We start from the raw sequence: 144179 nt of genomic DNA, 5'->3' as shown, positions 1-144179 counted from the left end.
GACACCACTACCCAGCCCCATCGATGGCCCGTGCACTCCAGGCTACCAGCTTGCTGGTGGCCTGTTTCTTACTCAACACCTAACCAGCCAGTGCCTCGTGGGGTTGGGGGTGCCCCTGCCCACTAACAAACCCTAACCCTAACCAGGGGGGTCCCCTAAGAAAGACAAGAAAGTCAGAAAGGAGAAAGAAAAAGACAAGATAAAGTCAGAAATAAAAGTATAAAAGCCAAGAGAGGCAGAAACAGAAAAAACGTAAGAAAAGTAAGTCACGTAAGATAAAAGCCAAGAGAGGCAGAAACAGAGAAAAAACGTAAGAAAAAAGAGAAATAAAAGTATAAAAGCCAAGAGAGGCAGAAACAGAAAAACAGAGAAAAAACGTAAGAAAAAAGAGAACTAAAAGTATAAAAGCCAAGAGAGGCAGAAACAGAGAAAAAGAAAAACCTAAAAGAGGGAGGAGTCAACTAAAAGTATAAAAGCCAAGAGAGGCAGAACACAAACAGACAGAAACACATTGGGCCAGCCTGAGGAAGGCGAATCTACGCCGAAACGTCGCGAAGGCCCAATGAAGTGCACTAAACCCTAGACATGGGTAATTTTTTGAAACAGGGCAGGGACACCACTACCCAGCCCCATCGATGGCCCGTGCACTCCAGGCTACCAGCTTGCTGGTGGCCTGTTTCTTACTCAACACCTAACCAGCCAGTGCCTCGTGGGGTTGGGGGTGCCCCTGCCCACTAACAAACCCTAACCCTAACCAGGGGGGTCCCCTAAGAAAGACAAGAAAGTCAGAAAGGAGAAAGAAAAAGACAAGATAAAGTCAGAAATAAAAGTATAAAAGCCAAGAGAGGCAGAAACAGAAAAAACGTAAGAAAAGTAAGTCACGTAAGATAAAAGCCAAGAGAGGCAGAAACAGAGAAAAAACGTAAGAAAAAAGAGAAATAAAAGTATAAAAGCCAAGAGAGGCAGAAACAGAAAAACAGAGAAAAAACGTAAGAAAAAAGAGAACTAAAAGTATAAAAGCCAAGAGAGGCAGAAACAGAGAAAAAGAAAAACCTAAAAGAGGGAGGAGTCAACTAAAAGTATAAAAGCCAAGAGAGGCAGAACACAAACAGACAGAAACACATTGGGCCAGCCTGAGGAAGGCGAATCTACGCCGAAACGTCGCGAAGGCCCAATGAAGTGCACTAAACCCTAGACATGGGTAATTTTTTGAAACAGGGCAGGGACACCACTACCCAGCCCCATCGATGGCCCGTGCACTCCAGGCTACCAGCTTGCTGGTGGCCTGTTTCTTACTCAACACCTAACCAGCCAGTGCCTCGTGGGGTTGGGGGTGCCCCTGCCCACTAACAAACCCTAACCCTAACCAGGGGGGTCCCCTAAGAAAGACAAGAAAGTCAGAAAGGAGAAAGAAAAAGACAAGATAAAGTCAGAAATAAAAGTATAAAAGCCAAGAGAGGCAGAAACAGAAAAAACGTAAGAAAAGTAAGTCACGTAAGATAAAAGCCAAGAGAGGCAGAAACAGAGAAAAAACGTAAGAAAAAAGAGAAATAAAAGTATAAAAGCCAAGAGAGGCAGAAACAGAAAAACAGAGAAAAAACGTAAGAAAAAAGAGAACTAAAAGTATAAAAGCCAAGAGAGGCAGAAACAGAGAAAAAGAAAAACCTAAAAGAGGGAGGAGTCAACTAAAAGTATAAAAGCCAAGAGAGGCAGAACACAAACAGACAGAAACACATTGGGCCAGCCTGAGGAAGGCGAATCTACGCCGAAACGTCGCGAAGGCCCAATGAAGTGCACTAAACCCTAGACATGGGTAATTTTTTGAAACAGGGCAGGGACACCACTACCCAGCCCCATCGATGGCCCGTGCACTCCAGGCTACCAGCTTGCTGGTGGCCTGTTTCTTACTCAACACCTAACCAGCCAGTGCCTCGTGGGGTTGGGGGTGCCCCTGCCCACTAACAAACCCTAACCCTAACCAGGGGGGTCCCCTAAGAAAGACAAGAAAGTCAGAAAGGAGAAAGAAAAAGACAAGATAAAGTCAGAAATAAAAGTATAAAAGCCAAGAGAGGCAGAAACAGAAAAAACGTAAGAAAAGTAAGTCACGTAAGATAAAAGCCAAGAGAGGCAGAAACAGAGAAAAAACGTAAGAAAAAAGAGAAATAAAAGTATAAAAGCCAAGAGAGGCAGAAACAGAAAAACAGAGAAAAAACGTAAGAAAAAAGAGAACTAAAAGTATAAAAGCCAAGAGAGGCAGAAACAGAGAAAAAGAAAAACCTAAAAGAGGGAGGAGTCAACTAAAAGTATAAAAGCCAAGAGAGGCAGAACACAAACAGACAGAAACACATTGGGCCAGCCTGAGGAAGGCGAATCTACGCCGAAACGTCGCGAAGGCCCAATGAAGTGCACTAAACCCTAGACATGGGTAATTTTTTGAAACAGGGCAGGGACACCACTACCCAGCCCCATCGATGGCCCGTGCACTCCAGGCTACCAGCTTGCTGGTGGCCTGTTTCTTACTCAACACCTAACCAGCCAGTGCCTCGTGGGGTTGGGGGTGCCCCTGCCCACTAACAAACCCTAACCCTAACCAGGGGGGTCCCCTAAGAAAGACAAGAAAGTCAGAAAGGAGAAAGAAAAAGACAAGATAAAGTCAGAAATAAAAGTATAAAAGCCAAGAGAGGCAGAAACAGAAAAAACGTAAGAAAAGTAAGTCACGTAAGATAAAAGCCAAGAGAGGCAGAAACAGAGAAAAAACGTAAGAAAAAAGAGAAATAAAAGTATAAAAGCCAAGAGAGGCAGAAACAGAAAAACAGAGAAAAAACGTAAGAAAAAAGAGAACTAAAAGTATAAAAGCCAAGAGAGGCAGAAACAGAGAAAAAGAAAAACCTAAAAGAGGGAGGAGTCAACTAAAAGTATAAAAGCCAAGAGAGGCAGAACACAAACAGACAGAAACACATTGGGCCAGCCTGAGGAAGGCGAATCTACGCCGAAACGTCGCGAAGGCCCAATGAAGTGCACTAAACCCTAGACATGGGTAATTTTTTGAAACAGGGCAGGGACACCACTACCCAGCCCCATCGATGGCCCGTGCACTCCAGGCTACCAGCTTGCTGGTGGCCTGTTTCTTACTCAACACCTAACCAGCCAGTGCCTCGTGGGGTTGGGGGTGCCCCTGCCCACTAACAAACCCTAACCCTAACCAGGGGGGTCCCCTAAGAAAGACAAGAAAGTCAGAAAGGAGAAAGAAAAAGACAAGATAAAGTCAGAAATAAAAGTATAAAAGCCAAGAGAGGCAGAAACAGAAAAAACGTAAGAAAAGTAAGTCACGTAAGATAAAAGCCAAGAGAGGCAGAAACAGAGAAAAAACGTAAGAAAAAAGAGAAATAAAAGTATAAAAGCCAAGAGAGGCAGAAACAGAAAAACAGAGAAAAAACGTAAGAAAAAAGAGAACTAAAAGTATAAAAGCCAAGAGAGGCAGAAACAGAGAAAAAGAAAAACCTAAAAGAGGGAGGAGTCAACTAAAAGTATAAAAGCCAAGAGAGGCAGAACACAAACAGACAGAAACACATTGGGCCAGCCTGAGGAAGGCGAATCTACGCCGAAACGTCGCGAAGGCCCAATGAAGTGCACTAAACCCTAGACATGGGTAATTTTTTGAAACAGGGCAGGGACACCACTACCCAGCCCCATCGATGGCCCGTGCACTCCAGGCTACCAGCTTGCTGGTGGCCTGTTTCTTACTCAACACCTAACCAGCCAGTGCCTCGTGGGGTTGGGGGTGCCCCTGCCCACTAACAAACCCTAACCCTAACCAGGGGGGTCCCCTAAGAAAGACAAGAAAGTCAGAAAGGAGAAAGAAAAAGACAAGATAAAGTCAGAAATAAAAGTATAAAAGCCAAGAGAGGCAGAAACAGAAAAAACGTAAGAAAAGTAAGTCACGTAAGATAAAAGCCAAGAGAGGCAGAAACAGAGAAAAAACGTAAGAAAAAAGAGAAATAAAAGTATAAAAGCCAAGAGAGGCAGAAACAGAAAAACAGAGAAAAAACGTAAGAAAAAAGAGAACTAAAAGTATAAAAGCCAAGAGAGGCAGAAACAGAGAAAAAGAAAAACCTAAAAGAGGGAGGAGTCAACTAAAAGTATAAAAGCCAAGAGAGGCAGAACACAAACAGACAGAAACACATTGGGCCAGCCTGAGGAAGGCGAATCTACGCCGAAACGTCGCGAAGGCCCAATGAAGTGCACTAAACCCTAGACATGGGTAATTTTTTGAAACAGGGCAGGGACACCACTACCCAGCCCCATCGATGGCCCGTGCACTCCAGGCTACCAGCTTGCTGGTGGCCTGTTTCTTACTCAACACCTAACCAGCCAGTGCCTCGTGGGGTTGGGGGTGCCCCTGCCCACTAACAAACCCTAACCCTAACCAGGGGGGTCCCCTAAGAAAGACAAGAAAGTCAGAAAGGAGAAAGAAAAAGACAAGATAAAGTCAGAAATAGAAGTATAAAAGCCAAGAGAGGCAGAAACAGAAAAAACGTAAGAAAAGTAAGTCACGTAAGATAAAAGCCAAGAGAGGCAGAAACAGAGAAAAAACGTAAGAAAAAAGAGAAATAAAAGTATAAAAGCCAAGAGAGGCAGAAACAGAAAAACAGAGAAAAAACGTAAGAAAAAAGAGAACTAAAAGTATAAAAGCCAAGAGAGGCAGAAACAGAGAAAAAGAAAAACCTAAAAGAGGGAGGAGTCAACTAAAAGTATAAAAGCCAAGAGAGGCAGAACACAAACAGACAGAAACACATTGGGCCAGCCTGAGGAAGGCGAATCTACGCCGAAACGTCGCGAAGGCCCAATGAAGTGCACTAAACCCTAGACATGGGTAATTTTTTGAAACAGGGCAGGGACACCACTACCCAGCCCCATCGATGGCCCGTGCACTCCAGGCTACCAGCTTGCTGGTGGCCTGTTTCTTACTCAACACCTAACCAGCCAGTGCCTCGTGGGGTTGGGGGTGCCCCTGCCCACTAACAAACCCTAACCCTAACCAGGGGGGTCCCCTAAGAAAGACAAGAAAGTCAGAAAGGAGAAAGAAAAAGACAAGATAAAGTCAGAAATAGAAGTATAAAAGCCAAGAGAGGCAGAAACAGAAAAAACGTAAGAAAAGTAAGTCACGTAAGATAAAAGCCAAGAGAGGCAGAAACAGAGAAAAAACGTAAGAAAAAAGAGAAATAAAAGTATAAAAGCCAAGAGAGGCAGAAACAGAAAAACAGAGAAAAAACGTAAGAAAAAAGAGAACTAAAAGTATAAAAGCCAAGAGAGGCAGAAACAGAGAAAAAGAAAAACCTAAAAGAGGGAGGAGTCAACTAAAAGTATAAAAGCCAAGAGAGGCAGAACACAAACAGACAGAAACACATTGGGCCAGCCTGAGGAAGGCGAATCTACGCCGAAACGTCGCGAAGGCCCAATGAAGTGCACTAAACCCTAGACATGGGTAATTTTTTGAAACAGGGCAGGGACACCACTACCCAGCCCCATCGATGGCCCGTGCACTCCAGGCTACCAGCTTGCTGGTGGCCTGTTTCTTACTCAACACCTAACCCCCTAACCCTAACCCTAACCCTAACAGAACCCAAGATATGGGTAATTTTTTGAACCAGGGCAGGGACACCACCACCCAGCCCCATCGATGGCCCGTGCATGCCAGGCTACCAGCTTGCTGGTGGCCTGTTCCTTACTTAACACCTAACCAGCCAGTGCCTCGTGGGGTTGGGGGTGCCCCTGCCCTATAACAAATCCTAACCCTAACCAGGGGGGTCCCTATAAAAAACAAAAAACAATTAAGACAAGAAAGACAGGAGAGTCAAAGAAAAGCAGAAAGAAAGACATGGAGTCACGTAAAAACAGAAAAAGTAAAAAGAGAAGCCACGTATAACAAACACAGAAAGAGAAAAACAAAGAGAATATGAACAACAAAGGACGGGATGTCAAACCAAGCAGGGGGTGCCATAAAAACAAAAAGAGAACTTAAAGACAAGAGACAGACAAAGAAAAAACAAGTACGTGAAATAGGACGGGATGTCAAACCAAGTAGGGGGTGCCATAGAAACAAAGAGAAAATGAAGAGAAATATAAAGATAGAAAAACAAATAAGAGAAGAGGAAAAACAAATAAGAGAAACAGAAAAACAAATAAGAGGGGAAGAAAAACAAATAAGAGAAACAGAAAAACAAATGAGAGAAGAGGAAAAACAAATAAGAGAAACAGAAAAACAAGTAAGAGAAACAGAAAAACAAGTAAGAGAAAGAGAGAAACAGAAAAACAAGTGAGAAACTAAGAAAGAAAGTTTGAAAGAAACACAAACAGAAAACCTAAAAGTGGGAGGAGACAAACACAAGTATAAAAGCCAAGAGAGGCACACAGAGAACAAACAGAACCCAAGATATGGGTAATTTTTTGAACCAGGGCAGGGACACCACCACCCAGCCCCATCGATGGCCCGTGCATGCCAGGCTACCAGCTTGCTGGTGGCCTGTTCCTTACTTAACACCTAACCAGCCAGTGCCTCGTGGGGTTGGGGGTGCCCCTGCCCTATAACAAATCCTAACCCTAACCAGGGGGGTCCCTATAAAAAACAAAAAACAATTAAGACAAGAAAGACAGGAGAGTCAAAGAAAAGCAGAAAGAAAGACATGAAGTCACGTAAAAACAGAAAAAGTAAAAAGAGAAGCCACGTATAACAAACACAGAAAGAGAAAAACAAAGAGAATATGAACAACAAAGGACGGGATGTCAAACCAAGCAGGGGGTGCCATAAAAACAAAAAGAGAACTTAAAGACAAGAGACAGACAAAGAAAAAACAAGTACGTGAAATAGGACGGGATGTCAAACCAAGTAGGGGGTGCCATAGAAACAAAGAGAAAATGAAGAGAAATATAAAGATAGAAAAACAAATAAGAGAAGAGGAAAAACAAATAAGAGAAACAGAAAAACAAATAAGAGGGGAAGAAAAACAAATAAGAGAAACAGAAAAACAAATGAGAGAAGAGGAAAAACAAATAAGAGAAACAGAAAAACAAGTAAGAGAAACAGAAAAACAAGTAAGAGAAAGAGAGAAACAGAAAAACAAGTGAGAAACTAAGAAAGAAAGTTTGAAAGAAACACAAACAGAAAACCTAAAAGTGGGAGGAGACAAACACAAGTATAAAAGCCAAGAGAGGCACACAGAGAACAAACAGAACCCAAGATATGGGTAATTTTTTGAACCAGGGCAGGGACACCACCACCCAGCCCCATCGATGGCCCGTGCATGCCAGGCTACCAGCTTGCTGGTGGCCTGTTCCTTACTTAACACCTAACCAGCCAGTGCCTCGTGGGGTTGGGGGTGCCCCTGCCCTATAACAAATCCTAACCCTAACCAGGGGGGTCCCTATAAAAAACAAAAAACAATTAAGACAAGAAAGACAGGAGAGTCAAAGAAAAGCAGAAAGAAAGACATGAAGTCACGTAAAAACAGAAAAAGTAAAAAGAGAAGCCACGTATAACAAACACAGAAAGAGAAAAACAAAGAGAATATGAACAACAAAGGACGGGATGTCAAACCAAGCAGGGGGTGCCATAAAAACAAAAAGAGAACTTAAAGACAAGAGACAGACAAAGAAAAAACAAGTACGTGAAATAGGACGGGATGTCAAACCAAGTAGGGGGTGCCATAGAAACAAAGAGAAAATGAAGAGAAATATAAAGATAGAAAAACAAATAAGAGAAGAGGAAAAACAAATAAGAGAAACAGAAAAACAAATAAGAGGGGAAGAAAAACAAATAAGAGAAACAGAAAAACAAATGAGAGAAGAGGAAAAACAAATAAGAGAAACAGAAAAACAAGTAAGAGAAACAGAAAAACAAGTAAGAGAAAGAGAGAAACAGAAAAACAAGTGAGAAACTAAGAAAGAAAGTTTGAAAGAAACACAAACAGAAAACCTAAAAGTGGGAGGAGACAAACACAAGTATAAAAGCCAAGAGAGGCACACAGAGAACAAACAGAACCCAAGATATGGGTAATTTTTTGAACCAGGGCAGGGACACCACCACCCAGCCCCATCGATGGCCCGTGCATGCCAGGCTACCAGCTTGCTGGTGGCCTGTTCCTTACTTAACACCTAACCAGCCAGTGCCTCGTGGGGTTGGGGGTGCCCCTGCCCTATAACAAATCCTAACCCTAACCAGGGGGGTCCCTATAAAAAACAAAAAACAATTAAGACAAGAAAGACAGGAGAGTCAAAGAAAAGCAGAAAGAAAGACATGGAGTCACGTAAAAACAGAAAAAGTAAAAAGAGAAGCCACGTATAACAAACACAGAAAGAGAAAAACAAAGAGAATATGAACAACAAAGGACGGGATGTCAAACCAAGCAGGGGGTGCCATAAAAACAAAAAGAGAACTTAAAGACAAGAGACAGACAAAGAAAAAACAAGTACGTGAAATAGGACGGGATGTCAAACCAAGTAGGGGGTGCCATAGAAACAAAGAGAAAATGAAGAGAAATATAAAGATAGAAAAACAAATAAGAGAAGAGGAAAAACAAATAAGAGAAACAGAAAAACAAATAAGAGGGGAAGAAAAACAAATAAGAGAAACAGAAAAACAAATGAGAGAAGAGGAAAAACAAATAAGAGAAACAGAAAAACAAGTAAGAGAAACAGAAAAACAAGTAAGAGAAAGAGAGAAACAGAAAAACAAGTGAGAAACTAAGAAAGAAAGTTTGAAAGAAACACAAACAGAAAACCTAAAAGTGGGAGGAGACAAACACAAGTATAAAAGCCAAGAGAGGCACACAGAGAACAAACAGAACCCAAGATATGGGTAATTTTTTGAACCAGGGCAGGGACACCACCACCCAGCCCCATCGATGGCCCGTGCATGCCAGGCTACCAGCTTGCTGGTGGCCTGTTCCTTACTTAACACCTAACCAGCCAGTGCCTCGTGGGGTTGGGGGTGCCCCTGCCCTATAACAAATCCTAACCCTAACCAGGGGGGTCCCTATAAAAAACAAAAAACAATTAAGACAAGAAAGACAGGAGAGTCAAAGAAAAGCAGAAAGAAAGACATGAAGTCACGTAAAAACAGAAAAAGTAAAAAGAGAAGCCACGTATAACAAACACAGAAAGAGAAAAACAAAGAGAATATGAACAACAAAGGACGGGATGTCAAACCAAGCAGGGGGTGCCATAAAAACAAAAAGAGAACTTAAAGACAAGAGACAGACAAAGAAAAAACAAGTACGTGAAATAGGACGGGATGTCAAACCAAGTAGGGGGTGCCATAGAAACAAAGAGAAAATGAAGAGAAATATAAAGATAGAAAAACAAATAAGAGAAGAGGAAAAACAAATAAGAGAAACAGAAAAACAAATAAGAGGGGAAGAAAAACAAATAAGAGAAACAGAAAAACAAATGAGAGAAGAGGAAAAACAAATAAGAGAAACAGAAAAACAAGTAAGAGAAACAGAAAAACAAGTAAGAGAAAGAGAGAAACAGAAAAACAAGTGAGAAACTAAGAAAGAAAGTTTGAAAGAAACACAAACAGAAAACCTAAAAGTGGGAGGAGACAAACACAAGTATAAAAGCCAAGAGAGGCACACAGAGAACAAACAGAACCCAAGATATGGGTAATTTTTTGAACCAGGGCAGGGACACCACCACCCAGCCCCATCGATGGCCCGTGCATGCCAGGCTACCAGCTTGCTGGTGGCCTGTTCCTTACTTAACACCTAACCAGCCAGTGCCTCGTGGGGTTGGGGGTGCCCCTGCCCTATAACAAATCCTAACCCTAACCAGGGGGGTCCCTATAAAAAACAAAAAACAATTAAGACAAGAAAGACAGGAGAGTCAAAGAAAAGCAGAAAGAAAGACATGAAGTCACGTAAAAACAGAAAAAGTAAAAAGAGAAGCCACGTATAACAAACACAGAAAGAGAAAAACAAAGAGAATATGAACAACAAAGGACGGGATGTCAAACCAAGCAGGGGGTGCCATAAAAACAAAAAGAGAACTTAAAGACAAGAGACAGACAAAGAAAAAACAAGTACGTGAAATAGGACGGGATGTCAAACCAAGTAGGGGGTGCCATAGAAACAAAGAGAAAATGAAGAGAAATATAAAGATAGAAAAACAAATAAGAGAAGAGGAAAAACAAATAAGAGAAACAGAAAAACAAATAAGAGGGGAAGAAAAACAAATCAGAGAAACAGAAAAACAAATGAGAGAAGAGGAAAAACAAATAAGAGAAACAGAAAAACAAGTAAGAGAAACAGAAAAACAAGTAAGAGAAAGAGAGAAACAGAAAAACAAGTGAGAAACTAAGAAAGAAAGTTTGAAAGAAACACAAACAGAAAACCTAAAAGTGGGAGGAGACAAACACAAGTATAAAAGCCAAGAGAGGCACACAGAGAACAAACAGAACCCAAGATATGGGTAATTTTTTGAACCAGGGCAGGGACACCACCACCCAGCCCCATCGATGGCCCGTGCATGCCAGGCTACCAGCTTGCTGGTGGCCTGTTCCTTACTTAACACCTAACCAGCCAGTGCCTCGTGGGGTTGGGGGTGCCCCTGCCCTATAACAAATCCTAACCCTAACCAGGGGGGTCCCTATAAAAAACAAAAAACAATTAAGACAAGAAAGACAGGAGAGTCAAAGAAAAGCAGAAAGAAAGACATGAAGTCACGTAAAAACAGAAAAAGTAAAAAGAGAAGCCACGTATAACAAACACAGAAAGAGAAAAACAAAGAGAATATGAACAACAAAGGACGGGATGTCAAACCAAGCAGGGGGTGCCATAAAAACAAAAAGAGAACTTAAAGACAAGAGACAGACAAAGAAAAAACAAGTACGTGAAATAGGACGGGATGTCAAACCAAGTAGGGGGTGCCATAGAAACAAAGAGAAAATGAAGAGAAATATAAAGATAGAAAAACAAATAAGAGAAGAGGAAAAACAAATAAGAGAAACAGAAAAACAAATAAGAGGGGAAGAAAAACAAATAAGAGAAACAGAAAAACAAATGAGAGAAGAGGAAAAACAAATAAGAGAAACAGAAAAACAAGTAAGAGAAACAGAAAAACAAGTAAGAGAAAGAGAGAAACAGAAAAACAAGTGAGAAACTAAGAAAGAAAGTTTGAAAGAAACACAAACAGAAAACCTAAAAGTGGGAGGAGACAAACACAAGTATAAAAGCCAAGAGAGGCACACAGAGAACAAACAGAACCCAAGATATGGGTAATTTTTTGAACCAGGGCAGGGACACCACCACCCAGCCCCATCGATGGCCCGTGCATGCCAGGCTACCAGCTTGCTGGTGGCCTGTTCCTTACTTAACACCTAACCAGCCAGTGCCTCGTGGGGTTGGGGGTGCCCCTGCCCTATAACAAATCCTAACCCTAACCAGGGGGGTCCCTATAAAAAACAAAAAACAATTAAGACAAGAAAGACAGGAGAGTCAAAGAAAAGCAGAAAGAAAGACATGAAGTCACGTAAAAACAGAAAAAGTAAAAAGAGAAGCCACGTATAACAAACACAGAAAGAGAAAAACAAAGAGAATATGAACAACAAAGGACGGGATGTCAAACCAAGCAGGGGGTGCCATAAAAACAAAAAGAGAACTTAAAGACAAGAGACAGACAAAGAAAAAACAAGTACGTGAAATAGGACGGGATGTCAAACCAAGTAGGGGGTGCCATAGAAACAAAGAGAAAATGAAGAGAAATATAAAGATAGAAAAACAAATAAGAGAAGAGGAAAAACAAATAAGAGAAACAGAAAAACAAATAAGAGGGGAAGAAAAACAAATAAGAGAAACAGAAAAACAAATGAGAGAAGAGGAAAAACAAATAAGAGAAACAGAAAAACAAGTAAGAGAAACAGAAAAACAAGTAAGAGAAAGAGAGAAACAGAAAAACAAGTGAGAAACTAAGAAAGAAAGTTTGAAAGAAACACAAACAGAAAACCTAAAAGTGGGAGGAGACAAACACAAGTATAAAAGCCAAGAGAGGCACACAGAGAACAAACAGAACCCAAGATATGGGTAATTTTTTGAACCAGGGCAGGGACACCACCACCCAGCCCCATCGATGGCCCGTGCATGCCAGGCTACCAGCTTGCTGGTGGCCTGTTCCTTACTTAACACCTAACCAGCCAGTGCCTCGTGGGGTTGGGGGTGCCCCTGCCCTATAACAAATCCTAACCCTAACCAGGGGGGTCCCTATAAAAAACAAAAAACAATTAAGACAAGAAAGACAGGAGAGTCAAAGAAAAGCAGAAAGAAAGACATGAAGTCACGTAAAAACAGAAAAAGTAAAAAGAGAAGCCACGTATAACAAACACAGAAAGAGAAAAACAAAGAGAATATGAACAACAAAGGACGGGATGTCAAACCAAGCAGGGGGTGCCATAAAAACAAAAAGAGAACTTAAAGACAAGAGACAGACAAAGAAAAAACAAGTACGTGAAATAGGACGGGATGTCAAACCAAGTAGGGGGTGCCATAGAAACAAAGAGAAAATGAAGAGAAATATAAAGATAGAAAAACAAATAAGAGAAGAGGAAAAACAAATAAGAGAAACAGAAAAACAAATAAGAGGGGAAGAAAAACAAATAAGAGAAACAGAAAAACAAATGAGAGAAGAGGAAAAACAAATAAGAGAAACAGAAAAACAAGTAAGAGAAACAGAAAAACAAGTAAGAGAAAGAGAGAAACAGAAAAACAAGTGAGAAACTAAGAAAGAAAGTTTGAAAGAAACACAAACAGAAAACCTAAAAGTGGGAGGAGACAAACACAAGTATAAAAGCCAAGAGAGGCACACAGAGAACAAACAGAACCCAAGATATGGGTAATTTTTTGAACCAGGGCAGGGACACCACCACCCAGCCCCATCGATGGCCCGTGCATGCCAGGCTACCAGCTTGCTGGTGGCCTGTTCCTTACTTAACACCTAACCAGCCAGTGCCTCGTGGGGTTGGGGGTGCCCCTGCCCTATAACAAATCCTAACCCTAACCAGGGGGGTCCCTATAAAAAACAAAAAACAATTAAGACAAGAAAGACAGGAGAGTCAAAGAAAAGCAGAAAGAAAGACATGAAGTCACGTAAAAACAGAAAAAGTAAAAAGAGAAGCCACGTATAACAAACACAGAAAGAGAAAAACAAAGAGAATATGAACAACAAAGGACGGGATGTCAAACCAAGCAGGGGGTGCCATAAAAACAAAAAGAGAACTTAAAGACAAGAGACAGACAAAGAAAAAACAAGTACGTGAAATAGGACGGGATGTCAAACCAAGTAGGGGGTGCCATAGAAACAAAGAGAAAATGAAGAGAAATATAAAGATAGAAAAACAAATAAGAGAAGAGGAAAAACAAATAAGAGAAACAGAAAAACAAATAAGAGGGGAAGAAAAACAAATAAGAGAAACAGAAAAACAAATGAGAGAAGAGGAAAAACAAATAAGAGAAACAGAAAAACAAGTAAGAGAAACAGAAAAACAAGTAAGAGAAAGAGAGAAACAGAAAAACAAGTGAGAAACTAAGAAAGAAAGTTTGAAAGAAACACAAACAGAAAACCTAAAAGTGGGAGGAGACAAACACAAGTATAAAAGCCAAGAGAGGCACACAGAGAACAAACAGAACCCAAGATATGGGTAATTTTTTGAACCAGGGCAGGGACACCACCACCCAGCCCCATCGATGGCCCGTGCATGCCAGGCTACCAGCTTGCTGGTGGCCTGTTCCTTACTTAACACCTAACCAGCCAGTGCCTCGTGGGGTTGGGGGTGCCCCTGCCCTATAACAAATCCTAACCCTAACCAGGGGGGTCCCTATAAAAAACAAAAAACAATTAAGACAAGAAAGACAGGAGAGTCAAAGAAAAGCAGAAAGAAAGACATGAAGTCACGTAAAAACAGAAAAAGTAAAAAGAGAAGCCACGTATAACAAACACAGAAAGAGAAAAACAAAGAGAATATGAACAACAAAGGACGGGATGTCAAACCAAGCAGGGGGTGCCATAAAAACAAAAAGAGAACTTAAAGACAAGAGACAGACAAAGAAAAAACAAGTACGTGAAATAGGACGGGATGTCAAACCAAGTAGGGGGTGCCATAGAAACAAAGTGAAAATGAAGAGAAATATAAAGATAGAAAAACAAATAAGAGAAGAGGAAAAACAAATAAGAGAAACAGAAAAACAAATAAGAGGGGAAGAAAAACAAATAAGAGAAACAGAAAAACAAATGAGAGAAGAGGAAAAACAAATAAGAGAAACAGAAAAACAAGTAAGAGAAACAGAAAAACAAGTAAGAGAAAGAGAGAAACAGAAAAACAAGTGAGAAACTAAGAAAGAAAGTTTGAAAGAAACACAAACAGAAAACCTAAAAGTGGGAGGAGACAAACACAAGTATAAAAGCCAAGAGAGGCACACAGAGAACAAACAGAACCCAAGATATGGGTAATTTTTTGAACCAGGGCAGGGACACCACCACCCAGCCCCATCGATGGCCCGTGCATGCCAGGCTACCAGCTTGCTGGTGGCCTGTTCCTTACTTAACACCTAACCAGCCAGTGCCTCGTGGGGTTGGGGGTGCCCCTGCCCTATAACAAATCCTAACCCTAACCAGGGGGGTCCCTATAAAAAACAAAAAACAATTAAGACAAGAAAGACAGGAGAGTCAAAGAAAAGCAGAAAGAAAGACATGAAGTCACGTAAAAACAGAAAAAGTAAAAAGAGAAGCCACGTATAACAAACACAGAAAGAGAAAAACAAAGAGAATATGAACAACAAAGGACGGGATGTCAAACCAAGCAGGGGGTGCCATAAAAACAAAAAGAGAACTTAAAGACAAGAGACAGACAAAGAAAAAACAAGTACGTGAAATAGGACGGGATGTCAAACCAAGTAGGGGGTGCCATAGAAACAAAGAGAAAATGAAGAGAAATATAAAGATAGAAAAACAAATAAGAGAAGAGGAAAAACAAATAAGAGAAACAGAAAAACAAATAAGAGGGGAAGAAAAACAAATAAGAGAAACAGAAAAACAAATGAGAGAAGAGGAAAAACAAATAAGAGAAACAGAAAAACAAGTAAGAGAAACAGAAAAACAAGTAAGAGAAAGAGAGAAACAGAAAAACAAGTGAGAAACTAAGAAAGAAAGTTTGAAAGAAACACAAACAGAAAACCTAAAAGTGGGAGGAGACAAACACAAGTATAAAAGCCAAGAGAGGCACACAGAGAACAAACAGAACCCAAGATATGGGTAATTTTTTGAACCAGGGCAGGGACACCACCACCCAGCCCCATCGATGGCCCGTGCATGCCAGGCTACCAGCTTGCTGGTGGCCTGTTCCTTACTTAACACCTAACCAGCCAGTGCCTCGTGGGGTTGGGGGTGCCCCTGCCCTATAACAAATCCTAACCCTAACCAGGGGGGTCCCTATAAAAAACAAAAAACAATTAAGACAAGAAAGACAGGAGAGTCAAAGAAAAGCAGAAAGAAAGACATGAAGTCACGTAAAAACAGAAAAAGTAAAAAGAGAAGCCACGTATAACAAACACAGAAAGAGAAAAACAAAGAGAATATGAACAACAAAGGACGGGATGTCAAACCAAGCAGGGGGTGCCATAAAAACAAAAAGAGAACTTAAAGACAAGAGACAGACAAAGAAAAAACAAGTACGTGAAATAGGACGGGATGTCAAACCAAGTAGGGGGTGCCATAGAAACAAAGAGAAAATGAAGAGAAATATAAAGATAGAAAAACAAATAAGAGAAGAGGAAAAACAAATAAGAGAAACAGAAAAACAAATAAGAGGGGAAGAAAAACAAATAAGAGAAACAGAAAAACAAATGAGAGAAGAGGAAAAACAAATAAGAGAAACAGAAAAACAAGTAAGAGAAACAGAAAAACAAGTAAGAGAAAGAGAGAAACAGAAAAACAAGTGAGAAACTAAGAAAGAAAGTTTGAAAGAAACACAAACAGAAAACCTAAAAGTGGGAGGAGACAAACACAAGTATAAAAGCCAAGAGAGGCACACAGAGAACAAACAGAACCCAAGATATGGGTAATTTTTTGAACCAGGGCAGGGACACCACCACCCAGCCCCATCGATGGCCCGTGCATGCCAGGCTACCAGCTTGCTGGTGGCCTGTTCCTTACTTAACACCTAACCAGTCAGTGCCTCGTGGGGTTGGGGGTGCCCCTGCCCTATAACAAATCCTAACCCTAACCAGGGGGGTCCCTATAAAAAACAAAAAACAATTAAGACAAGAAAGACAGGAGAGTCAAAGAAAAGCAGAAAGAAAGACATGAAGTCACGTAAAAACAGAAAAAGTAAAAAGAGAAGCCACGTATAACAAACACAGAAAGAGAAAAACAAAGAGAATATGAACAACAAAGGACGGGATGTCAAACCAAGCAGGGGGTGCCATAAAAACAAAAAGAGAACTTAAAGACAAGAGACAGACAAAGAAAAAACAAGTACGTGAAATAGGACGGGATGTCAAACCAAGTAGGGGGTGCCATAGAAACAAAGAGAAAATGAAGAGAAATATAAAGATAGAAAAACAAATAAGAGAAGAGGAAAAACAAATAAGAGAAACAGAAAAACAAATAAGAGGGGAAGAAAAACAAATAAGAGAAACAGAAAAACAAATGAGAGAAGAGGAAAAACAAATAAGAGAAACAGAAAAACAAGTAAGAGAAACAGAAAAACAAGTAAGAGAAAGAGAGAAACAGAAAAACAAGTGAGAAACTAAGAAAGAAAGTTTGAAAGAAACACAAACAGAAAACCTAAAAGTGGGAGGAGACAAACACAAGTATAAAAGCCAAGAGAGGCACACAGAGAACAAACAGAACCCAAGATATGGGTAATTTTTTGAACCAGGGCAGGGACACCACCACCCAGCCCCATCGATGGCCCGTGCATGCCAGGCTACCAGCTTGCTGGTGGCCTGTTCCTTACTTAACACCTAACCAGCCAGTGCCTCGTGGGGTTGGGGGTGCCCCTGCCCTATAACAAATCCTAACCCTAACCAGGGGGGTCCCTATAAAAAACAAAAAACAATTAAGACAAGAAAGACAGGAGAGTCAAAGAAAAGCAGAAAGAAAGACATGAAGTCACGTAAAAACAGAAAAAGTACAAAGAGAAGCCACGTATAACAAACACAGAAAGAGAAAAACAAAGAGAATATGAACAACAAAGGACGGGATGTCAAACCAAGCAGGGGGTGCCATAAAAACAAAAAGAGAACTTAAAGACAAGAGACAGACAAAGAAAAAACAAGTACGTGAAATAGGACGGGATGTCAAACCAAGTAGGGGGTGCCATAGAAACAAAGAGAAAATGAAGAGAAATATAAAGATAGAAAAACAAATAAGAGAAGAGGAAAAACAAATAAGAGAAACAGAAAAACAAATAAGAGGGGAAGAAAAACAAATAAGAGAAACAGAAAAACAAATGAGAGAAGAGGAAAAACAAATAAGAGAAACAGAAAAACAAGTAAGAGAAACAGAAAAACAAGTAAGAGAAAGAGAGAAACAGAAAAACAAGTGAGAAACTAAGAAAGAAAGTTTGAAAGAAACACAAACAGAAAACCTAAAAGTGGGAGGAGACAAACACAAGTATAAAAGCCAAGAGAGGCACACAGAGAACAAACAGAACCCAAGATATGGGTAATTTTTTGAACCAGGGCAGGGACACCACCACCCAGCCCCATCGATGGCCCGTGCATGCCAGGCTACCAGCTTGCTGGTGGCCTGTTCCTTACTTAACACCTAACCAGCCAGTGCCTCGTGGGGTTGGGGGTGCCCCTGCCCTATAACAAATCCTAACCCTAACCAGGGGGGTCCCTATAAAAAACAAAAAACAATTAAGACAAGAAAGACAGGAGAGTCAAAGAAAAGCAGAAAGAAAGACATGAAGTCACGTAAAAACAGAAAAAGTAAAAAGAGAAGCCACGTATAACAAACACAGAAAGAGAAAAACAAAGAGAATATGAACAACAAAGGACGGGATGTCAAACCAAGCAGGGGGTGCCATAAAAACAAAAAGAGAACTTAAAGACAAGAGACAGACAAAGAAAAAACAAGTACGTGAAATAGGACGGGATGTCAAACCAAGTAGGGGGTGCCATAGAAACAAAGAGAAAATGAAGAGAAATATAAAGATAGAAAAACAAATAAGAGAAGAGGAAAAACAAATAAGAGAAACAGAAAAACAAATAAGAGGGGAAGAAAAACAAATAAGAGAAACAGAAAAACAAATGAGAGAAGAGGAAAAACAAATAAGAGAAACAGAAAAACAAGTAAGAGAAACAGAAAAACAAGTAAGAGAAAGAGAGAAACAGAAAAACAAGTGAGAAACTAAGAAAGAAAGTTTGAAAGAAACACAAACAGAAAACCTAAAAGTGGGAGGAGACAAACACAAGTATAAAAGCCAAGAGAGGCACACAGAGAACAAACAGAACCCAAGATATGGGTAATTTTTTGAACCAGGGCAGGGACACCACCACCCAGCCCCATCGATGGCCCGTGCATGCCAGGCTACCAGCTTGCTGGTGGCCTGTTCCTTACTTAACACCTAACCAGCCAGTGCCTCGTGGGGTTGGGGGTGCCCCTGCCCTATAACAAATCCTAACCCTAACCAGGGGGGTCCCTATAAAAAACAAAAAACAATTAAGACAAGAAAGACAGGAGAGTCAAAGAAAAGCAGAAAGAAAGACATGAAGTCACGTAAAAACAGAAAAAGTAAAAAGAGAAGCCACGTATAACAAACACAGAAAGAGAAAAACAAAGAGAATATGAACAACAAAGGACGGGATGTCAAACCAAGCAGGGGGTGCCATAAAAACAAAAAGAGAACTTAAAGACAAGAGACAGACAAAGAAAAAACAAGTACGTGAAATAGGACGGGATGTCAAACCAAGTAGGGGGTGCCATAGAAACAAAGAGAAAATGAAGAGAAATATAAAGATAGAAAAACAAATAAGAGAAGAGGAAAAACAAATAAGAGAAACAGAAAAACAAATAAGAGGGGAAGAAAAACAAATAAGAGAAACAGAAAAACAAATGAGAGAAGAGGAAAAACAAATAAGAGAAACAGAAAAACAAGTAAGAGAAACAGAAAAACAAGTAAGAGAAAGAGAGAAACAGAAAAACAAGTGAGAAACTAAGAAAGAAAGTTTGAAAGAAACACAAACAGAAAACCTAAAAGTGGGAGGAGACAAACACAAGTATAAAAGCCAAGAGAGGCACACAGAGAACAAACAGAACCCAAGATATGGGTAATTTTTTGAACCAGGGCAGGGACACCACCACCCAGCCCCATCGATGGCCCGTGCATGCCAGGCTACCAGCTTGCTGGTGGCCTGTTCCTTACTTAACACCTAACCCCTAACCCTAACCCTAACCCTAACCCTAACCCTAACCCTAACCCCCTAACCCTAACCCCTAACCCTAACCCTAACCCCCTAACCCTAACCCCCCAACACCTAACCCTAACCCCTAACCCTAAACCTAACCATCCAATCAACTTATTGGCTATTCCCCTTACCCCTAAAACAGGCCCTAATCCTAACCTCAGTGGGCCCAACATAAGGGACAATTTCGGCCCTTAGCTTAACCTCAGTGGGGTCCATACCACCTTAAACCTTTTTCACACAAACTCACCTTAAACTCCATTTGGAGTGTACTTTGGGGGCTCCTGAACGTCTGAGAGGAGAACAGGTGTGGTCTGTGCATTGGAGCCCGGCCCCCTTCGGGGACCGGACTCCCAAATTTGGTTTCCCCCTCCCCCCTCCCCTTCTAGCCCTAACCCTAAGGGACACTTAAAAGCCTAAATAAAGAGAACAAAAGACAAGAAAGTCAGAAAAAACAGAGTACACAAGGAAAGGATTTACAGGAAGGGGGTGCCATAACAGAAAAATACAGAACATTGGACGGGATGTCTAAAAAGTAGGGGGTGCCATTTAAAGAAGTAAGAATAAATAAAAGAACACCAGAAAAATAAAGAGAAAGAATAAAGAGCAAGAAAAAGAATAAAGAACAAGAGAAAAACTAAAGAACAACAGAAATACAAAGAGAAAGATAAAGAAAAACAGGAAGAATAAAGAACAACAGAAAGAATAAAGAACAAACAGAAATACAAAGAGAAAGATAAAGAATAACAGAAAGAACAAAGAACAGAAAAAGTTTGAAAAAGGGAGAGCTAAAGCAGAAAAAACTGAGAATAAAGAAAAAACTAAGAAACAGAAAAAGTTAAGAAAAACAGAAAGGAAAAAGAACAGTATAAAAGGCCCAGAGTGGCAAAACAGAACACAAAAGCGGGTGGGCCAGCCTGAAGAAGGCTAAGAGAAGCCGAAACGTCGCGAATGGCCCAACCCCAGTGCACTACACCCGCTTAAGGGTAATTTTTTGAACAGGGGGCACCAACACCAGTCCCAGTGATGGCCCGTGCACTCAGGTTCCGGCATAGCCGGGCCTGCTCTTTCCCCACACCCATTTCTACTTCGTTTTTGGAAATTAAATCTTAAACCTCAACCCAGTACTGGATCTGAAGCCCAAGTAATCCTAATCCCAGCTGAAACCTAAAGCCTAACCCAAAGTCACATCTCCTTTCTAAATTTACTCCCCAAGTCGGGTTGAGTCCTCCCCAAGCAGGGTCGAGAGTTTTGTAGTTGAAGCCAAGTCGGCACTAGTAGTAACCTAAAATTGGAAGAGAAAGAGGTCAGATGTAGGCCAAAAGGAAGGGTAAAGGGCAGAGGTCAAGAGAAGGAAAGAAAAGGATGATGAAAAGGGAAAAGACAAAGGGGAAAGAGGAGAAGACTGGAAAAGAAGAAAGAAAGAAAAAGGGAAAAATGAGAGCCAAAAAGTTTGACAGAATTGGAGAAAAGCAATACGCTGAAAAAGAAATTATAAGAAAGTCACAGAAAGCCAAGGAGGCGGGATCAGAGGGGAGAGTATAAATAGGGGCCTCAAACCCAGTGCTCTTCAGTATGCCCTCGCCTGAGGAAGGAGAAACAACTTCGAAACGTCGCGACAAGGGCATACTCATTTAATTTTTCAACTTTACGTTAGTTTGTTATTTTAGTTTGTTATTTTGGGGGATTTTATTTCATGTTTTAATTCATCTTTTTTTGATTTTCCTTAAAAGCTCAAATTAGAGAGTACTCAAAACTAAATGAAAAAACCACACAGAAAACAAATTGGGATTGAAAACACTTTATTGGAAACAAACCAAAGTAACGGACACGGACAATGAGAACCTGTAAAAAACAAATACTTACCTTTTGAAATTTAATACAAAAACCATACTTACCTGAAAAGAAAAACCTGTAAAAGAAATACTTACCTTGAAAATCAAAAATACTTATGGAGGTAGAGGGATGTGAGGCTGTGGACCATCGGGGTTGATGGCCCGTGCACGCCCTGTTCCTCCTTCGGGAGGGACAGGTTCTTTTTCTTCAACCCTAACCAATTTGTTTATCTCAAATTACCCAACCTAAATTTGGATTTTGGCCCTATTGTATATACCCCCTGATCTAATCTGGCCCTAAACAACCTGAAATTTGGATACTTTAATTCTACTTCTTTCCTGGAAATTAAATCTTAAACCTTACCCCAGTACTGGATCTGAAGCCCGAGTAATCCTAACCCCAGCTGAAACCTAAAGCCTAACCCAACGTCACATCTCCTTTCTAAATTTACTCCCCAAGTCGGGTTGAGTCCTCCCCAAGCAGGGTTGAGAGTGTAGTATTAAAGCCAAGTCGGCATTGTAGTAGCCCAAAATTTGGAAGAGAAAGAGGTCAGATGTAGACCAAAAGGAAGGGTAATGGGCAGAGGACAGGAGAGGGAAAGAAAAGGATGAGGAAAAGGGAAAAGTCAAAGGGGAAAGAGGAAAAGACTGGAAAAGAAGAAAGAAAGAAAAAGGGAACAATGAGAGCCAAAAAGTCTGGCAGAATTGGAAAAGAGCAATAAGCTAAAAAAGATATAAGAAAGCCACAGAAAGCCAAGGAGGCGGGATCAGAGGGAGAGTATAAATAGGAGCCTCAAACACAGAGCTCTTCAGTATGCCCTCGCCTGAGGAAGAAGCAACACCTTCGAAACGTCGCGACAAGGGCATACTCATTTAATTTTTTCAATTTTACGTTAGTTTGTTGTTTTAGTTTGTTATTTTGGGGGATTTTATTTCATGTTTTGATTCATGTTTTATTGATTTTCCTTAAAAACTCAAATCAGAGATACATCAAAACTAAATGAAAAAACCACACAGAAAACAAATTGGGATGGAAAATACTTTATTGGAAACGAGCCAAAGTAACGGACACGGACAATGAGAACCTGTAAAAAACAAATACTTACCTTTTGAAATTTAAAACAAAAACCGTACTTACCTGAAAAGAAAAAACCTGTAAAAGAAATACTTACCTTGAAAATCAAAAATACTTATGGAGGTAGAGGGATGTGAGGCTGTGGACCATCGGGGTTGATGGCCCGTGCACGCCCTGTTCCTCCTTCGGGAGGGACAGGTTCTTTTTCTTCAACCCTAACCCTTCGGGGACCGTGCTCCCAACTTTGATTTCCCCTAACCTATCCCCCCTCCCTGCCTTAACCCTAACTCAAGGCCTAAGGCCCCCCCTCCCTCCCCCCCACCCCCCAGAAAAACAGAAAAAAAGCCTAAAAAATGGAAAAACATAAAAACAGTACAAAGAACAGAGTGGTTACTAAAGATGGGGGTGCCAGAAATATAAAGATGAAAGAAAGAGTGGACTAAGGAATAGGGGGTGCCATGGATAACATAAAAACAAGAGAACGAAGAGTATAACAAAAGGGAAAAATGGAAATAGATGACAAGAGAGTCACAAAGGGTACACAGAGAAGAAAAATAGAGAAAAACTAAGAAAAAAGTACAGAGAAAGCTAAGAAGAAAGCACATAAAAGAAAAGCTCCCCAAGTAGGGTTGAGACAAACAGAAAAAAGCACAGAAAAAGCTAAGAAAGTGCAGAAAAAAACCTAAGTAAGAAGAAACAGAGAAATAGAAGACAAGAAAGTCACAAAGAAAAACTAAGTTAAGGGAAACATATAAATAGAGGACAAGACAGTCCCTACATCATTGAGCCCAGCCTGATGAAGGCGAAACAACGCCGAAACGTCGCGACGGGCTCAATAACACAAGCAGCTAGCAACTATAACCCAAGATGGGTAATTTTTTGATCAGGGGGCATCAATGCCCACTCCAGTCGAGTGAGAGTGCACCAACAGGGGACCAGCAAATGCTGGGACCCTGTTTCCTTTTCCACACCCTAACCCTGCTTTGTAAAAAGCCCCAACAGTCCATTCGCACACACCTGAGCAGAGTGTGCCTGAAAGACTGCACACCACAGGAATGTGAGGAAGAAGCTTCCAGAGCCATTGCTTCACAGAAGCTGTTTTCTAATGAAGGTAGAGTCTGGAACTTCTCAGAGCTCCAGGAGTACTGCAAGGATGAAGAATCTTGCATTAAACTCTGCACTCGCCTTCAAACACGTGGATTTATCATCACGAACAGTCCCCAAGCGTGTTCGACAGTCGTGCCAACAGCGAGGTATGATGACCTTATTGCCACTTCCACATATTGGATGACACATACAAACTTTCAATAATGTCTTACCTCTGTCACATTTGCAATAGGTCTGATAAGAAGGAAATTCTTGCCGTGGCCAAGAAGGATATTGAATATTTCCACACAAGACTTTCAGGCGGTGATTGCATCCCCACATTTGCAATGACTACCTTCAGACAGTACTGCGAGGCCATCCTGATTTTACAACATGGACTGACAGCAAATGCTGTTCAAGAACTTTGTGTAAGTGCGCCACCAACAACAAAAGTGCACGATAAGTGAAATGATGTCTCTCATATTGAAAGGGCCCCCCTCCAGTAATGAGATATGACTCACGAAAGATTGTCACACTCATACTAGTCATTATTGTGTACTGTCCATCCCTAGCCAACTTTGTGTTTCCATATTATCCTACCAGACACACCGTGAATCCATCTTGTTGTTATACGTCTCCTTATACGCCTCTCATGCATGGTTATCGTTATGCTGAAATTCTTGAAGTCTCTCTCGAGCTCGCCTGCTAGCCACACCAGCATACGTGGGCCGGACCGGTTTCCATGTCGCTGCCCCGATTGACAGACGTCCCTCGGCGCTCTCTCTCTCCCGGCTGTTTATCCCTTTTTCCACGTTGTATCCTCTCGCTTGCAGGTCATTAGCAGCCTCCTCCGCGTTGCCATAAGTTTTCACTCCATTTGGCCAGTGGATTCGCATCTTGCTGAGAGGAGTCTGGAAGCAGATGCCTTCTTTCTTTAATATCTTTTTGATATTCACGTACGCTTTACGTTCTTGCACCATTCTCGCCGAGTAGTCGTGGTCAAAATAAACCCTGCTTCCGTCCAGAGTGACTATTTTCTTTTCCCATGCCTTTTTAAGTATCATCTCTTTAGTTGTGAATTGTTGGAAATTGACAACGACTGACCTTGGGGGGAGACCCGCTGCCGGTTTCGGGGTTAATGCTCGGTGTGCGCGTTGAATCTGGAGGTTGATGTTAATATTAAGCTCCTCTCTGAGCCAGGCTTCCAGAAACTGGGTCAGCGATTCTGCCTTAGATTCGGCTCCCTCTTGTATTCCGTAGATCCGCAGATTGTTACGTCTGGATCGCAGTTCCAAGTCATCCAATTTGGTCATCATCGCTTTTTGTTCTCTCATTAGTTCTGTCAGGGTTTGATTGGCCTCGTGGCTCCACGTCTCCATTTCTTCCGTGCGCGTCAGCGCAGCTTCTAATTTCCCTTCTTGTTCTTTAAGTTCTGTAGTCATGCTCTTAAACTTCTGGTCGATATTTTCTTTGAATTTAGACAGTTCGTGTCTCATTTGGCCAGTAATTTCTTCTTTGAACGTCGTGAAGTCTGATTTCAATTCATTTTGGAGTGATTGAATTTGTTTGCTAATACAATCCAGTCCGTTTTGAAGCGCGGCCATATTAGCTTCAGGTGCTAGCTTGTCCTCGTTGTTCGGATGTTTTATGTCTTTACCTTGGGTGTCCGTAGTTTTTTTATTCTTTGCTTTTGTTGTCCCTCCGCTCATCTTCCAAAGTTGTTCTGTCTCACGCTTCAATTCGTGTTTTAGCGGAGTTTATCTACTTGGCTTACGGGAGCTCTGTACTTATGCGACCATACTGCTCTACCGCCACACCGGAAGTCCAGGAGACAATACTTTTCATTGCCCTGAAGGACATCGCAGTTGGTGAGGAGGTGTTATGGGACTATGGAGTAACTCGGAAATCTTTTTTTTTTTTTTTTTTTTTTTTTTTTCTTCTTTTTTTTTTCTTTTCCATGCAAATACATTTTCATATCTTTTGCTTTTGGTGTTATTGCACCCTGTTCTTGATGAACAAACTGACATTACACCTAAAAGTGTGTCATTAAACACATGAAACACTGGCCAAATCCCATGGAGACTTTCCAGAAGGAAGAGTCCCGCTGATCTCTTGGCGATGGTGGCAGGTAACCTGACCGCCCGTCAGCTCTGTTGTACCACACTGGGCTAAATAATTCAACGCTGGTTTGTAAATTCATCTGTTGTTCAGCAGGACAGGGTTTCCAGAGAAATGAGAAACCTAGTGCTGGTATTGAATTACTGCAGGTCCTTTGAGCTCAAGCTGGGACGTCTAAAACCAGTTAGAGGTTTATTTATCCTGAAGTTTCTCAATATAGTCTTTTAATTTTCTTTTTTTCTTGTGTGTGTGTGTGTGTGTGTGTGTGTGTGCGCGCAAATAATTGAGCATTCCTGTTTGACACATTCAATGTTTGGCCACAGCAAATGTAATGAATGGTGCAGGTTCAGTTTTTTTTGTTTTTTTGTTTTTTTTTTTTTTCTAAATGACATCAGAAACAGCAGTATGCGACATTACGTGATGGCAGAGCTTCAGTTCATCCTTTGTCATTTTTTTTTTTTTTTTTTTTTTTAACTCGGAAATCTTATGGTGGTGAAGGGGAAGACTTGGAGTGGCTGGACAGCTGACTTAGATTTTATCTGTTCTTTTCCTCTTCTCTTTGCATGGGCTTTTTTATGCAGTGGTTTTATTCTTAGAAAACACAGCTGTTTTTACATTTGTTTTGTTTTAATTTACGTATTGAAATAAAGTGTCATGTTTCCAAATTTCACTCTGCTTCAAATTGTATTATTTACGTTCACCGTTTCGTGTTTTATTGATACAGTAGGAGAAAATATAATAAAATAAAATAATAAGAAAATAGTAAGGAGCAAAATATTAGAGAGACATGGTAAAAGAGAAAAGATGACTAAATATATATGTATCTATAAATATAAATATATGTACACTAGTGATTAAATAAGAAAATCTTGAAAAGAAATATGACGGGAGGGCAGATGGGATATTGCACAGGAATGAGCAGCAGAAAATTACAGTATTGCACTTTTAAATATAAATATCAATGACAATAAAGTGGAGTGACCAGTGCAGATTAAACATTACATGTATTATGACACAGATGGTTTGGCGACAGTGGTCCAGGTAAATGCTACATGGACACCTGATCAGAGGACAAGGGCTTAAAAGGTGTCTGTGTGTCTGTATGTTTATATAATTGTACATATGGAGGACAGATAGCTGCATCGATATGTTGCTCATCAATGACCAGCAATTAAGGGAGAGATACCAAATGACAGTTTGCACAAAGATGACATTACATCACAAGCCTCCACCGTCCCAGTAACAACAGATTACCATGGAGAATATGGTTTTCAGCTGAGATTTCAGAAGGGTGGTAAAGCAAAGATAAATACATAAATAAATAAATAAAAAATAAAAACAATAATGAAAATGTCATTCTGCCTAATTCAAAATTTCCTAAAACCATACTGGCTGATCAGTTACTGTACAGTGAGATACCGTTTTCTTACTCAAGCACATAAAGGTTGGCTAGATTATAAGAGCGAAAGGTGAGCAGTGAAGCTGTTAGCGTGTTACTTGAAATCATAGCAAATGCACTTTATAAAATAAATAACTAAAGGTTTTTCAGAAATTATTACATAGAATAACAAAGCCATACTTTTACATATACTGAAAACAAAAAACGCTTTATCTTAAATGTACATAGTATCAGGGTAGGGGAGCTTGAAAGGAGCATGAAGGGTTTATATTCTCTATTTATTGGTCCTTTCCCAGCGGAAGCAAAGTTAAATCCTGTTACCGTTCAGCTGGTTCTGCCTATTAAGGTGAAGATGCATAATATTTTTCATGTCTCCCAGGTGAGGTGAGTTTGTGCAGAAATAAGTTGACAACCGCTGTAGTGTGTGACAGAATTATTATATCTTTCAATTATTGTTTATTCTGTTCATTATATCAGCTACTGTTCTACCAGATCTGAGAAACATGTTTTGTCGTGTGTGACAGAGAGAGAGAGAGAGTGACACTTGCTGTGTATTTAAAAAACAAACGCTCAAACAAACGAAAGAGAATGACAGAGGCAGAAGGCGATTGTACTGTTTGTGGCAACAGACGACTCGTTGCTCTCCCCTTGTACAGTGCCTCCTGAAGGCATGTGTGGACCAGGAGATGACGCAGTGCTCCAAAGGCCTGGTTCTGCTGTCCCTCTACACCTCTTACTTTTTCAGTTAATCCACTTTTGTCCCATCCTCTCCTGGCTTTTTAACCCCTAACCCTGACCTTCGGGGTCCATGCTCCCAAATTTGATTTCCCCTAACACCTTGTTTTCCCTAACCCTTTTGGACTCTTTGGTTGTGTTCCCTAGGAACACATAAGCCCTCACGCCACGTCAAGGCAGAGTCCATGTGAGGGTAGTTTTTTTTTTTTGTTTTTTTTTTTGGGGGGGGGGGGATTTTGGAACATTTAACTTTTTTTTTCGTTTTAACTCACAAATGTTTACAAAAATAACATATTATTTTCATCTCAACAATGATTTTTTTAACAGAACATGATGTCAAAAACAGAATTATCAGATGTTTACAAAGCTAACATTTATTGTTTGATTACAAGAATTAAGTTTTCAAAGCAAACAAGGTAAAATGAACAATTTTGGAAACATGTTTACAACCGTAACATGGTATCACACTCGTGTAACATGGAAAAAATCAAAACTTAGTTAAAAAAAAAAAGACAATAAGTTTTTCATCACATCATAACTTGAAAAAGCACTGGATTGGTGAATTCTGTAACACCGATTCTTTATTTGTCCAACTTTGACACCAAGTGCAGTCTTTTCTTGACAAATGCCTGGTAAGACCGGGCTGACAAGCCTGCAGCCTTGCAATCCCGCACATACTGTGCATATGCATTCTTTACCCTGACTGAAGGGTCCGTGTTCACAAAGCCTATCTCTATTTCTGACCAACGCCTGCTGACATTGGCAGGGATGAACACTGCGCTTGTGCTCACAACCTGAGGCTCTTCATCCTCCAGCAGGACGGGAAGTTCCACGTGATCAAGCTCCAGTTGCAGTGTTGGAGGCTTCTTCTTTGGATGCACTGGATGGATCACCATACGATATGGGATGTCGTAGTACAGTTTGTACAGGGTGAATCCAAACGTATGCTGACATGGAGATGTAGACAGAATCTTACATTTCTGAAGGTCCGCTTGACTGACCTTTAGCTCGAGTAGCAGATCCTTGAATTTCTCAAAAGATATGAAATCCCGGTTCATCAGGAGGCCAACTGAACTCACCAGAATGAGAATTTTCTTCTGAGTTTCAGGATCGGTCTGTTTTGGAAGCCTTTTCAGTACATCGACCAACCATGGCATGCCATGTTCCTTGTATCTGTCAAGATTCCGGGCATAGCAAAGCGAACGTCGCTCCATCTCCATTGAAATATCTCCAACCATGGCTGATGACCGTGCCTCCACCGAAGGCTGTTGGTCATCGTTGTGGACTTCAACAAAGTCAACGAAGTTCCAAGTTGCCTTACGGGTTCCCCGGAGATCACGAAATTTCAAGTCGGGGAACCACCTGATCTTCATTTCAACGAAGCCAGCCTTCAGGCATTCTTGAACATCTTTGCCACAATCTTCAATGAGCACCCTGGCCCTGGAGAAGGTGAAAGGTGTTGGAAAAGAGTCCCTTATGGCGAGGTTCTCAACCAATGCGGAGAGGTTGACGTGTCCCTTCAAATTCTCAGGGCACTTGGCTCCCTGGAGCGCAGCGACGGGGATCTCTTCATTTCGCCGAAAAACGTCTTGCAGCAGAAGGAGGAGAAGTGAGGGACCAATTACAGCAGGCTCACACCCCATGTTACATGTGAGGGAAAACACCCTGTGAACTCGAAGAACCTGTAGGGGATCCTTGGTCCAGTGTAACAAAGGGGGAGGTGTGTCCTCAATTGCTGGCCCAGTTGCAGGACCAAGCGCCATGAAGCCCCGGACATGCGTGGCACTGAATTCATGCCGAGAACTTGTGCCCAGAGCAGAGGAATACACAATGTCAACGTTAGACAAGGGGTGTCCATGGAATGCCTCTTCTAGTGCTATTTCTAGCTGAAAGGCTCTCCACGTGGGCAGGAACCCACCTTTGCCCTCGTGCTGTTGGCCCAGCTGCCAGAGCTCCTCAACCATGTGGGTTAGACACTGCGAAAGGACAGACTGGAGGCTTAACTCTTCCTCCTTCCATTGGAAAGGTACGAGCATTGGGACGTTCTCCAATAACCTTTGGATGTTAGGAATCCGGAAGAAAGAGTGAGCAGGAATGGGTTCCTTCAGTACTCCTAAATCCTCTTCATCCAGCCCCTGGACCATCTCAATGCGCAAGGGGTAGTTGCATTTGGACTTGATGGCAAGGTCCCGCATGTGGATTAGATTAGATTAGATTAGATAGAACTTTATTAATCCCTCGGGTGGGTTCCTCTGGGAAATTCGATTTCCAAAAAAGCACAGCATCGACAGAAGTTACAGAGTTACAGAATATTTTATATATATATATATATATATATATATATATATATATATATACAGAGACAATATAAATAAAATATACCAAGGGGATAAATAGAATAAATAGGAATAAAAAATAAAAATACAAGTGAATTGCACATTTCAAGTATTGAGGTCTATTGCACTGTTGACTATTTACAAAAGTATTGCACAAAAGGTATTGTACAGTGAGGTGAAGAGGCACTACAGCTTAGTTGTTCCCCCCTCCTTTGTCCTCCTGTTTCCCTTCCCTCTCCCCTCCAGAGAGGAGTTAAACAGTCTGATGGCGTGTGGGACAAAGGAGTTTTTAAGTCTGTTAGTTCTTGTCTTGGGGAGAAGCAACCTGTCACTGAACAGACTCTTCTGGTTGTTAATGGCCGTGTGCAGAGGATGCCTGGCATTGTCCATAATGTCCATCAGTTTCTTTAATGTTCTTTTCTCTGCCACTGTCACCAGAGTGTCCAGCTTCATGCCGACCACAGAGCTATCCCTCCTGATTAGTTTCTCCAGCCTGGATGAGTCCTTCTTTGCTGTGCTGCTCCCCCAGCACACCACAGCATAGAAAAGTACTCCAGCAACCACCGACTGGTAAAACATCCTCAGGAGCTTCCTGCAGATGTTAAAAGACCTCAGCCTCCTGAGGAAGTACAGTCGGCTTTGGGCTTTTTTATACAGGTGCTCTGTGTTGCATGACCAGTCCAGTTTATTGTCCACCCACAGCCCGAGGTACTTGTACTTGTTGACCACCTCCACCTCCTCCCCCTCTATCTGAACCGGTAGTGGACCTGCTCTAGACCTCCCGAAGTCCACAACCAGTTCCTTAGTCTTTGAGGTTTGAGTTGCAGGTGGTTTGTGTGACTCCATGCGACAAAGTTCCTCACCAGACTTCTGTACTCCTCTTCCTGATCATTCCAGATACACCCCATGATGGCTGTGTCGTCTGCAAACTTCTGAATGTGGCATAATTCAGAGTTGTAGCAGAAGTCAGAGGTGTACAGGGTGAAGAGAAGAGGGGACAGCACAGTTCCCTGTGGTGCTCCTGTGCTGCTGACCACAGTGTCAGACGTGATGTCCTTCAGCCTGACGTACTGTGGTCTGTCGGTGAGGTAGTCGGAGATCCAAGCCAACAGGCAGGGGTCCACCTCCATCCTGTTCAGTTTTTCCTGAAGCATACAGGGCCGGATGGTATTAAAGGCACTGGAAAAGTCAAGAAACAGGATCCTGACCGTGCCTTTTCCCCCATCCAGGTGTGAGTGGGCTCTGTGTAGGAGGTACAGGATGGCATCCTCCACTCCGACACCCGCCTTGTATGCAAACTGTAGTGGGTCCTGGGCATGTTGTACCTGTGGTCGGAGGAGGTTGAGGAAGAGCCGCTCTAGGGTCTTCATAAGATGTGACGTAGTAATCCTCCGCACGCGTGTGAATAGCTTTCTGGTAGTTGGGGTGGCTCAGCCCACAATTCACTATCAACCCACTTACTGGGTGTCGGAAAGTTGATTGATAGTGGGTGTGTGGACTGGCCACGTAAAACTGCCAAAAGGTGACAAACGGCAGTCTGGCAATTTTAGCCAAAGCTGGAGCAACATCCAGCCCATGTTGATCCAGCACTGTCTGAAAGTTTGCACACTCGTGCATGGACATGGCGGTGAAAAGTTTTGCTCTTGGCCCAACCAACAACTGTAAACCAGCTCTAGACCAAAAAAATTGGGTGTTGGTGTCATCTGGAATCAAATTGCACGCCACATGCAGAGAACACCGAACGATGTTCTGGAAATCCGTGATTTTGGATAAAATGAGTGGTTCACGTGACTTTTGGCCAAACTTGTAAACAAAAAAATGGAGATCCAATGTCGGATGTTCATGCAACAAATCCTTGGACTGGTCAATAGTGCAAAGCACGAACTCTTGATCCTGAGGTAGGACATTCATGTACCCTTTGTTCTGCAGGACTGTCTTCTGTACAGAGGGTCGATCAAGATCTCCCACTGGGAGGGTTCTAAGACTCTCCACAAAGTTGACCATCATACCATTGATGAGTTCAATGGTTTCTGTGAGAAAATATCCCGGGGACTGAAAGGCTTTGTCCACCCTAACAAGGGATCTGGGAATTGCAACAACATGCAATTTAAATCCTTCGTCCAGCTCAATAAGGTCGATGCCTCGAACCTTGTGTAGCACTTCCAGGCCTTGCATGGAAAACTTGGTTAGATCAAAATGTTTCTTGATTAAATGCTAAGAATTGCGCAGTTGTTGGATTCGGTAGAGAGAAAGGTTGAACTTTGAAAACAACAGCTTCAACCTTTCCAGCCATTTCAGTTCGATTACGATGCCATCAAAATCGAACTCAGCATCTAGTTGCTCATCAGCATTGTCAACAGTACTAGCCTGCAGAGGAATGAGGATCTCTGGGTCAGTAAGGAAATCTGAAACACTGGAGGAACTCAAAAATGCTGTGGCCAAATCATCCATGTTCTCCCTAGCAACATCCTCCATGGCTGGTGGAATCTGGTAAGTAAAAAGAAAAAAATTGGGTAAGTACACACAATAAAATCAGGTAACACACACACAGCAGGTAAGTGTACACACACACACACAGCAGGTAAGTGCACTGTGTTGTGGTTTGCAGTGTTTTGTGTTGTTTTCACTTTAAATTTGTAAAAGGAAAAAGCTGAAAATTTAAATAGTTGAAAGTTTAAATGTGAATAGTTGATTTTTTTTTTATATGATTTATTTATTACATTTTATGTAGAGTGAATGAATAAAAGTATATTTACGGTGGCCCCTAGAGACAAAGCACATACAAACTTCAAATCACGTACGAACTCTGAAGCATGTACAAAGTCCAAAACACGTAAAAACACGTAAAAACTCCAAAACACATGAAAACACATAAAAATTCAGAAGCACGTAAAAACTCAAAACACGTACAAAAGACAACAGAAGTTGAATAAATAAAAGTATATTTACGGTGGCCCCTAAAGACAAAGCACATACAAACTTCAAATCACGTACGAACTCTGAAGCATGTACAAAGTCCAAAACACGTACAAACTCAAAAACACGTAAAAACTCCAAAACACATGTAAACACGTAAAAACAGAAGCACATAAAAACTCAAAACACGTACAAAAGACAACAGAAGTGCTCCAGGATAGCCGGAAATCCCATCACTAACACACACACACTGCAAGTAAGTGCACACACACACACACACACACACACACCAAAAATTACTGAACTTACCTTAAGGTCCAAAGAAGATAAATCCCCAATGAAGAGAGCTGTTGATGGTCTGAATGTTAGGTCCAAAATGAGTGAACTGAGAAGTGTTGCAGGTAAATCCCCAATGTAGAGAGATGTTGATGGTCTGAATGTTAGGTCCAAAATGAGTGAACTGAGAAGTGTTGCCCTTTTATAGGCAGTGTTTCTCAATGTAGAAATAAGTTTTGAAGTTTACTTGTTTTTTCAAAAGGTTATTCACAAGAAGAACTTCAATGTCTAAAATTACACAAACATGAAATTTGACTGTGGGACCATTTTTGGTCATTTGCATTTTTCAATTCCAAGTAGGGTTGCCAACTCCCTGAAAAATAAATAAGGGACACTTCGTGGCCAGGGCCGGGCGACCCAATTGTCTTCACCCTTCCCTGTGTGGTGAATTTTTTTTTAGCTCTTTTTTTGTGTGTGAAATTATTTTTTTAACCATTTGACTTGAAGTTCATTTAAGTAGATGCATATTCTTTGTGATATGAACACATGGCAAACAAATGATAATTTATCCATTTATTTTTAACGCAAAATGACAACATTAACACAATAAAATAGGTCTCTTTCCTAAACGAAAGACTGGTACGCTTCACTTTTTGTGCAAAATGACAAAATTAACACAAAGAACTCTGTCCTGCTTAACCTAAAATTATATAAATTAATAGAAAACAATAGAAAGAAAAACATTCTTGTAACAGTGCACATTTAGTGCAATTAGAAAAGTAAAAAAAAAACAGTCTGTGGAACACCTGTAAACACAACATCTGTGCCTCAAAGGCCTTGACTGTAGCTGAAAGTTGAAGTAAAAAAAATCCAACAAACTCATGAACTCAAGCTCAATGCTACATTATGTGGAAACAGACTACTTTTTCCATTTGTGTTTTTTTTTTTAGCTCTTGCTGCAGTTAGGAGTTGTTTGTCGTTCAGGATTGCAGAGTAAAACTCTGAGCAAGACATATCATAATTTAGACTGACAATGAGCTCACTTCTAATTAATTCAGTAGAACATTTTTTCCGCACATCAGTCCACTTATTCTTCATAAGAGAGAAAATCCTCTCCTCAAACCCAGTGGAAGATGGGATGCTGAGTACAAAGGATACAACAGCCTGCATATTGGGGAGGTCAGCTGCCTGAAGAATTTCCATCCACTTCTCTGCTGTTCCCTTGGACTGCCACTTTTCCTTCTCCTGATGTTCTTTGGTGAGGTGCTTCAGAAGGCTGGTTGCAGTGACACACTCTTCATAAAGCTCATCCATAGAGATGTTTAACCTGCCAATAGAGATGAGAAGTTGACATAAATCCTAAGTGGTACATAGAACATTTACAGTGGTAAATAAATGGAAAAAAATGTATTGTATATGTTTATAACGTTGTATAGCATTTAAACAATACAATAAGTATAGTTTATTTATTATGTATTTATCCATCCTTATATTAAGTATATGAACTCCTTGAATTTGTAAAATAGTGTATAAAAGATTGCATGCGTGTGTATATACACTACAAACAAAGTTAATGACTATGGTTTTATTTATATATGTTATCTATCAATTGTATTTGTTTATTTTTAACCATCAATACTATTAAAACATGGTTTATTATTTCACTGGCAAATGTTTTCTCTTGTTGAGAACTTCCACTAAACAATACCGGGATAGACACAACACTTAAAAAGTTAACGGCTACGACAACGGGGAAAAATTGTTTAAAAAGAAGCCTTGCGGTGGATCCGATTCCTCCCACCCAAATGTTATTTAGGTGAAAATAAAACTGCCACCAGACACGTTTGCTTGAGGAATCCATCAGACCAGACCACCTCCATTTTATGAACCCACAGAACCCTCCCCATCCAGCTCTCCCCTCCTCACCCCTCCTCCTCTCCCATCCTCTGTGTGGAAAAAACCATGTTTCAGAACTGTCAGATGTTTATGGACGGGGAATCCAAAGAGTTGCCTTGGTATGTGCAAATACCTTTTACGTAGCCCATCTCAAATTACGTTAAAAAAAATAAAGAAGGCAATTTCAGAATACCTGTCTCCAGCTATCCCTCCTAGGTCAACAAAGGCACCCATCTTCCACCATGAACAACAGGAAGGCCTAACCCAGAAGAAGCCTAACATGAAAAAACAACACGATCTGTTACCTTGTACAGACTGGTGGAGATCGGAGATTTTAACGAGGAGTGGCCAGAGACAAACGGTATGTAAAATCCACCCTGAATGAAAGAGCTGAACCTCGGAGGAATAGAGTACAATCGGATGATCCACACTTTTTTTTTTATTAAAGTTTGCAAAATTTACAGACTTATTAAAGCGGTTGATCATCAGAAAAATGTTTCAGAAGACCGTTATCATCAATCTCTGAATAAAAATAACCACAAATTTAGTAACTTTGATTAGACCAGCTATCTCAATAGAAGGACACAGACTCTAATTGAGGAGATGCTAAAAACTCGGCTCAGAGATCAATTTTTATCCTTCATGACTATTATAACCAAAGCATAGAGTATGAGTTTAAAATTTGTTTTCAGTTCTCTAGAGAGGCCCCTTTGAGATGGCAGCATCCTGGGAGAAATGGAACCTGGGCCGCCGTCTCCAGCCCGAGTCGTTGGACCAGAACCAGGCGGTGGTTATAGCCAAGCTAGCAGACTGGAATCCAGCTACCACATCAGCAGTGACACACCCTGTAAACCAGAACAACAGCCACAGGTGAGCAGGGAAACGACACAGCTGAATAACCGTGTCAACCCCTCACTGAAACAATACAGCTTTGAGTTACACTCACAAACCTACACAGATTGAAACCTTGTGTGCAGACCTGCCTCCAAACAAGAATAACAGAGGACTCCTCCTCTTATTGTCTTCCTTCCTCACCATCCTCACCAGAACAACAGGTCTGCACTCCAACGAGAGACCCCAACACACAGAGGAAACTGCAGGACTGGAATCTTCATGTGAAGAAAATATCTGTGATCATCGGTGACTCCTATGTGCACAGACTCCTCCGTCCTATAAAGCAGAGGGGTACAGATCGACAGATTTCCATGAGCGAAATGTTGCCACCCGGTGAGGCCCAGCTGGAGAAAGCACCCTGTGGAAAATCTGGTTTTATAACTTTGGACTGAATACCAGTGATGGAGCTGAAAATGGGATTAAAGGCAGAGCAGTCAGCAATCTTTCTAAGGCCCTTATTTGTAAAGAACAAGCCACAATGTTGCATCTTAACAACTTTATTACAGGTTTAGATGAACAGATTCCTGCACTTCCTACTGTGATATTCGGCACAGAAGGACAACATTCACTCGACTAGTAGAGCAGCAATGTGTATGTTAGAACAGTGGAACCAGTGTGTAAATGAGGCATCCCCATAAGCCTTGAAAAGTGGGAGGAGAGTAGTGGTGTGATTCACCTTTCTTAAGTTCCAATGCTCAGCGGGTCCTTTGGACAGAAATAAGTTCTTCTTCTTTCAATAATTGTTTATTCTGTTCATTATAGAATCAGCTAGGCTCCAGTGGTCAGGAGAAGCTTCTGCTATATGAAGCTGTTACAGTGCTTTTTGTTACACTGAACGAGAGTAGTTTTTCTTGTTGCTTGTTTGATCTACTTCCATTTAAAAGATTATAATTACTGAAGTGAATGTGTTTTCAGATAGTTTACAGTGCCACTGAAGCTCCACTCAACCAAGTGTGCCTCAACAGTCTGAAATGAAAAGATTTTTCTTGCTTTTTTTATAAAACAATATAATATAATATAAAATAATATAATATAAAACAATAATTTTGGATGTTTCTTTCGGCTCTTGAGGTGCCCTCATTGAGTGGGGTTTGCCCAGTATCCTCGAGGGTATGTGAGGAGCCTTCCATAGTTGGGTTGTTTGGTTTTTACCCCAGCAGCCATTCATCTCCATCTCAACAGTTCATGACCAACATGCCGTGGCTGCCCCCTGTACCTGTTGAGTACCTGTACCCTCATCCACTGGAGCCTGGACCTCCAGCTGATTGCAGCCACTTCAGTGCAAGGAGGAGATGCTTGCTTTTTGTGTGACTGTCTGGCAGTTCACCCTTCCCTTTCTACCCTAACCCATTTTCCACTCCAGCTTCTACCCGACCCGGTTCAGACCCCTCCTCAGGCAGGGAGGGGTCTGAACGGACTGTCGCAGGATTCTCCTTAATACAGGAAAGAAGGGATTTGAAGACGAGATGAGGACTTTTAGCAATTCCCTCCCCCAACCAAATCCTAACCTTAACCCACCATCCAGTCCTGTCCCCCTTCTCTCCTCATACCGGTACCCACAGTTCATGACCTGTGTTCATGGCCTTTTGTTGTGGGCAGTCTGAGGTACACCTGTGCACTACTCATGATGTCAGATCAGCATCCTGATGTGGCACACCTGTGAGGTGGGATGGATTATCTCAGTATAGCAGATGTGCCCACTACCACACATTTGGACTGATTTGTGACCACTGTTTGGGAGGGATGGTTATATTGTGTATCTGGAATGAATTTTAGATCTCTACGTCCATCCCATGGGGAATGGGAGCAGTAACAAAGGTGTTGCGTTTATATTTTTGTTGAGTGTATATATATTATGTTTTAGTATTTGTTCAGTAATGGATTAGGTTATAATTTTATCAGAAAACTGTACAGTAATTTTGGGCGTGGATCACAAGGTGAAGGGTGGGGGTCACCCAGAGTCAGAATCCAGTAAGATATCTGTGTCACCTTTTACAGTTTTCCTGTAATCTGATGTCAAAGATGAGAATATATAGAGTACAGTACTGTAAATCTGGTAAATTTTAGTATTAATTTTCTGGAAAACCATACAGTAATTTGGGGTAGATCACTGGGTAAAAAGTGGAGATGGCCTAGAGCCAGAATCTAGAGAAATATCAGTGTCACCTCTTACAGTTTTTGTGTAATCTGAGCTCAAAGATGAGGATAATAAAAGTACAGTACTGTATATTGGGTAAAGTTTACTGTTAATTTTCTCTGAATCGTACAGTAATTTGGGCTGTGGATCACAGGGTGAAAAGTGGAGATGAACCAAAACTGGGCCCATACGGTAAAAAAAAATATTTTGAAATATATTTCAAAATATACAAAAATTGGCCAAAAAATATATGCGCTAAAATACATTTCAAAATATATTTATATTTTATATATATATTAATATATATCTATAGAGTTTATAGAGATACAGATATATTTTCCACATAATTTTACCTTTTTTTTTCCCCTCGATGGAAAGTCTATCCAGTTCACATTACAGTAATACTAACACCCCTTTTGGTCATCTATCCTTACTCTCCAGCATTCAATCTGTTGACCTTCTTTGTCTGAGTCCAACCACTTCAATGCTTCATCACCTATCTGTGCAATTTTTATTGTTGCAAAGTGAGTTACTTGTGCAGTATGCAATTTTAGATACACAGTCTTCACTTACTATATATGGCTGTCATGGTTTCTTTATCAAGGGCAGTTCTTCGCTCTGCGCCGATGTCTGTTTTGCTGTGTCCTCCTATAAAAAGCATTAACATTTGAGTGTCTGGCTAGTTACATTTCCAAAAATCTGATCTTTGTTCATCTAAACATTTGAACTACAATATTATGCTTTTTGGTAAAGAAACTGGTGACAGAGAAGTAGGCTTTTTAAAATACTATTAGCTAACCATTGGAACTAAGTTTCAAAGCTGTTTACCTTTTAAATTGCTCTGGATCAAAACCTCCAGTGGGAAGACGGCCATCAGAAGAACACGCACCATTAAAGTGGGTGTTTGGGCCTGAAGAGCAGTAGCCCACTGATGTTTCAGAATTTTTATCCCTGTAGCATGTGCTAACTCCACCTGTGGTTGCAATCACATAAAAAGAGTGTTTCAATATAAATTGTTTTTAAAAAACACATTTGAGTTTGCACCTACCTAAATTCTCAGCAAAATTACTTACATATTCAGCATCACTGGAACCCTTTAAATAAATAAACACATACATATGAAGTCAACAATGTTGTTACAGACAGAGTATTACTGGTAAACTAAATGAAAGAAGGAAGAACTCAGAATAACTTAGATGATTGAGTCTTTACACTTTAATAAGAAAGATTGACATTTCGCGGTGGCACAAAGCAGAATCAAAAATACTTACTTTAGAATCCCCAGACGCTTTGCATGAAGAGTTGGGCACCTATAAAGGAGAATATTTAAAGATTAAAAAAAATACACATAGCATTGACTGCCATAAAACCACTGAATAAATATCAGAATGTGACAATGTTGCACAACAATCTAAACCTTGTAAGTCATGTGACATATTTTGATGACGTAAATATATCTATACAATTCAAGTAAATAGGTACAGCATACATGTTCTGGAGAAAAAACAAACAAACAAACAAGCAAAAAAAAACAACAATATATAAGAATCCAGTGGGGTAAAAAATCTCTTCTGAAGAATATAGTTCATTTTGGGTGAAAAACAAAACATTCCTCTAAAATATATATACTGACATCAGCAATCAACATCATGATTGTAATTATTTCCCTACTAGTCCATCTACTGCTCTGTGCATGTGTCAAGCACTACGACGGTATCTATGCATATAAATTCACCATATATATCCTGCAAAAATGTCTTGTTATGGTCAAAAAAAGGCAAACAAACAAAGGCATTCAATCAGAGATGAGAAATTAATCGGGAATATCAATTATATGGTAAATGGCCTGTATTTGTATAGCGCTAGTCCCTAAGGACCCCAAAGCGCTTTACACATTCAGTCATCAACCCATTCACACACTGGTGATGGCAGCTAAAAAAACACAATCCTTATTAAGCAATGTCTAACCAGTAGTACTGGTCTGAATGACAACAAACATAGCTAGTGTTTGGGAAAATCTGTTATAAAACAGTTATTATTTCAATAGTTATGCTTAGCATGTGACATAATATCACGTGACACAGACACTGCGTAAAAAACCACAACAACTAATACTTACTTTAGGAGGATGAGGGAGGGCAGCATCAGGTTGAGACTTTGACATCTGTAAGAGAAAAACTGATGTATTAGAAACAAGTCATTTAAAAATACATTAATGTGGCAGACTGTTCCCTGTTCCGATGCAGTGTACAAGTACAATCAGGGCTGTCACAACAATGGGGCGGTGCCAAGTCGTCGCAACCCTAGGTACAATGTACAAGTACATATAACTACATATGTGAATAAAGCAAGAATCTGTTTAGGTTAGGCACACTGCTGACTGATGCTTGTTAGGTTTATATGATTGCAAACTGCACAAAAACAACAAAGCAACAAAATTAATGGTAATGACAAAAAATTAATTAGATTTTACTTACGTCAGGAAGATCTGCATTCATTTTCATGGGCTAAAATAAATAGGCACAAACATTACTGCTAAACAACCCCAAAAAAACTCCAAAAGGCCTCAAAATGATTAAAAAGGCAAGGAAATGTGGAACATTGTAATTAGTGATTATTAATGAAGGATAACTGTGCTTTGTTTCTAACCTTGGTAATTAAATGCTGTGTAGCCTGAAGGAGAGGTGGGATTTCTGTGAAAGTGAAATTAAATGTGAATAGGTTTTGATAGTTATTGTATATGACAAGTGTAAACACACACATAAAACATGCAATAGTACAGTACTTACTTTCAAGTATTTCATTTTTCAGCCTATCGTTCTCTCTTTTTAGATTCGAGTTCTCTTCTCTCAACTGATTAATGACACGCTGTAGATGTTCAAGTTTCTTTTCATTCCATAACTTTAGATCGTTTTGTTGGTCTGTTGGGTATGCCTAAGAAATGGAACAAAAAACTCTCTCTTTAAAAGCCACCTTCTGTATGAAGGAATGATCTCAAAATGTTAGGGGGGGGGGGGTTACACATACATATATATATATACACACAAAACAGGTATATATATATATATTAGTATATATGTCTGTGTGTGTACGCGTGGCGAAACACTCACCTTTTTCTTAGCTGCCGGTTCGTCTGTGACCTCTGTGGCCTCAAGGAGTTTCATAGAAGGTTTACTTTTTCTCTTAAGCACCTCTGGCTTGGGTAGTTGTTCTTCGATTTCCTTAAGCTTTGTTTGCAAAGTTTTTTCCCTTTCTGAGGAGGCAGAATAATAATAAAAAAGGCTAAAGTACATCATAATATAATTAAGTTACATATTTTGATTAACAAATAAGCGACAATAAAGTAATATTATACTGGAGAAAAGGCACCTGCTAGCTTAATGATGGAGGCTTCATAGACCGGCCACCCGCCTTTTGGCTCCTTGGCGCCTTGTCGCCACTCCACCAAATAAACGTCCTTTTCCTCCAAACCGTTTAAGTATTCCTCCTCATCAAAATCCCGAATGTGTTCAGTTGGCAGAATTGAGAACTTTCCATCTTCCGACCACTTAATTAACGCAAACATTATCCGCTTGTGTCTTCCCGTCTGTATATCGGCCATTCGGAAATTGCGCCTCAAACATCGGTTATATTTCAAAAAAAAAAAAAAAGGGGGGGGGGGGGGGGGGAAGAAACAACAACTAATAATTTTTTTTATTACTATTATTAATATTTTTTGCACGTTCATTGCACATGTTTGGGAATATTTCAATATTTACTTTTTATTTTATCTTTATTTATAAAAAGCACAATGGCAACGCGCATGCGCATACTCTGCTCCGCTCATTAACCTTTACACTTTCACACAACCTACAGATCTAGAACGAAGACGCTGCATTTTTTGAATAATCTCTGGTGAGCATAGATTTCATAGAAAAAACATATTATATTGTTTTAAGTACCTTTTTTTCGATTAATCCTGTGACGTACAAAGACGGACGTTTTTGGGACTTTACGTTTAAGTTTTTAAAGTTTTTGTTAAGGTCTCCATTGCGTGTGCAGACGCTCGCGGAAGAAGACGCTGCAATTTTGCGAACTCCCTGGAAAACTGCTCGGTAAGCATATATTTCACTACATTTATTTTATATGTTGCAGTTTCTGTTTTACAATCCTCGATGTTTTCTTCAATGTGATTTTAATGTCATCAACAGGTCACGTGTGAGTCAAAATGACATGAACTGGCAGCAGAGTCACCGCTGATATTTAGAGGAACACGGCTGATTGTTCCTAAATCTCTGCGAGGAAAAGTAGTGCACCTAGCCCATGAAGGACATCAAGGCATGGTCCGAACCAAACAACGCCTGAGAGATCTATATTGGTGGCCAAACATGGATGAACTGGTCCACGAAATATTGTCCACATGCACAACCTGCCAATCGTGTGACAAGACTGCAGCTGTTTCACCTGCACCGTTACAACCCATCAAATTCCCAGAGGGTCCGTTTCAACATGTTGCTGTCGACATTGTTGGTCCGTTTCAACAAGGAACCTATGACTGCAGGTTTGCCATCACACTAGTTGACTATTTCAGTAAGTGGCCTGAAGTCGCATTCACACCAAACGCCTCAACTGCGACAGTGATTGCATTCCTGACTTCCATTTTCGCCCGTGAAGGAAACCCTTATGAAATTACAACTGATAATGGTCCGCAGTTCACCTCAGCTGCCTTTGCTGAGTTTCTCGCTGAAAGGGGCATAAAACACATCAGGACAAGCGTCTATCATCCTCAAGCAAATGGATGTGTGGAGCGCTTTAATAGAGTACTGAAGGACTCCATACAGACAGCACAAGCTACTCAGCGACCATGGAAAACTGTGGTTACAGAACTGCTTCAAAGTTATCGAGCGACTCCCCACGCGACAACCGGTGAGTCCCCTTTCCAGCTCCTCAGAGGAAGAGCCATGCGGACTAAACTCAACATTCTGCCACCACCAAAGGATGCTGGACAATATGACCACATCAGATCCAAAGTGACATTGACACAGAAAAGAAGTGCACTTTATACAGACAGAAAGAGAGGTGCTAAACCTACTAAAGTGACTGTGGGTGCGTCAGTGAGAGTACGAAAGCCATTCCATGTGGGAAAAGGAGAGCCACAATACACCAAGCCGCTGGAGGTACAGCAGCAGACGGGTGAGAGTTCTTTCATCCTCAGCGATGGGAGAAGATGGAATGCAGCACGTCTCTCACTTGTCCCAGAGAACTCAAAACACACACAAAGAGCTGATACAGAGACAGAAAACATCAGCTCAGCACAGACTGCTACACGTCCCACACTGCAGAGGGACAGACAACCACCAAGATGGACAAAAGACTTTGTTATGAAATAGTTCAGAGGTAAAAAGAAAGGAGAAATATGCAGATGTGAGAAATGACTGTGAAGGGAAAGTGCATTTGAGTTTCATTAGTTATCTTTAATTCCAGCTGTGACTTCTGATAAGCTGAGAAGAGGGCACATGGTTGTTCCTTTTGATTCAGGGTTGATCCGGGGCACGTTTACTTTGCCATTACAGTTCTTTTATCAGGATATATATATAATACTATTCTGAAGTTACTAATTCCCTCAAAAGTAAAAGGCTGTCGAATGTTTCAGGTTGTGCTACAAGGGAAAGAGTATTATTTGAGAAAAGGGGGAGATGTTGTGTTTACAAGGTTCTATAATAAGGGAAGAAAATTAGTACATGCTGTTACCCTGTCAGACCAGGGGTGTCGCTAATGAGGCTGGGTAAGAGAAAGAGGAGAAGAAGAAAGTAGAGAGCGAGAACAAGATGGAGCTCCGCTGTAAAGCCTAAAATAAAATGTTGAACCCAGACGCCGCCTCCGCTGCCTGATTACACACCCAACAACCCTGCCATCAGTGGCACACAGCCAATCATGAGCATAATAACTGTTGTAACATAGTGATTGTTCGCTTAATTTGAAGTGCTGTTTAATTATGGCACTAAATACATTTTAACCTCCTAAGACCCGAACTCTTCCACGACATGCATTTTTAATTTCTCTTTGATATTTGGGCATATTGGGACCCGATGAATGTAAAAAAAAAAGAATTACCAGATTTTCTTTTAACTTATTTTTGTTTTTAAGAAAAATAAGAGCCACAAATGAGGATATTTGTTTAAAATTTTGATAGAACAGTAGCAGTATAATGTCCTCGGAAGTGGATATCAGGCCCTTGTAGAGCAAAATTGAGTATTTTGGTCTAAATAACCCAAAATGTGACGTCCACATATGTGGACGCCAGGTCCAAAGAGGTTAGATAAGGGATACTTTGAAATATATTCTACTGAAAGGTTGGAAATGTATTTTCTTGAACGCAAATATCTTTTGAAATGTATTTTGGTTTGAAAGAAATATATTTTAAATTTCAAAAATATCTTTTTTTGGAGCATCACAAATACAAAATATATTTACCATATATTTGAAATATATTTTGGCCAGGAAAAATGTATTTTTTTACCGTATGGGGGAGTGGATTGTGAAGTACAATAGTGTCAGGACACAAAAGACCCGTACCGTAATATGCATAAGAATAGTGCAACATTTTAGGTGCGGCTGGCGGTGCGGCTAGCTTGACTGTGTCTTCGTAAGTGAGGGCTCACTTGACCGCGGTATTAAACAATGCAGTATGTCTTACAGATGATTGAAGCTGGTGAGAGCTCTGCTAGCATTAACCAAAAAGGTCTGCTTCCATAACAACCCTCCAAAAATACAACAACCCAGAAATACTGCACAGAATTGAACAGGAGATGTTAGAAACTAAAGTCTGTGTATCAGAAAATATGCTCCCTTAACAATAATAATAATTTCTCAGATGTGACGAGGCAGCAAGGTGTACAGAAGGACTCTGCCGCTTCTGCTGTTTGGGGTCCGGCTGGCACGGAGCAAGAGGACAGCTCACGTGAGCGCGTTCACAATGATGGGCTCGTGCAGTTTTGGCCCCGCCTGCATTAATTATCTGCGGCTGATATTTTAAAAGGCGAGAGAGGTATCGTCTCCTGCGCATGCGTCTGCAGGCGCGATCTGTGCTGATGTCGCATTCAGGTTCTTCACATAAGCTCGTACACGGAGGCTTCGTCTTGCCTTTGGTCCACCAATAACATCTATTAATAGACTCTTACATAGTAAATGGAAAAAATTTGCCCTTTCTTCCTCTTATTTCAGTCTTTTGTCGTGTCTGTTTATTTGTTAGCAGCAATGTCATACGTTCTGTTTTCAAAAATATAAGTCACACTAGGTTTACAACAAACCAAACAACATAATAACGATATTGCCAGCGATTTTGCCCCTCCCCCTCCAAAAAAGACTAGACTCTAAGGGGGCAACTGATGTACTTGTCTTTGATGTTGTCAAGGTCAAGAACGACCAATCAAGTGCATACCTTTGTATGTAAACAAAACAGATTACTCTTTGGTTTGTTAATAGTAAATATGAAACAACTATTTATGAAAAGAGTAATGTAAATATAACAGAAATAAAAACAATAAAGACGATTTCACATTTTCTAATACTAGGAATGGCCTACTAGTAGGACATTCTCCCACAGAACCTAAAGGCAACAAAGTACATCTCCACCATCCCTGCTGTCCCCAGAACACAGAGCCGCTACACTCCAGGTGGAATGGACGTATTCTCTGCTACTCCCGTTCTCAGTCCGCCAGAGCCGCGGGGAAAGCCAGGCCCGACATGACAGCGTCTGCACGGGACAAGAAATTCTGCCAGCAGTCGCGGGTAACGGTCCGTCCGGAGACGGTGTGGGCTGCGGGTCGCTACATCGCGCTGGCCGCCCTGTGTATCCTGTGCTATAGCAACTCTCTCCACGGGGAGTTGGTGCACGACGATGTGTGGGCTATCGTCAACAATCCGGACGTCCGACCTGGCTCCAGCCTCAGAAACATCTTCAGCGACGACTTTTGGGGCAAGAGGATGGCGGACAACACGAGCCACAAGTCTTACAGACCGCTGTGCATCCTCACCTTCAAGTAAGTTCTCGGAACTCAGCCTTCCCGCCTTACCTGGAGCTCTGAACAGCAACACTTAGTGCTAGTCGTTCTGCTGGATCGACAGCTCCGCGATGTAAACGCGTGTTTCGGGCTGACGTCATCCAGCTGTCCCTCGTAGGGACGGGCTGCTGTAGCGAAATGCTGAACTTTGCAATAGCCGAACGCTGCTAACCCCGGCTATGTGCCGATACCAGGCAGGGTCTTCTCGGGAGGAATGTTACAGCGAGAGTCTCGCTTCCAGTTCTTTCTATGCAGAGTTGGAGCGTGCAGAGCAGCTTGTCTCAGCACATCCAGCCGTCCAGCCCACGTTACTACTTTGATTCAAGTTTCACGTATCGCACAGACATCTGTGGAACCTGTTGCGCAGGTTTTTAGGTGCTTGAAGTCTGGTGGTGTAGTTGGAGGCAGAGGCGGAGCCAGACATTTGAAACACCTGGGGCTTAGCCCAAAGAGTAGTATGCATGTGGGATTTTTTTTTTTTTTTTTTTTTGGGGGGGGTAGAAATGACTGAAAGATTAATAGGCTCTGTTCAAAAAAGAATGACTTCATATAGGGAAAAATATATATCACATGTGCAGGACACCTTAAACTAGTTTTTTAATTAAGCAGCAAGGCAGAACAAGGTCAGGGCTGTATCAAGACACGAGGACTAAACCCCAATTCGACCAGACCCAGAACTGATCCAGAATTAAAACAGGACAGTTCAAAATCAGGACTACTGAGGACTTAACCAAGACAGAACCAGAATCAGAACTAGATGATAGCACTAAAAATCATCATAGACCTGCACTACACTTATTTTTTAATTCTACCAAAGTACACTATTTAGATTGAGAAAAGTTTATATAATTATTTAGCCTTGTTGTGCAAACAAGCCTGCAGAACTTAATAAATACAGAATTTGAAAAATAACAAACCTAAAAAGAAACATTAGGTATGAGATACATGAGGACCTATGATACGGTGATACCTTTGGTAAACAACCATTTGACTAACATGTCTGTCTCACCTGCTCTTGTTCATCTGTTCTGTCCTCGTTCTCCTCTCTCTCCCTCTTTGTGCTGACAATCATCAAATATACAGTTGAAACCAGATATTTACTCTTCAGATAAAAACACTTTTTTAATTGTAACATAAAATCAGACTAAATGTTTATTTTTTTAGATTGATAAATATAAAAAACATATTTGTTAACTTTAAGAGTAAAGAGAGAAACTATCTGTATTTCTTAATAGCAAATGGCACCAAATTGTATTCAAACTGAGCCACACTTATGGAGCTCCACAGTTCTTTTTCTGGTGTATAAGCATCCACAGGTGTGCCACCAGTTTACTCACATGGACTCTACTAACCTATCAGAAGCTTCTTCAGCTCAGAATGGAATCGTCTGGAGTTTTCTTATTAATTAACAATAAACTTAGTGTATATGTACTCCTTAATATGATGAAAGTGATAATAAATAGACAGCTCTGTCTCTCTTTATTCTGACATTTAACTAATTCAAAATATATTTCAATATTTATCTAAAACAAAAATTTACTCTAAATTGATGTTGTACAGTAAAAATGTTTTGTTTTCTCCCTAAAGTGTAAATATCTGGTTACAAATGTGAATATCCTGCTGTGTCCTGAAATCCCTCTTGTTTTGCATAGAAATATACTGAACAACATACAAAGCATAATATATAAAATAACATTTACCTGAGTTTTTTCTTTGAAAGAACCCTCGAATGTCCATTCTTATGTTTCAGTACATAACTGAAACCGATTTAGTCGGGGAGGGTAAGAAAATATGAAATAAACACACGTAAGCTAAGACTCTCTAAAAAAAAATAGCATTTGTTCGGCTTTTCATTTCGCCATTTGTTGATTCACTTGAAGAGCAAGTAACGTAATATTGGTCAAGTGATCAGTTTCATATCAATCTTTCGTGATTCACCGTCATATTTACATTATTTGTACGGTACGAATGATTTGCTTTGGTACCTGGTCAAACTTAAGCTCTCCTTAGTATGGCTGGCTCCGTCTCTCCAACAGCGCACTCACGGGCAGCAGCTGCCCCGCCCCCTCGCTCAGTCGCTTAGTGCCTGAGCTTGGATCATACCAATATCAGGGGGGGATTCACGCACAGTCGTAAATTCCCACAGTGTGCACTATGTGCTTCGAATATTGTGTGTACTTTTTGTTTTATACAGTTGTCAGCCAGGCATCTAACTATGAAAAAATTACACTCCAAAATACCCCGGGCTTCTGACAAAACAACCCAGGCTTAAGCCCCGTAAGCCACCCCCACGCTCCGCCCCTGGTTGGAGGTGTACTGTATGGGTGGAGATGTAGTAGTGGTTGGAGCGGTTTTGGAGTGGGCTGGTCTGTTGTGCTCGGGTCGTCGATGGATGGAAATAGCGAGGGTGGGGAGTACCCAGTCGGGCTTCCTTAACAGGGTGGGAATGTCTGATAAGGAAGAGCATAATGAGTAAACAGTCCGCACAATGGCCTCCAGATAAATGCTCACCTATGTTTCCATCATTCCCCACGTTTCCTCCTCATTAGGCAGTTTGTTAGTTACAGATAGGGTTGCCAACTCCCTGAAAAATAAATAAGGGACACCTCGTGGCCAGGGCCGGGCGACCCAGTTGTCTTCACCCTTCCCAGTGTGGTGAATTTTCTAGCTCTTTTTTTGTGTGTGAAATTATTTTTTTAACCATTTGACTTGAATTTGATTTAAGTAGATGTTTATTCTTTGTGATATGAACACATGTGAAACAAATGATCATTTAGCCATTTATTTTTAGCTCAAAATGACAACATTAACACAATAAAACAGGTCTCCTTCTTAAACAGAAGCCTGTCATGCTTAACTTTTGAGAATATAAGTAAATCTTTCTTTAAAAGAACTCTGTCCTGCTTAACTTAAAATAATAGAAAACAATAGAAAGAAAAACATTCTTGTAACAGTGCACATTTAGTGCATTTAGTACAATTGGCTTCAGTTGAGGTATTATTTCAGCTTTTCTAATGCTAATCAGCTGCTCCTGTTTGTAAACCCGCTTGTTCCCATGATTACGCATCATAACTCATCATCATTATTCATCTATGTATTACTTTTATGTATTAGTCATCTATTTGTAATCATCTATCCTTGCAGTTGTTTATTACACAAAATAAATTATATTATCACACTTCTGGCCACATAGCGCTGATTTTCACTGCACATGCCCATATTAACTTTTTCCAGCCAGGTGTTTTCCTTTTCCCATTCTTCCCTTTCTCTGAGGGGAACAAACATTGCTGCTATAATGCTGGGCTTACACTGTGCGGTTTTAGGCCCATTTTGAGCCGATTTTTGAGTGATCTTCATCGTGCATCGTGTAGTATACGTGGGGTAACGAGAAGCGATTAACACCTCACGACCAGCTCCCGATCATCAATCACTCGTGAGGGTCTCATCACAGCCGCTCACACTGCTCGCGCGCAAACACGTAAACGTTGGTGTAAAAGATGGAGCAGCACGGCTGTGCAGCGTGTGATCTGGACACAAGCGATGGAGGCACAACTTGTAGAACTTTGGAAAGCTCATCCGAGCCTTTTCGATGTGGCATCACAAAATTATCACGACCACAACAACCGTGAAAATAGTGGGATTTACACTGCTGCTCAATCACAGCTGCCTGATCAATGTTTTTCATTAGCAATTTAGCAAAGTTGATGGTGGTGGTGTGTGTGTCTGTGTGAGTGTAATGCTGGGCTTACACTGTGCGATTTTTGGCCCATTTTGAACCGATTTTTGAGTCGTGCGACCGATTTGGCGATCGGCCCGATTTTGGCCTTCATCGTGCGTCGTGTAGTATACGTGGGGTAACGAGACGCGATTAACACCTCACGACCAGCTCCCGATCATCAATCGCTTGGTCGTGAGGGTGTCACCGCAGTTTGTCACACTGCGCACGCGCAAACACAAATGTCAGCGAAAAAGACGGAGCAGCACGGCTGTGCAGCGTGTGATCTGGACACAAGCGATGGAGGCACAACTTGTAGAACTTTGGAAAGCTCATCCGAGCCTTTTCGATGTGGCCTCACAAAATTATCACGACCACAACAACCATGAAAATAGTTGGATTTACATTGCTGCTCAATCACAGCTGCCTGATCAATGTTTTTCATTAGCAATTTAGCAAAGTTGATGGTGGTGGTGGTGTGTCTGTGTGAGTGAAAGACAGAGGGAGAGCGCGACAGATTTTCTGTTATAACCTTCATTTTATGGAGGCACAGTGTGAGTACTCAGGTCGCATCAGAGCATCGGGCCGTATAGTGTGAGACCTGCATCGTGACCTACCAACTTTTAACCCCTGCGAGTCAATTGTGCAGTTTGAGCAGGAGCTGAATAACGCGACTGAAAAAATCGCACAGTGTCTGCCCAGCTTTAGGTGTACTGTCGTCCGAGACTTGCACCGCAGTGTCGGCGTTTGTTTCCCTGTTGGCCATGCTTCTTGTTATGGTCATCTGTTGTCTTCCGGTATTTTCTCCGTAAGCGACCTTTCCTCGACCAATGAGATGAGCGGTAATCTGAATTGTCATACTCGAATTGTCATAAGTGTGCTGTCAGCTCATTGGTCACAAATCAGGAGAGGGGCTGGGAATTATGTTTTCAAACAAAGCGTTAATTCCATTAACATTTATAGACTACTTTTGATTCTCACTGTATTACGGGACAAAGTGCGTCCCTTATTAGCTCAATACGGGACGTGTACTTTTGTTTCGAAATACGGGACGATTCCGTTTTTTAAGGGACGGTTGGCAACCCTAGTTACAGAGCATGGCTGTTGCGAGACATAAAGCTCTGGTGGGTTACGATGGGCCATTAATCAAATCAGACATTTTATTCCTCTCTCATAGTGAGTGTGTGTTTGTTTGTTTTTTTTTGTTTTTTTTAAGTTTTCCGTGTCGGTAAGCCAGCAGCATTTCAAAAGTTAAAAAAAGTATTTCCCAAATACTTCTCCCCTGCAGAATTGCTTTTCCCTTCGTCGTGAGCACGCGCTGGGCTCTCCAAATCACGGACAAACAGTATCTCACAGTTGTTTATGTTTTTGAACCCATTTTGCAAAGAGAGGATTTTTTTTTTTTTTTGAAAAATGCATTGATAGCAATGTTGAATATTATAAGATAAGATAACCTTTATTAGTCCCACATGTGGGAAATTTGTTTGTTATTACACAGGAAAAAAAACAACTACACGTAAAATAATTAGGCCTCTGCCTTTCTAAATGGAGGGACAGTAACTGCGTGTGTATATGTAAGCTAGGGGTGCAACATACACAAAATTCACGGTTCGGTTCGATACTTTGGTGTCACGGTTTGATTTTTTTTTCGATACAAAAAAATGTTCATGCCTTTTTAATTTGTCATTCATTAAAATTATAAATATATATATTTTAGCTCAAAAGTACAGTTTTTAAATTTAATGTTGCTGAAACAACAAAATAATAAAAAAAAATAAATCTATCTGATCGAGAAATCCCTCATCTTTGGAAAAGAGAGTTTATTACAGAGAAATGGCTCTTTCCAAAATAAAAGCTCTACTATACGCTTCTTCTGGGCTATATTCTCAGCAGCATATTAAACATATCAGGTCCCCATAAGGAGAATCATGTGCTAACGGCTGTCTAAATGACTCGGGTAAAGTTTGTAGCATGCTGCTTGTTGTTTTTGTCTGCTTCCACTTGTCTTTGCACTAGGATGCTGTCGGCGTAAATGTGCAGTCATATTCGTTGTGTTCCCACTAGTGCTGTCAGCGTTAATCTCGTTAAAATGACTTTAACGCCATAACACAGCAAATCTCCGTTAACAAGTTACCGTGGATCCTCCCGTGCTTAGGGCTGGACGACGTCAACAAGCTAACTGCGCTAACGCTCTAGTTCCCACCAATTGAGCATTGGGTGGCACATCCGACATACTGTTTTACTTTTGTCCATGACGCGCTTACCATCAGGGTCATGCTTCACATGAAAACCAAGATAGTTCCAAGCGCCAGATCTGAATGAGGGTGGGAGAGGTTCAGTTTCGGGTAGCGTTGAGGCAGTTGCCATGTTGCAACGAGCTTAGCTTCTGTCTTGCTAGCTTGCGCTGCGCTCAGTGGATCTGCACTCGACAGTGCAGCCTAGGCGGAGTAGTCGAACGCAGATCCACTGAGCGCTCAACACAGACAGCATCGTCAGAAGAAAAGTTGATAAAATAAATAAAAAAAGTTGTATTGTTCGATACATATGCGTACCGAACCGAAAGCACTGTATCGAACGGCTCAATATCGATACGAGTATCGTTGCACCCCTAATGTAAGCGTGTAAAACCTGAAGATAGAGACAAAATACTGTTAATCTGACTATCTGCCATTCTGCAATTCATCTCGTATAAACAATAACGTGGCGCAGAGCGTGACGTGAAAAAAGGCACATACATTTGACGCTGCGTGAAGAACTCTATATTCCTCGTCCACAAGTAAACGGCGTTTGGAATCACCGAAAACGAGATTTTTTAAAACTCCTATTTTGGGTTGCGTTTTCAAAAATACCCGTGTAGGTGTGGACATAGCATAAAAGAGTTAGTAGTTTATTTTCTTACTACCTGTAATTTATTGCAGTTTACTTGTACTTGCTTAATTGTTTACTAAATGTTTGAGGTGTGAAATAAACTGCAATGGAGCAAAATATGGGTGTTTGTGGTTGGAGGATGTGTTTGTGCGCGGGGGGGTGGGGTCTAGCGAAAAAGGTTTGGGAACCACTGCTCTATGGAACACCAGGACTGCCATAATGAATTAATTAAATACACCATTAAATTATTAATTAAGCAAGCAAGCAATTTATTTATATAGCACTTTCAGAACGACTGTACACTTGACATGCAAGAAATGATACAATAAGTAAAAAAATATAAGATTATAAAAATGGTAAATGGCCTGTATAGTGCTTTACACATTCAGTCATCCACCCATTCACACACAGGTGATGGCAAGCTACATTGCAGCTACCCTGGGGCGCACTGACAGAGGCGAGGCTGCCAGACACTGGCGCCACTGGGCCCTATGACCACCACCAGTAGGCAATGGGTGAAGTGTCTTGCACAAGGACACAACAACCGAGACTGTTGGAACAGGGTTCGAACCGGCAACCTTCCGATTACTCTTGAGCCACGATCGCCCCATATTTCCATATTGGACTTAATTGCCATATATATTAAAATGACATTTAAAGTAATAAAATCAGCACAAATAGCAAAAACATAAAATAGTATAAAATGATAATTAGAATTACATTTAAAACAATAAAATCAGCAAATTAGATTACAGCTACAATAACCTCACCCTAAACACCAAGAAAACAAAGGAACTGGTCATGGACTTCCGCAAAACAAGAACTGATCCCCCTCCCCTAGCCATAAAAGGTGACTATGTGGAGAGGGTGCCCTCCTTTAAGTTCCTCGGCACCCACATATCTGAGAACATTTCTTGGTCCACAAGCACATCTGCCCTGGTGAAGAAAGCCCAGCAGCGCCTGTCAGAACTCTTAATGCAAACTGAGAGTGTGAACAGACTTCTCCAACACATCCACTCTGACGCTGCTATTGCAACATCTCAGTCTTTCCATGTTCTGTGCAATATATTTTTTTTATTGGCTCATGTGCAATATCTTTGGTATGTGCAATATTTTTCGGTCCTGTGCAATATCTTGGTCTCAGTAAAATTACCATCTCTACCCTAAATGACCATAGCCCCTCCACCTGTATTTATTTATTTATTGTACTATATAACTGCTCTTGTATACAGACCCACAATGTTTCTGTTTCAGTGTTTCTTACGCATATGACAATAAAATGACAATAAAAAACTCTAAGTCTCTAAGTCTAAAACCATAAAATGTGTCATATGCCAAGGAGTAAAAATGGGTTTTAAGACGTGTTTTAAAAGTGGTCAGTGATCTCTCTAATGCGCTGGGGCAGATTGTTCCAGACATTAGGAGCAGCAATAGAAAAGGCCCTAGGGAATTAAATGTGGCAATATTAACTCATTCACTGCCAGCCATTGGCAGTGAATGAGTTAAACCCATTGACTCATTCACTGCAATTGACGGCTATAGACGTCAATGGCAGTGAATGAGTTAATTAAAATTGGAAATAATTAATTAAATAAATATTTATGACACATTTAATTAATTAATGACAAATTTAACTAGTTATTGACATATTTAATTCATTATCTAGTGATGTATTTATTTAATTCATATTGGCATTTTGTCCCCTTCTGTCAGCCTCACCCATCAAACTCAGGGGGCGGGGTTAACCCTGCCACTGCAGCTTCTCTAACATTTGATTGGTTGCTATGTAAAGTAAGTCAAGACAGGTCGATCCAGATAATCGATTACAACTGTGGATTCGGGGCAGTCAGGTATCCCAGAATGCATTTCAAATCACAGGCAGCAATGGTTGTGGCATAAAGTTTGAAAAGATCCCATTTTTCTGTCACCAACTACACTTTTAGTATTGTTTTAGTTGCAAATGTAGCGGCGTAATCTTCACATGTCTGGTCAGGTTGCAGCATAGGACATGTTTGCAAAGTGCTCCGATGTTTTCGGAGATGTCGCTAGCTAGAGTATACCGAGCTCACAGCCCCGGTGTTCCAGCTTAACTGCTTTGTATGTGTGTGTTGTAAATATATGTATGTATACGTTAACCAGCTTGTTTACATATTTCAATCTACACGTTCTGCATGTTGCATTCGCAGATTCTCATTTTCACCGAACGATCATCTCTTTCCGCCTGTTCTTGTGTCTCTGTGCTTCTGTAACATAAAGAACGAGCTGACATTTTTCTAATGACACCAGCGATCAGCTCAACAGGCCCTAAGTTTACCTGCATGCATCCTCCTCCTCATCTGTCAGTTGTTTAACACTTGCTGCTAAATCATGAAACACGCCCACATTACCTGGTGATAGTCACAGTTTAACTGGGCAGCCGGTGCTTGATTTAATGCAATGTCAGCGCATTTTTCTGCACAAGATAAGTAAATATAGTTTTTATTCCCGAGCGCAGAGCTGCTGGAGCTTGTTTCCCAACAGAGCACTTTATAGGTGAACGTCTTGATGCATGCTCAATCATCCAGGTAAGTAAATCTCCAAAAGTTGATTCTGTTCATCTGGACATAGCGTTTTGTGGGAGAAACGTTTCGTCACTCATCCAAATGACTTCTTCAGTCTCAGTTGACTGCAGGTTTCCACAACCTTATAAACAGTATGGAAGAAGTGGAAAAGAGGGCTTTGCTATCCTACTCTGGAACAAGTCATTGATTCAGGTATGTGGATGACACCTGGGTGAAAATCAAATCTCAGGACGTACCACATTTCACGGATCACCATTAAATCAGTGGACCAACACATCAAATTCACCAGGGAGGATATGAAAAGTGGCAAGTTAGCCTTCTTAGACTGTGAGATTTCCATCAGTAATGGGGGACATCTAAAAGCTGATCTGTACCGTAAACCTACGCATACGGATCAGTATTTAAGTTTTGATTCTCATCATCTATTGGAGCATAAACTGGGTGTCATTAGGACGCTACAACACAAAGCGAACGCCATCCCCACTGACACAGCAGCCAGGGAGGCAGAAGAACATCACATCAAGAAGTCCTGAGTAAATGTGGTTATCCCAGCTGGACTTTTGTCAAAGCTGGGAAGGCGCCAAGAGAAAGCTCCAGCCGATCCAGGAGAGAAGGACATACGCTGCCCACGCGAAAACCTGTAGTGAATCCCGTACATGTTAGGAGTATTTTTTTATATAAAGAGGAAAGAGAAGGCGCATTTCCACCGAGAGGAGCAGAGTTTGCAACAGCATGTTCATCATGCAGACTGCAACCTGGACAGAAATATTATATCATCTGTTTTTTAATAGTTATTCAACTGTATTCTAAGCACCAGCTGTCTGTTAGAATTTTTAGAGTTTACTTAACTAAAAATAAATGATAATTTGTGTGATTTGTTTTTTTCTCTTTTTTCTTTTTTTTGGTGTTTCGGTCATGTTATGTTTACCTGTCAAAGGCTTGTTAGAAACTATGAAACACATGGTGCAGACTTCTGGATGTTAGAAGAAAACTAATACTGCTCATGAATGAGACTAAAGGCAGGAAGGTGTCCTTTAAAACTAAACATGTTAATAGGACCTCCCTATTTATATCATAGTTTATGATATAGCACTAGGGCTGGGTATCGTCACTGATTTCTAGAATCGATTCAATTCCGATTCACAAGGTCCCGAATCGATTCTATCCACGATTCGATTTAATTCGATTCGATTTGAATTTGGGAAATTTTGACAGTCAGAAATATTATAATTCAGATCAGCACATTTACATATTTTTGTATGTATAAAAAGGAAGCTGACACACACAAGACTTTATCAAAGGTGTGAGCATCACAGCAGATGCCTTTGTGTCAAAGTAGCTGAAGATAAAACACAGAAAAACATGAAGGTGTTTTTTCCTGGCCTGGGATTTTATAAAAATATTCTGCAGTACATCAAAAACGAAAGAAAACCATTAATCAACATATGAACGTTACCTCTGAAGTTACAGCGGTTTTATTAGAGACACGGCTAAGTGTTTTGCATTTTGCATAATTTTAAAAACTTTAAATTTGTTCAGTATTGAACGGCAGAAATTAGGTTTTCTTTTCGGAAGAATATAAAACGAAGAAAAAAAACGTCGTCCGACAGCCTGTAAACAGCGGTAGACCTGTGCGTAACAAGCAAGCGAATAATGAAGAAAACAGATTTTTAGACGGGAAACTGTTCTTGAAGTACAGAGAGAGAGAGGGAGAGAGCTGTGTATGAAGTGTGATTTTTATCGTGGTGGAAGCAAAACAGGAAAAGTCAGAGGGAATTCATGACGATGTTTATGTGAAGCGTAGTTTGGATCTTCTTTTGCTGCTGGTTTGGTCAGTATTGTTTGGAGAGACATCAAATTAACAGCTTTAGAATCAGCGCAAAAAGGGCGTAAACACACAGCGCAGACCCGCGGATCAGAATCAGCGAGCTGTCGGCTTTCAGCCCCGACCGTCAGCTGAGAAAGGCGACATCTCACTGATTCTGATCCGCAGGTCCGCGCTGTGTGTTTACGTCTTTGTGCAGAATCCGTCTACCTGCTCTCATTTACTGTCTTAGCTGTTTGGTGGTTGTTTAAATTTTGTGATCTTTCACCTGAGATTCTGGCATTTCGGGCAAAATAAATTTATATTAAAAAATCGATTCAGGATTTTAATGAATCGATTTTACGTTATCCAAGCCAGAATCGATTTTAATCGATAAATCGATTATAAAAACCCACCCCTATATAGCACGTGTATTTCAGTAATAGCCTACTGATTTCAGTGTAGTGGTGAACAGTCACACAGCTCACGTGGGCGTTATCTGTGATACTCCTTAACTATAATTTATCCAAGTTAACTTCAGTTAACCATTCAGACAGTTCTTTTGCAATGACAAGCATAAACACTCATGTTGCTGATAGGTTTCCGCTGTGCCAGCTGTTTACATTACAGCTGCTTATGCAGTAACCATGGTAACCACGGACTCTGAGCGGCTGGATCGACGGAGGTCAGACAACAATTTTACATGTATGATCTTAAAACAGGACACAGCCACTGTACGTGTTGGCCTCATATCAAATGTGAACGCAGACTGAGTCTATGTTTGACGTTTGTTTATATCTAATATCTCTCAAACATTTAAACAACAGCGAGTCTGCAGCTGAGGGAATACAAACTCAAACTGTCCGAACAGGTTTGTTAATTTTGTGATTTATTAAATGTATAACTGTTATTCTAATCTGCTGCTGAGTCTCTTACGCTGATGAAAATGCAGAAAACACAGATCACACCTGTTCAACCAATCACTTTCATTCCACTTTGATCTGCGACAAACTGACGGTTCATCTCTGTTACAGTGTTGCGTTAGACTGCTATATTTTTGTGTTCTTTATGCTGTAGATTTTCACATCTCTGGAATAGTTGGCAGTAATACGGATGATTTCCTGTAAAATCATATAGATATGAGCCGTGACATATTCGTAGATGACAGTTAGATTAGTTTGATGCTGCCGACACGTTTACCCTCATGGTCAATATTCACAATAAAAATATTAGCTGAACATCATGAAGTCTGTATGTGATTCACAGTGTCGAACAACCTTGGTACAGTTAAGGCTAGCAGTTACTACATGACAGAAACACCAATGTTATCTATTTTAATAAAGTTTATGTGTATATACACAGGTCACGCTGATTATTGAACAAAAACGGTATTTGGTGACACACAAACAGGGTTTTTCAAAGTAGAGTTCTGGTAGTTTCCACATGCCGGTTGTTGGTGTGCAGAAACACCTTCTGAAAACAATGGCCACCAGGCCAAAGCAATGGTTTTGACTCGATCAGCATTAAATAATAAATATTTATTTATTTATTTCACAAACCAAAAAAACCCTGCCAAGTCAAACATGTGGAGCTACCTGCTGTGGTGACCTCCCATGAAACAGGGAGCAGTTAAAAATAGCTTTCTTCTGTACTGATCAATTTGAAGGAACAAGAAAAGTCAGCGTCTTCCATGCAAGCTGCAGGTGACTGCCGCTATCTGTGAGTGACCAAAGCAGTCACAAAGAGGTTTATGATGCAGCACTGTATACTAATTTTTACTTAGCAGCAGTAAATAACCTCACAACTGGTCAGGGAATGCACATTTTTGATGACCATTGCTTAATAGTGCAGTTGCCAGATGCTCTAGGCCTGTGGGACAAAAACGTTTTGGAGAAAACAGATGGAATTGCATATCCAGTATGTGAAAAGGCCTTTGTTAGCAATAAAACCGATATTAACTCATTCACTGCCAGCCATTTTCAAATCAGGTAACTCCCCACTGCCAGGGTTTTTGAGCATTTTTACTCATTTTTGAAGAGCCACAGAAAACTGTGTGTTATGATCATATAAACGCTGAACCTACCAAAATGAAGAACAGACTCTCTTCTTTCATCCAAAAAAAAAAGCTTGTTTCTACCATTTTCCATTCTTTAGTAATCAGCTGTAGAAGAGAGGTGGGTTCCACCAAAAATGCCTGTTTTGACCAAAAAAAGGGAGAAAACGAGCTTTTTGTGAAAAATACATTTCAAGCAGAAAAGTGCCTTTGACACTAATATTTCTTGCTTTGTGACACCTCTAACATATAAAATAGTTTTTCACTTCTATAAAACAGAAATAACACTGAGAAAGGTTATGTTTTATCAAAACAATTCATTTACAAATATATGAAAAAATAAAATGTACATAGTGAAACATTTATTCACAATGAATAATTCACTTTTGTGTGGTAATCATTATAACACTTTACGGGATGCAAGGGCACACAACAAGACTTGCACCACATTTTTGTCTCACTGCGCAATCCCTTACGTGCGCAAACCCTGCACCTCCTTGCAGGTCTACTTTTACTGCTGGTGGGCTTCAGTTTTTCAAGTTGGTGCCTGCCTAGGTCACCGTCTAGCCTGCTATCAGGGTCGGTGTTGTAAGGTGCCCTTGGGGTTTTTCTGCCTTTCCAGTCACCTTCCCCTTCAAATCCCACACCTGCCCCCTCCCATTGAAAAACGTAATTGACGTCTATAGACGTCAATGGCAGTCAACGTAAGTTTTTCAATTGACGTCTATAGACGTCAATGGCAGTGAATGAGTTAAGTCAGATTAAGAAAAAGAAATTGTCATTGTTCAGATTTGATATCCAGCTCACACACTGAAAAATTAGGAGCGGTATCAGTATCAATGTATTCTACATCCAAAAACACTGAACTCAGGAAGTTAATCCTCACCAGCAAGAGTTTTTACGTATTCTAGTTCTGGATGTCAGACTCTGTAGTTTTCTCTGGTCCCCTCCTCATGTTTAACTGCATGCTCTCCTTAAATTGCTGTCTGTCTGAGTGGTGTCCAGAAAACGATGTGGGCTTTATAATTAATTGGGAAACTTTCTGAAGGATACCTGGTCTTATTAGGAGAGACTGCATCCATCCCACTCTGAATGGAGCAGCACATTCATTGAAATATGGCCAAATCGGCTGGTCGTGCACCTCTCCGGTGAGCGAAGCAACCATTGCGGCGGGTATACTGGGGCCTTAAATCAGCAAGGTGTGTGTGTGTGTGTTTGGTCAAGCAGCAGGATTGTTTCTTTGTTTGATGACACTCTATTTGCTCTAGACTGTTGCAGCCTCTCAAGCAGTTGCTTAGTTGTCCTTCTCCCTGGTAATATAGTTTTTGAAGAAGTACTAGCAACTTAATGCATCTCATGAGAGCGAAAAGCGTGGCTTACAGCTTTCCACAAGCATCTGCTCCCAGATTTACAGACAAACGCACTTAATGAGTGTGTCTTGATCAGACAATGGAGTAGGAAGGTAATCTCTCACGAGTGGCAGTTGTTGCCTTCTTGCTCACACAGGGAGGAGGCTCACCGCTTTGGGTGGAAGCTTGGAGAGCCGTTTCTTCACACCACCTTTATTAGCTTGCCGTGTGAAAGATTTGGGACCTGCTTCCTGGAGGAGTGTGTGTCAACTATGTTCCTCCATTACAAACATGTGGCGAGAAATCCCACAGCCTTTGTACCTCAGGCGCTGTGTATATGCTAAAGCTGAAGAGAAGGATGTCACATCACTCTGTGGAGATATAAGAACATGTGATGTCTCTGTGAATGTCAGACTGAACTGATCTGCTCCTTTGAAATTCACCTCCACTCACTTATGGAATATTTCCATAAGTTACTGATAAGACCTTAACTGGTTTCAGGGTGGCTGTTTTTCGTTTGTTGTATCTGTCACCTTTAGGAATGTGCTTGGCTGTTGTTGGTGTGTCGATAAACCTACTTGAACCCTTGCTGGAACTATTTAAGCATCACGTGTGAGAAGTAAAGATCGTTAGGTTTGGCATCACTAATTAGAATTTGCTCAGGAAATGTAAATTTAAACAGTTTATATTCCAGTTGTAAATAGACTTAAGTGGATAGATTGTAACATTAAGGCTACAAAAAGACTTTTATTAAAGCTGTTGTACTTTTGACATGTTTAATGCTCTGCATCTTGTTCTATTTAATCTGAACAAGCCCCTAAAAACAGTCAGTGATCACTGTCGCCCTCTCTCGGTTTTTATTACCACTGTTCATTTTAAAGCTCAGTTTTTACCCTTGGGCAACTACAGCCCAGCCCACGCAGCAGTATGTTAACCTCCTAAGACCCGAACTCTTTCATGGCATGCATTTTTAATTTTTCTCTGCTATTTGGGTTGATTGGGACCCGATGAATGTAAAAACAAAGAATTACCAGATTTTTATTTTGTTTTTGTTTTTTTACCTGATTTTTGTTTCTGACAAAAACAAGATCCACATTTCCTCGGAGGGGGCTTTCTGCACCGGGGCTGTGCTGCTGGGGCTCTGTGGGACTTCTCAGCCTGGCTGGGGGCCTTCTTTGCCTCCCTCCTGCTGTGTGCCCAGCCTGGAGGCTGTGGTCTGTGACCGGCTCCCGGTGCAGATGGCTCCCTGTGATAGTGTTTCCTCACCTGGCTCATGTGTGCCCAGCCCAATTTTACTCTTTAAATGTGAGTGTGTGTGTGTGTGTGTGTGTGTGTGTGTGTGCGGGGGGGGGTGTATGTATCCATGATCGTTTATGTTAATGAGAGTGTGGGGAGTGAGTTGGAGGGCGGGGTGGGGTGGGCTGCTTTTAACCATGTAAAGCACTTTGTGCTACATCTTTGTATGAAAAGTGCTTTATAAATAAAGATTGGTTGAGTGATATGAGGACATTCGCTTTAAATTTTGATAGAACAGTGGCAGTATAATGTCCTCATAAGTGGATATCAGGCCCTTGTAGAGCAAAATTTAGTATTTTGGTCTAAACAACCCAAAATGTGATGTCCACATATGTGGACGCCAGGTCCTAGGAGGTAATGACTAACCTCGTATTGTGGATGGATTATCTCAGTTGTTCTCCTGACTGAAGTTTGGTCCGTTTACAGCATCCTGCCATGCGATTGCATTTGTCCCTAACCATCGGAAACCCTCACGTTAACTTTTATCGAGTGGAAAAAAGTTAGCGTTCATCCTCCAGCTTCACTGTTTATGTTATGCTAACATAGCCGTGTCGCTAGCAATCACGTAGCACATCGTTATATAGTAGCTAGCCCAACTTCAGTAACCTTACAAACGTCACTGCTGTTTAGTTTTCTGTCTTCATTCATGTTGGAAATGACAGCAGAGCTGTACGTTTGGATTTTTCAGAAATCTCTGTCAGAATCAGAATCAGAATGGGTTTATTGCCAGATGTTGAGGTTTACAACATTAGGAAATTGCTGCGGTGCTTCAGTGCAGACAATAAGAATTAAAGTGCTATGTAGAAAGAAAGATATGTGCATGAGATATACATGAGATATATACATGAGAATAAGAATTAAGAGTGCTACGTAGAAAGATATATACATGAGTGCAGGTGGTGATCAGTGCCAAACATGAAATGATGCAGTGACACAGCGTAGGGTCATGTGTTAGTGGCGGGGACAGTCATGTGGTTATTGTTCATGTGTCCAACAGCAGAGGGGAAGAAACTGTTCTTGTGGCGAGAGGTTCTGGTGCGAATGGACCGGAGCCTCCTGCCTGAGGGGAGCAGGTCAAACAGACTGTGTCCAGGGTGAGAAGGGTCAGCTGAGATCCGGGCTGCACGCCGCAGTGTCCTGGAGGTGTACAGGTCCTGCAGAGATGGGAGTCTGCAGCCAATCACCTTCTCAGCAGAGCGCACAACACGCTGCAGTCTCTGTTTGTCCCTGATAGTGGCTCCAGCGTACCACACGGTGATGGAGGAGGTGAGGATGGACTCGATGATTGCAGTGTAGAATTGCATCATCGTCCGTGTTGGCAGGTTGAATTTCTTCAGCTGCCTCAGGAAGTACATCCTCTGCTGGGCTTTCTTGATGACGGAGGTGATGGTGGGCTCCCACTTCAGGTCCTGGGTGATGGTGGTACCCAGGAAGCGGAATGAGTCCACAGAGGTGATGGGGGTGTCAGTCAGGATGATGGGGGGTAGAACATGCTATATCATGTTTAGGTGGAAGCTAGCGAGCTAACTTCCTGCTAACTTCTAACTCTGTTGTTTTCATGGATGCCTGGATGTTAAACTTAAGTGTTACACCTGGTAAAGCAGCAACGCTAATCATTTTATTAAAGATGAAAGAATTTAGACAGTTTATAACTCTCAGTGATTCTGCAGTGTTCGTTTGACTTTGGGACCTGAAACGGACGGAGTTTAGGACCCAGATTACTCCGCAAGGCTCCTGACTACAACAATTCATCAAACGGTGCGGCTTCGTAGCTTACCAAAGCCGTACTAAAACATTTTTGACAGAGGTTTGAGCGCCGTGTAGCACATAAAATCGGTTCGAGGTCAGTAAGCACAACCAGAATTCATACTTAAGGCGCACTGTCGATTTTTGAGAAAAGTAATGGATTTTAAGTGCGTAAGATACAGAAGAAAAGAATAAATCGCGATATATATCATTACCACACATGCTTCAAATTAGGGCTGGGTATCGTCACTGATTTCTAGAATCGATTCAATTCCGATTCACAAGGTCCCAAATCGATTCGATCCACGATTCGATTTAATTCGATTCGATTTAAATCTGGGAAATTTTGACAGTCAGAAGTATAATTCAGATCAGAACATTTACATATTTTTGTATCTATAAAAAGGAAGCTGACACTCGCAAGACTTTATCCAAGGTGTGAGCATCACAGCAGAGGCCTTTGTGTCAAAGTAGCTGAAGATAAAACACAGAAAAACATGAAGGTGATTTTCCTGGCCTGGGATTTTATAAAAATATTCTGCAGTACATCAAAAACGAAAGAAAACAATTAATGAACATTACCTCTGACGTTACAGCGGTTTTATTAGACACACGGCTAAGCACTTTGCATTTTGAATAATATTAAAAAGTTTAAATTTGTTCAGTATTGAACAGCAGAAATGAGGTTTTCTTTTCGGAAGAATGTAAAAGGGAAAAAAACAGCGGCCGACAGCGCTGTATACAACAGTAGACTTGTGCGTAACAAGCAAGCGAATAATGAAGAAAGGGAAACTGTTCGAGAGAGGAAGGGGGGGGGAGGGAGAGAGGGAGAGAGAGAGAGCTGCGCATCGCAATGGAAGCAAAACAGAGTGAATTCATGATGATGTTTATGTGAAGCGTTTGGATCTTCTTCTGCTGCTGGTTCGGTCAATATTGTTTGGAGAGAGATCAAACTAACAGCTTTAGAATCAGCGCATAAAGGGCGTGAACACAAAGCGCGGACCCGCCGACAGATCAGAATCAGCGAGCTGTCGGCTTTCAGCCCCGACTGTGAGAAAGGCGACATCTCACTGATTCTGATCCGCGGGTCGCGCTGTGTGTTTAAGTCTATGTGCAGAATCCCTGTACCTGCTCTCATTTACTGTTTGGTGGTTCTTGAAATTTTGTGAGATGTCACCAGAGATTCTGGCATTTCGGACAAAATAAATTTATATTAAAAAATCGATTCAGGATTTTAATGAATCGATTTTACGTTATCCAAGCCAGAATCGATTTTAATCGATGAATCGATTATAAAAACCCACCCCTACTTCAAATTATACTGCGATATGGATTTTAGGCCATATCGCCCAGGCCTAACACCCAGCCTCATAGAACCCACATAGCAGAGCCATTTTCTCCAGTGTTTTATATATTTCTCATACTCTAAATTCACTAAAAAAGAGTTATCTTTTTCATCTTATAAATCTCTCAAGTTACATCAATCCAGCTGTGTTTAATTGTTGGTGAATCCTGTGTTAGCCATCTTTTGGTCAGTGCCTTTTTACTTGCAGCCAACAGCAGACCAAGTATTTATTCTGCACTCTTTATGTCTGAGGGTGTGTATCCTAAAATATAGATTTGAAATCAAAGGGTAAATATGTGCTAAAGATGTTTTGAATAGCTTTATGAACATCTTTCCAGTATAATGCATCAACTTTGAGGACAAAATGTTCACTTACTTGCTCTAACATTTTCCTTCAAAGCAATCATGTTGTGTTTGAAATTCATGCCACTGTGAAAACTGAGATTCTGTTAAGAATTATAAGACGGTCACCTTATCCACGAACACAGAACCGAATTTACTTCAGGAATTGTCTCAGTAAATCCAAAGATGTGCATGTGTTTTAGACAAGGCTGTCCCCTAACAGTGTCGGTCTTTGAGAAAAATAAAGATATTAAACTTTATTTTTCACTCTCTTAATGATATTTTAAGATTTCTATTTTTTGTACTTTGTCCATCTCACAGAGCTGAATTTTTCTCTCTGTTAGGTTGAACATCGTGCTGGGTGGTATGACACCTCTGTATTTCCACATTGTCAACGTGTGTTTGCACTGCACCGTAACCTGCCTGCTGATGCACGTATGCCAGTGCCACGTGTTTGAAAACCGCCGCCTGGCCTTCGTCACGGCGCTCCTCTTCACCGTGCACCCTGTCCACACCGAGGCTGTGAGTATAACCATAAAGTTACAGGCTGCTCGGGGAATATGACAACAGAGTTTCAGTTATCACATGAAACATATTGAACTTGACTGTCCTGGCCCACTAGAACTGGTTTCCACTTCAACATCTCAGACAAAGAGGTTCATTCAAAATGATACATTTTTCCTCCTCTAAGTTGAAACGTTGACCACAGGATAGTCACAGGATATTTCATTCATTTGAAATGGTAACCAACAGAGCAGTGACTTTTATCTTCTCAAGTCTATCTTCATTAAGCTGCTCCCGCTGCTCGTTTTGTTGCTTTTTGTCACACATTTGTCAGACAGCCATTCCCCTTGTTGCCAGGTTTCAAAAATGAAGGTTTTGATTTTCATGAAGCATCAATCTGTGTCTGTGTTTTCTCCTGTATTTTGGGATGAGATCATATGTCTGGGTGGAGCTGATGGTCTGTGTTCCAGTTAGAAACTGAGTCATTATTGTAGAGACCAAGTTGTCACAGTGGAAAGCTGGACTGAAAGACAGCACAGAGGCACTAATCATGGCAGCACAGGAACAAGCTCTGAGCACAGATCCATAGAGGCTGGGGTCCATCACAGCAGGCAAGACCCCAGGTGCAGGCTGTGTAAAGATGCCCCAGAGACAATCCAGCACATAACAGCAGGGTGCAAGATGCTAGCAGGCAGGGCATACATGGAACGCCATAACCGAGTGGCCGGCATAGTGTACAGGAACATCTGTGCCGAGTATAACCTGGAAGTCCCGAGGTCAAAATGGGAGATGCCCCCAAGGGTGGTGGAGAATGACCGAGCTAAGATCCTGTGGGACTTCCACATACAGACGGACAAAATGGTGGTGGCTAACCAACCGGACATAGTGGTGGTAGAGAAGCAGAAGAAGACGGCTGTAGTGATCGATGTAGGGGTTCCCAATGACAGCAACATCAGGAAGAAGGAACACGAGAAGCTGGAGAAATACCAAGGGCTCAGAGAAGAGCTGGAGAGGATGTGGAGGGTGAAGGTGACGGTGGTCCCCGTGGTAATCGGAGCACTAGGTGCGGTGACTCCCAAGCTAGGCGAGTGGCTCCAGCAGATCCCGGGAACAACATCAGAGAGCTCTGTCCAGAAGAGCGCAGTCCTGGGAACAGCTAAGATACTGCAGGACCCTCAAGCTCCCAGGCCTCTGGTAGAGGACCTCAGCTTGAAGGATAGACCGCCCGCAGGGGCAGTTGGAGAATTACTGTATATCTGTTAATGATAATGATATTTCAGTCATTAACAGATTTAGAAAATGACAACCAAAAAATGCTTCTAAAACCAAATGACAACAAACAATTGAAGGAGGTGATGAAATCGCTGACCATCTTGGTATGCAGAGGAAATCAGTGGCCAGGCAATAGTAACTGATTTCTGACTGACTTCTTCACTGAGTATTCATATTTTTTTCACGATATAAACTTGTATGACAAATAGATTGCAATATATGAAAGAAGAAGAAGAAAGATTGTTTAATTTATTTAAATTATCTATTCATTTTGTTCATCTAAAATCATCCCTCAAATGGAGCAACTTTTCCCTGTCAGAGCCAAAGGATCAAGGAAAGGAGAAAGAAAGCATTATCAAGCTACGGGGGCAAAGCTTTGAGAAACACAGCAGGGCTCAGGTATCCTGCTATCAGCAGTGTTGGGCAAGTTACTTTGAAAAAGTAATTAATTATAGTCACCAGTTACTTCTTCAAAAAGGTAACTGAGTTAGTAATTGAGTTACAATATTCTAAAAGTAATTAATTACTTGAAAAGTAACTATTGCGTTAGCCTAAACAAAAAAAAAAGTTTAACCCTCTGGGGTCCAGGGTATAATTGGCCATTTTTAACTACTTTTGATTTTCGTGTCTGAAATTACAGTTAGGTTTTCATTTTGACATACTGTATTAACACAACTGATCTAAAATCAGACAAATTTCAATAAGATGCCACACAAATTTGTGCCACTCCAAAAAAATAATTTCTGTCCACTATAAAGGAGAACATCACAGGCTGATACCTGCAGGTCTGACAGCAGCAGGTGTATCACTACTGTTTCTACCTGGAGACAGCAGTCGCCTCATTGTCACAACACTACACATTAACTACACACTCCAAACACGCTAAACGTCACAAATCTCTCACATCTCAAAACTCCTTCTCTGTTTTTCTGCTGTCTCTCTCTCTCCTAAAACTTCCCCTGTTTTTTTTTTTTTTTGTTTTTTTGCTCATAAGCAGAGAGTGCTCGCTGCGCTGTCCTTAGACAGTAAACGTGACCAAACTATTGAGGAAAAACACGCGTATATATTTTTTATCATGACTCTGGTTTTACTGGCCTATCAACACAGTTTATACACTGGTATATGTCACCTTGTTGCTTTGTCTTTAAGTGGTCATGTGATTGGCTTACCACGACTACTTTATTCTTCCTCAGTCAAACAGCAGCACTCATGCGATTGTTTTGCCCCCTTAGCTCCAGGTGTTGTTCTAGACAGTGATCGTGATCGCCGTCCGCGGGAGCGCGCAGCCACTTAAAGCTGTAGCGTCCAGATTACTTACAGCTACTTCCTGCAGCTGGTATAAGGTGCGGTAAGCTGAACACAGCTTCAACCGTCTGTTTGTTGAAGAATAGTAACGCAAACGCATTTTCTTGTTAGTAACTGTAACAGCGTTGTAATGATAGGAATAGTAATTAGTTAGATTACTCGTTAATGAAAGAAGTAATGCCGTTATTCCCATCACTGGCTATCAGTCCTCTGAGTTCTTTGTGCCCTCGGCTCAACCTCCATGTGATTCCCAAAGGGCAACATTTCTCCTGATCTGCCTCTGAGAGGTGGTGAGTCAAGTTCTGTAAGCTTACAGTCTACGACTCTTCTCACTCACTTCAACAGGTGAGACAACAACAAAGGGCTCAGACGTTCACTACAGGAGCGCTGCAGAGAAATTGGAGATGGAAGGAGCAGAAGGGGAGGGTAGATGAATGTGTAGCGTGGAAAAAGAGCTGTATAGAAATTGGCACACGAGGGTGATGAAAGGAAATCAGAGGCAGGCAAAGAGAGATCGGGCAAGAAAATAGGAATTGAGTGCAGCAGGGGCTGTAACAGGACAGAGAGACATTAAGAGAAAGAAGCGAGGGAGAGAGACAGAGAGAGTGAACTGGAAAGACTACGCAGTAGAAAACAAAGTGAGAATAGGAAGCATGAAACAGCTAGTTCAGTCTTGCATAGACTTTGATGCTCATCTCAGGCCCAAACTCTTGGATCGGTTGGGGGAGAGGATGAGGAGCTGCTAATTGGCTGTAACACACATGCTGATAAATACTAATAGGAGTGAAAAATGTATTTTGTGTTAATGTGTTTCTGCCATCAAATTCAAAGTGCTGATTTGTTTCTTATAAATATATATTTTGTCAACTTCGTGTTTTCCATGAATAAAATGGGGGTTTACAGTATTTGCAAATCATTTTGTTCATCAGGTTTTTATGTACATTTTGCACAGGTGCTCTTTTTGGAATGGGGGCTGTCTGTCTGTGGCTGTTATAGATAATAGATATTTACAACCTCTCTCTCAGTTACACCTAGCACATCTGGAGGTGCTTAGAAGCCACATGAGAACAACACTGCTCAAAAATGAACTCAACACATTTTAATAAGAGTTTGACATCGAGTCAGGTAAGCTGGGCATACACTGTGCAATTTTTGGCCCATTTTGAGCCGAGTTTTCAGTTGTGTGACCGTTTTGGGGATCAGCCCGAGTTTCGCCTTAATAACGTGTCGTGCATAGGGATGGGTATCGTTTAGGTTTTATCCAATACCAGTACCAAACCGGTACTTTTGAAACGGTGCCGGTGCTTAAAGAATGGAGAACACACACTTTGTCCAAAAACCTCATGTTCAGCTGTTTTTTTTGTAAAAAGATGTTAGCCTTTTCTGCAGCTATAGGGCATATATGGTATCACTTTTGGCTGGAAGCAGTGCTTAAAAAATGGAAAAAACACAAACTTTGTCCAAAAACCTCTCATGTTTAGCTGTTTTCCACTTTTTCTTTGGTCATTTTTGGCCAGGGTGAAGGGAGTATCTGCCATCAAACAAGAAGGCAGCCGCATGCAACTACGACGGTGTTTGCTAGTTCACCTTACATGCATTAATTTAATAACGTGGTTAGCCTACTCAACGTAAATTACACACGAACAACATTAAGCGACTCACCCAGAGAAGAACGGCTGCTGCTGCCATCATCATCCTCATCATTTCTGCTACACTGGCAGGGCTAGGGGCCAGGACTCTCCTCTTCAGGTTCTTGGGGGATGTTGCTAACTCCGGGTCCGATAACAGGCACCACACCCGCAGTAGATGTGCTCGGTGTGAGGTCTCGCAGCAAGCTATCAATAACGGTGCATTTCACGGCTTTTAAAAAAAACGCTATGCGTCGCCAGGCGTTTCATCAGATTCGAGGAGTTACCTCCTTTGACAGCATCACAGTATCAGCTTAAAGAACTTGTTGCAGGCTGCTGAGTTTGCATATTTTGCTGTGAAGTACAGCCAGACTTTTGCCCGCTTCACCTTGGGCATTTTTAATCTGTAGCTCTGCTCTAAAAGAACTTACGTACCTGGGCCCGCCTACTATCCCTGGAGAGGTAAAATGATTGGCTAGAATTCAAAGTGCATGACATCTCAGGGGAAAAAAAAGCACCGAAATAAAGCACCGAAATAAAGCACCGAAATGTGCGCTGCTTTTCAGTCTGGTCACTACCGTTTATGTCAGGATACCAGTACCCATCCCTAGGCGTGCATCGTGTAGTATACGTGGCGTAACGAGAAGCGATTAACACCTCACGACCAGCTGCCTATCAGCAGTCGTTTGGTTGCAAGAAAATCAAACCTGTCGGCCGTCGTGATTGTAGCTGCCTGTTCAATATTTTTCATTAGCAATTTAGCAAAGTTGATGGTGGTGGTGGGGTGTGTGTGTGTGTGTGTGTGTGTGTCTGTGTGAGTGAAAGACGGAGAGGGAGAGCGAGACACAGATTTTGTGTTATAAGCTTCATGTTATGTACGTACAGTGTGAGCACTCAGGTCGCATCACAGCATCGGGCCGTTTGGTGAGAGACCCTGCATCCTGACCTACGAACTTCAACCCCTGAGACTCAATCATACAGTTTGAGCAGGAGCTGAATAACGCGACTGAAAAATTCGCAGTGTATGCCCAGCTTTAAACTTCTAGACCATCCGTCTGATCAGTTAAGTAGCAAGGGGGTGAAATAACAAGAGGTACACTACAGGGGCAACAGTGAGGCAGTCCCCAAAATTGGAATGGTTGTACGGGTGGAGGCAGCTTTCCCTCCTCATTTTCTCAGTTTTTCACTTGTTTTTTTCTCTGTAGACCTTACAAAGGTTTGCACAAATATGCGTGCCATTCCCAGATGACTGGCTTTGTATAAACAGGCAGTTATACTAGGAGAGCAGGACAGAGCCATAGACTGTCCTTAACCCATCATCAAGACCGGTATCTGCTCCTCTCTGCAAGTAGAAACAGGATGAGCACTAACAGAAGCCTAAAAGCTGACCTCTACCAGGCCACTGGTGTGAGTGTTGTCAAACAGACTTCGTGAGGATGGCCTGAGGGGCTGACGTTAATGATCGTGACATTTTATGCTCATGTTTCCATGAGCATGGCGATCCGTTAGTGCCAGGGCTGCACAGTTATACATATTTTAATCATAATCATGATTTTGGCTTCCCACAACCATGTGAACATGATCACGTAATGCTCAAAGTGTGTGCCCCTCCACTTAAAACGCAAGCAGTCTGGACAAGTAACAGTAGGTTAATTGACAAAAATCTAAATAGCTTGCCCTTGGAAAGCTGAAGATCATCATCCAGTGTTTGGCACAAGTAATGTTCACCAGGAACAAAGTCAGCAAGATGACTTCAAGTCATTTGTTCAATTAATTGTAGACAGAACTAACAAAAGATTAGACAGCATTATAAAGGATGTACAGGATGTTAAGTCCAGCCTGCAATTCACGGATGGTGTTGTCGGTCAGCTGCAAACCAAAGAGAAAAGTATTAAAAGCAAATTGAAAGAAAGAGTTTGAATTAGTGGTCAGCAGCATATGCGGGGAAACCAAAGAGTTAACAACCAAGTTGGATTGTTTAGAAAATGAATAGAGGAGGAATAACATCGTGGTGGATGGATTAATAGACGAACATGCAGAAACTTGGGAAGCATTAGAGCAGGGGTGGCCAACCCGCGGCTCTCCAGCCGCATGCGGCTCTTTGCCTGGTTTCATGCGGCTCTTACATTCATATCAAAGATTGTGTTTGTGTTTTGAGGTTTTTTTGTGTTGTTGTTTTAAAATGTGCACATTCGCTTCACTTGAGTTCAATACTGTATTTTCATCAAATGGCCATGTGTGTGAGATGAAAATACTGCAAAATTTCCCAGTAGGAGCAAGTTCGCCCTTAAAATGGCAGGGAAAAAATGCACAGTGAAAAGAAAATATGAAGATGAACAAAGGACGTTTTTAACAGAGTGGGAGAGTTTATATTTTTTTTTGTTGAACGCAATGGCAAGCCATTCTGCCTTATATGTCAGACGTCATTAGTGCATTTCAAAGCTTCAAATCTTCAGCGCCACTTCAGCTCACTCCATGCTAACATCGACCAGGAATTTCCAAAAGGGACTGAACTTCACAAGCACACTTTGAAAAGTCAGGCAGAAAAGCAGATACAGTTTTTCCAAAAATTTACGAAGCGGTCAGAGACCATAACGCTCGCATCCTATCAGCTGGCTTGGAACATTGCACGGGCTAAAAAGCCATACAATGAAGGGGAGTTCGTTAAAAAATGCCTCAGTGACGTTGTTGAAATCTTGTCTCCTGAAAACAACAAATTAAACCGCGTGGTATCAGACGTCCAACTGTCCCGCCACACTGTTGAACACAGAATATCGGACATTAACACGGCTATTGAATCACAGTTGCACTCTGACCTTCAAGCATGTGAGTATTTTAGTGTCGCTTTGGATGAGAGTTGTGATATAGAAGACAAGCCTCAGTTGGCAATATTTGCACGGTCTGTGTCAAACGATTGTGTGATCAAAGAAGAACTCCTGGATATTGTGCCATTAAAAGACAGAACCCGTGGCATAGATGTGAACAAACCATGATGGCTGCATTTGAAAAAGCAAATCTGCCCATAATGAAATTAACTGCAATAGCCACGGATGGAGCACCAGCCATGATGGGATCTGTGAACGGGCTTGTGGGGCTGTGCAAAGCTGACCAAACTATTCCTGACTTTTGGATCATCCACTGCATCATCCACATGGAGCAACTCGTGTCTAAATCATTGAATTTAGATAACGTCACGAAGCCTGTGATGGAATTCGTCAACTATATCCGCACACATGCGCTTAGCCACAGGCAATTCAAGAATCTCATTGCTGAGCTGGACCAAGGGCTTCCAGGTGACCTGCCGCTGCACTGCACTGTGAGGTGGCTGTCAAAAGGCCGGGTACTCTCTCGCTTCTTTGAGCTTTTGGATGCCGTGAAACTGTTTATGGAAGAGAAGGACTATCCCGAGCTCTCGAACCTCAAGTGGATTATGGATCTGGCCTTTTTGGTCGACATGCTGTGTCACTTGGACAGACTGAACCTGACCCTGCAGGGTAAGTTAAAAATGCTGCCTGACCTGGTGCAAAGTGTGTTTGCATTTGTCAACAAACTGAAGCTGTTCAAGACATATTCAAAAGGGAGTTATAGCATTTTCCCACTGCTAAAAGCCAGCGGGCAAGTCGCCAGCGCTGCCCTGAGTAAGCAAAGAGCCAGATATGCAACGCTGATTGAAAACTTGCACGAAAGCTTCGTGACCCGGTTCCATGATCTACAATTGAAAAGGCCACAGATTACGTTCCTCGTCGACCGATTTAATGCAGAGACCGGCTGTTTGAAAGTCCCGCTAGTCACAGATGAAGCTGCGGCTGAGTTGGAGATGATCGATCTTTGTGAAAAGGACCAATTGAAACCTGCTTTAAGGGAAGGGACCATTGAGTTCTGGAAAAGTGTGCCAATGGAAAAATACCCCAATGTCAAATGGGCCGCGCTTAAGATACTGTCAATGTTTGGGTCAACATACGTCTGCGAGTCTGTGAAATCAAAGCATCGATCTGTTCTGACTGACACTCGAATTGCTTCGAGTGGCAACAACGGAATACAAGCCAGATTTGAAGAGGATTGTTCAAGGCAAGGAATGCCAGAAGTCCCACTAAACAACATGCATTGTAGAAGTAAATGCTATTGTAGATTATTATATTTTTGTTTGTGGACTTGGTTAAACTGAGAGTTTGTGTGTGTGAGACAGTGCACACAATGTTCATTGTTGAAAATGACTGGCCTGTGGTTTTAGTACTGTAGGAGTCCATTTCTGTCATTATCATGTTGGTGTGTGACATTTACAATAAATCTGGCTGAGCAGAGGGGTGTGTGTGTGTGTGTGTGTGTGTGTGTGTGTGTGTGTGTGTGTGTGAGAGAGAGAGGGAGGATGGGTGATGTTCATGTGTGCCCATGTGTATGATGTGGCTCTTTGCGGTAACACAGTAAAAGAAAAAAAAGTGGCTCTTGGTCTCTGACTGGTTGGCCACCCCTGAATTAGAGGATAAAGTCCAACACTTGCTGAAGAACCAGCAGGGCCTCGACAGCGACACGTTCAAATCGAACGCGGTCACGTATGGCTGAGCCAGGCAGATTGTGGTCAGGTTACAAAGATCAGGAAGAAGAGGAAAGAACTATTACTACAGCTGAGAGTGGCCAGAGACAGAGGTGATATTGCCGTCCTGAAACATGATAAATTTATTGTTAAACCGAGGTCCCGGAATGCTGGATTTAACACTTACACTTTCAGTAATATTGCCATTTAACGGCTAGAAATCAGAATCAGAATGCTGATTCTGATTTCTAGCCGTTATGGTTGATCAGTTTATTCCCGGATTCTCCGCAAAATATTTTTCAGTAGCTCATGGTAGTATTTGTAGCCTTAAATATAAGTTTCAGGAAATTCAGTCATTGCTGTCAACAAACTCATTTCTGAGACACATTTAGGTGCTGCCTTTGAGAATAATGAATTTGAAATGAATGGTTATAAGTTGTATAGGAAAGACTTAAACAGATTTGGAGGGGGTGTTGCCTTATATATATTAATGACAATGTGGCAAGCAAACTACGTATGAACTTAATGTTTGACGATCTGGAAATCGTGTGGGTTCAGTTACACCCGCTCCATGGCACGCTGTTATTGGTAGGTTGCTGCTACAGACGCCCTAGTAGCAATACGTTGTATGTAGAACGAATCTGTGAAATGTTGGAAAGATGGAAGACAAGGACATATTTTTATTTGGAGATTTTAATATTAATTGGTCATCTACTTCTTGTCCTTTAAGGAAAAAGAAGAGTTCATTAGCATCTACTGCTGTCTGTCTCAGATGGTAATCATTCCCACGCGGATGACGGTCAACAGAGGCAGGTCATAGGTCATCATCTTGTATTGATCATATATATACAAATGTTCCTGAACAATGCTTAAACATTGTCTCTGTTCCAGTTAGTTATAGTGACCATAATCTTGTAGGCTTGACCAAGAAAATGAAACCACTGAAAACTGCACGAGAGATTGTTTTTCGTAGATCATACATAAACTTTAACACAGACAAATATTTTAATAAGAAGAATTTATATTATCAACATGAGCTCAAGGAGGCCAATAAGGACAGAAAGAAGATGTGGAAAGTTTTAACCAATATAATGGGCAGAGTGATGCTCTGGTGGTGCCACACATCAGCACAGATGGAATGTTTATAAGTAAAGCTAAGGATATATTTCAAGATTTACTACAGCAATAAAATAACAAATTTAAAATGAGTAGAGGAGAACCCATCCTATCATGCTATCATGGATAATAAGCAATGCCAATTTAAGTTTGAGGCAGTGAATGTTGAGACGATGGAGCGTTTATTAATATCACTTCCTGATGATACATCTTCAGGTTCTGATAACATAGACAGTAAACTGCTCAAAGCTGCAGCCAAGTTTGTGTCCCTTCCTATACATCACATAGATGTTTGGCATGCAGCTTATTTCCATCGCAGTGGAATGAATCGGAAAGAATTCCAATTCCAAAAAATAAGAATGCTGTTTTTAATGGTGTCAGTAGCAGACCTGTTAGTCTAAGTAAAGTTCTGGGGAGAATTGTTTATGAACAAATCATGCTTGCCCAACGGAAACACGTGTGTGATCAGACATTATAGAAAAGCCTTAATACTTATTCTTGGCACCAGTAACCATGAGCCATGGTCACACTGCGTATCGCTCTCAAGGTTTGAAAGGAAAGTACAGAGGCTGGTTCTACTGAGACAGTGATGTGCAGCTCACTGTAGCATAGCAACAGTAATGGGCTGCACATAGACATCCAGCAGTGTGTCCTCAATGGAGCATTCTGGCACATGCGTAATCTCTCAAATCTGTGCACGTCTGTTTCGCAGGTGTCTGGTATCGTGGGTAGAGCTGATGTGTTGGCCTGTCTGCTGTTTTTGCTGACATTCCTCTCCTATATTAGGTAAGATATTAGATTATTGTAAGACAACACCATCCTCAACCTCTCTATGCACATTTGCAACTGTAAATTAGATTGGCCTGCCTGAGAGACTGATGCAGATCGAGTGAATAGAATAAACTTGGAAAGCTCCTACAAACGGGTGGTTGTAATACTGAATTATTTTTAACAAGTGAGTGAAAATGTTAAACGGTTTTGTTACTCATGTTCAGTCGTGTAATGCATATGACTTTGTGAGGTTTATGATTACAGCTTGGTGTTTAAAAAGTGAACAGAATCTCAAAGCACATACGATTTTACAGAGTACTTTTACTGTTACCATAGTTAGATTTGTTACGGGATGGATGGAAAATTGTTCATAAAAACATCATGTTTAGTCTCATTTACATACAGGAAGTGTTACAGCCTATTAGTGTATAATTTATATGTTCAGTATATCAGCTGAACATATAAAAGCTTATGAACACGCAGGTCTGACAGTTCTTAATTACAGCCATAAAAAACATCTAAATTTAGCTAATGTAACAAGTGATTTCTGTCGTTGTGTTAGACGTGCTGCAACATGACTGCCACGTCACATTTAACGAACAGAAGCTGTCCTGAAGCTAGTGACTTTACAAAAGCCGAGCTGTTTTGTTCTCTCATACTTTTGTCTCGTCTCCTCTCTCAGGAGTGTGGGTGGGCGTGTCTCTGAGGACTCGCTGGCCTTCACGGTGTCGTCATCTTCGCTGTTCCTCAGTTTGCTGCTGGGCACCTGCGCCATGCTGGTGAAAGAGACAGGCATCACCGTGTTTGGAGTGTGCTTGCTCTACGACGCCCTGGTGCTTTGCCGCAAGCCTCTCATGTAGTAAGGACACAGGCTCTTCCTTTCTTCCTGTTTATTTTTTCCCCATCTTCTTTTATCTGGCCAACATGTTGCTGAACGTGGGCATCGTTTTTCAGCAAATTCTAACACCTGTGAGCTACCACTACAACCATAAAGAATTTGTTTGTTAGCAGACAAAATGAGCTTTTTCAGGCACCGTGCGCATAAAGAGTAGATCACTGAAAAGCTTCTGTTGGGTTTTACTTTCTCCAAGTAAAAAACACTTTTATATTGAAACAATAATGACAGCTTTCATAAAGAGGTCTAGTGTAAGTCTTGTGTAAAGGTCAAGGTTTGATTTAGACATCTTTACACCCAATCTGTTTTTTATGATCTGTGTTTTATCCGTCTTCACATTTCATTCTATATTTCTGAAAGACTTGCTTTGGACTTATAAAATTAAAAGAAACTAATAAAAAGTGTCAGACCTTCAGAGAGAAAGAGCTTTTTTAAACAGTGTTTGAAAATAATACGAGCAGTCTAATTTGTGCCTGTAACAGAGCGTGATGCCGCTGGATCTTCAGATGTTTTATTAGAGGTGTACACCTGATGTTATTAAACAGGAAGTGAACAAGCTTACTCTAGAAGTGTTAGGGGCTGACTGATTCAAAAAAGCTGGCAATAATTATCACAATATAAATGAATTAAACACAAATATATCAGAGTATGTTTTGTATTTGTGTAACTGGTGACTCCTCTATACATACATTGTGTTCTACTGTATTATGCTCTTGCTCATCCTTTCTCTGTGCTAGTGCTGTCCAAGGTACACGAGATTAAATCTACCAGATTAAAAGATCCAGCAGGCAGTTTGAGGGGATTTTTTTTTATCCATCAGTGAATTTAAAAGATAAGAATTAAACGAGAGCCAGATTAACCCCTTGACCCCACACACTCACTCTTTGTCAGGTTCCCAGTTGTGCACTTTGGCCGCTCTCCCCAGAGCCACACAACCATTTTTAGGCTTAGTTTTGACCTGGACCTTTCAAGCACTTTCTACAGCAATCCAAGAATATGTTTTAACCAACCTTTAACTGTTCCACAGTCTAAACTCGTTGTGGTGACAGAGCCTGGAATAGTCTTCCTCCTGATATTAGATCTGCACAAACGCTCAAACATTTCAAATCGTTAATAAAGAGACATTTTTGTGGTCTGGATTTTAACACACATTGACTTTAATAGCCTTAGTTGTTGTTGTTGTTTTAGTTGTTTTTATTGACATATTGTATTTATTTGTTTTTCTATATTTTACTGCATCATTGTTGTGCATTTTATTTATTTTAGTGGCATTTTACAGTGTTAAGCACTGTTTGGAAATGTGCTATAATAAACAAACTTGACCTAAATACTTGTAACTAGGGATGATTGTTTTAATAATAGAGTATCGATTATTCCTTTGATTAATTGAGTAGTTGGATAAGAAATACTTTTTTTTATTCATGGGAAATTATAAATATTCAAAAGACAAAAAACTTTTTCAAAATAAACTGCATACAACATCTGTCCAAAAAACTAAACCCTTTGATTGTATTTAAGTGTGCAACGAATGAGTTAGGGTTTATTCAAAGTTATGACAAATTCCTGCGTAAAAATGATCATCATACATAATGAAAACAATCTTATGAAAAATAACTACATTAGTCTTTTGAATATTTTATGTAAAGCCAATACAGTTATGCTGTATATTATATTATATATTGGCATTAGCATTACCTAAGTGCAAAGCTGGAGAAAAGAGTAAGTCATGCCACTGAATGGTTGCTAAAATTAAATCCAAATATGAGCTAGGTGAATGTCCCAAAACATCTGCTATTTTCTGCAGTTAATGCTTAATTATTTAAAGTTGCCATATTTTTGTAGCATGCACATGCTTGACACGAAGGAGGTTAGGGTTAGTTACAAAATACATATATAAAAAAAAATAAAAATTATTACAACAATTGTTGGGATATTTTATGCATTTTTTCATATTAATGTTGTTTTAGACAAATATGAAATAATTAAGATTATTAGTTAAGCATCTAAGGGCAGTTTCTTGAATGGAAAAAGAGACTGTTTTTACTAGAAGCAGGACTATCACTTTTTCTGATGTACTTTATTCTTCAGTTTTACATATTCATAGAAACAGTATATAATATCTCTACCATAAGAAGACTCCAGTAATTCAACCACATTATATAGCTTCTTAGAAGTGCAACTATACGTCAGTTCAGTTCAAACCAGTTTTATTTATACAGCGCCAAATCACAACAGCAGTCACCTTAAGGTGCTTTATGTTGTAAGGCAGACCCTACACTACACTACAATACACACAATAATACATCCCAACGTGATGACTCATGACATACTTACTAATTAATTAATTACCCTCTAAGGGGTACAATGAAGGAACAGGAGAGGAAATTCCATACAGAGTGAGGAATGTGAAAACTTTCAGCTCTGAGTGAAATGTAGGCTGAGTTGGATTCAGTGCAAAAATTAGACAGTGTTGGTGATTTTGAACTCGATCAAAATCAGTGTTTTACTTTCACCACATCTTCCCTGAGATATGCACACCTCCATCCCTTCGCTCCTTTCCTTTTTCCCCAGTTACAGAAAATTGGCATCCTGCTGTTAACAGCAGCAGAATTTTTTTTTCACATCGTGGGCTTGATATTAGAATTTTAATTTCTAATGTCACAATATACCATACCATACCATACCACCTTTATTTATAAAGCACTTTAACATAAAACCAGAGTTCACAAAGTGCTGTACATGCTAAAAGCAAATTAAAATGAGATAAGATAAAATAAATAACTAAAAAACTAAAATAAATTAAAACATGTCAAAACAAATTTAGTCAACCCCTCTAATCAATGCCAAAGGCTTCAGCGAATAAATATGTTTTAAGAAGACTTTTAAATTCAGAGAGAGAAGAGGCCTGCCTAACATGCAAGGGTAGATCATTCCACAACTTTGGAGCAACTACAGCAAAAGCACGATCACCTTTAGATTTATACTTAGTTTTTGGTACCTTAAGGAGCTGCTGATTGGCGGACCTAAGGGAACGGGGAGGTGTATATGGTTGTAGTAGCTCCGAGAGGTAGGGGGGGGGCCAGGCCATTAAGAGATTTAAAAGCAAATAAGAGAATTTTAAAAACAATCCTAAAATGTACAGGTAGCCAATGGAGTGAAATTAAAATTGGGGTAATGTGCTCAAACTTTTTTGTTCCAGTTAAAAGACGTGCTGCAGCATTTTGCACAACCTGCAGGCGCCTAATGGATGCATCACTAACCCCAAAATAAAGTGCGTTACAATAATCCAGCCTAGAAGTAACAAAGGCATGGATTACTGTCTCAAAATGCTGTTTCGATAAGATAGGCTTTATTTTGGCTAATTCCCTCAAATGAAAAAAGCTAGATCTTACAGCAGCTCATATAATATAATTAATTAATTCTAATCTGCCTAGTATTGGACAACTAGGACAATAGAACACAAATTGCAATGACTGATTCTTTTTTCTTTTAATTCCACTGTATAAAAATTGGATGTGATTCATGAGGTAAAATTAACACAAACGTCTGTGTACAGACAAGATACAGCAGATTGTGGTTGCTGAAAGTAACTGCTGCTACAGCTTCTCTGCTGCTGCTCACGTCATCCCTCAGATCAAAATGACAAAGTGCCTCATGGTTCTATGACATCTCTAATACTTAAATAAAAGTATTTCATTACAACAGGAACTTGTAAACAAAATTATTATAAAGATAAAACTATCCATTTTCAAGTCCCTCTATCACTGTTTTTTATAATATAAGTACTTGTAAGTATAAGCATATGAAAAATTTCAAGTGTGCTGTGGAAACAAGTTACATTATAATCAACTGAACCTTCTCAGCCGCATCTGCAGAGTGACTCCTATGGGCAGAAATCTGTGCCATCAGAAACTGTATTTGAATAAGTTAAATTTGAATTTGAATTGCTTGGATTGAATCTGAATTGTAACTTGAATAAATGCTTTTAAAAACTGAATATGAATTATCCTAATTTGAAATTCAATTTATTGGTTTGAAAATGATCATCACTAACTTTAAATTGAATTTTATATTTTGAAAATGAATTCAATTGTTTTGAAACTGTATTTTATCAATTAAAATTTATGTTCTCAAATAATTTCAGATTCACTTCTCACCATTCAGTTTCAGTTCTACAATTCAATTTCAGTTCCAAAATCCAGTTTTTTGGGACTTACATCCGGTTCAGGTTCAAGAGTAATCGAGCGCAGATTAATAGAGCTACGTTTTACTAACGGACCGAAAGTGTTACTGACGGGAATCTACAGCATCATGAGCTGAATTAAGACTTCAGAAGTCATTCGTCATGTCAAATGACCAGCGGATAAACTCTCAGGTTGGTAATAAATGTATTACACGTATAAGAACAAGCGTCATGTTAACAAATGATAGCCGTACAGTAACTTTTATGCTTATTGTAGCTGTTAGCTAAAAACGCTAATTTAGCGTAGTTTGCCCTGGATTCAGCTTTGACAAACAAATATGATCGACTGTTTCTAGTAGAATTCCAAAGTTGTCACCCTCTCAGAGCCCTGTATGCTTCCAAAGACCCCTACAGTAGGGAAACATGCAAAACGGTGTCCAAACCTTTGTGTTTTAGCTTTATTTATGTCTTACACAGCATCCCAAGTCTTTAGCTAGCTTAATAACTTTAGCTAAAGTGAATAGTTAGTCTAATTCGTTAGTGCAGCATTACTGGATCATCTCTGTTTGAAGTGATATGATATGTGACTATCACTGTGTTTAACTACCATAATAATTCTTAGGGTGCTGAGTGCATGCTTAATTAGATTTTTTTTTTTTTAAACATACTGCTCCATTACTATGTTTGACAGGCTGAAGTTGTCGATTTAGGAGGTGACCCGACCATCTTTTACAGGTGTTCTGTGCCAGAAATGGAGTGTCCACTGAAGACTGAAGATACTGAATCTCTACACCTTGCCATTGATCCCATTTGTGCCTTCATCTAGACAAGAGACATTAACTTAACCACTCTCACATGCTCTGTACCTACATCACCTTCCCTGACAGTCGTAGCTTGGCTCATCTGAGGGTGAAATTATAAGAATGTGTTATTTTTCAAAGTGCTCTCTAGGGTTCCTAAATAAAATATGGCATTGAGGTCATTTCTTTTGAATTAATCCCTGTTCTGAAATATAAGAAATATAAGATAATAAGATGGCGCCGGTGAGGTCGGCTGCCGTCACGACTGCTCCGACCACTTTTTCTTTGTCTTTGTTTTTTAAGTTAGTTTTCAGCGTTTCTAAATCGGCAAAATCATCACCATTGGGTACATTAGGTATAACAGTGACACTCTTGTTTCTATTGGTATACAATGTACTCACAATTCGAAGTTTTTAACTCCGGATCAGAGCTGGCCGAGTGAGATCTTGAGGGAGAACAAAGGGAAGCGGTGGCGGCCTAGAGGGAAGCGAGCCGGCGTCAGGAACAGGCTGAGAGCTCGTGCACACCGCACACCTCTGCCTAGCATCCTGCTCGCCAACGTCCAGTCACTGGAGAACAAGCTTGACGACCTCAGGGCCAGGGTAAAGTTCCAGAGAGACATTCGGGACTGCAATCTCCTCTGCTTCACCGAGACATGGCTGAACCCAGCGGTGCCGGACCACGCCATCCAGCCGGCCGAGTTCTTCTCGGTTCACCGCATGGACAGGACACGGGACTCGGGGAAGTCAAGGGGAGGCGGCGTGTGTTTAATGGTGAACAACAACTGGTGCAACAGTGCGAACGTTGTTCCTCTCACACGCTCCTGCACACCAAATCTGGAACTACTGTCCATCATCTGTTGTCCTTTTTATCTACCTCGGGAATTTACATCGGTCATTATAAGTGCCGTTTATATTCCACCACAAGCGGACACGGTCACCGCCTTATGCGAGCTGCATGAGGCACTCACACAGCACCAGACACAACACCGGGACGCTGCGCTTATTGTGACGGGGGACTTTAATAGCGCCAACCTCAAACGCGCAGCGCCGAACTTTTATCAACACATCACCTGCCCCACCAGAGGTGAAAGGACACTGGACCACTGCTACACTACGGTCAAGGACGGCTACAAGGCACAATCCCGCCCTCCGTTTGGCAAATCTGATCACGCCGCCATCTTCCTCATGCCAAAATACAAACAAAGGCTGAAACAGGAAGTTCCGATTCAGAGGAAGGTCGCGCGCTGGATGGATCAATCGGTGGCCGCGTTACAGGACGCACTCGATGACGCAGACTGGGGCATGTTCAGAAACAGCTCCGATGATGATGTCAACGTGTTTACGGAAGCGGTTGTGGGATTCATCAGGAAACTAGTGGATGATACCGTGGAGACAAAGACTATCACAACGTTTCCCAACCAGAAGCCGTGGGTGGATAAAACCATCCGCGACGCTCTGAGATCCCGCACCGCTGCCTACAACACGGGACTCACGACGGGGGACATGGACCCGTACAAAGCCGCGTCATATAACGTGCGGAGGGCGGTGAAAGAGGCGAAGCAGCGCTACGGGAGGAAACTAGAGTCACAACTCCAACAGAGTGACTCTAGGAGCCTGTGGCGGGGACTAAGGACAATAACGGACTATAAAGCACCAACAACCGGTATGACGAACGCGGCCGTGACTCTGGCAGACGAGCTGAACACTTTCTATGCTCGCTTCGAGGCTGCAGCTAAGGACTCCAACAATGCTAGTGCTAGCGGCGCTAACGGCTGCAGACAGGAAGATACTGCCAGCACCGGAAACGTGCTCGTCATCTCCGAGCATGAAGTAAGGAGAGCCTTCAAAAGAGTGAACACCAGGAAAGCAGCAGGACCAGATGGCATCCCAGGTCGTATCCTAAGAGACTGCGCATACCAGCTAGCTCCTGTGTTCACTGAGATATTCAACATCTCTTTATCTCAGTCGGTCATCCCCACATGCTTCAAAGAGTCCATCATTGTTCCTGTCCCGAAGAAACCCCACCCTGCTTCTCTCAATGACTATCGCCCTGTAGCCCTCACCTCAGTAGTGATGAAGTGCTTTGAACGCCTGGTCAGAGACTTCATCATTTCTTCACTACCAGACACACTGGACCCACTACAGTTCGCTTACCGTCCAAATCGTTCCACAGACGATGCCATCTCTCATCTCCTCCACACATCACTCACCCACTTGGACACTAGAAGGGGGAATTATGTTAAAATGCTCTTCATAGACTACAGCTCTGCATTTAACACCATAATTCCCTCCACACTCACCACCAAGCTGGAGCATCTGGGACTCAGCTCATCTATGTGTCAGTGGATCTCCAACTTCCTAACTGGCAGACCACAGGCAGTAAGGATGGGCGGACATGTCTCAGCCTCCACCACTCTCAGCACTGGAGCCCCCCAGGGGTGTGTTCTGAGCCCCCTGCTGTACTCTTTGTACACATATGACTGTGTGGCCACTACCAGCTCCACCACCATCATCAAGTTTGCTGACGACACCGTCGTGGTGGGCCTGATCTCTGATAACAACGAGACGGCCTACCTGAAGGAGATTAGGAATCTGGAGAACTGGTGCCAGAGGAACAACCTCCTTCTAAACGTCAGTAAGACAAAGGAGCTGATAGTGGACTTCAGCACTAAGCAGGAGAGGAACTACCAGACCCCTGTCATCAACGAGTGCCCAGTGGAGAGAGTGGACAGCTTCAAATACCTCGGAGTTCACATCACGCAGGACCTGTCATGGTCCTGTCACATCAACACCGTGGTGAAAAAGGCCCGACAGCGTCTCTACCACCTCAGACGCTTGAGAGACTTCCAACTGCCCTCCAAGGTGCTCAGGAACTTTTACTCGTGCACCATAGAGAGCATCCTGGCGGGAAACATCTTAACCTGGTTCGGGAACAGCACCATGCAGGACAGACGAGCTCTACAGAGGGTTGTGCGATCAGCTGAGCGCACCATCCGCTCCGAGCTCCCTGACCTGCACTCAATCTACAGCAGGCGGTGCCGGACCAAGGCCAGGAAGATCATGAAGGACCTCAGCCATCCCAACAACAGACTGTTCTCTCTGCTGAGGTCAGGAAAGCGATTCCGCTCCCTGAAGACCAACACAGAGAGACTGAGGAGGAGCTTCTTCCCGCAGGCGATACGGTCTCTCAATCACACCACCACACAATACTGACCCACACATATGGTTCTTACACACACACTGGACATTCTGGACATTGTTTTCACTTCATCACTTAAATCACTTTAAGCATATTTGCACTGCACAAGACATAATGTGGATTGCACAACACTGGACATTATATTCTTCATTTCCAGTTAATACTTGTACAGCTGCTGTTATTGTGTATATATTTATTTATATTTCTTCATACATTCTTATATAGTTCTATATTGTGTATTTTGTTGTACAGTTATTTTATTTTCAACTTTAATTTATATATTTTATCTTATTCTTTCCCAGTTAAAATTACCCTTCATTCTAATTTGTGTTGTACAGTTATTTCATTTTTAACCTTAATTTATATTTTATTCCTCCCTAGTTAAATTTACCCTTTTTAATTTTTCATATTTATTTCCTATCTTATTCATAGCCTTTTCCTTTTTTGTTTTCTTTAGGTCACGAGCAGTTGTCCAAGCATTTCACTACATATCGTACTGTGTATGACTGTGTACGTGACAAATAAAATTTGAATTTGAATTTGAATTTGAAATTTGAATTTGAATTTGAACCTCTCCTGGTTTTAATGGCACTTTGGATTTCCTTACTTTCTGTTCCACTCCCAACCCCAAATAGATGCTGGCAAGCTGACACAGTAACATGGAAGAGGGAAAGAAGTTGGAAAGGACAACTACAAATAAACCTAATGCCTAACAATGAAAAATGTAAAATAAGAACAATAATAATAATAATACTAAAGGTAAAGGATAAAGTAACAAGTTTTGAGTTTTTTGTTTATTCCAAATGATCATCCAGATGTCTGTGACATGTGATGACAAACAACATAATAGAAGGCCTTTGTCATCACATGCTTAAACTCATATATTTTTGCATGAACAGGCAGTCAGACATGCTGTAACTGTGGGGTAGTGTCATGTAATTAATATATTCTTAGTGCTTATTTTCTTATTATAATGTTTAATGTATGTTAGTAATAAAAGCTTGTAAAGCAAGGCCACTTTTGACTCGTAAACTAAGGGCTCAGCCAGACTGAAAACAGGAAGTTAGTGTAGAGCAGGGGTGTCAAACTCAATTGCACAGGGGGCGAAAACTCAAGGCACACTTTAGGTCGCGGGCCAAACAAGATAAACATTTATTGAACACACTAAAACAATGTTTTTTAATAAAAACAGACAGGAATATTATTCCAGATTAAATAAACTTAAAAAAATAAACTTTAACTTTAAATATTTTGCTCTTCATAAAAATATATCCTGTCAAAATTATGCAAGTTAGAAATATGAACATGCTGCCAAAAACCCCAGAAAAAATAAATGAAAGCAAATTCAAGCTGGGCGTTGCTTCAGGAATGGAACTAATAAACTGTGCGGGCCATTCTGTGTCGTACTTTCCCTTGAGTGTGTCATTACACTGCAGAACCAAAACCAGCAAAAACCATAAATCAACAACCCCTCCCAGGTCACAGTCCCAAAGTCAGACCGCGCATCCCGCAGCGGTGCAAAAAGAACAAAAACAAAAACGCCACAAAACAGTCTCAGGCGGTCCATCACTACAACAAAAGAGTTTCAGTGGCCTACCTCGGGTCCCGTGACGGCAGTGGGACGCTTTAGACGGCCGACCTCGAGTCTAGTGGGGGCAGCGTTACAGCTCCGGCAGGCAGCCATGGATCCGGCAGCAGCAGCAAAACTGTTCTGGGGGCCTGCCACTGATCCAGTGGCAGTGGAGCTGCAGCTCCAGTGGCTTGCCACGCGTCCAGAGGTGGCGGCGCTGTACCTCCTGCAGCCTGCCACAGGTCCGGCAGTAGCGGCGAAACGGTTCCAGTGGCCTTCCTCGGGTCCAGTGGCGGCGGCGCTGCTCCTCCGGCGGCTTACTCCGGGCCCCGTGGCGGCGGCGCTGCTCCTCCGGCGGCTTGCCCCGGGTCCGACGGCAACGGCACTGCTCCGGTGAGCAACAGCTAGGAGTGGCACATGGCCTATGAAGCACTGGTCGCTGACGTGGGCGGTGTGAAGGGCGTGCTAGACGTGGGCGGTGTGGAGGGCGCGCTAGACGTGGGTGGCGTGGAGGGCGCAGAGTTCAGGAGTCTGACAGCTGTGGGGAAGAAGCTGTTCCGGTACCTGGTGGTCTTAGTCCGGAGGCTCCTGTAGCGCCTCCCAGAGGGCAGGAGGGTGAAGAGTCCATGTGATGGGTGACTGGGGTCTTTGATGATTTTCCCAGCCCTTTTCAGACACCGCTTCCTGTAGATGTCTTTTATGGCAGGAAGTGGTGCTCTGGCGATGCGCTGGGCAGTTTTCACGACCCTCTGCAACGCCTTCCGGTCCGAGGCAGAGCAGTTCCCGTACCAGTTCCCGTACCCTGTTGTAGGGCAGGGATAGCTCAGTAGGTAGAGTGGCGGCCCCATGATCGGAAGGTCGGGGGTTCGATTCCCCTGAACAGCTACCCTGAGGTACCCCTGAGCAAGGTACCGTCCCTACACACTGCTCCCCAGGCGCCCAATGGCTGCCCACTGTTTCACTGAGTGAATGGGTTAAATGCAGAGAGGGATTTTCCCCACGGGGACCAATAAAGTACACTTCTTTCTTTCTTATACAGTTGGTCAGGATGCTCTCGATGGTGCAGCGATAGAAGTTCACCAGGATGTCTGAGGACAGGTGGTTCTTCCTCAGAGTCCTCAAGAAGAAGAGGCACAGGTGAGCGTGGACGTCCAGATGAGATCCTCGGAGATGTGGACTCCCAGGAACTTGAAGCTGCTCACACGCTCCACAGCCGTCCCCTTAATGTAGATGGGTGGATGTGGGTCAGCGTTCCTCCTGTAGTCCACGATGAGCTCCTTGGTCTTCTCGGTGTTGAGCAGCAGGTTGTTTGTGTCGCACCACTCAGCCAGACGATCTACCTCCTCCCAGTAGGCGGTCTCATCGTTGTCACTGATGAGGCCAATCACCGTGGTGTCATCTGCAAACTTAATGATGGTGTTGGAACCATCAGCAGGTCTGCAGTCGTGGGTGAAGAGGGAGTAGAGGAAAGGGCTCATCACACAGCCTTGTGGTACACCGGTGTTCATTGTGATTGTAGATGAGCAGCGGTTATCCAGCCGGACATGTTGGGGGCGGTTGGTCAGGAAGTCCAGTAACCATTTGCAGATGAGGGAACTGATGCCCAGGTCTGTCAGTTTCCTGATGAGTTGTGAGGGGAGGATTGTATTGAATGCTGAACTGAAGTCTATAAACAGCATTCTGGCGTAGGTGTTGTTGTTGTCCAGGTGTGAGAGGACAGAGTGCAGTGCGATGGAGACTGCATCCTCTGTGCTCCTGTTCTGGCGGTATGCGAATTAGTGGGGGTCCAGGGTGGGGGGGAGACAGGATTTGAAGTGTGCTAGGACCAGCTGCCCTAAGCACTTAGTGATGATGGGGGTGAGGGCTACTGGGCGGTAGTCATTGAGGCTAGATGGGTTGGAGTTTTTGGGTGTCGGGACGATGGAGGTGGATTTGAAGCAGGCCGGTACCACAGCGTGGGCCAAGGACAGATTGAATATGTCTGTCAGCACTCCTGTAAGCTCCCCAGAACACGCTCTGAGAACACGCCCGGGGATGCCATCAGGGCCTGCAGCCTTGTGGACATTGATCCTGCTCAGCACCGCTCCTACATCGGTGGGGGAGAGAGTCAGAGGTTGGTGGTTTGGCGTCATGTCTGCTTTGGTTGTGATTGTGGGGTTCCCTCGCTCAAAATGAGCATAAAAGTTGTTGAGCTCGTTGAGGAAGGAGACATCAGAGGATACGGGGGAGGGTTTGGTGGTCCTGTAGTCTGTAATGGTCTGGAGTTCTTGCCACCTGCATCGGGGGTTGGAGTTGGAGAAGTGTTCTTCTACCTTCTTTTTGTAATGGTGTTTGGCTTTTTTGATGCCCTTCTTTAGATTAGCCCTGGGTGTAGGCATGTGCATCTCCTGACCTAAAGGCGGTGTTGCGGGCCTTCAGATCATTACATGCTCCATTTTTAGGACTTTACCACACAGCGTTTCCTGGTGTATGAAGCAGTGATATGCTGCTAACTCACCGGTACAGTGATCCTGCATCTTTACTTGCATCCTGCTGACTTGTCCGCTTTTTTCACCGCACAACACCGGCGCTCCATCTGTTGTAAGTCCAACAAGTTTGTCCCAGGGCAGTTTCATGTCGGTTACACTTTGACATACGTTTTAAAAAATGTCTTTTCCTGTCGTTGTCCCGTGCATCGATTTAATGTTCAATATTTCCTCTCCACGGATGAAGATGACCAGCTGTGCAATGTCCATCATGTCTATACTTTCATCCACAGACAGTATGCAATGAACTTTTTGCTTCTTTCACACAACTGTGTTCTTAAATCAGTGGCCATCTCACAAACCCGATCAGCAATCGTATTTCTCCTCAGGCTCACATTTGCCAAAATCTGCGTTTTGTCTGGACACAAGACGTCGCACAGCTTCATCATGCAGCCCTTCAGAGTGGTACCGGGCTGATTTGGCTCCTCTGCTACAATAAAACTTGCTTTCACAACACCTGCACTTTGTGATTTTGCTCTGGTGAAAAAACTCTGCTGAAATGTCAGATTCTTCTTTAGCTCGTCTACTTTCTGTAGTTTCTGCTCTGCATTTAGGTTTTTCAGCTTATCCTGACGTTTTGTCTCATAGTGCCGTCTAAAATTAAATTCCTTCATTACAGCCACATTAGCTCCACTAATAAGACACACGGGTTTACCAGCATGTCTGTAAACATATATTCAGTCTCTGGCGCTGAAAGGCTCTGCTTTCAGAATCAACTTTTCTCTCCACCATTGTGAGCGGCTAGCTTCGCAATAACAGAAGTTTGACTTGATTGACGCGGGAATGTTCCCAGTTAGCCTAGCGTTCAGCACGGAGGCTGCAGCGCTGCATTATGGGATCTGTAGTTTGTATATTATTAGCACCTCATATCGCCGGGTCATGCATAACAATAATAGTACATCTATATAAAATGATCTCGCGGGCCGGATATAAATGTCCGCCGGGCCGGATGTGGCCCGCGGGCCTTGACTTTGACACGTGGTGTAGAGCTATACAAGCATATAAATAAAAACAGGACACCCAGACAAGAAGAGGAACTAGTAACATGAAACTATGTGTGAAGTGTAAAGGACCAAAATAACACCTATATGAGACACATTTTTAAATTCTAATGTTAGAGTTTCTGCAACTGGCTTTTGGGGCTGTGCAGGGCTCTCTCTTCCAGAAGATGATTGAATAAAGAAATATAAATGTTTTGACCACTCTGAGTCGGGTTTTCTCTGTTCTATCATGGGGATCAAAGAATAGGGTTTAGGGTGCTCTCAGTGCTCGGGCCCTAATAAACGGAGCAAATACAATAGGGCCTTCACACGCTCAGTGCTCGGGCCCTAATAATGATAATACTACTAATAATAATAATTAATAATAAACGGAGCAGATACAATAGGGCCTTCGCACTCTCAGTGCTCGGGCCCTAAAAATGTTATGACATTTTTTAACACAAAATGCAATGGCATGAAAATCTCAAAAATAAATTTTTCATTTACAGTCGGACAGAAAACCAATAAATGCTTAAACTGAAACAACGCTTCAAAAGCATACAAGGCAAACGGAAGTTAAATCATACAGAATACAGAAAAAATTACAAAAATAAACGTGGCTAAAAAGTGTTTGGTTTTTAAAAAGATATTTGCAGTCAACATTTTTTGGAATTGACATTATACATAATTCCTGTTTTTATTTCCCTTCTACGACAATTTTTTGCTCTTTATTCCCATAAACTATAACTTTGCCGTTAAAAATTGAGTCTGTCATAGACACCTATGTGTTTTTTTTTAAATTCTAACTTAATTTTATTGTTTTACTCTGACTATTGTCTGTCTGTCTCTGACTCACAGTCACCTGTCTAGTTCTACACTCAGGGAGCTCCTCCACATCTGTAGCCCCTTCATCAAACGAGCCTGCCTTATCACCGGCTATGTGAGTATTTGTGTGTGCATAGCTTTGCAGTGTATATATACCGGGTAAAGTAAGCATCGAACACGTCACCAATGTTCTGTGTTAATATATTTCTAAAGGAGCTATTTACATGAATTTATCACCAAATGTTGGTAACAACCCATCAACTCCACACATTCAAAGAAATGAAACCATAGATTTCCAAGAATTAAGTTATTCCATCGCTATAATGTGGTCCACCTTTCGCGGCCTCGCTGTTTTGTGGATTTTTTGGGGGGCAATTTTCCATACTTTTTCTTCTTTTATTTATTTATTTTTTTTTAAACAGCCATTGTGTTCTGCATCCTGATTGGCTGTAGACAATTATCAATCAATCTTGTGCTGTGTCTCCAGAATGCATTCAGCTTGTCAAATTTATATAAATCTTCAATCACTAGCAGTGTGACTCTGAGGTGCTATACTGTATGTTTGTAAGTTTTCTCTCCAACAAACACAACACTGTTGACGAAACATTTTGCACCATCAAAGGCTCCTATGGTAGCACCGAAAGGGCAGAGGAAGATGCTATCCATTGCACAAAAAGTTGGACTTCTGGACATGCTAGTTACCCTATTTTTTTTTTGGATTAGGTGCATTAAGCAAAACAAAACAGTCAGATAAGTCAAACTTTACTCAACTCATTCCTCTTGCTTCCCCTACTCCTCATTGATTCTTTAATGATTCATTAATGTTGAATTCTCTGGCAGCTGCTCTATTCCCGTGTTGTTGGCCTGAAAACAGGGTTTGATATTTGGTTTCATTCTATAATACTGGACTTATTTTTCTACGAAGATTTGAACTTTGAGAGTTTAAACAAGACAGAAAAGTGTGAAAATGTTCATGCCTGTCTGAAAAAAGTGTATAAAGTGTGTAGTGATGGGTTTTACAGCCTTAAAACACCTATAATAATTGTAAAAAAAAAGAAAGTATTGTACAGGGAAGGTGCAAAAAGCCATGGAAATTCATGGCATCAGCTGAAATCTATCAGTAATTAGAAATCAGTCCTGCCACTTAGTGCAAATGAACACCAGCTGCTTCAGTTCCAACTGATGGCCTGTAAATGGTGCGACATTACCAAGGTGTCGCACACGAAACCTCTCATGACGGGTAAAACCGCTGAGGTCTCCTATGACCTTCACAACCCTGTTGTTTCATAACATGCTGATGGCATTGTTACAGAAGAAATGATTAAACACTGAATGTCCCATTGAGCAGTGTTGGATCTATAACTGGGAAGTGGGAAGAACATTATTTCACCATAAACTGGCTGTGACCAGATCCTCCCTGCCTTGTTTCAGACAGAGGAGTGAATAGAACTATCAGTTATCCAAGAGCCAAGGAGCAGTTGTGGAGAGCTGCAGAAATACCTGGAATCCGCAGGTAATGACTGGTCTTGTTTTAAAGAAAATGATAAGTGATGCAGTCAAGTGCCTTGGCAAGTATGCACATCCACCACGCAAAAACATCCTTTAAAGTTTGTTGAGCAACATTTAAATAAGCCTGTGAAATCCCAGAAGAATGGTCTGGTAAACGTTGAACTCTGCCATAATACACGCATGTTTGCAGATCAAAAATCACCAAAAACACAACATCAAAAGAAACGTTTGGAAGTGTGGGGCTGTTTTTCAGAATATGACACTGGCATGGTTCATATAATTGAAGAAAGGATGAATGGAAATGATTACACATAATTTATGGTTTAATGTCTTTGCGTGTGTGGTCTGGACAGGCTGTTTCCAACATTTGATGAGAATTCCATGTCACCTTTAGAAAGATATTTACTTAGAGAATTGGTGATATGTTCAATACCTTTTTGCCTGCTGTAGACTCACAATCCCTGGAAAGACTTTCGTCTAAAAAGGAGTGGCTTGCTGAGATGTTTCTCTCCTCTATCCTGCAGGTAGTGATCATCGTGTCTTTCAGGCTTTGGCTGATGGGAGGATCCATGCCGCTTTTTTCTGAACAAGACAATCCCGCCTCCTTCTCACCTCACTTTCTCACCAGGTCAGCATCACACTCAGATGGAGACAGAAGAATCTGGTATTGAACATTTTGTCCTAAAAAGTCTTCTAATATCCATATAACTTGTTTCTAACATTGAAATATTGTCCGGTAAACCATAAATACATATATATGGTTTTTATATCAGTGGTGGACGGGAGTGGAGGCCTGGCGCTACTGAACTATCTGATACACGGGGAAAAACAACTTGATGTGTCCAGGCAGCCGATTTATGCTACATCATTGATTTATGACAAGCCGCTTACAAAAATGAACAATAGGAGCGTTAACTAACCCTGATCCTGTTTGGGGGTTTTTGTGCATTGTGTTTAAGTAGCCACTAATGATAAGACTTATCATTATTGCACAAGACAGAGATTGGAAATAAATAGAAAATAAAACACTTAAGAAGACATAAAAATAAAAAAATTGATATAGGAATACTGGCACTGCAAGGAGATCAAAAGGAGGGATAAAGAAAATTAAAAATGGAAAGCAGATCAGCAAGTCATCAATAATTAAATATAAAATAATAATTAAAATTGATCAGGGAGGGCTCAGGGAGGGGCGGGGCCATCTGCTGTCATTGGTTAGGGGGGGAAGACAGGATAAAGACATGCTGTTGAAGAGAGACAGAGATTAATAACAGATATGATTCAATGCAGAGAGGTCTGTTAACACATAGTGAGTGAGAAAAGTGACTGGAAAGGAAACACCCAGTGCATCATGGGAATCCCTGGCAGCCTACGTCTATTGCAGCGTAACTAAGGGAGGATTCAGGGTCACCTGTTCCAGCCCTAACTATATGCTCTCTCTTTCTAGTCAGTACTCTTGCTGCAGCATTATGGAATAATTGAAGGATTTTCATCCTGACTTCCTGATAATAATGAATTACAGCTGTCCAACCTCGAAGTAATAAATGCATGAACTAGTTTTTCAGCGTCACTCTGAGACAGGATATTTATTACATATTTGTTTAATATGTGCCTTAAGTATGTAAATGGTAAATGGCCTGTATTTGTATAGCGTTTTACTAGACCTCCCAACTCTTATATATATATATATATATATATATATATATATATATATATATATATATATATATATATATACACACACACACACACACACACACACACACACACACACACACACACACACACACACACACACACACACACACACTTTGGTGTCACGGTTCGATATTTTTTCGATACAAAAAAAATGTTCATGCCTTTTTAATTTGTCATTTATTAAAATTATAAATATATATTTTAACTCAAAAGTACAGTTTTTAAATTTAACCCTAACCCTTGTGCGTGTTTTTTATTTTGACAGCGAATGCGCACCTGCGGACCACTTATGTGCAGCCCTGGTTATATAGCTCATCATATCGCAGCCACAGAAATGATTTTGTCCATGAAACCATAAAGCTGCACTTTCTTTTTGCCTTATAGTCTGATTTGTCATAACTTTTCTGTTTTGTGGTAAGCTTTTCTTTGGCTGTCACTTCTTCACCCTGACCGGTCTTATTTGGCTCAGCAGAACTGAAATATATATCCTGCTGCTTTTACACACTTTTTTCACACCATAGACAATTGCCTATGCACTCAGACCAAAAGGGGCTGAATAATTACGCAGACCCCACTTTGCAGTTATTTATTTGTAAAAAATGTTTGAAATCATGTATGATTTTCGTTCCACTTCTCACGTCTGCACCACTTTGTGTTGGTCTTTCATGTTACCCATGTATTTTGGATTCCATAAGGATGTACTTAGTTTTTCACAGGACCACATGAAGTCCTTTGAAAACCTTCTTTTTGGCAAGACTGTGTGTTCTCTTATTAGCACGTGTGCTCCGTGCACAGCATTTAACAGTGAATGAAATTCTCATCTGGTAAACCCTGTATACTGTAGTAAAGTTTGACATTTATTTATTATTTATTCTTATTTTTATATTGTATCTAGTTTTAATTAATGTTAATGTATCTGCATATGTTTATCAATATAAATCAATATAAAGCACCATAACCTTTTTTGTATATGAACTGGCACAAATCACTGCACATTTTGATTGACTGGTTGACTGATCAATTGTTTTATTTTGAATATGTAAATAGAAATAACAACAAGCAAGAAAATACATTGTAAATTCAAAACAACATAGAAAATAAAAATAAAGTTCCCACAAATATACCACAAAATATATATACTTAAAAAAGGAGTAGAATGAAGTTTACATTATTTAGCTGGCTGTAGCTCAGGTGGCAGAGCAGGTCAGCCACTAATCAGAAGGTCGGTGGTTCGATCCCAGGCTGCCTCGTGGCTGCATGCCAAATATCCTTGGGCAAGATACTAACCCCGTGTTTGCCTACTGGTGGTGGTCAGAGGGCCCGGTGGCGCCAGTGTCCGGCAGCCTCACCTCTGTCAGTGCGCCCCAGGGTGGCTGTGGCTACAATGTAGCTTGCCATCATTGTGTGAATGTGTGTGTGAATGGGTGAATGACTGAATGTAGTGTGAAGCGCTTTGGGGTCCTTGGGGACTAGAAAAGCGCTATACAAATGCAGGCCATTTACCATTATTCCTACCCACTGGTGGTGTCAGCATTACTTGGAAAAATCTAAAAGAGTTGAGGTTGTAACACATTAGTGCCCATAGTTTGGAAGTATCCAAAGATGCTTTCTGCCAAAAGATTGAACCACTTTAACGTCCTAACAGGCTTTGAGGATCAAATTAATTATTACTGACATATCAAACACATTGCCTCTTGAATTTTGTAATTTATAAAAGCAGACAGCAAAGTCTGGGTGCCAAATTACTCTTTCAATTAAGAGGTGTTTTAGCCTTCAATGTCCTGTTTGTCAGTTCTCACTGTTGAGTTTTGCTGTTTTAATAGAAGCAGGTAGCTACAACAAATCTTCAGAATTAATACATGAGTCACACAGGTTTGATAATAACTGTTGTTGAGGTTTAAATTTATAATCTTAAATGCTTATATGTTGATTATATTGCTTTATATAAGAAAGGCCTAACTCTGAGTACACTCTGTGCCAAAAGTGTTGACAGGAAACGACATGGTTTTGCAGAAGCATGGTAACTGCAGTAGAAAGTGAAACCAACTAGGCTGTTCGATCGAAACTTAAAGTGTGGTGTGACGTAGAGAGCAAGTATATAAATAACTAGGCTTCCGTTTGTGCTTCAGACCTGGGGTTGTGTGTTTTGTGTTCAGGTCTCCATATCCCAGATATGTAAAATTAAAGATCATTGTTTCAGTTTGACCACTCTGAGCCCTGTGTCTTTCTTGGCCGTAAAGAACACAAAAGAACTGGGATTTAATACTGTGCTGCACTTACAAAAGGGGAGAATACAAAGACTAAATCAGAGCAAACATGAACACCAGCAGCAACTGCAGCATGACTCTTTTAAAGACGTTTAGGATTCAGTATACCATGATCTGCTATAGGTTTCTTTGACTGGGCTTTAAATGTCAGTTTATTAGATTATTCTAAATTAGTTGTAACCTTAGACAACCAAGCATCTATTATATCTTTGTCCTTTTCTTCTTTTTTCTCTAACCTCTCTCCACAGGTTTTTAACCTACTCATATTTGCTGTCCTTTAATGCCTGGTTGCTGCTGGCCCCCATTGTGCTGTGTTATGACTGGCAGGTTGGCAGCATTATGTTGGTGGAATCGCTGGGTGATGTGCGCAATGTGGCCACTATGCTGCTGGCTGTAGTGATGATTGCTTTATGCCTGCACTGCATCTTTTCACTGCAGGTAAGAACAGAAATGTAGTTCAAAAAAGCTTTAGATCACATTTCCCATGATCTCTGCTGCCTCGTGAATCTTGTCTGCCCTCAAATGTGTCATTTAAAGGGCATAAAAGTTTTTTAGGGATGAGTACAATAACCTCAGTTCTATCTGTATTTAAGAGCAGAAAATTGGAGGCCTTTATGTCTTTAAGACATTCCTGCAGTTTAACTACTCTAGTTTTCGGGTCATAAGCTGCTACTTTTTTCCCACACTGTGAACACTGCGGCTTATACTGACGTGCGGCTAATGCATATCTTTTTTTCATGCGGCCAAAAACATTTTGCCTGGTAATAGTAGACCAATAAAATTGATAAGTAGTATATATACGGTATATATTTTTACCGGTTGTTAAGAGACGTTGTAATGTTGTTTGTGCACTGTTCCGTAAAAAAACCATAAGCAGCGTAATTTGTGTGTTACCAATACGTACGTATACTTACAGGTAGCCGTGTTACAGGCGCTGTTCGAGGGGAAAAAAAGCATTTGCAGTATGTATTTTTGTATGTTACTATGTTTATGTTACCTTACGGATTAAATTAAACGGTAAAAATCCTCAGGTGTAATATTTCTGTATACAAAATTAATTTTCTTTCTAAAATTACAGCATGTGGCTTTTAATTAGGTGCGCTCTGTAGTCCGGGATTTACGGTAATTGGTGTGTGTTATCTGGCTTCATGGACAGATAGAGCTGGGTGTCATCTGCATAGCAGTGTAAATGTATGCTATGTCTTCTAATGATGCTGCCTAAGGGAAGCATGTATAATGTAAACAGAATTGGTCCTAGCACTGAACCCTGTGGAACTCCATAATTAACCTCAGTGTGTGAAGAGGACTCTCCATTTACATGCACAAACTGGAGTCTATTAGATAGATATCATACAAACCACTGCAGTGCAGTACCTGTAATACCTACAGCATGTTCTAATCGCTCTAATAGGATATTATGGTCGACAGTATCGAACGCTGCACTGAGGTCTAGCAGGACAAGCACAGAGATGAGTCCACTGTCAGAGGCCATAAGAAGATAATTTGTAACCTTCACTAAAGCCATTTCTGTGCTAAAATTTGACTAACACTAACACTCAGTGATTTGTGTATTTTAGTTTTATTCTTTGATTTTTGTATGTTCTTAGTGTTTCCTGTTTTATTTTGAAAGAGTCTGTTGTGTCTTTATCTTTGTGTTTAGGTTCACTTCCCCTGTAACGTCATTGGGTTCATTTGTGTCAGCTATTTCCTTCCCCTGATTACCCCTAGTGTGTATGGCTGTATCCCAATTCACGGTCTGCAGCCTTAACGGTCCACAAGGGCCGCGCACTCAAAGACCGCTAAGGCCGGAAGTGCGAGGCTTCTGAAATGGGACGGTCTAGCCTCCGTCGCGCTGCCCAGGTTGCCTAGCAACCATGACACTAACAGCTGGAAACGTTTCAAACAGCTTTGTTTGACAGAAATGAAGGAGAAAATATTTGTTCATTTGTTTGTTTGTTTCTACATGAGCTTTGATTAGTTGAGTATCTGAGGCTGAGACCACAGGACTGTAAAACATGATTGTTGGGCTTCATTTCTGTACTGAACAGTCATTTATGTCACGATCCTGGGTCTTATGACCCAGTGTTTTGAGTTTTGGTTCTTTTGATGTTTATAGTGTATGTTTAAGCTTATTAGGTTTCCTATGTTCATTTGCTTATTAGCTCCCCCTTGTGTTTTCAACCCCTGTGAAGTCTCCCTTTCCCTTCGTGTGTTTCATGTCTGTTGTCTTATGTTGTCATGTCTGCCTCTCATGTTTCCTGTTTTATTTTGAAGAGATCTCGTGTTTTTATATTATGGATTATGTTTTGAGTCCTTTGTTGTACTGTTTCTTGTTTCCCTAGATTTCAGTTATGGTTATCATAGGTTTAGTTCTTTGGCTTTGTAATATGGCTTCCCTGTGTTCAATGTTGTGTCTACTGTGACCTCTTTGTACCATGTTTCTGGTCCCTATAGTCTGTCTTCTCAGTTGCTGTTAAGTTTGCATGTTTAGAGTTCAGTCAGTGTGTTTCCTGTTTTACTTTGAAGGTCCATGTCTCATGTGAGTGTTTCTAGCTTTGCTTCCCTTGTCTCGTCCATGCCTGATTACTCCCAGCTGTGCTCTCCTTCTGTGTCTCATTCCCTCGTTATCCCTCTGTGTATTTAAGCCCTGTGTTTCTCTTTGTCAGTGTCGTAGTCTCCCTCATGGCTGTGTTTCCCTGTGTGTTAGTTATCCATGTCCCAGTTTAGTTTTCCATGCCATTCTGCAATAAAGCAGCTTTTTGAGTTTAATTTCGTTGTCGTGAGTTTTGCGTTTGGGTCCTTCTCCTGCCTGTACACAGCCGAAACATGACAGAAGACTACGACCATTACATGGACCCAGCAGACAGTGAGCTGTATGAGCGCCAGGAGGCAGCCCTCGCCCAGCTGGAGGAGGAGCTCCGCTGGAAGCCGTGGCGCGCTCCGGATTTTGAGCACATATTCCGCGGAACTCGGCTGGCTTTTGGAGGTCCCCGAAGTTGCCAAAAGCCTCCGCCTGTTGCCCCGGTGGGAGGTGGGAGTGCTCTGTTTTTCTTCGGATGCTCACGCTCCAGCCTCTGCCTTGCCGTCCCGCACGTCAGAGGCTCAGCTGTATGCCCCGTCAGCTTCCTCTCCTCAGAGAAAGCGACGCTCACGCCGCCGTCACTTTTCACTTGCTGAGCAACTCCCGGTGGTGAGTTATAATGACTGCCTTTCACACATCCCACCTGAAGCCATAACTGAAAAGGACAATAAACTCACCCCAGACACTGTTGGAGTCTCCCTTTTGGATGATGACATAGACTGGGAAAAGTTTTTTCATTTTGCTCCCTTTGAACAGGGAGAAATCACAGACAATAAGCACTCGCCAAAGGCTGTAAATGCTGTTAAAGGAAAAACTGAGCAATGTCACCAGGTCTAAAACACTCAGTTCAGGTTCTGTCAGTTCAGGTTTTGTCAAGTCTGGTTCAGTCATCCCCAAGTCAGCTCACTCTAAGACTGTTAACCCGAGGACGTCAAAACCTGCTAAAACAAAGACTGAAAAACATTGTGGGAAAAATGCTAAGTTCATTTTTGATAGGTCTGTTTTTGTCGACCCGGTACATATTAACCCTAAGCCTGCCAATTCTAAGACTGTTTTTTCTGAGCCTGCTCCTTTGCCTGCTCGTGTTCCTGCTCCTGGGGCAGCTCGGGCCCAGCGTGCCCCTTCACCCGTACCAGTTCCTCGGGTGAGGGAGACTGAGGTCCAGTTGGTCCCTGCTCTGGTTTCCAGGCCAGCTGAGGCTCTGTCAGTTTCTGCACCCGTACCAGCTCCTCGGGTGAGAAGGGCAGTTGCCCAGCCGTTGCCGGTGCCTGTCCCGGCTTCCAGGGTGAGGGGGGCTGTGAACCAGTCCACCCCTGCACCCATGCCGGTCCCCAGGGTGAGGTCAGCCAGGATACAGCCCGTCTCCGCACCCGTACCTACTCCTCGGGTGGGAGCGGCTAGTGTCCGGCAGGTGCCTGCACCAGTTCTTGTTTCTGCTGAAGGCTCAGGCAACCCCCCCCCCCCCCCCCCAGCAGTCCTCCCTGTGTTCCAGAGGCTCAGGAGAGTTCAGTCCACAACCATCGCCACCATCACTACTGCATGCTTTTCAGTCTATAGCTCAGTCATTAGCTCTGTTAGCAGCCCAGTCCATAGTTCATTTTCCTGTGTTTCCGTTAGCTCAGCCCTTAGCCCACTGTGCAGCTCAGCCAGCTCCCCAGTGTTTAGCTCAGTCATTTGTTCCATCACCCGCTCAGCCTTCTGTTCAGCCAGTAGTCTCTGCACCTACTGGTCCTGCCACTGCTTCAGCTGGAGGGCCCGAGGAGCCCGTCCAGCCTCATGCCACGTCAGCTGGAGGGCCCGAGGAGCCCGTCCAGCCTCATGCCACGTCAGCTGGGGGTTCAGGAGAACCGCACCAGCCTCATGCCTCGTCAGCTGGAGGGCCCGAGGAGGCCGTCCAGCAACCTTCCTCGTCCGCTGGGGGTTCTGGCGAGCCCGTCCAGCCACCTGTCTCCGCTGGAGGGTCCGAGGGGCCCGTTCAGCCTCCTGTCTCCGCTGGAGGGTCCGAGGGGCCCGTTCAGCCTCATGCCACGTCAGCTGGGGTTTCAGGAGAACCGCACCAGCCACCTGTCTCCGCTGGAGGGTCCGAGGGGCCCGTTCAGCCTCCTGTCTCCGCTGGAGGGTCCGAGGGGCCCGTTCAGCCTCCTGTCTCCGCTGGAGGGTCCGAGGGGGGCCCGTTCAGCCTCCTGTCTCCGCTGGAGGGTCCGAGGGGCCCGTTCAGCCACCAGCTGCTCCACCAGCAGCCTCATCCACGTTTGCAGCAGCCGTGTCTTCACCCACGCCAGCTGCGGCCTCCGTGTCTCCGCCCACGCAGTCGCCTGGTTCGGCTTCGGCTTCATCAGCGTCGCCTGGTCCAGCTTCATCCGAGTCGTCATCCTCGTCTGGTCCGGCCTCGGCCTCTGCTTCAGCGTCGCCTGGTCCGGCTTCTGCGTCTGCTTCGCCTGGTCCTGTGGCTGTTATGCCACTGCCCAGGCCACGTTCTGCACCTCGGAATTACCGGCCACTCTCCGGGCCACCAGCTGGACGTCATCGCCGTCGAGGTCGGCCGCCGGAACTGTTTCTACGCCGCTGCCGTCTGCACGGTTGGCCCCCGGAACTGTTTGACCATGAACTCCTGTGCCGTCGGCCTCCGGGCCGGCCCCCTGATCAAATGAACTATGAATTTCTGGACCGTCACCCTCCGGGTCGGCCCCCTGAGGAGTTATGAACTGTTCCCTGCGCTCCTGTGCTTTTGATGGACATTTTATTTGTGTTTCCATTCACTCACTGTCAAGGCCTCTGTTATTCCACACCATACTCATCATAGTTTTCAGTTTTTCACAGTTTCATAGTAGTTCATAGCCTGTACTCAGTTTAGTTGTCTTTTTCTGTTTTTCTTCTTAGCGTTTTTGTTTTTTGCCTTCATTCAGCCCTAATAAAGGCTCACTCTGTCTCCTGCAGTGTCTGCTCTTGGGTCCATTTAAAAAATACCTTGGTGCACCACACCGTGGCAAATTTTTTCCTCTGCAGATGATCACTTAGCCTTTGAAATAAAGGGAAGGTTGGAAATTGTGAATGTACACATATAAGTTTTTCTCAAACATTTTGTATTTAATTCACTGGAATTTAAGTGACAGAGACGGTCCTACTTCACTGTCTGGAGAACAAGTCTGGTACAAACAACATGAATTCAAGTTCAAATGTTGTTTGTACCACACTGCTTTCAGAACTGCACGTGATCATTTGCAGCTAGCGGGTTGTTAATGTTAACTGCAGTAAACTGTACCGCCTAATAGAACAGGGCAATATGGCCAAAAATATTTATCACGATATATATTTGAAAATTTGCGATAACGATATAACTGACGATATAATTGATGCGAGACAAAATACAACTCCACAACATTACTAGCGCAAAAAGACAACCTTCCATTTATTTTCACTTAAACAAGAAGCTGGTTTTTATGTACATTAAAGCTTTATAAAAATGTAACAGTGCAAATGCAAATTCCTTGCTGAAAGTTTAACCAAAAGGCATTTCCAGTGAAAATGGGCTGACATATCCTGAGCATAACCATGTATAATATCCACTGAAGTTAAAAAGAGGTGCTTTGCAACATTAAACTGCAGTGTGCAGTACGTATTTTTCGGACCATAAAGTGCACAGGATTATAAGGCACATTAAGCGAAACAAAGCAGTCAGATAAATCAAACTTTATTAAACTCATTCTTCTTGCTTCCTCCACTTCTGTACCATTGATTCATTAATGTTGAATTCTCTGGCAGCTGCTCTATTCCCATGTTGTTGCAGTATATTAATGACTAACCTGGTATTGTGGATGGATTATCTCAGTTGTTCTCCTGACTGAAGATTGGTCCTTTTACAGCATCCTGCCATGCGATTGCATTTGTCTCTAACCATGAGGAACCTTAACGTTAACTTTTATAAGTGGAAAAGTGTTAGTGTTCGTCCTCCAGCTTCACTGTTTATGTTATGCTAACATAGCTGTGTCGCTAGCGATCACGTAGCACATGATTATATACCAGCTAGCCCAACTTCAGTAACCCTACAAACGTCACTGCTGTTTAGTTTCCTGTCTTCATTTATGTTGGAAGTGATAGCAGAGCTGTACGTTTGATTTTTTCAGAAATCTCTCAGTCAAAACATGCAATATCATGTTTAGGTAACTAGCGAAACTAGCGAGCTAACTTCCGCTAGCTTCCTGCTAACTTCTAACTCCGTTAAATGTAATAAATTTTGTTTTCATGGATGCCTGGAAGTTAAACTTCATAGTTACACCTGGTAAAGCAGCAATGCTGATTGTTTTATTAAAGATGAAAGAATTTAGACAGTTTTTAACTCTCAGTGATGCTGCAGTGTTCGTTTGAACTGAGGAGTACAGAGTTTAGGACCCAGATTACTCCCAGATTTAAGAGCATCTTAGTCCGACAATAACGACGGCCGCTTGCATGTTCTGCAAAAAAATGTGCTTTGTCGTGTATTTGACGGACAAACACCAAACCAGTTCCACATCACTGAAGTTGCACCATTTGTACAAACCAATTCTGGTTCATCTGTTTCACTCAACAATCGGCCATGTGCGTATGAAAACAAAGGCACTGCGCATGCGCGTTTCACTCATATTCTATCGCGATATTTCATTTTCCTATCGTTGCCTAACATTATACCGGTATTACTGTGAACGGTATAATATGGCCCAGCCCTACCGCCTAACAATATATTTGCACAATTAAAAGTTTGACAGTTTAACTGTTACTTAGCTTCTATAGATGTACGGATAGGTATCAGTGGATTTATACTGACACTGAAGTAAACAGTGATGTTCCTCAGCAAGTCCTAAGGAAATCTTTTTTTCCTCCAGTTTAAATTTGTGGATAACTGACATGCTGACAATGGAGCTAATCTTCAGGAGGTGATATGTTTCATGAGTTTTAAATTGTGTGTATTGTGTTTGTCTTGGTAGACGTTTGTTGACTTTTGGTCCCATTTTGTAGTAACTCAGCCTTACAGATATATTCTTCTCTTCCACCTCCTCAGAAACAGTGGATTATGATCTGATACGTCTGCTCTTCCTTTCTTTCACCCTTTGATTCTATGCCGGTCTTCAGTGTTGATAAATAAATAGTCTGTTCTCAAGTGTATTTGATGTGTTATTGAGTAATGTACATAGTTTTTCTGCCAAATGAATAAACTTCTCACACATGGTGTTTGAAGCTTCTTCACTTGGAACTTTTTGGTTTGATTTGTTTGCTGTGACTGTGCTCATCTCTCTCTCTTTTTCCACAGAGGCGAGACAGTAGGGAGGTGTTGGTGGGATTGTTGTTTCTGGTGTTTCCCTTCATTCCTGCCAGTAACCTGTTCTTTAGGGTTGGATTTGTCGTGGCTGAAAGGGTTCTCTACATGCCGAGGTGAGTGCGTGTCAGACTATTGGCAATTGATTACTAATTGCACAGCTCTACATCTGATGTTTGTTTGCTTTAAAAAACAATGATATCTTTTTGTGGAGATGGTTTGCCTTGGTCTAATAAATTACCTTTGACACAATGTGATATTCAATAATAATAATAACTATTATTATTGTTATTATGATGATTATTATTACCTCTTAAGCATTATTTAGCTTTTCAAAAATAAGCCACAAAAAGCTCAATTAGAATTTGTATGTTAGGAAAACAAAAATAATAAATCACAGATTTAAGCTTTAGCCTTAATGTAAACATATTCTAGCATTTCTCATCTTACCTGACAAACCAAGTGCTCTGTCACGGGACCGAGTGGTCTGTACTGAACTGAACTCAGGCGCAGAAACCCAGAACAGAGACGAGACAGCAGGTGGTTTAACAATATTTTATTAGACTTAAGCTCTGTAAATGTGGCAAGGACAAAAGCAATAAAACGTAGAGCTTGGCGCGGCCTGGAAAAAGTGGCTAGGGGAATGCAGAACTAGGGCGAGGAAACGGGGCCTAAGATGCAGACTGGAGCTGGGCAGGAAACAGTCATATTGCAGTAGGGGAGACAGAGTGTTGAGAGGGGGGGTGACGAGAATCCAGGGGAGCTGAATGGCGTGGAAAGGCTGACCTGAGATCCGGTGTCTTCAGATGGAGTGTGATGGCGGGCAGGCAGGTGAGGCATAGAGTGATTTTCAGAATGATGGTATCCTGAGTCCGAAGGGAGAGCACGAGCCAAGACAAATCCAGGAAATGGGTCGATGACAAACTGGCGTTAAATGAATGTCAGCATGTGGCTTAAATCACTCTGGCTTGATTGCCTGCAATTGGCTCCAGGTGTGCAGGAGCTGGAGGAGGTGGCCCTGTCCAGGGGCGGATCCCAGGTAGGTTCAGGAGCCTCATGGAAATTCCAGCCATGACATGCTCTTTGTCCTTCACCTGTATTCGTCTTTTTCTTCTGGCCTGTTAGTACTTTTTTCAGAAGGACTTTGAGTCCAAATGGTTTTTTAAACTTATATTTGGAAAAAAACAAGCAAACCAAAAACTACTTTTCAGCTACCCGCTTGTTTTAGCCTCAGCATCGCGTTTTATTTTGCTTTAATTTATTTATTTATAAACCCCCTTTTCTGGATTCATCCTTGGACCATGGGCAATAATTTAAGTTCCTTCAGTCAAAACTTTCTCCTTTCTTGTCTTAGTGGTGTAGGCTTCTCTCTTACAACATAATCACAAGTCTCTTCAGTTTACTTCAAGGTAAACTTTTTTCCTTATATAGGGTTGTGGGTTGTGGCTGTATACAGCTAGTATGTACAGGATGGGCCATTTATATGGATACACCGTAACAACATGGGAATGGTTGGTGATATTAAAGTCCTGTTTGTGGCACATTAGTATATGTGAGGGGGCAAACTCCTCAAGATGGGTGGTGACCATGGTGGCCATTTAGAAGTCGGCCATCTTGGATACAACTTTTGTTTTTTTCAATAGGAAGAGGGCCATGTGACACATCAAACTTATTGGTAATGTCACAGGAAAAACAATGGTGTGCTTGGTTTCAACGTAACTTTTCTGTTCTTCACAAACCTCCCACTGCTTCCTTCCTCTTCTCTTTCTTCCTCCTTCACTGTCTGTCCTCTCGCAGCATGGGTTACTGTATCCTGGTGGCTCATGGACTTGGTCGTCTGTGTTCGTCGGTTGGCCGTTGGGGCACCGCAGTTCTCAGTGTGTCCATGCTGCTACTGGTCCTGCTGTTCTCATGGAAGACTGTCCATCAGAACAATGTGTGGCTCTCCAGGGAGGCCCTGTTCCTGTAAGAGTTCCTGTGTACTTTAGTCACAGTTATCAGCTCACACTGAAGTTTTAGATCAGCAGAGAGATCTACTCCATCAAAAGAGTGCAATCTGAAAATATAACGAATGACATGCTAAGAAATCTAAGAAAACAGACTCTATGACTCCAGCTCTGCTGCAAGGTGAAACTACTCATATACAGTGGGGCAAAAAAGTATTTAGTCAGCCACCGATTGTGCAAGTTCCCCCACTTAAAATGATGACAGAGGTCAGTAATTTGCACCAGAGGTACACTTCAACTGTGAGAGACAGAATGTGAAAAAAAAATCCATGAATCCACATGGTAGGATTTGTAAAGAATTTATTCGTAAATTAGGGTGGAAAATAAGTATTTGGTTACCTCAAACAAGGAAAATCTCTGGCTCTCACAGACCTGTAACGTCTTCTGTAAGAAGCTTTTCTGTCCCCCACTCGTTACCTGTATGAATGGCACCTGTTTGAACTCATCATCTGTATAAAAGACACCTGTCCACAGCCTCAAACAGTCAGACTCCAAACTCCGCCATGGCCAAGACCAAAGAGCTTTCGAAGGACACCAGGAAAAGTATTGTAGACCTGCACCAGACTGGGAAGAGTGAATCTACAATAGGCAAGCAGCTTGGTGTGAAAAAATCAACTGTGGGAGCAATCATCAGAAAATGGAAGACATACAAGACCACTGATAATCTCCCCGATCTGGGGCTCCACGCAAGATCTCATCCCGTGGGGTCAAAATGATCATGAGAACGGTGAGCAAAGATCCCAGAACCACACGGGGGGACCTGGTGAATGACCTGCAGAGAGCTGGGACCAAAGTAACAAAGGTCACCATCAGTAACACACTACAACGGCAGGGAATCAAATCCCGCAGTGCCAGATGTGTTCCGCTGCTGAAGCCAGTGCATGTCCGATGCAGGATGTCGGATTCAGACGGGCCTGTCTGAATCCGACATCCTGCATCGTCCCGGTCCCCAAAAGGAACCGGCCCAATGAGCTGAATGACTTCCGACCGGTGGCACTGACGTCACATCTTATGAAGACTCTAGAGCGGCTCTTCCTCAACCTCCTCCGACCACAGGTACAACATGCCCAGGACCCACTACAGTTTGCATACAAGGCGGGTGTCGGAGTGGAGGATGCCATCCTGTACCTCCTACACAGAGCCCACTCACACCTGGATGGGGGAAAAGGCACGGTCAGGATCCTGTTTCTTGACTTTTCCAGTGCCTTTAATACCATCCGGCCCTGTATGCTTCAGGAAAAACTGAACAGGATGGAGGTGGACCCCTGCCTGGTGGCTTGGATCTCCGACTACCTCACCGACAGACCACAGTACGTCAGGCTGAAGGACATCACGTCTGACACTGTGGTCAGCAGCACAGGAGCACCACAGGGAACTGTGCTGTCCCCTCTTCTCTTCACCCTGTACACCTCTGACTTCTGCTACAACTCTGAATTATGCCATATTCAGAAGTTTGCAGATGACACGGCCATCATGGGGTGTATCTGGGATGATCAGGAAGAGGAGTACAGAAGTCTGGTGAGGAACTTTGTCGCATGGAGTCACACAAACCACCTGCAACTCAACACCTCAAAGACTAAGGAACTGGTTGTGGACTTCGGGAGGTCCAGAGAAGGTCCACTGCCGGTTCAGATAGAGGGGGAGGAGGTGGAGGTGGTCAACAAGTACAAGTACCTCGGGCTGTGGGTGGACAATAAACTGGACTGGTCATGCAACACAGAGCACCTGTATAAAAAAGCCCAAAGCCGACTGTACTTCCTCAGGAGGCTGAGGTCTTCAAGGTTCAAGGTTCAAGGTTCTTTATTATTTGTCACATGCATAGTTATACAAGTATAACACACAGTGAAATGTAGCCTGACACGCTCCTCGACATGTGCAAAAATTGTATTAGTATATACACTGGGTGAATGTGCAGTAGTAGCAGCAAGCAGGTGAATTCTGTACATTAGTATGAATAGATATCTGACTATTTTACAGGATAGACAATATAAACATATTTAAAATTAAAGGAATTGGAATGTACATTGTGCCTTGGTTTAGTGTCTGGAAGAGTCCTGTCTCAGTCAATTATAGATGATGTGAGAGGGCGGGTGTGTGTGTTTAGGGCACGGATGGCTTGGGGATAGGGGTCTTTTAACATCTGCAGGAAGCTCCTGAGGATGTTTTACCAGTCGGTGGTTGCTGGAGTACTTTTCTATGCTGTGGTGTGCTGGGGGAGCAGCACAGCAAAGAAGGACTCATCCAGGCTGGAGAAACTGATCAGGAAGGCTAGCTCTGTGGTCGGCATGAAGCTGGACACTCTGGTGACAGTGGCAGAGAAAAGGACATTAAAGAAACTGATGGACATTATGAACAATGCTGGGCATCCTCTGCACACGGCCATAAACAACCAGAAGAGTCTGTTCAGTGACAGGTTGCTTCTCCCCAAGACAAGAACTAACAGACTTAAAAACTCCTTTGTCCCACACGCCATCAAACTGTTTAACTCCTCTCTGGAGGGGAGAGGGAGGGGAGACAGGAGGACAAAGGAGGGGGGAACAACTAAGCTGTATTGCCTCTTCACCTCACTGTACAATACCTTGTGCAATACTTTTGTAAATAGTCAACAGTGCAATAGACTCAATACTTGAAATGTGCAATTCACTTGTCACGGTCTGGAGGGCAGACCGTGGGGGATGTAGGAGAAGGGACCCAAAACGCAGACTTAATGGAATGAACAGTGGGTTTATTTACAGTGAGGTAATTGTACACCACACATTAAATCTCCAAAAGTGCTCCCTCGACTCCCGTGACGTGTCTTCTCCCAAGTGCTGGTATCCCGTGCTCTCTGCCCCTGTGCCTTCACACACCCCGTGTGTCTTGCAGTCCTGTGTTCCGCTGTCCTCATGAGGGTGGGAATGGATGTTTGTGTCTGTGTGTGCCTGTATGTCTGTGTCTATATGTCAGGTTGGGTATCAGACGCCACCTCTCTGGGGACACCTCAGGCCCTCCAAGGTTTGGAGGCCTATCTCCACCCACCACCACTTCCCCTGCCGGTGGCGGACTCCCTCAGGTGTCGGTGTGTTGGTGGTTCTTTGTGTCTGGGGGTGGGCGTCCGGGTACACACCGGCTCACTCCTTGGCGGCCGCTTGTCGGGGCCTGGGGCCTGGGGCTCGCTCGGGCCCCTTTGGAGGTGGGGTGCCCCCGGCCTCTCGGCCTGGGGCTCGGTCACTCAGGCACAGCTGGGGGCCGGCGGAGCTCACGGGCGCGTCACTGCAACTCCCCCTGGTTTCTGCTCCGCGGCTGCTGAGTGAGCCCTCATCTGGGACTCTCCTCAGCTCTTTCTGGGACAGTGGCGCGGCTGCCCCTCTGTTGGTCTTCCTTGGTCTCTTGTGTTCTGGGGGCCTCTGGATGTCTGGAGTTTTGATCTCCTCCATACCCGCTTCACACCCTGGAGGACGGGGCTGTGGCCCCCCCACACTCCCTAGCAGATCATTACATGGAGAAACCTTTGGAATGCAAGCATGCTGATCCACACAGGTATGCACACATGGGTATTCACAGACGCGGACTAAAGCTTTCTTGGCTGCTGCCTCAAAGCACACTGTGCGCTGTCTATCTTGCGTGCTGCACAATATCGTTTATTATTTAGTAAATATTGATATCTATGACTAGCTAGTTTATTGTGATGGTGCTTTGTTTTCTCTATTATTATGTTACTCTTTGTTGTTTGCTGTCTCCTCTGTTTGTTTTTTTGTTTGTTTGTTTTTTTTTTCTCCATACAGGTGACCCAGGAGTTCTTTTTTTTTTTTCTCTCTCTTCCCCCCCCTTCTCACCGTCTCTTCTCCCCTTTGGTTTTCTTTCTTTCTCTCCCCCTCTTTCTCTCATTCATTCCCCCTGTCCTATTTATTAAAAAAAAAAAAAAAAAAAAGACAAAGGATGAACTGAAGCTCTGCCATCACGTAATGTCGCATACTGCTGTTTCTGATGTCATTTAAAAAAAAAAAAAAAAAAGAAGCATTTGAAAGTCCTGGAGTGGCCTAGCCAGTCTCCAGACCTCAACCCCATAGAAAATCTGTGGCGGGAGTTGAAAGTCCGTGTTGCTCGGCGACAGCCCCAAAACATCACTGCTCTCGAGAAGATCTGCATGGAGGAATGGGCCAAAATACCAGCTACTGTGTGTGCAAACCTGGTGAAGACCTATAGTAAACGTTTGACCTCTGTTATTGCCAACAAAGGTTAGGTTACAAAGTACTGAGTTGTATTTTTGTTATTGACCAAATACTTATTTTCCACCCTGATTTACGAATAAATTCTTTACAAATCCTACCATGTGGATTCATGGATTTTTTTTTCACATTCTGTCTCTCACAGTTGAAGTGTACCTCTGGTGCAAATTACTGACCTCTGTCATCATTTTAGGTGGGGGAACTTGCACAATCGGTGGCTGACTAAATACTTTTTTGCCCCACTGTAGTTGTAGTTGAAAATTCTAACCATTACTAGTTTGTGTTTAACATTTTGAGTGAAAAGCTGAATATCTGCTTTATGTTTTAGAGCAGGGGTGGGGGGGACATCACCCTGGGTCACCACACGTGAATCACATGATTAGTTCATTACCAGGCCTCTGGAGAACTTCAAGACATGGCTGTATCTCAATTCAGGGTCTGCAGCCTTAACGGTCCACAAGGGCCGCGCACTCAAAGACTGCTGAGGTCGGAAGTGCGAGGCTTGTGAAATGGGACGGTCTAACCTTCCCCGCACTGCTCAGGTTGCCTAGCAACTATGACACTAACAGCTGGAAACGTTTCAAACAGCTTTGTTTGACAGAAATGAAGGAGAAAATATTTGTTCATTTGTTTGTTTGCTTCTACATGAGCTTTGTGTGATTAGTTGAGGCTGAGACCACAGGACTGTAAAACATGATTGTTGGGCTTCATTTCTGTACTGAACAGTCATTTAAGATTAGCTAGTAAATAACAATTAGCTCATGTTGTTCATGAGATTAAAGTTATCTCACTGTGGTAATGTAAATATAATATGGCCAATATTAAAGTTATTATATTAATCATTATGATTTATTACAGCAGTGAACTTGAACTCTGTGTCAAATACTGAGCTGCAGCAAATATTCAAGTTATTTAAATTTCCTATCACCTTAAATCTTCACTCAAAGATATGTTGGCATTACTAAATTTGGCTCAGTGCTTACATATAAACTTGTTGCTGCCTTTCATAGTGTGTAACTTGAAGGCCCTGAGTACTTTCTCCCACACTGAAAACACTGGGATGATCACATTATGTGAACATTAGCTAATAAGACTGATTCAGCACAGACAGTTATTTTAAACTTTCCTAGCAGTGCTTCACAAACAGGGAACAGTCTGTCTATTCTCTCCATCTGTCAGCTGCTGCTGGCTCTTCCTCCTCCTCTTCCTCACACACTGCTGAGTTTGTCCTGGTGGATCATCAGGGCTGCAAAGCCTCACAGATGATGTACAGCAGTGGGTCCCTCAGTCTGTCCTCACTCTGGACACTTGCAGTCGTCACACATGGAAATCAAATGTGTGATAAGCTGCAGGATTCAAACACAAGTGTAACTTATAAACACATGTTCATACTTTTATTCCACAATCAGAGAGAAAGAAACAGAGAGAGAGTGCAGGACAGACAGACAGGTGGCAGTCTCAGGTGTACACACTGCTACAAACAGGAGGATTTTTTTTGTGTTATTACGAGTGTAAACAAGAAGAGTTCCAGATGGTGCAGTGGACACATGTGTGACTGCTGTGATTAAAGCATCTTTCTTTCAGCTTAACGAGTGAACCGTCAGCTCGTTCAAACACACGTTAAAGTCCGTTTGGCTCGACACCACCGAACAGAGGCAGCAACATAGCTCACATTAACAGTGCAGTGAATCCTGCTTGTGCCGTGATATTCAGGACTGCAAACCGAGCAGCATCACTGACTTTCAGCTTGTTGTGTTTGTGGATATATGACTGACTTTAATTATCCATAAAATCATCACATTCTCTGTAAGATTAAGGTCGACTATTGAACGGCGTATATTTTAAAGTAAAGGCTTTAAAACCAAGTTAGTACAAACATCGCTAATGTCACATAACTTTGCCGACATGTGGCCAACAGTCATGTTTAATGTTCTTCATTATTAAACATTCGCACATAAATAAGTGACATCATATTCAGTACTTACTTTTGAAAGTTTACTCTTCTTCCGCCCCGCTTCAGCCGTCCGCCGTTTTTTTCCGGCAAAATTATCCACACCCACCGCCGCGCTATGAAGTCTGGGATATGTTGGGCCATGGAGGATACACGGACCCATCCTTCAAATCCGGGGAAACGAAGGACGCATTTGAGGGCTGCATTTCGTGCAGCCTTTGAATTGGGACAGCCTTCGTCGCGTCGCTGTGACGTGAAATGCGGCCTTTAAGGCTGCAGACCCTGAATTGGGATACAGCCATGTTGAGGTCATTTTTCCGTTTGAATCAACTGTGTTGGATCAAGGACACATCAGCCTGGTGTCCTGCACCAGGAATGAAGGTTACATACACAGGACTAGGCAGGTGGCTCTAATGTTGTATCCAGTCACAATGCATATGCCAAAGATATCAGTATCTCAGAGTTATTTATTTATGACGTTTATTAAATTATAGGACCAGTGAGCTCCTAGAATTTAGCCACTGCTCAGTTACCACAGACTAGTACTGTCACACTCATCAAACCAAATTTGCACATTTGCTCAGTTTGCAGAGAACTTTCCTCAAAAAGTGTTTTTTTCCCACATGCTCTTTTTCCTTATTGTAGTTCTGGTATCCAGACGCTGCCTCACAATGCCAAAGTCCACTACAACTATGCCAACTTCCTGAAAGACGCCGGTCGGCACCAGGAGGCAATTCACCACTACACCACTGCCCTCAGGTTTTTTTTTGTTGTTTTTTTTGCACAAAACATACTTTTGCTTCTATGGAAGCGAGCAATGGACATTAGAGGAATACATAAGTACAGTAAAAAACACACAACCCATGCTGGATAAAGTGATACTAATGTGGACAGCTTTCCACTCTGCTGGCTTCACTTTCTAAACCAAGAAGCTTCCCCCATATTTTGTGTCGTCCATGGTCAAAACACATCTGATTTAGCCTCAACATTTTATGTATAAATTTATGACTTTACATGTATACATTTATGAAATGTATACATGTAAAGATATGAAGCAAATACTTTGTCAATAAAGTATTCTGATTCTGAATAATCGGGCACCATCTTATCTTAAAGACCTCATCGTACTGTGACACCCCAACAGACCGCGTTGCTCTTAGCTGGGTTGTTTACTTGTGGGTTATAGGGTATTTAAAAGTACAATGGGAGGCAGAGCCTTCAGCTGTCAGGTCCCTCTCCTATGGATCCAGCTCCCAGTCCATGATTTGGGAGCCAGACACAGTCTCTACAGAGAGTGCAGAATTATTAGGCAAGTTGTATTTTTGAGGAATAATGTTATTATTGAACAACAACCATGTTCTCAATGAACCCAAAAAAACTCATTAAAATCAAAGCTGAATGTTTTTGGAAGTAGTTTTTAGTTTGTTTTTAGTTTTAGCTATTTTAGGGGGATATCTGCGTGTGCAGGTGACTATTACTGTGCATAATTATTAGGCAACTTAACAAAAAACAAATATATACCCATTTCAATTATTTATTTTTACCAGTGAAACCAATATAACATCTCCACATTCACAAATATACATTTCTGACATTCAAAAACAAAACAAAAACAAATCAGCGACCAATATAGCCACCTTTCTTTGCAAGGACACTCAAAAGCCTGCCATCCATGGATTCTGTCAGTGTTTTGATCTGTTCACCATCAACATTGCGTGCAGCAGCAACCACAGCCTCCCAGACACTGTTCAGAGAGGTGTACTGTTTTCCCTCCTTGTAAATCTCACATTTGATGATGGACCACAGGTTCTCAATGGGGTTCAGATCAGGTGAACAAGGAGGCCATGTCATTAGTTTTTCTTCTTTTATACCCTTTCTTGCCAGCCACGCTGTGGAGTACTTGGACGCGTGTGATGGAGCATTGTCCTGCATGAAAATCATGTTTTTCTTGAAGGACGCAGACTTCTTCCTGTACCACTGCTTGAAGAAGGTGTCTTCCAGAAACTGGCAGTAGGACTGGGAGTTGAGCTTGACTCCATCCTCAACCCGAAAAGGCCCCACAAGCTCATCTTTGATGATATCAGCCCAAACCAGTACTCCACCTCCACCTTGCTGGCGTCTGAGTCGGACTGGAGCTCTCTGCCTTTACCAATCCAGCCACGGGCCCATCCATCTGGCCCATCAAGACTCACTCATTTCATCAGTCCATAAAACCTTAGAAAAATCAGTCTTGAGATATTTCTTGGCCCAGTCTTGACGTTTCAGCTTGTGTGTCTTGTTCAGTGGTGGTCGTCTTTCAGCCTTTCTTACCTTGGCCATGTCTCTGAGTATTGCACACCTTGTGCTTTTGGGCACTCCAGTGATGTTGCAGCTCTGAAATATGGCCAAACTGGTGGCAAGTGGCATCTTGGCAGCTGCACGCTTGACTTTTCTCAGTTCATGGGCAGTTATTTTGCGCCTTGGTTTTTCCACACGCTTCTTGCGACCCTGTTGACTATTTTGAATGAAACGCTTGATTGTTCGATGATCACGCTTCAGAAGCTTTGCAATTTTGAGACTGCTGCATCCCTCTGCAAGATATCTCACTATTTTTGACTTTTCTGAGCCTGTCAAGTCCTTCTTTTGACCCATTTTGCCAAAGGAAAGGACGTTGCCTAATAATTATGCACACCTGATATAGGGTGTTGGTGTCATTAGACCACACCCCTTCTCATTACAGAGATGCACATCACCTAATATGCTTAATTGGTAGTAGGCTTTCGAGCCTATACAGCTTGGAGTAAGACAACATGCATGAAGAGGATGATGTGGACAAAATACTCATTTGCCTAATAATTCTGCACTCCCTGTATTTTCACCATCAAACTTAAAACTTTTCTTTTTGACAAAGCATGTAGTTAGGGCTGGTCCTAACTATATGCTGCTTTAGGCTTAGGCTGCTGGGGGCTCCCAATAATGTAATTCTTAGTAAATTCAGTTCAATTTTACTTACTGTATTTTCCGCACTATACGGTGCACTTAAAATCCTTTAATTTTCTCAAAAATTGACAGTGTGCCTTATAATCCGGTGAGTAACATTGACATATCAATAACTTCATTTGTATGAAAGTTGCGTCCTTTACTTGAACGAGTATGTAGATGGCAGTCAGAGATATATACGTGTTTAACTTGCTCTGAAGCCACCACTGACGTGTTAAAAATTTGCCTCCTCATAAAAAGCTTCATGAGGGGATGAAACATGGCTTCAGAGCGTGTCATAAGATTCACATATGCGCAAAGTTTCAGGTAGGGCAAGTGTTGTTGACACATAAGACTATTATCAGTTAATTGGAGTGTGCTGTCCAGCATTCTCCAATGCTGATTATACAAAATGTTCTTGATCAATAGCATCCTCCTCTGCTCTCAGGTTATACCCCCGTCATGCCAGTGCCATGAATAATCTTGGCACTTTGACTCGCAGCCCAGAGGAGGCAGAGATGTACTACAGGAAAGCACTGGAAACCAACCCTCAGCACAACCGAGCTCTGTTTAACCTGGGAAACCTCTTTAAGTAAGAGATACACAAACAACAAGGTTGAAACGTGACCACCACTCATCACTACTTTCTAATTTTGGTTTGAACGTTGAACTTTTGGGAACTTTTTTTGAATTTATTTACTATGCCTTATTGTTCCATCAGCAACATTCAATTCCTGCTTAAAGCTTCTGTTTTCCCTCAGCTCTGAAAAGTTGAGTTCAGTTGAGTTTAGTTTTAAAACTGAACTCAGTCTTGAGTTTCATGGCAAAGGCTGTATGTGGTATTTTTTAGTTTTTTATTCTTAATAAATTTACAAGAATTTAATTTCAGAATAAGGCTGCAACATGACAAAATGTGGAACAAGTGAAACGCTTTGAGTAGATTTTGGATCCACTGTATGAAGAGTTGGTTAGCACCAAGATAAGACCTGAATGAGATTCTGTTAGCGATGGACTGTCATAAGCATGTAGTGCTTGTTTTATTGGATATGACTGCTGCATTCAACACTGTGCATCATGACCTGCTGATGTCTCGACCAGAGATGGGCAGTAACGCGTTACTGTAATCTGATTACTTTTAATTAGATTACCGTTACTTTCCCGTAGGAACGCTGCGTTACTGCGTTACTAAAACCATGATTTTTTTTTTTTTGCAAGAATGTCTCATGACAGTGACGTAAGCGAGTGCGCTGTTTGTGACAACAGCTGTGTGCATATCAACAATGGATCATATATCAATTGTGGGAGAGAGTATGAGCATGCAGCGTTGAAAGCGTGGAAGTACTGACCTTACTTTGAGTTTGATTCCATAAAAAGTGACAAAAACATTAGCGTCCGCTGTGCGTGGGAAGAAAACTTTTTACAGCCAAAAAAACCCCTAAACTTCCAAGCAAGCACAGAGTGCGCAACGACGTAATGGGAAATTCACAGAGAAACTCGCGGATTCTTCCACTGACCGCGGCACACCTGCACCAGGGTAAACCTCCGCCTACCCCCAGTCCTGCTTTACAGGTTAAAATAGAGCAACAGGACCGCTGAGTCTTTGACTTTATTTATTTTCTGCTGCGTTTTACTTGCATCTATTTGAAAGAGTGAGTGTAAACACAAAAAAAATTATTTTATGTGCTGGAATGTGCAGAAAATAGGTTTAAATGTTAAACAAATTTCTTCCAGTCAGAGAATGGTGCAGATAATTAAATTTTTGCTTGATGCATAAAGTTAAAAGATTAAAACTGATAAAACAAGATTTTAAAAAAGAGACTTTTCCATTTGATTACATTTTGTATGATGGATTATGCAGAAAAAGTAGAATTGGGCTGAAAGATCTATCGCTTTATCACCTCTTCAGGTTGTAAATCGTGTTTTTAAAAAGTAACTAAGTAACTAAGTAGTTAATTACTTTTGAAAATAAGTAATCAGTAAAGTAACGGGATTACTTTTTTGGGGAAGTAATCAGTAATTAGTTAACAAGTAACTTGACCAACACTGGTCTCGAGTACAGCATTGTGTAGGATTTTCCATCTTGGCACTTTGGTGAATAAAATCATATCTCTCTAACAGGAGCTTTTCTGTTAAGTTGGGTTCGGCTTCATCCTCTGTGGCCCCTCTGCTATGGGGAGTACCGCAGGGATCTATTCTTGGGCCATTGCTGTTTTCATTGTGTCTCCTGCCACTGGGTGTGATCTGCGACACAACGGGTAAAAGAAAATTTGAGCACATTACTCTGGTTCTAGCCTCTTTACACTGGCTTTGAACTGAATTTAGAATCTAATTTAAAATCCTCTTAGTGGTTTTAAATCCTTAATTGGTCTGGCAGGGTATATTTGCCCTGTGCCCCCCCTTGTTCATGAGCAGGTGTTGCTTTCAGTCCCTAAATCATGGCTGAAACTTAGAGGAGACCAAGCATTCTCTATGGTGGCCCGAAGCTTTGGAACGATCTTCCTCTTCACATCAGGCAGTCTACATCAGTGGTTGTTTTTAAATCCAGCTTCACAGAGTCGTGGCTAACTGCGCTAACTCCGGACTCACACGTAAACATGGATGGTTTTCATCTGATCCGGGCCGACAGAACAACGGAGAGTGGTAAGAAGAGAGGAGGGGGTCTGGCTGTGTTTGTGAACGATAGATGGTGTAACTCTGGGCATCTATCTATCTATCAAAGAGACGCTATGCTGTAAGGACATTGAGCTGCTAGCGGTTAGCATGAGACCGTACTATCTGTGTGTAAACCATGAAGGTTTACACATGTCATTGTGATAGCTGTGTATGTCCCGCCCTCTGCTAGCGCTGCAGCAGCCTGTGAGGTCCTGCACACTGTAACCACCAGACTCCAAACACAGCACCCTCAGGCCCTTTTCCTGATCTCTGGGGACTTTAATCACATCTCCCTGTCCTCCACTCTCCCCACCTTCACCCAGTATGTTACCTGCCACACCAGAGACAATAAAACATTGGACTTATTGTATGCCAACACCAAGGAGGTATACAGCTCATCACCTCTTGCTCCCCTGGGGGGCTCAGATCACAACCTGGTTCATCTCCAGCCTGTGTATAAACCTCTAGTACACAGAGAACCAGTTGTGAAAGGCACAGTTAGGAAATAGTCGGCAGAGACTGAAGAGGCTATGAGGGACTGTTTCCGTTCTACTGTGTGGGACAACCTTTGGAGGATGACCTCCAGCCATGGATAAATCCTGAAATTAAGGCTCTCCTCAAGAAGCCGCCAACACAGCGCCGGGGGAGCAGTATTCGGTGCATTTGAACCCCTGTGGGTTCATGGGGCAAACACTCTACCTACTGAGCTATCTCCTCCTTGTAGAAACAAAATACTTTGAGCACTCAGAGTTGAAAAACACTATATAATGACGATAACAGAGTATTGCTGTTATTATGATAATGAGGATATAATGATAAAAATGCTGTTAATGGAATTGATGATGATGATAATGATGCTAATGCTGAGTGATGTCTACAGATCTCAGGGGAAGGAGAAAGAAGCTGAGGCTCTGCTCAAGGACTCGATTCGCTTTGGTCCACATTTTGCTGATGCTTACTCCAGTTTGGCATCACTCTATGCTGAACAGGTAACTCAAACCACAAACAAAAATGTACATACATTGTAATGTATCACATTCTATTACTGTGCCTGAAAGGCTGTTGTAACTCTTTTTAATCCTTTCTGATTGTTCTTTGTTCTCCCACAGAAACGCTTTTCTGAAGCCAATGAAGTTTATTTAAAAGGTATAGAGAACTGTCCCGACAGCTCCGACCTGCATAACAACTACGGCGTGTTTCTGGTGGATACGGGTGAGTTGAACCTTCCAGTTTTCCAAACGCAGGCTTACTTTAACTAAAAGATTCAAACACTGACCATATATAAGCCTGTTTTAAAGGACTTCATTTTTCTTCCTTTCAGAATTTTAAAAATGAACCCACAGCCAGAGAACTGAGCCTTAATATAATAATCTATACTGTATCAAAATTTGAGTGGGCTTCTGATTAACACCCCAGAGAAATTCACATTTAGCAACAATTTCAAAAAATGAATGTAAGTATTTGGCCCTTTGGTAATCAAATATTAAACTGGTGGAAGAAAAACGAAAAATACATATATAAAGCACCTCTATGTCACGGCGGAGCACCTGGGGGTGTTTGAGGTGTGGACCCAAAAGCGGGTTCATACCTCAAAGTGTAACATAAGGCAAACCGTTTATTTAGGGTGATAACAAAAACAAAGGCAAAGGCGAACTGAGGCAAAGAATAATAAACCTAAACTGGGAACAGCTAGAACAAGACAAGAAAACTGTGACATGAACCTGAACAGAAGCATGAAAAACGCAGACTTGACAAAACATGAAAAATCCATAGACATGAGGCGAGCAGACGACCTGACACTTAACAGAGGGACGCAGAGGACTTAGATACAAGGGTAACGACTAATCTGACTGAGCTGGAGCTGTTTTGCAAAGAAGAATGGGCAAGGATTTCAGTCTGTAGATGTGCAAAGCTGGTAGAGACAGACCCTAAAAGACTGGCAGCTGTAACTGCAGCAAAAGGTGGTTCTACGACTCAGGGGGCTGAATAATTACACACACCCCACTTTGCAGTTATTTATTTGTAAAAAATGTTTGGAATCATGTCTGATTTTCGTTCCACTTCTCACGTGTGCACCACTTTGTGTTGGTCTTTCACCTGGAATTCCAATAAAATTGATTCATGTTTGTGGCTGTAATGTGACAAAATGTGGAAAAGTTCAAGGGGGCCGAATACTTTTCCAAGCCACTGTAACTTAAAGTAAAACAAACCACTCAGAGGACAGGAAGACTAGTAAATAAGGAGACACAGAAGAAACATAAACTAGGCAAAAACCCAATGAAGACAAACTAATTATGATATTAGAACTTAACATTATATCAATATATAATAAGCAATAAAAATACAAAAAAACTCAAAAATGCTGGGTCACGGACCGAGCCCCTTGACACTCTGGGTCCACTCAGTGGAAGAATTGTATGAGATTATCTCTCCAAAATAAAAGTTTGTGCTAAAAAACAGACCCGAGTCTGTCAAATGCTAGGGACAATGTGGTAACATAATGGCTGAGCATTACCATATATTATACCGCATATTTTGCATATGTATTAACAGAAAGAGAACAGAATGGAAATAAAAGAGGGACTGAGAAAGAAAAACATGGACAGAGAGCTACTTGTACTGGTCAATATTTTGACTGTTTTGCCCTTTTTCACAAAGTATATGCTTATAGACTGCTCAAAAAACATTGTTTGATGGACGTCTCAATGCATTCTCAATCAGGTAAGTAAATCTCCAAAGGTTGATTCTGTTGATCTGGACATTTTCAGTGGGAGAAATGTTTCATCACTCATCCAAGTGGCTTCTTCAGTCTCAGCTGACTGAAGTTTTCCCCAGTCTTATAAACAGTACAGCACAATGACTGAAACCAGCCCACTAAAGGAACAATGAGCTTGGAGGTGCTAGTTTCAGTCATTATGCAAATGTACTGTACCACTGAAAACGCTACGACCAGATGAACAGAATCAACTTTTGGAGATTGTTCGATGGAAATAAAAAAATTATCAACCTACAGAGGGTTAAATTCAAAAGACACCCTACATCAAAGTCCATTTTGCAGAAATGTCATTGCAGCAACTGAAATTGTTTACGGTAGTTTGCGGCTGCTGATGGGGTTGCAAATTAATACAATGCCAATGTTCTTCACTGATAGGAAGTGACACACCAGCGTGCTCTTTAATTCACTCCTCCCCATAACACTTCTTTCCTTTCCTCCCTCTTTTCATTCATTCTTACACTTTCGTTTCCCCCAGGAGAAGGACAGCGGGCAGCTGCTCACTACCAGCAAGCTGTGCGACTCAAACCGGCACATTACGTAGCCATGGTAAACCTGGGCCGTCTGCTCCGATCGTCCAATGAGAATAAAGAAGCTGAGTCTTGGTACAAAAGGTGAGCAAAATAGTTTTTCTAAGAAGAACAAAAGTATCTGTCAGCAAAAGTACCTATCTGTGCTGCCGTGTGGCTAAAAATGAGTTTCACATACATGTTCAGAACATTCAGAATTGACAGGATCCAAAAATAATAGAATCCTCAGTGCACGACAGGAATACACTCGACAGAGCCTTACAAAACTCTGTTGTTCAGCTCCTGTCAGAAAAACTCTCTCATATGATTAGACACTCAGAGTGGCGAGTTTAACACATTTCTTCTCGTGAAAAGGAGCAAAAGTCTTTGCCAGTGCTCGTCAGGGCGATCCTGTCGAGCCTTTTTATTGTCATGGTGTGCTGTGGCAGGCACGATGTAGGACCCAAACGCAGGCCCCGGAGACAGAATGATAAACTAAAAGAGGCATCTTTATTGCACTGTAGTAAAAAGGATAATAGAAGCAAAAATCCAATCCGGACTAGACCCTGAACAAAGGGAACACGGAGCACAGGGACAGGAGTAACAAACTGCAAGATGAAACACGACTGACTAGGGAACAAGAAAATAAACATGACAGAACTAAACCTACACTAAACATGAGGGGCACAGGAACCAAAACCTAAGAACTAGAGATCATCTAGAAATACAAAACAGAAACCAAAACACTAGCAGTCATAAGCCACGATGAAAATCGAAGATCACTAATAGTACGAAATTCAAAACACTGTCACCGACCCAGGACCGTGACATTTATACATTTCTCTAATCTTGTTCTGGGAAAAGAAATGTGTCAAAAGAAATCAGTTTACTTACACATCGTGCTAGAATACTTGTAACCAATCCCCTGCTCTCTCTGTCCTGGTCGTTGTGTCCTTGGGCAAGACACTTCACCTACCGCCTACTGGTGATGGCCAGAGGGGCCGATGGCGCGATATGGCAGCCTTCTGTCAGTCTGCCCCAGGGCAGCTGTGGCTACAACTGTAGCTGCCTCCACCAATATTGCTCTGTATCTATAAATTCCAGGTCATACAAATGAATGATGAAGAGTCATCGAAGCACGTTTCTTTTTCCAAAATGCTTTTCCTGAAGTTGTTGAGTGTTGTTTCATGCCGATATCCAGTCCCCCTTTGCTATGTAACATATCACCTGTGAGGGCAGCTGTTTTTGGATCAGTATCTGTTGAGGTTTGTGCTGTGGCAGGCCCAAATGCAGGACTTGTACGTGTAAAGGTAAACTCAAAGCAGAAGTTTTATTTGCTGAGAAAAACTCTCACACTGAATACTAGAAACTCAAACCAGAAAAGTTACCAGGGACACTGAAATCACCAAATAGAATCCAAGCACAAACTTTTGGGTGTTCTAGATGTTTCCTAGATGACATCTTGGCTCATTGTGTAGACTGGGCCATCAAACTCATTTCGCGGGCCACATACAGCCCACTTTCACCTTAACTGGGACAGACCAGTGAAATTCCCCTTTCTGTAGAGAATATGTCTGTGAAGGTTCTCAGTCATCCAGGAGCTTAGAAAGAAAAGCGTCTGGACTACTTTAAGTTTCATTTCAAGGAGCTTCTTCAGCTCTGAGAGCAACTGGTGAACAGTTCCAGATTTTAAGCCCTATGGGTGTGTGTCCCTAAGAGGGGCCTGGACGCCCTATTGGTCCTCTACCTAATCACATGAGGTAAGGTGTGAAAACGATTGCATAAACTATGGATTTACATCACCCTCCCAGTCATTTTCCTGCTGCTGGCCTCCCCCTCCCAAACAGCAGTTTGAGTAACAGGTTAGAGGGTTTTTTTTCTTGTGCACGGCATCAGTCAGTGTCTGTGGAAAATGGATGGGACAGATGATAAACTCCAGCTCGAATGACGAAGCAGGAAGAAATTTCTTCAAAAGTGGGACACTTGGAGCGACAGGTTTAATGCCTTTGTTCTCTTTCAAAGGAAGAAACGACAACATAGTTAAAGTCTATGTGTGAGTGCACTTCAGGGCGATCCTGCTGAGCCTTTTTATGCGTCTCTCTGTTCATACACTTGTTCTGGGAAAAGATATGTGTCAAAAGAAATCAGTTTAGTTACACTGCGTGCTGGAATACCAGACAGCAGAGAGAGACATAGCATGGAGTGAAGCACAGACAGAGAGAGACTCCTCTTTCTGCGGGTTGTTCTTGTGGTCTGAACTAGGACTGGACAATATGGCCCAAAATTCATATCTCGATATTCTTTAGCTGGATGGTGATATATGATATATATCTCGATATTTTTTTAAAGCCATAAAGTAAGAACAAAAAGAGAGTTCTTCGCCAAAGCTGTGTCCCAGATCTCACACAGGCACTTTTATTAACATACAGCGCAGATGTACAAGAAAAAATTACTCAGAAATAAATTATCAGCATTTATTAAATAATAATGCTCCATAAATAAAATAAAACAATGTTGTTTTTGTCCATAACAAAAAGCTCACAATTGTGCAGTCAAAATGTAAACTAACAGACGCTGAGCATAGGGCTGCTCGATATAACGATATATATATCGGATGACGATATAAAAACGTCTATCGTTTCATTTTACGCTGTCGTTTGTTTCGTGGTGTCGCAAAATAAACTGTTTACGGGAATATTTTTTTATCGTTTTGATGGTCACTGTAGTGGCTTTATTAATTTGTTAAAGTTCTCTTTCTCTTATATGTAATATAACCACACTACGGACGGACAAGCGCCTGTTTTTATGTGTTGCCGTTAGCAACAACGACAGTAAAACAATGGCATGGCTCCGCCGTCTGCTTGTTTGTTTTGCATATTAACCTTTCACAATAAAGCTGAAGATCCTGTTGAGACTCTTTAAAATAAACTGAATCACGTGAAAAATGCAGAGTATTTACGGATGAGAAGCCAAAAAGAGTCGCCAGGTGCTAAAAATAAAAATGGACGAAAGAGAGGCAAACTTGCAGCTCCACAAGTATAATTATAACGTAACATAGACTATATCGATATAAACGATATTGTCACATCTCACATCTCATATCGATATATTTAAAAACTCGATATATCGCCCAGTCCTAGTCTGAACCCAGAAATTAAATTGATATTGGCAATCAAATTACTGAAACACGATTGCTCAGTTGTTATCACTTTGCTTTGAGGCACCTGCTGTTGTTGTGTTTTGTCATTGTTTGAATAAAATTGAAATTGAATTGAATTTTGCTTCATGCAAGGATTTCTTTGAGGAACTTTGAGTCCTTAACCGAGGCATAGACCTATAACTGGAATTAAAAACTGGAGGTTCCCACTGGTCCTAATATTTAGGATGGGTTAAGAGAATAATCTTCTTATGGGGATCAAAAAGCTGGCGTCTTTCTGGGACCCTTTAAAGTTGTGACATTCAGATGAAGTACTCCAGGGTTTACAACAAGTTTGTATATATAGTGGGTCATGTACAGGTCCGAGTCCCCTGCACAGAAACCCTGATATCCATCCAACCATTAGTAAAAAAGGTTAAAATGCATAGAATAAAGTGCTTTCTTGAATTATGTGTGAATGGGTAAATGAGGTTTAATACAGTTGTTTTCAGATGCCAGTCTGTCTACCATTGAGTCTCTAATCCCCTCCATTGAAAACCATGACCTTTGACCTTTGTATGAAGGGCACTGCAGGTGACAAGGAAGGTGGACATTCTGACACCACTTGGAGCATTATACTACAACACAGGTCGCTACGAGGAGGCTTTGCAGGTGTACAGAGAAGCTGTGGCCCTGCAACCGGAGAGCACCGACATCTGGCTGGCTCTCGTGAGTAGGCATACATACTCAGACTTACTAAGAATAGCATTTAGTTTCTTGTGCGTTAGTTGGAAAGGAGACCACGTGCTAACCATAACTTGTTTCACACAAAAACTCTCTATGTATGTTTCAGGCTCAGGTTTTAGCAATGGCTGGTCGTACCAAAGAGGCAGAGAAGATGATGCTCGATGTCATATCCAGAAAAGGCAACTGCATAGAATGTTACCGCCTCCTGTCTGCAATCTACAGCAAGCGTGGCAACTACACAGAGGTAGGTATCGCGTCTGCTTTACATAAGAGCAACTGCTAATGATCTTTCTGAATCTGTTGTGTTAGCACCAGCAGCGTGTACGGCCGTCAGTGTTTATGACCCAGTTTGACAGAAGAGATGGTAAATGGACTGGTAGTTATATGGCGCCTTTCTACTCCAACTGAGCACTCAAAGCACTTTTTAGTACAAGCTGCAATCACTCTCAAAAATATTCATACAAGAGTCATCAGGACACTTGTATCCACTGACACTCCGATGCATTGGTATCTTTTTTTTTTTTTTGCCTGTCCCATTTGGTTCTTTAGCCATCAGAATTGTTGTCTGAAGACCAACAAGGATACCCAATGGATTTATTTTGCCAAATGGATCATCGTGGCATTGCCGTATTGGTCCATTTGATCGACCTTTGTTTTTATTATTTATTTTATTTTATTTTCAATTGTTACAGACGGGACAGACATGAGTCAGGGATAGGAAAGGGAGAAAGAAAGAGGAAGGAAAAGAAAAACAGAAGGGGAGAGGGACAGTGAGAAAGGGGGGGAGAAAAAATAAAATCTCCTGGATCACCTTTTGAGAGAAGAAGAATAGAAAACAAGCAAAAAAAACCAAAGCAACATACTAAACACAACACCATCGCATTAATCTAGCTAAGTGTAAACAGCAGTAAATACTAAATATTCAATGTTGTTGTGCAGCATGCAGGACAGACAGCGCACAATGTGCTTTGAAGTAGCAGCCAAGAAAGGTGTAATTTAAGTCTACGAGCAGTGAACATCCGTGTGCATACCTGTGTGGATCAGCGCGCTTGTATTCAAATGGTTTCCACATGTAATGGTCTGCAAGAGGATGTAGAGAGCCATAGCCCCGCCCCCCAGGGCATGAAGCAGGCATGGAGGAGATCCAGGCCCCAGACATCCAGAGGCCCCAGAGTGCGAGAGCCCAAGGAGGACCACCGGAGGGCATCCGTGCCACCCTCATGGGAAGGGCTGAGGATCCCCAGACGAGGCATCACCCAGTAGCCACCGAGCAGAAGCTAGACGGGGCTGCACCGGCGTGCCCGCCGGCTCTGCCGGCAGCCAGCTGTGTCAGAGTGAACCGAGCCGCAGGCCCAGAGGCCGGAGGCCCGAGGGCCCCCCGCACCCCGGAGGAGGCCTGACTGAGCAACAGGCGCCAGGCCCCGCCAGGTAGCCACCGGGAGTGAGCCGGTACATACCTGAGTGCCCAGCCCCAGACACCAAGAACCACCAATGCACCGACCCCTGAGGGCATCAGTCACCGGCAGGGAGTGTGGTGAGGTGAGATAGGCCCTGGAGGGCCTGGGAGTTCCCAGAGAGGTGGAGTCTAAGATCCGACCTGACATATAGACACAGACAAACAGGCACACACAGACACAAACATGCATTCCCACCCTCATGCACACATATACAAACACTCAGCACTCACCCAACGTAAGGATTGGACATGTACACACAATCACACTCCCCAAACATGCTCTATACCCCGGGTCCAGGTACCCTCGCCCCCAGAGGGGGAGACAGAACCCAGACCCAAGAGATGTTACCCTTCCCCCCGGGGTGGAGGCAAGCAGACCGTCCCAGGCTCCGCAGCAGCAGGGAGGCCAATCGGACAGCCAACATCTCCTCCCAGCCCCCCCGCCCCGATGGCTAGCAGAGAACGGGGGTGTGTGAAGACCCCATACCTCCCTCCCCCCGCTCATGTGTAGTGTTGCTGCGTGTTGTTTAAAGTGCATTTAAAACAAGGGAGAGCATGGTGCTGCTGCTGCCAGAGAGCAGCAGGTGTCAGCACGGCCCCTCCCGAGAACCCTCAATGTCTACATGGATTTAAAATTGAGAGGTGGGCACCGGTGCCAGAGGTAGGTTTGAGTATACAGACCGTCCACTGGACGCCGTTAACGTGCCCACCCTCAAGGCCCTATATATATGTGTGTGTTATGAGAGTGTAAGTAATGTGGATGTCTAAGTTGTGAGATAAAATTGAGGCACAGGTGGCCAGAAGGGGACAGAGGGGGGGGAATGTCTCCCCTGCACCCTGGTGACACACCCGCACCCCAAGGCCCTACCTGTGTGGGTGAGTGTGGTGGAGCGGGAAGAGGGAGGTAGCCAGGGATGGGGAGGAAAAGGAGGGAGGGGAGGATGCCCCTCCCTAGGGCCAGCTCCCCCGCTGGCCCCAGTAGGCACCCCCGTCCTCTGGTACCCACCAAGGCAAGGGAGCCCAGGTCCATCCAGACCGGGGCCTACGGTAGCACTGCCAAGCCCCACAGGACCCGGGGCAGCCCACCCTACCCCACCGCAGAGGAAACTGTACCCACCCCAACATTCAATCGTCTCCCATACTACACAAGACAACAGACACCCAGGTTAAGTTTATTCTCCACCTTTCCTATGTCTCTCCCCCACCTGCAGAGTGGACTCCTGCAAGGATGCATTGGTATCTTGCCTAAGAATTCTTTGACATGTAGATAGGGTTAGGTATTGTTTAGGTTTTATCCGATACCGGTGCCAAACCGGTACTTTTGAAACTGTGCCGGTGCTTAAACGGTGCTCGAACTGGTGCTTAAAGAATGGAGAACACAAACTTTGTCCAAAAACCTCTCATGTGTAGCTGTTTTTTTGTAAAAAGATAACAATGTTAGCCTTTTCTGCAGCTATGGGGCATATATGGTATCACTCTTGTCTGGAAGCAGTGCTTAAACAATGGAAAAAACACAAACTTTGTCCAAAAACCTCTCATGTTTAGCTGTTTTCCACTTTTTCTTTGGTCATTTTTGGCCAGGGTGAAGGGGAGTACCTGCCATCAAACAAGAAGGCAGCCGCATGTAACTACGACGGTGTTTGCTAGTTCACCTTACATGCATTAATGTAATAACGTGGTTAGCCTACTCAGCGTAAATTACACACGAACAACATTAAGCTACTCACGCAGAGAAGAACGGCTGCTGCTGCATCATCATCCTCATCATTTCTGCTACACTGGCAGGGCTAGGGGCCAGGACTCTCCTCTTCGGGTTCTTGGGGGATGTTGCTAACTCCGGGTCCGATAACAGGCACCACACCCGCAGTAGATGTGCTCGGTGTGAGGTCTCACAGCAAGCTATCAAACACAGCACATTTCTTGGCTTTTAAAAAAACGCTATGCGTCGCCAGGCGTTTCATCAGATTCGAGGTGTTACCTCCTTTGACAGTATCACAGTATCACCTTAAAGCACTTGTTGCAGGCTGCTGAGTTTGCATCTTTTGCTCTGAAGTACAGCCAGACTTTTGACCACTTCGCCTTGGGCATTTTTAATCTGTAGCTCTGCTCTAAAAGAACGTATGTACCTGGGCCCGCCTACTATCCTTGGAAAGGTAAAATGATTGGCTAGAATCCAAAGTGTATGACATCTCAGGGGAAAAAAAAAAAGAACCACCGAAATAAAGCACCGAAATGTGCGCTGCTTTTCGGTCTGGTTACTACCATTTACCGGTACCCATCCCTACATGTAGACTGGAGGTGCTGGGAAGACTCCTCCAGTCTGGCAGACAACCCAGCAACAGCCACTCCTTCGGCACATCTTACCAATCAGTCAAGTCTGGAGTGTAATGATTCGTGTGTTGAATGATGATACATGAATGTATGCCTTGCACAAACCAAGGTGGTAGAGAATCTTATTTATATACAGTACAAGACTGAACGTAAGTTTATATGTATGTAGATGTGTATGTGTAGGAGAAAAACCTCCTAACATATGGGTAAGACGCTGTTATGCATTCTAAATCATCCTCATCTCCCTGACCATCCCATGAGGCCAATGGGAAATTAGGATTCAGTTGTAATTTCTTACAAAAATCTGCCCCAAAATAACAGGCGATCGTGGCTCAAGAGTTGGCAGTTCGTCTTGTAATCGGAAGGTTGCCGGTTCGAGCCCCGGCTCCGACAGTCTCGGTCGTTGTGTCCTTGGGTAAGACACTTCACCCGTTGCCTACTGGTGGTGGTCAGAGGGCCCGGTGGCGCCAGTGTCCGGCAGCCTCGCCTCTGTCAGTGCGCCCCAGGGTGGCTGTGGCTACAATGTAGCTTGCCATCACCAGTGTGTGAATGTGTGTGTGAATGGGTGGATGACTGAACGTGTAAAGCGCTTTTAGTCCTTAGGGACTAGAAAAGCACTATACAAATACAGGCCATTTACCATTTACCATAACAGTAACATTTTCTCTCATAGAGAGTTTATCAAAGAGTCGTTGGTAGACTCTGCCATGTTAATATACACTGATTTAAAAAAACAAAGCAAAAACAAAAAAGAAGCATTTGCTGTTGTGATTATACTTAACGTTTTCACCTCAGACATTGAACCTGATACTAATGCACTTGTTCAAGCTTAGATAAGACTAGATTTCTCTTACCAAGCAAGAAAGAAGAACTGAGAAACTGCAGGTGAAGTTATTAATTTACAAGCAAAATAGTAATAGCACTTTCTTAAAAACTTTGATGCCTTCACTGTTCATGGAAACCTCAACATTGACGTTTACCTAAAGCCAACACACACAGACCAGTATCTCCTCTTTGACTCCCACCATCCTCGGGAACACAAACTTGGAGTAATCAGGACCCTACAACACCGGGAAGAAAATGTTCCCTCTAAGCCAGAAGGGAAAGAAAGGGAACACACACATAAAGCAAGCCCAAACAGAAACAGAGTATGCTGTGTAATGCAGCGAGCAGTGCTCAGACCTCTACGTCTGCATTTAAAGGATAACGGTCACTCTTTCAAGGATGCCAATGTTCACATGGTTTAAAAAAGGAGTGTGATTGACTATGTTTGAACAGAGGGGGTGGCTTACAACACCAAGTGCCTCCTACAATGCAGTTTTGAGATCCCCTTCCGAGCACTTTAATCCCCACTAACATCTTGCATCAAACATCTTCAAGAAACTTGAAGATGTCCAGATGTTTTTCTTTCCAAGCTCCTTAGACTGCCACATTTGACTGAGAGCCTACACACACATACAGTCAGACTAGCATGTAGAGTTCGACAGGTCTGTTCACCTGCAGTGTGTGTGTGTGTGTGTGTGTGTGTGTGTGTGTGTGTGTGTGTGTGTGTGTGTGTGTGTGTGTGTGTGTGTGTGTGTGTGTGTGTGTTCCAGGCTCTGGAGGCTTTGGACAAGGCCCTGCAGCAGAATCCCAGTGACCTGACAGTGAGAGCAGAGCTATATTTTTCCAAAGGGAACCAGCTCAGAGAGATGAACCAGCTGGACCGAGCCTTTGAGGTACTACAATCTGCACTCTCTGTCACACACAGACTTATCATCTTTCCCCTCTCATATTTTTCTCTCTTTTTCTTCCTGTAAGCAACATGGATTTTCTGTAGCTGCTAATGATGACTCTCTGTCTGTGTTTGATTCTGTGATGCAAACAGTAATGTACAGGGTTCGTATGGGTGTTTGAAATCCTTGAAAATGCTTGAATTTTAATGTTGTCTTTTCAAGGTTTTGAAAAGTGCTTGAATTCAAGATGTGGTGCTTAAAAGTGCTGGAAAGTGTAACTGTATTTCATTCACCACAAATAACTGTCTTTTCATATGGTCTTACTGAGGTGATGCGAATTGAAACATGCATTCTTTTTTTTGGTGGGGGGGGGCTGGAAAAGCTGGAAGTCCTTAAAAAGTGCTTGAATTTGACCCCGAAAAAGGTGTATGAACCCTGAACGTAAGAAACGATGCCAGGTACAAAATTACATGGTCTGCAACTGTGCTTAATGCTAACTCAGTCACTTTTACTTTTACTTTTAAACAAAGTATTTTTCTGGTCTGGGCTAATCTTCTCAAGATATTTACAACAAATCACTAAATTTGATCAGCAAAACTGTTTTTTAGACTCACAAATCAAAGCGAAATCAAGTTGTCTTGTAGAGTGTTTTTCCTCCCACTACAGCAGGGGTGGCGAATCGAGGGCCGGTGTCCTGCAGGTTTTAGATGTGTCCTTGGTCCAACACAGCTGATTCAAATGGCTAAATGACCTCATCAGCATGTCTTTGAGTTCTCCAGAGGCCTGGTAACATCATCATATGAATGTGTGTTGACCCTATGGAACGCCAGGACTGCCATAATGAATTAATTAAATACACCATTAAATAATTAATTAAATGTGGCAATAATTAATTAAAATTGGAAATAATTAATTACATAAATATTTACGACACATGTAATGAATTAATTATTTACACATTTAATTAATTATTTATTTATTTTACATTTTAATTAATTATTGCCACATTTAAATAATTATTTAATGGTGTATTTAATTAATTCATTTTGGCACAGTTGACTCCTTCTGGTCTCACCAGGTCTCACCCATTTTATCTGTCAACCTCACCCATCAAACTCAGGGGGCGGGGTTAACGCTGATCGAGTCAAAACCATTGCTTTGGCCTGGTGGCCATTGGTTTTAGCACACAACAACCGGCATGTGGCAGCTAACAGAACTGAACTTTGAAAAACCCTGTTTGTGTGTCACCAAATACCGTTTTAATATTTTTTTAGCCGAGAATGTAGTGGTTTAATCTTCATGTGTCTGGTCGGTTTGTCAAGATACAGCCTCTTTGCAAAAGTGCTTCAATGATTTCGGAGATGTCTGCCCAGTCTGACGGCAAAGCGTGGGATAGACCCGCTCGCCTCGCAAGCAATCGAGCTGTTATTGCCACTGGCAAAGCGCAGGCCTGGTACACAGCTGTAGTAACCCCCGCTGACACTGACTTTTTTTACTGAGGTTATATTTATCGGAGTTTTATTTCCTGATGTTCTTATGTGTCCTACGTGTTTCAGTCGCCAATTCTGAATTATAACTAACATTAAAAACATGTTTGAGGAGGAGAGAGAGCAAATAAACCTGTTTAACATCTGATCTTTGGGTTTTTGTTCAGTAATCAATGTGACCTGTGTATAAACGCATAAAAGAAATAACGTTGGTGTTTCCGTCATGTAGTAACTGCTGGCTTTAACTGTACAAAGGTTGTTCGACACTATGAAACACATACAGACTTCATGATGTTCGGCTAATATTTTTATTGTGAATATTAATCATGAGGGTAAACGGCCCTGTACACCACGGAGCGAGGTCAGCATATCCACGATATCCTCAGCTCCATGAGTTAACACAGAGTTTCCCAGCTGACTATCTAACTGTCATCTACGAATATGTTACGGCTCATATCTATATGATTTTACAGGAAATCATCCGTATTACTGCCAACTATTCCAGAGACGTGAAAATCTACAGCATAAAGAACACAAAAATATAGCAGTCTAACGCAACACTGTAACAGAGATGAAGCGTCAGTTTGTCGCAGATCAAAGTGGAATGAAAGTGATTGGTTGAACAGGTGTGATCTGTGTTTTCTGCATTTTCATCAGCGTAAGAGACTCAGCAGCAGATCAGAATAACAGTTATACATTTAATAAATCACAAAATTAACAAACCTGTTCGGACAGTTTGAGTTTGTATTCCCTCAGCTGCAGACTCGCTGTTGTTTAAATGTTTGAAAAGGAAGATTAGATATAAAAAACGTCAAACATAGACTCAGTCTGCGTTCACATTTGATATGAGGCCAGCACGTATAGTGGCTGTGTCCTGTTTTAAGATCATACATGTAAAATTGTTGTCTGACCTCCGTCGATCCAGCCGCTCAGAGTCCGTGGTTACCATGGTTACTGCATAAGCAGCTGTAATGTAAACAGCTGGCACAGCGGAAACCTACCAGCAACATGAGTGTTTATGCTTGTCATTGCAAAAGAACCGTCTGAATGGTTAACTGAAGTTAACTTGGATAAATTATAGTTAAGGAGTATCACAGATAACGCCCACGTGAGCTGTGTGACTGTTCACCACTACACTGAAATCAGTAGGCTATTACTGAAATACACGTGCTATATATCATAAACTATGATATAAATAGGGAGGTCCTATTAACATGTTTAGTTTTAAAGGACACCTTCCTGCCTTTAGTCTCATTCATGAGCAGTATTAGTTTTCGTCTAACATCCAGAAGTCTGCACCATGTGTTTCATAGTTTCTAACAAGCCTTTGACAGGTAAACATAACATGACCGAAACACCAAAAAAAAAAGGAGAAAAAAAATCACACAAATTATATGTTAACCTCATTTATTTTAGTTAAGTAAACTCTAAAAATTCTAACAGACAGCTGGTGCTTAGAATACAGTTGAATAACTATTAAAAAACAGATGATATAATATTTCTGTCCAGGTTGCAGTCTGCATGATGAACACGCTGTTGCAAACTCTGCTCCTCTCGGTGGAAATGCGCCTTCTCTTCTCTTTCTTTAAAACATTTTATAAGTCAGTTTACTCTCAAAATTCACTGTTAAATCCAAAACACACCAGATAAAGAAAAGCGAATGGTTCAGTCTAACACATGTGAACCATTAAACGTCTGTAAAACTGTGCAGTTCTGAAACGTAACTTTAACCTCAGCCAAACCGATTTGCTCAGTTGTAAATAAAACAGCGAAGTAAACGTGACCCGACAGACAAAACCTGAGTGAATTAAGTCCAGCGTTTAACCACTGAGAGCTAAAACTCAGGTGAGGTTTCAAAGCTGTGCCAGTGATCGGACATCAGCCGCTGATGAAGCTGTTCGCCTATAAAGTGCTCTGTTGGGAAACAAGCTCCAGCAGCTCTGCGCTCGGGGAAAACACTATATTTACTTATCTTGTGCAGAAAAATGCGCTGACATTGCTTTATATCGAGCACCGGCTGCCCAGTTAAACTGTGACTATCACCAGGTAACGTGGGCGTGTTTCTTGAATTAGCAGCAAGTGTTAAACAACTGACAGATGAGGAGGAGGATGCATGCAGGTAAACTTAGGGCCTGTTGAGCTGATCGCTGGTGTCGTGAGAAAAATGTCAGCTCGTTCTTTATGTTACAGAAGCACAGAGACACAAGACCAGGCGGAAAGAGACGATCGTTCGGTGAAAATGAGAATCTGCGAATGCAACATGTGGAACACGGAGAGTGGAATAAACAAACCGGTTAACGTACCCTCCCCCCCCCCCAAAAAAAACAAAACAAAACAAACAAACAAACAAAAAAACCAAACTATAAAAAACTAAAAAAAACAAACAAACAGTTAAGCTGGAACACCGGGGCTGTGAGCTCGGTGCACTCTGTCAGCTGACTGTTAGCAGAGCGAGTGACATCTCTGAAAACATCTGAGCACTTTTGCAAACGTGCTCTATGTTGACAACCTGACCAGACGTGTGAAGATTACGTCGCGACATTCGCGGCTAAAACACTGTTAAAAGTGTAGTTGGTGACAGAAAAACGGGGTATTTTAAAACTACACCACCACCATTGCTGCCTGTGATTTGAAATGCATTCTGGGATACCTGGCTGCCCCAAGTCTACACAAGCAATCGATTATCTAGGATCGACCTGTCTTGACTTATTTTGCACGGCAACCAATCAAATGTTAGAGAAGCTGCATGGCAGCGTTAACCCCGCCCACTTAGTTTGATGGGTGAGGCTGACAGATAAAATTATTTCAAGGGGAGAGATGAAGGGGACAAAAGTGCCAAAATGAATTAAATAAATAAATCATTAAATAATGAATTAAAACTGTCAATAATTATTTAAATGTGTTATTAATTAATTAAATATGTTAATAATTAATTATGTCATTAATTAAATAAATATGTCAATAATTAATTAAATGTGTCAATAATTAATCAATTACATGTGTCGTAAATATTTACGTAATTAATTATTTCCGATTTTAATTCATTATTGCCACATTTAATTAATTATTTAATGGTGTATTTAATTAATTCATTATGGCAGTCCTGGCGTTCCATATTGACCAAGGGTGAGATGTAAAAGGAAAAAGGGAGCTTTTAGAGGTTTCTGACAGAGGAGGTTTATTCACTAACAGTACTAGATGGTAACTAGTGCTTTTTAATAAGCAGCTAACAGCACAAAGCATAACCTAACCTCTGGCTAAACTGCTATTTTAGCAAGATAGGAGAGAGCAGAGCGGAGAGCCGGAAGTGGGGCGCCCGATCTGGCTTCCTACACCTCCCCGCCGGATCGGGCTGTACGCTCTACCTCCCCACTGCCTCCCAAAAAGGGAAGAAGAGCAGAGGGGAGAAGAGCAGAGTATTTTCTTTTCTCTCGCGGTTAGCTGACTGCCTTAGCTGCCCAAGTGATGTCAGCCCTTTTTAACCATAGCCAGTGACTGGTCCTCTCAGCAGTGTCAGCTAGTTCTCTTATAGCCTGCCGTTGCGCCTGTCCTCTGATCCCATTCTCTCTAAGCAGCTTTGCTGTTGTACTGGCAACAAAGCCCCTGCACCGCACTTCCACCGGGTGCACTTTGATCTTCCAGCCTAAATAAATAAATGTGTAAAATGACAGAAAAAATCCTGCTCAGAAAATGTCCTTTTCTCCCCATGCTGTGGATCCACTGTGAAAAATAGACATTTCTGAGTGGATAATGAAAAAACAGCAACTTTTCTGTGACTTAATTGTTATTGTTTATCTATTAATTATCAGTGTAGTTTTAAATTTAATTGCAATGGTGGAAATCTTTATCAGTAGGGAATGATGTAAAACCTATGTCCAAAATATGCTGTGCTGTGTGCTTAAACTTCATTCTCTACAATGTGCATAGCATTTGTAACTGCTCTCACAACAAAGGTGCACGGTACGATGCACGGTCCGCCCAAAGTCATTCAAGAGGTTTTTTTTGCTGTTATTTTTGCTTAATTTCCTCAGTTATTAAGTGCAGATTCATCAGGCTCTCCTGTGTCTTTCCTCTGATCTCTCTTGGCATCATATATTTATTGCACATGCCACACATCAACAGAGATGACACAGAGAAAGATGGAGTCTTCTTTGGAGTGAACATAGCGTTGAACTCGGGTATACATCGAGGTTTCGTTTTTTTGTTCTTGTTTTTGTAAAGTTGAGCAATCTCTGGAAATTCAGCAGAAAGTGAACTGAAAGGAATCAGGTCATTAATGTGATTAAAGTCAGGCAGGCTTGTCCCTGCCTGCTGGCCTTCCTCCCACTGTGGAAGTTCCACCCATTCAGAATTGCTGGCACACTCACAAGAAGTCATCCGAGACCGATGGTTGAGATGCAATCTGCAAAGGAAATTTGTGGAGGATACAGGAAACTTGAAATGACTTTCTGAGGAGGCTTGAGAGGAGAGAAAGCAAACAGAACTGCAAGAGACTGATGATTCTGCCAGAAACGCTGATGGACTGAAAAAGAGACTGGAAGAAACAGGGGTGGGGGTCATCTGAGGTCACTGAAGCTTCAAAGAAGGCCATGTCTGTGCACGTGGGATGTTTTATTTCACAGCATCAGCACAGTGTCTAAAGAAGCCAATGTGAGGCTAACAGCCTGAGAAGCAGTTTGAATTTTACACTTTCAATCAAACGCACTGGTTTATAATATTATAATTTTAATCTCTTACTGCCTGTTGTATTCTAAAACTGAAGGCCCCATCTTATCTTAATGACCTTGTAGTACCATATCACCCTATTAGAGCACTTGGCTCTCGCTCTGCAGGCCTACTTGTTGTTCCTAGAGTATTTAAAAGTAGAATGGGAGGCAGAGCCTTCAGTTTTCAGGCCCCTCTTCTGTGGAACCAGCTTCCAGTTTGGATTCGGGAGACAGACACTATCTCTACTTTCAAGATTAGGCTTCAAACTTTCCTTTTTGCTAAAGCATATAGTTAGGGCTGGACCAGGTGACCCTGAATCCTCCCTTAATTATGCTGCAATAGACGTAGGCTGCCGGGGATTCCCATGATGCATTGAGTTTTTCCTTTCCAGTCACCTTTCTCACTCACTATGTGTTAACAGACCTCTCTGCATTGAATCATATCTGTTATTAACCTCTGTCTCTCTTCCACAGCAGGTCTTTATCCTGTCTTACTTCTCTCTCCCCAATCAATCACAGCAGATGGCCGCCCCTCCCTGAGCCTGGTTCTGCTGGAGGTTTCTTCCTGTTAAAAGGGAGTTTTTCCTTCCCACTGTCACCAAAGTGCTTGCTCATAGGGGGTCATATGATTGTTGGGCTTTTCTCTGAATCTATTATTGTACGATCTACTGTACAATATAAAGCGCTTTGAGGCTACTGTTGTTGTGATCTGTATAAATAAATTGAATTGAATTGAATTGAAGTCACAGGATCTCCAGGATGCTGCCGAGCTGAAACATAATCACCTAAATACAACAACACTTTATAAAATGGTATAAAGGTTGGCATATCATGTGATATGTCACAAATTATAGTTAAAACATGTTTGTCTTCCTGACTGATGAGTGTTGTTTCTGACCATATGGATCCCTTCATGACCATCTCTAAAGGTCTCTTCTAGCCAGATAATGTCATGGAGTCAAACTGGACTCAATAAGTTATTGAAACCAATGGCAGAGATTTGATTACAGCGCTCCATCAAAATTTGTGTCTTTTTTGAATGGTCAGATCTTACAAATTGAGTTCAGAGAAGTTCAGGAGCCCAACTCTCCAGATCTGAACCCAGTAGTGAACCTTTAGCATGTGTTGCTGTGGGTTATGTGGCTTAGGTGTAACCGCAACCTACACCAGCTGACCAACTAACTATTAAGTCTGGTCGATTCTGTTCATCTGGATGGTCTAGATGAACAGAGTCGACCGTTTGGGATTTACTCACCTGGATGATTGAGCATGCATCAAGACATATTGAGTCCGGTCCCACTTCTGCTGTTGAAAATGTTGTGAATGGAAAACCCAGAGTTGTAGCTGCTGCTATCAGTTGGTAAATTTACCAGTGAGCCTTTGAGTAATTTTCAGAAAGCAACTGAAGCAACCAGGTACAAAGCTGCAAGGTTTGTATCTGGTTGCATTATAACAAAATAATATGTGTTTACCTGAGATTTGCCCCCAGAGATAACTGAGTCCTCTTCTCTATCACCAGAGTTACAAGCTCGCTGTTGAGCTCAAACCAGACCAATCACAGGCCTGGATGAACATGGGAGGAATTCAGCACATCAAGGTAGAAAAGACACATTTAAAATCTGACAATACAACTGAACACTCCTGACAAACTTTACATGTGTCCGACATCTGCGAGCATCAGCATGTACTGTGATGTTTGTGCTATATAAAGTTCTGTCCACTCTACCTCACTCTCTAAATCACTACTGGGGTGGTTGCCCAAGATGTCTGCTGGCTCGTACTGCCCAAGTCTTCCACTACAGAAACCATGTTAGAGGCTGACAGAAACCAACAGCTGTCCTTGGGAAATGGGCCTTGTTGGACCCATCCACCAGTTTGAGCCCAAACCGCACGTCCATTTATTTCACCCCATTCATGGTGATCACTCACCCCCTTCTGTCTCAAAAAGGTCATGGAAACATGTGCAACAGCTGTGAAGCTGAACTACACATAAGCTGCTAGCAAAAACAGTGTCGTGTTGTGCTGTGATTTTGATCCAGGTCAGGCAGATTTAAACCCAACTCAAAATGACCTCAACCTAATGGCAGAGCTCAGCGGCAGCAGGCAGGTCTAATGTGAAATCAGATTTGTAATATGTGTGTGTTTGTTTAGGGAGATTATGCAGCTGCCAGGATGTACTACCAACGCGCCCTCCTTCTCAGTCCAGGTTCCAAACTTCTGAAGGAAAACCTTGCCAAGCTGGACCGACTGGAGAGGAGACTGACAGGGGCTGTGTAGACTGGTGCCAGTGACACGACACAGTGGGACAAACACTTGCTCTGGAGCCCAAACACCACCCATTAAGACTGTTGAATAAACTTAGTCTGTTACGACGATGGGTAGGAGAGAAAAGAAGTAGGGTGAACCTCTCGGGCCTTCAAAGAGACTGGCCCCCAACTACAGGCCCAAAGCCTTTCCTGAAGGATACAAAGAGAAGCTGGTAAGAGCTCTGTGCATTACCAGTCTGCATCAGCTTTTCTTCAACATGCATATCTGTTTTCAACATTTGCGTTTCATTTTCTTTAAGGCACTTAATCAGAGATCTTCCTGAGCTCTGTGCTCTGCCTTTGAAAATGATTCACATATTTACATTAATGCAATAAAAGTGTGCAGATTTAATGAAGGGAACGAGTGGGCAGGTATTTTCCTGACCCTAAGGTATGAATAATAAAATGATGTAGGTTCAGAAGTCACCTGTTTGCTTTGGGGTTCTTTCAGCTCATGGACACGGAGAACATCAGAGCCCACTGTTTCATGCAAACAAACCATGTCCCAACCTGACATAAGACACCTACACTTCACACAAAGACATTTTTGTGAATCAATGCCCATAAACGGAGGTGTATCGATTATTTTTATGCTTTTGCATGAATTAATATTGAAGACAAATCTCAAATCAAGACCAAGTGTAACCTAACTGTTGGTAAGCCTCAGAGCAAAACATTTATGATGTTGGTAACTTCCAGCTTCTGAAAATTCCAAATCCCAGCCAGCAATGATTTCCATCTCCGTCAGTATCACAGCAAACCAACTCACACAAACTCTTGGAACGTGCTGTCATTTGGATTGTTGTTCTTTATCAATTCAAAATGAAGCGTCTCAGCAAAGTTTTTATTGATTACTTATTATTTTAAAATGAGTGGTAGTACAATGTGGCTTTGGAGTTGGAATCAATCAGGCACATTTAACTCTGAGCAACTCTGAAATTCAGCAGAGGAGCTCTTTGCTGAAACAGTGTCTTGATGCTCTGATATTGTATCCACGGGACACAAAAGTAGTCCCATTTCTGCTGTTACAGTTTATGGCTCCTGCCCTCCAGCAGCTGGGGACTTTCAGACTGCTAACTCTGAACTTCTCTGCAGCAGAAGGAAGTTTTGGCTTGACTGGTTCCTTGTACATTGTTCAGTGGTATAAGTGTAACAATGATATGATTGTATTCTCTGATACATTGTGTCCATCATCAAAAATCACACAGGCAGTGTTACGCTGTCTTGTTTGCAGCATTGTCTGTCCTCAGACTTTTAACTTTACATTTTTAGAAAATAAAATTTCCAAACTCTAATTGAAAATGAGCAAACATCAGATGGTGAATAAAAATTTAAATTAGTTCATTACAGACATCAGATTGCCTCTGTCTATAATGTTTTTTCAGCTAAGATAAGCAACGCACACCGCTATCATACTTGAGCTCCATTCTTGGGCCTCATGATTAAATCAGTAACTATATTAACTAAAGAAGGTTATTTAAAGATCTGCAAAGTAAGTGAAGTTTATATTTGTATAACCCAATGGGAAATAAGGACAGATTCATTTGGATCCCACTCTGCTGGGATATTTAAATGAATATATGTGTAAAGCTCTCTTAAAATGTCATTATTCTGGTAACAGCTGCTTCCTCTCTAGATTACCTAAATCATATTTATCCTGATCTCCACTTATGGCAGAAGCTAGAATAAACAGCCTGATGTCACAAGTCTTCAGCAAGTAGAATAAGCTAATGTGTCGGCTCCTGTGTGGAGCTCCAACTTGTGGGTTCATGTGCAACATAACCTCTGAGGAATGCTGTTTCGCTGATCGTTGTGGTTTTATTGATTCTCTCGAGTGAATTTTATTGTGGAATGCCAATGAGATGAAAGTGAAGTGACTAGTGCAGTGACTGGGTTGCACCAAGAAAATAAAATATATCTTTTATTAAATGGTGTTTGGAGTTGTTCTTCTTTTAAATGTCTAAGAAAAAAACATGAAATATTCTCAGTAGACGGATTGGGGCTGCAGTAATGCGGACGCTGCACCGGTCCGTCGTGGTGAAGAGGGAGCTGAGTGTAAAAGCGAAGCTCTCAATTTACCGGTCGATCTACGTCCCTACCCTCACCTATGGTCACGAGCTGTGGGTAGTGACCGAAAGAACGAGATCACGGATACAAGCGGCGGAAATGGGCTTCCTCCGAAGGGTGGCTGGCCTCTCCCTTAGAGATAGGGTGAGAAGGTCGGCCATCCGGGAGGGGCTCAGAGTAGAGCCGCTGCTCCTCCACATCGAAAGGAGCCAGCTGAGGTGGTTCGGGCATCTGAGCAGGATGCCCCCTGGGTGCCTCCTGGATGAGGTGTTCCAGGCATGTCCCACCGGGAGGAGGCCCCGGGGCAGACCCAGGACACGCTGGAGAGATTATATCTCTCGGCTGGCCTGGGAACGCCTTGGTGTTCCCCCGGATAAGCTGGAGGAGGTGGCTGGGGAGAGGGAGGTCTGGGCTTCTCTGCTTAGGCTGCTGCCCCCACGACCCGGCCTCGGATAAAGCAGATGAAGATGGATGGATGGAACTTTATCAATAAAACTGTCACGGTCCGCTGTGACGAACCGAGTGGAGAATGCGTGTAATGGACCCAGGTGCGTACACAAGTGAGCAGACGGGAGTGAGCTTTAACAGAAGGCGAGCCTTTTATTGTGGCTGGTAACACAAGAGAAACAAACAAGAATAAGGGCAGCACAAAAGCAATAACTAAACAGAAACCTAAACTGGGAATGAACTAAGGTAAGGCTATGACTTAGAATACAACAGACCGGGCATGGAAACACGGGGGGTGGGAACACAGACGACGCGACACAGACTGTAAGAAACACAGAGACTAAATACACATGAGGGATGATCAGGGGAAGTGGCCACACATGGGAACGCAGCTGACACACATGAACTTAACGACAGGACAGGAGGAGTGAAACTGAATACACTGACAGTGAATGCAGGCCTTCAAAGTAAAACAGGAAACATGAGACATGAACCGGGGAGATGTAGTACAGGGGGAGGTGACAATACTGACAGCATGAACTTGACAGTACAAGACGCACAGACATAAACACACGAAGGGCAAGGGAGACGTAATGCAAGGGTGATATATACAAATGGCTGGACTACCTTAATGAACCTAAACAATCAATAAACATCAAAATAGACTAAACACAAAACACTGGGTCACACGACCCAGGACCATGACAAAAACAGCTGCAGCTTTCACTACAGCACGTGTGGTACTTTGACCTTTGTACTGTTGTCATCGGTTCATTTTGCAGTTAACATGTGAACATGTTTTTTCATGTCTATTTAAGTGCTATTTATGACACTATGTTTGCACTGAAGCACTGCAGCAATTTCCTAATGTTGTAAACCTGCTCAACATTTGGCAATAAACCCCTTTCTGATTCTGATTCTGATTCTGATGTTGGATGATCTGTCTGCTGTCACTGGGTGTTGCTGAGGTCTGAATCTGAAGGCAGCTCCTGTAATCACAAAGACAACAGAACCATCAAACTCAAATATAAATTTTATCCCTCAAAATTGAAATAAAGCTGATTTTTTTTTCTTTTTTTCTTTTTTTTTTCCTCTTGCCTGTCCCGTTTGGCTCTTTTGCATCAGAATTATTGTCTAAAGGCAAAGAAAGATGCCCAATGGATTTACTTTACCAAATTGACCATCCCAGCCTTGCCGTAATGGTCCATTTGATTCACCTTTTATTGTTTATTTTATTTTCACTTGCTGAATATGGGACAGACTTGACTGGGGGAAAGAAGGGGAGAAAGAAAGAGGGAAAGAGAAACAGCTGAGAAGAGGGACGGGGGAGAAGGGCAAAAAAACAAAAACCAACAGAATGGGCAGGAAAAAAAATGCATATATCAATCACCTGGATCACCTGCTGAGAAAGAAAAAAGAAAACAAGCAGAAGAGAACAAGAGTAATAGAATAAACAACGTCACAATGATATATGGGAATATGACAGTAAATACTAAATGTTAAACATTATTGTGCAGCACATAAGATCAACAGAACACAGTGTGCTTTGAGGTAGGAGCCAAAAAGGGTGTAGTTTGTGGGTGTGATCACCCGTGTGTACACCTGTGAGCATGGACGTGCTTGTTTTTTTAAAAGGTTCCTTCATGTAATGATCTGCTAGAGGGTGTGGGGGGGCCACAGCCCCGTCCTCCAGGGCATGAAGCAGGTATGGAGGAGATCAAAACTCCAGACATCCAGAGGCCCCCAGAACACAAGAGACCAAGGAAGACCAACAGAGGGGCAGCCGCGCCACTGTCCCAGAAAGAGCTGAGGAGAGTCCCAGATGAGGGCTCACTCAGCAGCCGCGGAGCAGAAGCCAGGGGGAGTTGCAGTGACGCGCCCGTGAGCTCCGCCGGCAGACAGCCGTGCCTGAGTGACCGAGCCCCAGGCCGAGAGGCCGGGGGCACCCCACCTCTGAAGTGGCCCGAGCGAGCCCCAGGCTCCAGGCCCCGACAA

At 42.2% G+C, this 144179-nt stretch overlaps 2 protein-coding genes and 1 long non-coding RNA gene across 5 annotated transcripts; 2 read left to right on the top strand and 1 right to left on the bottom strand.

Annotated features, from left to right (window-relative positions):
• Positions 1–34957: 34957 nt before the first annotated feature.
• LOC146650312 (uncharacterized) lies at positions 34958–37580 on the top strand. Its single transcript, XR_014908345.1, has 3 exons — positions 34958–35487; positions 35819–35996; positions 36174–37580. It is a non-coding gene; the product is annotated as an uncharacterized LOC146650312 (long non-coding RNA).
• A 1142-nt stretch (positions 37581–38722) lies between these two features.
• On the bottom strand, positions 38723–41749 carry LOC146650311 (uncharacterized). Its single transcript, XM_085386145.1, has 10 exons — positions 41527–41749; positions 41268–41410; positions 40947–41091; positions 40807–40850; positions 40635–40664; positions 40277–40321; positions 39429–39467; positions 39231–39251; positions 38986–39130; positions 38723–38805 (listed from the first exon to the last, which is right to left on the bottom strand). The coding sequence occupies exons 1-10, from the start codon at positions 41720–41722 to the stop codon at positions 38723–38725; spliced, it is 891 nt and encodes a 296-aa protein (XP_085242271.1). The 5' UTR covers positions 41723–41749.
• Positions 41750–45732: 3983 nt separating this feature from the next.
• On the top strand, positions 45733–141575 carry tmtc1 (transmembrane O-mannosyltransferase targeting cadherins 1). 3 transcript variants are annotated; one of them, XM_085387396.1, is made up of 19 exons: positions 45733–46178; positions 65623–65800; positions 76347–76420; positions 77088–77264; positions 91418–91499; positions 93418–93557; positions 97107–97296; positions 104724–104845; positions 106527–106694; positions 113540–113653; positions 116301–116444; positions 119385–119493; positions 119614–119716; positions 121756–121891; positions 125507–125651; positions 125776–125913; positions 131052–131174; positions 138884–138961; positions 139516–141575. In XM_085387396.1, the coding sequence occupies exons 1-19, from the start codon at positions 45883–45885 to the stop codon at positions 139639–139641; spliced, it is 2643 nt and encodes an 880-aa protein (XP_085243522.1). In that variant the 5' UTR covers positions 45733–45882; the 3' UTR covers positions 139642–141575. The 3 variants fall into 3 exon arrangements, with proteins under 3 accessions (XP_085243522.1, XP_085243524.1, XP_085243523.1); XM_085387397.1 differs by having other exon boundaries at positions 45734–46178; positions 93418–93521; XM_085387398.1 differs by lacking the exon at positions 106527–106694.
• The last annotated feature ends 2604 nt before the right edge of the window (positions 141576–144179 follow it).

This window comes from Rhamphochromis longiceps, linkage group LG17 (assembly GCF_057381845.1).
Source record: "Rhamphochromis longiceps isolate RC_006_pf linkage group LG17, R_longiceps_female_GT1.1, whole genome shotgun sequence".
Taxonomy (NCBI): domain Eukaryota; kingdom Metazoa; phylum Chordata; class Actinopteri; order Cichliformes; family Cichlidae; genus Rhamphochromis; species Rhamphochromis longiceps.
This window is presented reverse-complemented; position numbering and strand designations above follow the sequence as displayed.

What these genes read in the sequence shown, in the direction of transcription:
- tmtc1 (XM_085387396.1), top strand. Translation starts at nt 45,883, where the DNA reads ATGACAGCGTCTGCACGGGACAAGAAATTCTGCCAGCAGTCGCGGGTA. An exon ending in CGTGTTTCTGGTGGATACGG is followed by an intron (nt 119,717 to 121,755) that starts GTGAGTTGAACC and finishes CGTTTCCCCCAG; the next exon opens with GAGAAGGACAGCGGGCAGCT. An exon ending in AGCGTGGCAACTACACAGAG is followed by an intron (nt 125,914 to 131,051) that starts GTAGGTATCGCG and finishes TGTGTGTTCCAG; the next exon opens with GCTCTGGAGGCTTTGGACAA.
- LOC146650311 (XM_085386145.1), bottom strand. Translation starts at nt 41,722, where the DNA reads ATGTTTGCGTTAATTAAGTGGTCGGAAGATGGAAAGTTCTCAATTCTG. An exon ending in AACCGGCAGCTAAGAAAAAG is followed by an intron (nt 41,092 to 41,267) that starts GTGAGTGTTTCG and finishes TCCATTTCTTAG; the next exon opens with GCATACCCAACAGACCAACA. An exon ending in CCCTCCCTCATCCTCCTAAA is followed by an intron (nt 39,468 to 40,276) that starts GTAAGTATTAGT and finishes TCTCCTTTATAG; the next exon opens with GTGCCCAACTCTTCATGCAA.